We start from the raw sequence: 144,179 nt of genomic DNA on the forward strand, positions 1-144,179 counted from the left end.
AATAAAGCAACGTCTCTTTCCTAAACGTACTTCCATTTCTGCGTTTTGGGAGTTTGGCTAAAACGAGAACAGCATTGCTTGGGCCTCGCCTGAGTTTTAGGCTGAACCTGTGGAAAAGTCTAATCATGGTATTAACTCAGCACCACTGGTGATTTCTTATGCTTGTAAACAATATAAATGTATGGTAGGAAACACCATGCTTAGTGGAGAACATCGGCCAAAAAAGTCTTGTAGACAGGCTGTGTGATACATAAGCCAGCAGAACCTTCTCTGTTCAATGTCTGTTCCTGTGCAGTCATTACCTCTGATTCTCTAAAGGCTTGGTTGTGTGGGCTTTTTGTAGACACCCAGCTGTAGCATTGTTTTTGCCAGGGCTTGGCTTAAATTACAGCTAAGTTTTTCATCTCACAGACAGTCTGTGCACTGTCTAATTCAGACATGGAGAAAATTGCTTTGACAGATAGTATGGTATCTGTATGCTCAGCTTGAAATTTCAGCTGAGAAATCATTGTCTAAAAAATCTTTGCTGTTTGAGTTTTCGATGCTTTACGTACAAACATGGAGTATGTTGCCAGCTGCAGTTTGGTTTTTTGTTGTGTTTTTTTGTTGTCGTTTGTTTTTCTCATCCTCTTGCTCCATGCAGCTTGCTCCATGAAATTTTGCAGAGGTAGGACTTAACTATAAAATGTTGGTGTCAGTCCAACATGTACATCTGGCTTGCTTAGCAAATGTGCTTCTACTACAATAAAATAAGCAATAGGGGAAGGGAGTGGAACCAAAAAGCAAGAGAGAAACAACAGGTTGGTAGCAAGAGAGCTTGAAGGAAAATTAAGGTGTCAGCAGAAAAGAACTTTCCTGATCTAGTGGTATCTAGCCTTAGTGTATAAAGAATGGCAAGCTTGCACTGAGAATACTGTCTGGCCTTGAGCATGTTATATACTTTATTAGGTAGTTTTCCTGGGTTTTTTTCCGCCTTATTGTTTATCTAAATTAAATGACAGTGTTTGAGGAGACAACAGGGAAGTGATGTTCTGTTTTCTTAAAAGAGCTGGTGTGTTGCAAAGGTTATTGTTTTTGCATTGTTCTTATTTTGTAACTGACACAGAATAGGAACATGCAATTAATCTGAAGGGCAATTCCTTTTTAAAAACTTACTGATCTGATCATGGTTGCATACGGTACTTACAAATCGTTGGGAAATCTTAAGTGAAGTTTGTGTACACAATTACGGGCTCTGAACAGTTACTGTTCAGAAATAAGGTCTTGGCATTGCAATGAATACTACTAAGCAAACATCGGTTTGATATTCAGTGGCGGCCAACAAAGCAAGAAGGCTTTAGAGATGATTTGGGGAGAGAAGAGAATAAGAGCAAAGCAGGTGTTTTCGTCTAAGGTGCCCATAGTCTGGAGCCTACTGCAATTCTGGTTCTGTCATCTTTAAAAAAAGGTGCAGCAAAATTGGCAAAAGAACAATAAGGATGGCAAGATATGAAACAGTTTTCATGTAAGGGACAAAGAAATACATTTTGTTAATACGTTTAATTGGAAAAGAGATGAGTGTGGGAGAATGTGATGGAGTGGCACGGAGAAGGTGAGTAAGGAATGACTTTCTTTCAACATAAGAACTATGCATTATTATATGAAAGTGGAAGCTCCAAACCCAACAGAAAGAGGTGTTTCTTGTAACAAGAAGGAGTTACGTTGCAGAAATCCTTGTCCCGGAACATCACGGATACCAGGAACTTATGTGAGTTCAGAAAACAACAGGTTATTTTAACAGAGGCTGGTAAAAAAAGTGTATCAATGATGACACAGAGCTGCAAGTGACTGGAAGATGGGGAAGCAGTCCACCAAGTGTTGATGTATGTTAACTGTTTTTTTATACTTTTGTCATCTCTTGTCATCAGCTCCTGTTGGAAACAGGCTACTTTGCTAGATGACTCTGGCATAGGGAGTCCTATTTTAATATCACTTTACATATTTTTTTTAAAGAAACAGATCTGCAAAGCCAGTAATGGTCATTGTGCTTTCACTTCCAGCTCTTGTTTTAGGAGCTGACTTTGAAAAACTGGCATGATTTTTAGGATTATTGAATATCTCAGTCTGAACTTCCAGTTGTTTAAGGTGATACATATTCTGCAGCACTGCAAACCCATCTCTGAGAATCAAAGGATTAATTTCTGATGGCCAAACAAGTACTTGTCATTTTTACATTTGGCTGTCATTCATATAAGATACTTCAATTCCTGTTTTTTTGTAAAAGAACAAAAAGGTCAGGATGATATCCTATGCAGGGAACCCAACAAATAACTTTTCCTGTAACAATGATTAGCCTTTGTATTTGTTCTTTCCCAAAAGGAAAAAGGTTCAGTCAGCCATCTGGTGACACACAGTGTTGACAGAAAGCTGAAAATTTACTGGAAAAAACCCTCTTCACTTTTACGTGTGCATAGGATTGCTTTGGTGCAAAACAAGGTAAGCAACATAACTGCCTTATTCTACAATATTACTTAAAAGTGTGTCAAATGTGTTTTCACTGAATTTTAGAGAGGTTTTTATAAAAGAGTATAATTTTGAGGACTGTGGTCCAAATGCATGTCAGAGTTGAGAGCCCAAAGCTTTCTACAAAGATTTGCATTAGCAAACCATCCTGTGGAAGAAATGTGTCTTGCAGTCTTTGATAGAAAGTTCTGTTTCAAACTTGGATTTAATGCCACAGAAGCGAATGCTACCTTGGAGTCCTAAGGTTGCAAATTACCTGTTACATATTCCTACCTGCATATGTTACTTCTTGGAGGACATAAGTTACCAGCAAATGCAGGTTTTCAGCACTTTTTGCATCTGTTTTTGGCAACAATCTAAAAGCATTATAGCTTTGTTCTTTTTCCAGAGGTATTTATTTATGCTTTTCAATTATGTAGTATTCCTGAGCATTTCTACTTGTGAAATTATTTATATTGTCTCTTCAAACAGACATGTAATAAACAACCACAAAAGTAAAGCACTTAAAGTGCATTTCTCTACAGTGGAAGTCAGACTCTCCATCTTTCTCCAAGACTAAAACAACACAATTTTGTCATGTGTCTGGCTTACTCGTATATATCTGCTAATGTGAATGCAGATCAGAAATCTGTGGGTGAATTGCACAGAGTCTTAACCAAAATCATTCCCTGTTAAGATAAAGAGCAAAAATTTCAGGATATGGATTTATTGCATAGAAATATTAGATGCGTAATTTAAAAGTGATTACACCAAGCACATGAGATGAAACACAAGTGATCACAGATATTCCAAATAGTCTCAACTAAAGTCTGGCAAGCAATTTGTAAGAAATAATGTATTTAGCAATTTTTAATACGCTTTACAGATTGCAGAATGTCTTATAATCTGTTGTATATCAAAAATTTCTGACAGGTGAGTAAAGATCTGTAGACTGTGGCTTTTGACTTATGAGCACAGCGCTTCAAACTCAACTCTCATGGGACTGACTAGCCTAACAGTTTTATGTGGTTAAATATTGTTTATGTTTCTTGACCAAACAAGCAAATAGGACCAATAGTCCTTATGGTTATGTTTCTGGTAACTCATTTAGCAATCTGTTTCCATCAATAAATGCAAGACAAATTTACTGTTACAGTTTGTTAGTAAAATTGGCATAAATGTCAAGACAATTCACATTAAAATAAATACTGAAGTGACTTGGAAGGTGGACACCCTTTGCGGGAAGCCTTCCCAAGGAAAAAGTGTTTAAACACAGGAGACTATCACAATCATATTTCTTGAATAACATTGAACAAAAATGTAAATACAATGAGAATATATTATCTGTGTTTCTTAGTGTGAGTGGATGGATTGGCTTGGTAGGGAATTGTGACTGTTATTCAGATGATATTAAAAATTACTGCAATATAAATTGCTTGCATATTCTCTTTCATGAAACTGCATTTTAGTGGAGGCGAAATACAGCTTCCTTGTACCCATATTTGCATTGTTGTTTTTTTTTTTTATTTTTTTTTCTTTTTCCTTTTGTCTCAATTATCTGCTCCCCTTCATGCTTTCCATCTATGTATATCTGGTTCTTCACAGTTACCCCATTCTTATTTGCTCTTTATATTTATTTTCAACTACTCTTTTGAAAACCCAGTTTATGAATCCTGCTTTCAACCTTCAGTGCAGCCTATACTCCCTTCATTAACATGAACCTTGACATTATTTTGCTGATTCACTGTCAGTGCCTGATTACAGAGGAGAAACTCTAAAAGGCGCTACAAATTTATCCATTTTTATTGTTGCGCTTCGATGGTTTATCATTTCTATATGACCCAGAATCTTGAAATACTGACATGCTTCTCCACTGTGAAATTTTTGCTACCAGCCAAACTGAGGGGGGAGATTGAAAGGCGGGATTTAGGCAGAACTCAGTAATGGGTCATTAGGGGAAGCTTTAGCAAAGTTGGTGAAATCCTTGAAGCACCCAGAGCAGATACTGCAGTCTTGAGGCCACATGTCTGCTGTTAGCTAACTGTTGCGGGTGAAGGTCCTTGTCACTGATTTAAAAGACTTTTTGTGAAAGATAGGGAGGACTGAACTCAGGCTTCCAAACTCCTGAGTGAACACATTTGCCACATAACACAGGTTTTTGTTGTTTGCTTTAATGTTACTAATTTCAGTAACAATACGTTAATTCTCTCATAACTTTCTTCACGCTTTTTCTTAGACCTGCAAAAAGCAAATGAGTTGTACATGGGTTTGTTTTGACACACATAAAGAAAAAGGCTTAACCCTTCAAGGGGCAAGGGAAGATGGTATGCTGAAACTGTTCCCTGCTAGAACCTGGTTACAAATTACCTCTGCATTCCCCCAGTATGCAATTTAAACTCTTGTTTTCTCCCTTAAACTGTTGTTATATTTTGTTAACTGCTGTTAGCTTTGGTGATGTCAGTATGTCAAAGTAGGAACAGGCTTTTACCAAGAACAAACCTCTCCTCAGCCTAGGCAGCCTTTGTATTATTTAACTTTTTTATTGCTGCCTGCTGTGTTAGACTTCCAGAGAGACAATTAAAAATCCATGTGTTTAGTATGATAATTTAAAACACAGCTACTATATGGAAAAGGTATTACCACAGAGTACCTGGGACACGTGCCAGAACAGCTTAAATAAGGAAAGAAATAGCTGTGTTTGCTCTCTTACCTCAATAGACCAACAGTAAGATTTTCTAAATCGCAGGGATCTGGATGGGAATTCTGAGAATACAAGCTAATTTTAACTAGTAACTGGATACACTCACCACTGTCCTCCCTGTCTCGTTTTTGTTCTTTTGTACGTCTTTTTATTCAGAAGCACAAAAGTTGTCTTCCTTCTCGCTTATTTTGAAATCATCAGGCCATAGTGACTGCATCAATGACCTCTTTCAAGTCTATCGTTTGCTATTTTTAAGCGTTGACCAAGGTTTTGTCTGCTTAAACCCAAAACAGTATGATGAAAGAAGTCATACCAGATGGAGACACAACGCTTTAGTGGGCCACTTGGGTTTGGTACAGAGATTTCAGAGATTCTTGAAGTTCAATCTTTTGCTTACTTACAGGGTTTATGGTTTGTTTTATTCATATGTATCTATCACTTAAAAAAATTATAGCTGTTGAGTGATAATTCCATTCTATAAGAGATCTAGTGCTTTTACAGATGACAAGTCTCTGTAATTTGTCTGAGAAGTACACGTTGTGTGTGTTGTCTAAAATATACACACACAAAAAAGCATACATATATAATGCAATATATTTAGCTTCAGACTACCCAAAGTATGTAAAAGTGTTTCTACTTATGCCCCCATATAGTAGCACTAGCAAACATCTACCCAGCTATGACTGAAATGAGCTCTTCGCAGGCTTAAGAGTGGGAATGTTGATCAGCACTACATGTTTCTTCATTCTGTATACAAGTATATAAAAAGTAAATCCTTCTGTTCCTGGACTCCTGTCTTTCCAGTGGATAAGCAGTGCCTTGTGTTAATGAAAGACAAAAGCGTTTGAAGAATAACACATTTAAAGAGTTTAGTTCTATTATTTAATGAGAACAGAAAACATATCCATCTGGCAAAATCACCTTTGCAGATATTTTTTGTGGAAGTACTGCATTAAGTGAAAATAATTTCTCAAAGGAGAGGAAAGGCTTAACCCTAAGTAATTTATGGAATACAGGAATTTCCGCAAATTAAATTGCATAAACGTTTCGTCACAACTGGCATCCCTGAGGAATAATTCAGCATTATTTTTATATACAGAATTATATGACAAAGGATAATTGAAAGAGTGTTTTGATATTAAAAAACCAACTTTCAGAAGGTCAGACATATACTAAAAATAGTGCATGTAGTAAAAAGAGTACACCTACTACTCATTTGCTACAGTTTCACTATGCATGAACACAATTTGCCCATCCAAATAGACAACTGAATCAATAATTGGACAAGTGCATTTCACAGACAAACATAATATTACATGTGTAAACAGCTGACCAGTGCCATGCTGATATTTTAACTGGGCATTTTTTTTCATCTGAAATGTCTGAATTTCACATCAAACAAAGATAAACTAACTTCAGTTTGATCTCAGCCAAAGTCATTGGAAAATGTAAATATTCAGTTTTCATGTGCATTTGTTGAAATGAAGCAAATATTTACAATCGCATGTGTTAGACGGATTGTGCTCCTGGGCATTCAAAAAAATTAAGCTAAAGAAGAAGGAATGGAAACACGGAGACATGATCAAAGTGAAGATGAAACTGCCTTATTCATACACCTAAGGGCTTCCTTCACTGTGGTTTAGTGAGAAGGGCAAGTTGGGAACTGTCCCAACCCCTCTTGTGTCTGCACAGGCAAATCTCCGTCTTGAGTAAAATATTGCTCTACATCTCAGTTGTGAAAGCTATGGCCTGAAGCTCAAGCTGTGCTGTGGAGCTGCAGCTACAGTCACTGCTTGAGGTAGTGCAGCTGCTCATTCCATCATGCTCCCTGCATGCAACAACTGCTGTTTTGCAGTGCGGTGGTTTGCAGTCGTACCACCCTGAATGCTGCAGTCCTAATACTGAAATACTGCAAGCGAAGGATCCTAGTATCATCCCCAAGACTTCAGACCAATTGAAGTTGATTTGCAGTTTATTATTTAGTCACTAGATGTCTCCATATGCTGTAAGCAAACACAGGCTGCCATGCTTACTGGTAAACAAAGAGGAAATGGCTAGAACTAAAGCTACGTGGGGCAGTGTTTATAGGAATGTAATGAGTTATCACTTCGTTTCCAGCTGTCTGGAAATAATTACGCTGGAAAACGCTGGCTGTATTTCCCGAACCATTTCAATGAATGCATCTCGATTCTGATCTGGGCGCTTTTTTTTTTTTTTTTTCTTTTCCTTTTCTTTGATTTGTGATGAGTTTGGCCCAGCCTTAATGCACTGGAAACAGTGGGAGGTCCCAAATTTAAGAGAAGCCAGTTGTCAGAGCTACATCAAAGCTGACAGGCTGGGAGGCTGAGGTGCTCTGGGTCCCCAGCAAAGGTAAGTCCTGGAGCTTCCCAGTTCCTCTGAAGTTTTAAACAAGATTGATGGGGTTTTTGCGGTGGAACAGCTGCAGGCGCTGCTTGCTTGAAATTCAGAACATTTTGGGGTTTAGTTTGATTTTACTCCAAATCAAACTTTAAAACAAATTCCCAGGAAGCGGAATCAGATTTTCCAGCCAGCTCTTTTCCCAGGTACAGAGACTGCCCGGGATACGACTCTTGTAAGTAGCTTTATTCTCGCTTCCTTTCAGCCCAGTAAGCATAGGATGACAACCGCCGCGTATCTTTCTGCTTTTCACTAGTGCTGCCCCTGATGTCGTTCGCGTGTTCGTACGGAGCGAGCACGCCCTGGCCCCTCGCTGCCCCCCTGTTCCTCCGACTGCTCTCGTACAACGCGCACCTTTTACACCTCCCCCGGCAGCACCTGCGCGCTTACATCGCGCATCTTTCTGATCGGACGTGGCCATCTGACGCCGTGTTTGGTCTTTTAGCTGTAATTTAGCTTTTTTCTACGCCGCCCGGAGGACAGCCGTGGGTCTGGGCAGGGGTGCAAAGTGCCTCTTCCGTCCCCTCCAGCCCTGGGTGCTGCAGGAGGCGGCACCCTGCCCCTTCCCAGCCAGTGGGAGGGCCGAGGCTGCTGCATCCCCAACGGGCCGGGGGTGGACGGGTACCTCCACGGCCGAGCCGAGCCGGGCCGGGCCGGTCAGCGCGGCGCCAGGCGGAGCGCTGAACGGAGCGAGCGGCCCCGGCGCGGTGCGAGGGGCGGGCGTTGCGGCGCGGGGCGGCCCCGCTCCTCCCTCGGCGCGGGGGCGGGGGGCGCCGGGAGGCGGGGCCGCGGCGGCGGGGCGCAGCCGCCTCCATTCGGGGCTGGGGAGCGTCGCCCCGGGGGGGGCTGGGGCCGCTGCCAATTGCGTAAGGGCGGCAGCCGGGGCGGGGAGCGGCGGGAGGTGGGGAGCAGCTGCGCGGCCTCCCGCTGTGTCCGGGGCGGGGAGCGCCATGCCGCCGCCCTGAGCGCGCCGCAGCGCCGCGACGGGCCCAGGTGAGCGCGTGCCCGGCCGGGGCAGGGGCCGGGGAGCGGCCGGGCCTGGCCGGGGCTGCGGACGCGGGCGAGGCGACGGGGCGCGGGCCGGCCTGCCGCAGTTGCCCGGCCGGCCGCTGAGGCACCAGCCTCTTTTGTTCCCGGGGACGGCCAGGGGGAGGAGAAGGAGGGGAGGGAGCGGGGGCGGCGGCAGCCGGCGGCGGGAAGGGGAGGGCCGGGCCGGCGGCGAGCTCAGCCGCGGCTGCCCGGAGGAACCGCCTGCTCCGCCGTGCGAGCGCGTCCGGGCACGCTGGGGGCGAAGGCGGCGTGTGCCTCCGGCGTGCGTCCCCGCCGCCTCCCGCCTTGTGGCCTTGCCGGCAGGTGTGGGCTCCACGCCTCTCCGCGGGGTCTGATGGCAGGTGCCGTGGCCGGGGGCGCGTTGGCGGGGTTTCATCGCTCCGGTCGGCGCTCCTGGTCGGGTGCTCCCGCAACCGCGCAGGGAGGCAAGGCTGGGCTGGGGTGGTTTCCGCGGCAGTGCCTGGGTGCTGCGGGCTGCCGTCGCTGTGCCTGATAACCAGCAGCCTGCTTGACTTGCCCAGAGGCATGGAAAAAAACAGAGCGAGAGTTGTGTACCTCAGCCCTTCTAATAAAAGAGGGTGTGAGGTGGTGAATGCGCTGCATTTGTGCTACACAGCTTAGTTGACGGGTGTGTTGCCAAAGATACTATCCTTGTTTTTATTTTAAATGTGAGTTAGTGGCACGGATTCTTTAAAAGGGAAGAGATTTTATATTCCTGAATAGTTATGAAAACGAAATAGTACCTGAGGCTGGACAAAGACAATGCAGTAAGGAAGATAAAGCAGTACTTCAGATTTTTGTGTGGCATCAGCCAGGTTTTGACGAATCACAGAAAAAGATTTGTAACAGCTTATCTGCAGTACAGATGTGAAATGGCCCATAGGTAGCAGTAGGGAGGTTCATCTTTGTTCTTAGGAGTCTGTAGCTCTCAGAGGTGCTTTGTCTGCATGGGTCCTGTGCGCTGCTAGCACCAGTGTGAAATCCTATGCCAGATCGTTTGTTGGGCCTGCTCCGCTTGCTCTCTCCCTGCTAATACAGAATCCAGCAGGGTGTGTGCCAGGGACTCGAGCTAGGCAAGGCATCCAAAAGGGTAATGGTTTTATGTAAAGCACAAATAATGGCCCCAGCTGCAAAGGGGTTCAGGAAGAAAAAAGAAAGAAAAAAGGAGCGGGAGGAGAAGGAAAAAGGACTGCTGTGAGGTCCTCACTAAAGTGAGATTGCAGAAGTGTTCTCTGAAATTTGGCATCTCATCTGAACAGTCATTGTGGTGTGTACTGTTTTGAGATGTGTATAGATGTGTTTTCAGTGGCCGACTGTGGGGCTTTTTAATTGTGGACATTAACACTTTAGCCCCACAATATTTTGTGAGGAAAGCAGTGGCAAGGGTTGGCTGGAAGCTTTTAACTTGTTCATCAGACTTGTTGCTAGTTGGTGGAGACACTAAGCAGTAGGGGATGGTGACCCCTGTGAGGAAAAAACCTGTTGTTTTGGTCAGGCCCCGTAAAATCCACCAAAGGTCTCCCAGCCATAACTGGTCCCATCGCTGGAAGAGTTAACGTTTGGTGGCCAAGTTACCATTTGGTGGCCGAGTTCACATTTCTTCCAAGTTGACAAACAAGGGGATGGGGCAGGGGAACAAAAATTGTTTTTCCTCTAAGCCATGAATATAAAAACAGGTGCAGCACAAGGAGGTCTACTAATCCTAGAAGCTTGAGGAACAAACTGTGGGACTTCCTTGGTTAGTTTATAGCTTGGGGTTTGTTTTGTTTTGTGTTTGTTGTTTGTTGGGTTTTTTTAAAATCTCAGTTGGTACATACTTGAATAGCTTGTACTCTAAAGGAGGTTAGAAGGTTTTATTTCCTTGAGTAATGATAGGGTGTAGTGGGACAGGTGCTTTTCAGTCTGGTTTAAATACTTGAAAATGACATTCTTATCACCAAGGTTGCAGATAGATGCCTACATACCTTGGACAATCTGGACTAGTAAAGTTCTTTAATTACAGCTAACTCATTCATTTACTTTTGATACCAAGCATGGTCATTAACTTTATCATGTGTCCAACACATTGCAGAAAAATCTTACTGATTTTGTGTATTTTGAAGTCAGTCAGTTCAGCTTCTTGGTGTGGAAGTCTTGTTTGCAGAAAATGAGCAGTCTTCTGCAGGTCGCTGTTTTTCCTCCAAGTGAAGAAAGAAAGGTGGGTGTTAGAAATGTCAAGGATGTTATTGAGCACACAGGTTTTGACGAATCACAGAAAAAGATTTGTAACAGATTATCTACAGTACAGATGTGAAATGGCTCAGTAATGTTCATCTTACCTGTTGCGTATGAGGTAGCCCATTGCTTCTTTACCCCTGCGAAGGCAGTGACCACCCTCTGGGCTGGGATCAGAGCTCCACGTCCTCTTTGTTCTGCCTTGCACAGGAGCTGGTGGGGGGATCTGGGGCTGAGGTGGAACCCCTTCCCCAGTGTTTGCTGGGGGCTGACGCTGCACGTTCCAGTGTAGAGGTACACCCTTGGTACCCCTGCCCCACCAGCTAAAGGATCGTGCTTTTCTGCAAGTAGGCTTGTCCCCCAGTGCTTGCAGTGACTGTTCTTCACCTTCTGTGTGCTTGCACCAATGATTTAAAAACTGCTGACAGAAATTAGTGGGAAAATATCATCTAGTAAATCTCACTTTCTGTATGTTAAAACATTATATGATAGGAGCATAGTCTGAAGTATATCGGTGAAGTTCATTCTTTGCATTAGCAAGGCAGTTTTATAAAACCACCTAAAGTGTACATCAAAATGTCATTAAAATCTGTACTGTAAATGACAATTTCTTGTTTGGAATCAAATCGTGATTAGACTTGATCCATTCTCATCTTATTTTAACTAAAAAGGATTTCACTACTGATTAGTGGAGGTGTTTTTGGCAAGACAAATGGGAATGAATTGTTTGTAGATGTGGGTGTAGGAATCTGCAGAAATACTTTCTTGGAATAGTAATACTGAGAAAGGAAGTGGAGAGGGTGTAGAAAAACTATATACCTTGATGAAAGATGTGAGGGAGAAAAGTGATGTATTTGCCAATATGGAAAGGAAATACTGAAGGCATTAAAGAATGCATACTTTAGATCTTGTAACTGATTTTATTCCTTTGTTGTGAAGTAGGTTAACAAAAGGGAATGTATTAGTAGCTCTTCTATCTTTTTGGTGCATGAGATTAAGAAGGGGGGGGGGAGGAAGAGTAGTGCAGTCATGCAAAGTGTCTAGCTATACCTGGCAGGTATTGCAGGGCTTGGCTGTTGGGTGCAAAGTTCTTGGAGCTTCCTAGAAAGGAATTTACCGCAGTAATCGGAAATATGGATGCGGCCACCAGCTCAGCAGAATGCGTACTTAGTGGTGGATTAGAAGGCTTTGTTTGCTTTTTGAAGACTTGCTTTGAGGACTTGTTTTGAGATAATCCAAATACGCTGCTTGTGATTCTTATAAAAGGGAAATGATGAAAAATGTTTTTTCTCATCTAAAATTGTGTGAAGAGTTTTATGTTGTGTGAGTTAAATCAATGTACGTTATTCACCAGGCTCTCGCTTCGTGTAGTTCTGTGACTCCTGTGGTAATTTAGAGACGTCGAGGATGTTGGCATTCAGACATACATCCAGGTTATCCTGCATTAACTTAGCTGTAAAAACTCTTTTCACAGGACTGTTACTTCTAAGGCTTTGTGCTCTCATGGATTTAGCTGGTACATGCTCTGCCCTTCTGCTGGAGGCCACTATTCTTAACAGCAAAGTGAAAACTGTGCCTGTGTTTCAGCTGCCATATGTCAATCTGGCATGTTAATTTTAAGCCATCAGGTAAAGGTGTATTTTGTGCTGATAATGTCAACAGGCGATTACAGTGGCTGAGCTGAGGGGGAATTTGGCCTTTACAGGGGGAGGTGATTTTGGAAAAGTGGGGGCAGAAGAGGTTAAATGACATCTTAAAGCGTAGTAGGAGAGTGGCCACGTCATATCAGACAAAGTGTGCATCCAGACGATTGTCTGACAGTGATGAGTAATGGATATCTGGTAAAGATACTTCATGATGCTACCACTGCTTCCAGCCTCCAACAGCTTGTGGTTCAAGGACTTACTAAGCTCGAGGCAGTATTATTTATGCAACAATCCTCCGTTAACTTCTCTTCTGCAATCTTGTTGCTCTTTGAACCTACGTAAATTCTTGGAAGTCCATAGCATCCAGTACTGAGTCAGGTCCAGAAATCTCTTTATGTCTGCTTTTTTGTTTTGTTTTGTTTCAGTTTTCTTTTTTTTTTTTTTTTTTTTCCCTTGGAAGAGACATGAGTTGCATTCTCAGCACTGCTTCTGACTGTGTGGACCTGTGTCATACATCCTCTTAGTCATCCTTCTCAAGGGGGTTCAAACAGCTAAGAGGTGCTGATGTCACAGCCATTTGCTCAGTGGATGTGATTTGGAGCTCTTAGCTTAATTATCTTTTAATGCAAACTCATTTAACTTGGCTCATACGGATGCAAGACAGCTCTAAAAGAATGTGGGTGTGCAGCTACAGCAATTCAGCTTCTCAAGTAGCATTGTTGCTTTGTGGCTGATGCACAATTAAAAAGTGCAGAGACAATCCTTCAAGTGAGCAGAATAAGGGGTGGCATATCATTTACTGAAATTTGAGTTGGATTGGAAAAAAAAAATTAAGAACTTGAGAGCTTTACCTGAGAAGAAAACCAGGATAAGTACAAAGAACAAGCATGAATAAAGTAATGCTTATACTAATATGGAACAGAACATGTTATGCTACTGATTAATGTATTAAATACAATTCAAACGTGGCAACCCACTGATTAAGTGATTTTTATCAAGACACTCAGGAGTTTCTTGGACTATTTATGCTTATGTCTACTGACCAAAGCTAAATAGAGGATCTGACACTTTTCCACCACTGCCGCTTATATTCTGTACTGTCATATATGCTTATAATCTATTTATGAGAGCTTTTCTAATTTAATAAGGAGAAAATAGATACCTAATCTCACCTTTCTATTCGTGAATGGATTCCATGCCAGAACTCTGTTTTGTCAGCGATTCAGATTTTTCTGCAGTAAAGTCCTAAGCTGTAGCTGTTTTGCCTGGGATTTGTGCTGCTCTACATACTGCAGATATGTGTAGATGGTTCTTACCTTGTCAATATGAGAATTAGTTTTAAAAGCTTTTTTTTTTCCCTGTTTTTATTTTTTTCCCCTACCATCTTCTTCAGGTTCTCTAAGGTGAATACTGGAAATCTGTTACTTTCACGTGGAGGCTGTTGACTTACAGTGCTATTTATTTGCTTAAAAGTAGGCTTGTACACAGATGCATCACTGAGCTGAGGGAGACCGAAGTGTTCTGTAAACTAACCCTCACAGTGTCCCTGTGAGGCTAGTGACCACTTTTTTTTTTTCTCCTGCTGCAGGCTTGGGGCCCAAGTAAGCTGTGACTCATGCAGCAAACTAACGGCAGATACGTGATTAAAATGCAAGTTTCCACTTTTGAGCTCTTATACAAGTTATTAAATTTTTCATTTCTGAAAATGAGAGAAACAGTAAAAATTATTCAATTCATATTGCTTATTTGAGCACACATGCCATATTTCCTAGTGTACTCTCTTGGATCCTGTGTATTTGAGTCACTGGTAGATTCACTTGTATGCAAAGAAACAAATTGTTCCTGAATAATTTAATAATAAATGCTTTATTATTTTAACAATGAATGAAAACCAGAATGGAGTTCCCCGATTTGTGACTTAAAGAATAACAGTGACAAAAAGAAACAAAGGGGGGAAAAAATTGAAGTCACTGGAAGTGTCAGGCATCATTTTAGATACTCAGACCGCAGTTCCATGCTGTGGCTTCTGGCTTATGGTTTTTTTTTCAGGGGGCAAGATCCAAAGATGTTACAAATGTGTTAGAGCAGACTGAAAACAGCAGTGTCTTGAGGTCAGTTAAGAACACTTGAATGACTGCAGGATAATGTTTGGTGTCCAGGAATTGGAAGAGACGAACATGTCCCTTCAGTTTCTGCAGGAAGATGCATCTCTGAAGAGGAACTACAAAAATCCCTAAATTGTGTATTTCTAACTTACTGAAAAGTTTCCTATTTCATCTGCTGCATCAAATGCTTTCCTGACAGTTCCATAAGTGAAACAAAGCAACTGCTGAAGAGCTCATTCACACAGACTGTGGGTGAAGGTCAGAAGCCTAGTTCTCACTGGAGAGGGGAACTGTTCTTCTTATACAAAAAGATGCCTCTGATCTTCCATCTTCGTTCTTAATGGAGATCTACCAAACGCCTTCAGAAGAGGCTAGGAACTAATTTCATGGCTCTCCTGCATGCTATAAGCTGTGAACGTGAGAGTGGTTTTGCTTGATGTGCTGTGATTTCATACTTGTTCCCACGGATAAACTCGTATTCCACAGGCTACAAATTACCTGGCTCCTTTCCTTCGGGAAGCAATCTTCTCACCATCTTCCCACACCCTGCCCCAGCGCCCTTCCTAATCCATAGATAATAACTAAATTTTTTTGCATATCACTGAAACATATGTAATTAAACTTTCCCTACTTGTGTAAAGGCTTGAAATGTTTTTCTGACCTGAAGAGAGACTTGTGCACTCAAATGTTTCATTAGACCAGCTGATGGACATTACTTCTGTCTACAGACCTTGCCTTATACTGTAAATATTATGCGTGCTTGCACTTCTGTCTCTTGATCTGTGGTACTTTGGAAAGACTTGTTCTAGGAAATGTGGTCCTCAGCTTGAGTAGCTTCCAGTGGTTTCCATGCAATTTTTTGCGTTTTCTGTGTGCCAGAAAATTCAGTGAAAATTAATAGTTACTACACAGGAAATTTAGAAAATCTGGTGCAATATAACTTATTTTAGACAAAGTTTTATAAATCTTGCCATGTTTGTTTCTCTGTTTCTCATTGACTGTTGCTGTTTGTCCTCTGATAGTCTTCTGAAACTGCCGGGCAAGGGAGAAGACTGAGTGGTGGCACGCAGCAGACAGCGTATGTGATGGAAGTTGTCTAGAGTTTTTACGCCTTTTTAAGTCAGCTGGGATTTTTCAGGCTGTTATAAATACTGCTGTGATTTCTAACAGTTACTTAACTGTGTTAATGTGTTTTGCTGTGCACATACGTGTGCTTTTGCACATGTGGGTAAAAAAGCAGGTTCATACCAACATGCTGTGTGTTATCACAGTGAATAGGTGTAATTTCAAAACAAGGCAGTGGAAGAAAATACGGAACCAGATAGGAAACCATGTGGGCACCCCATGAGTCTGCTGGGAGCCATTAATTTTCTTGATAGTGAGGTTAAGATGTATTGAACAGGGGACTTCTAAGGCACTTGAAACATGGTCCTGAAATTAGTATCTCCATGTAGTTAACTGGCTTGAAGGCTTGTAAAGGTGTGTGTGTTATACTTTAGAAGTTTGCTTTACACCACTTTCTGTTCAGTAATTGTAGCTACCTAGGAGCTTTTTAATACTGACTTCTTGTACCCTTCCCTTCTCTTGCGTTTCTCACTGCCCTTTGATCTCATACCAGACAAGTGCCTGTGCCAGGAAAGCAGCAGTAACCACTGTGGTGCTGTGTTACATGGGGAAGTATTTTTCTTGAAGTGTGTGGTTTTCCCCCACCCTTCCTCAGTCTTTTCCTTAATGGCGATTATATACTCTGAGATTAAATAGTGTGGTTATAGGTCAACACTACAGCTGGTGGTGTTTGATAGCCCAGAGCAACAGAAATGGGGTTGCTTCTAGTTTCTCTCTTTTATTTTTAAAACCTGTGAACTACGCCTCCTTAAAATATGCCTTAAGGGAAGCATTAATTTCTTTGCACTGTATGGAAGTAAGCATACTTTGTTTACAAAGTTTTGAGAAGGTACAAGGATGCAGGAGTTTTCTAGCGTTTCACATGTTTTGTTACACTCTAAGCATTTGACAGCAGGAAAGTGTGAATTTTGGGTGGTGTCAGGTGATGTTTTGAGTTACCTCGTGAAAGAATCTGACTCCTTTCCAGGGAAACCAGCCCTGAACCAAATAACAGATAAGCAGCTGCTTGCCTCTGAGTGCGTGCTCATGTCTCAGGAGGTTCAGATGTTATCCCTTGCTTGTACAGTGCATGTGTTTCTAGTTTCTGCCAGTGTGGAACAATGTGGGATTGTATGAGAGTGTAGTGGTGGCACGAGTTAAAAGTGGTGAGGGAATACATGAGGAGACTGGAGATGTTGAAGCCTGTTGAGAGGCTCGTTGCTGTCTGCCTGCTGGGGTTTGCTGTCCACACAGCTCAGATGCTCTGTTGACAGAGCCAGACTTGCAGGTAATCACAGTTTTTACTTAGATGCTGTGCAAAATAAACTTTTTTTTTTTAAGCTGAGTTGGCTGATGTGATCAGTATGAGAACTGCGTGCTTGCTTGCTTATGTTGTGGGAAGGGGTGCATAAGCAGAAATCTGGATTGTGTGGAGTAGTGCTATTGCAAAAGTGACATGCAAATAGTGTAGCCTTCCGGCAGACGGGTGATAACGAGTACATAGTGGGCTGAAGCATCTGACATGCTCTAGCTGAATCCGTGTGTTGGAAGCTTCCCTCGTACTGGTGAGCTGGAAGCACATACTTACATGTGGCCCTGACTAAAAACTGTGGTGAATAATGGATTTGAAAATATTGCATAATATCCTGTGAGAGGCTGAAGGGCGAGAAGTTTGAGAATAGTGAGATAGCAGCCTGCCTGTATGGCATGGCAAATAGGAGATTTGTACAGACTGAATTCTGTATAACTCTGTTAGATGAGGTAATCAGTTTTTTATTGTGCAAGAACTTGACTTTTACTGAAATCTCTCTGAAGCAAGCTGCAAAGTATAATACTGCATCACTCTGTATGCTACAGTACAACTATGAAAGTGGTGGTGTTCTTGTCTAGGACTGCACCATCAAGAGGAGATGCCTAGATCATGAACTCCTTTAGGAGACATCCTGCTTCTGTGAATTGAGGAGTTCCTGGTGACAGGAGCCAGTCCTGTCTGGTATTTATAATTGCAAGTGGTCTCTTGGGGCCTTTGATCTCTACTTTTTTTTGCCTTTTTTTTTTTTTTTTTAAAAAAAAAGGAACACAGCATAGGCACAGGCCAAAGGGAAATGGCAAGCCTTGGGTAGAGAAAGAAAAAGTGTTACTTGGAAAAATACGGGTGCGTGGGAACTCGCAAGCAAATGTGGTATTTAAATAGCATGAACAGATTCTTTTCCCCCTCCCCCCTCCACGTTTTACTCAAACTGTCTTTGTACAACCAAGTAACCACGTTCTCTAGGCTATAACTGGCCAGGTAGCCCCTTGCATTCGTGTGGTGCTATCTGAAGACTTTCACAGGATGGAAATAAGCAAATCAGTAACTTGAATCAGATTATCAACATGTCTTAATTTTAAAGAAAAGCCAGTGGCTGCTCTACAGGATAGAAAAGATACTTCTTTCAGCTAGAGAATTTCAAATAGCACAGGAATAGGGAAGGAAATGTTGAAATGGTTACTCCTGTTGTAATGGAAGGTTATATACTAAATATTTTGATTGTGCTAAGTATCTCCTTGTGGCTTTTTTCCATTATTTTTGTTTTGTAATGGGTAAGACAGTGATTCTGCAGTCTCTGCCATCCATCCTTGAGGTGACCTGTGTTTGCACTTGAGTGGGATAGTTGGAAGACTTTCAGAGTTTGCAAAATGAGGCTTGCAAACAAGGCAGAATGCTTTGGACAAAGTGAAATATGCTTGAAATCTGACACAAACGTTTTCAATGTCTGTTGTAATGATTTACTTTTTTCTTTAAAGGGCTAGCGGTACTTTTAAGAGGCCTTAGAAGGCAAAATTTTGGTAAAATTATTTTGTAAAAGTAAGTTAAGTTTGCATAACGATTCTGGATTCGGTTGGTATAGCTGAGCAATTAACAAACTTGTTAACTCTTTGTATCATGTTATAATGAACACTGTAGTAATTTTGTCAGTGTGACATGTAAATGCCATATCTGAAAACTTTTAAATCAAGTTTAAGGAGTTGGAGGTCCAAACCATAAAACAGTCTCAATGCTGGATCAGATTTCTTTACATTTTTACTCAAAAAGATACTTTAGTGTTTGTTTCAGCTAGACATAAGTACTGAGTTTGAATTAGTTGAAAACCACCTTCTCTACTCAGCTTTTAACACCACTTCTAAAACATAGAAACGATTGGGTTTTCACTGGTGAAAGATGACTAGTTAAGTGTAAAAGCATGTGTGGTGAAAGCAAGCTGCTCCATAGCACTCATAACACTTTGAGCAGTTAAGTTTGAGAGTAGAGGGTTAGGTTTGGGAAATAAGTTTCTCAAAGAACAGAAAGGAGAATGGTGAAAATCACTTTGCTACAATGAACAGGTGTCAGAAACACTGCTGGAGGACTTGGCATAATTTTTGCACTCTGGGATGGCTACACCAGTTAATGTTTCAGTGCCTTTATTGTCACTGTGCATGTATCTAGAGATGCATTGTCTCCCACGAAAGGGTAATCCAGTCTGTTCGATAATAACAACTCTTTTGCCTCGGAAACAGTGAAGTATCAGATTTTGCAGCGTGTGACAAAAGGCTCCTCTGCTGCTTCTCAGAATAAGATTACAGTTGTCACGTTTCTCCTTCACGAGCGTGCCTGGCACTTCAGAGTATAGCTCAGACTTCCCTTTGTTAATGGAAGAGAAAAAGGATCTTTATGCTTTTCCGTTATTGGTAGTTTTTATAATTCATTTTGCTATTTAATACACGTGACTTATGCCTAAGTCCCCTTCAGGATTTAGCTTAGAAAGTGAGGTTTCAGATAACTGAAACTTGACCAGCCTTCTCAAAAAATCCAATCCCTAAGAAATGTTAATTTAAAAAAAAAAAAAAGGCATGCCAGCTTAGTGAATATTCCATACAATACAACACAGTTGACCAGAAAGCCTGACTAAATGGTCAAATGCCGTTTTGTGTCTTTTACAGCAAACCAGAAAAGCATGGTAGGTTAGAATTGCTGGTGAGGATGGGCCAGGCAGTGATGGTTTTGGTAGGCTTTCTTCGTTGGTTGCTTCAGGAGAAGATGGAAACAATACTAATAATTAACTAAAAGTAGCACTCACTTCTGGGTGATAGGTACAGAGATCTGGAGCAGTCATATTGCCTCCAGGCTTTGTGTCCAAACCCAGTCAATGAGAAAACCCATGAGGTTTGCTGAACAAGATGCAGATGACTTTGTCTTACAGGATCGTTTCTGATGCACCTTTACTAGCAACCAAATCCCACTGTGAGTAAATGAAGAGTTTGCCAGCTTTATATGCCTCAGCTAATTAAAAGTGTTGCCTGTGGTGTCAGTATGAATATAAATAAAATTGTGTTTGGTATTTTACATATTAAATTTAAATGCTTTTTACTGCTTCCAACATGGAGAGAGGCTTGTCTCTTTCAGCTTGTTTTGCATAAAGGAAAACAATGAGGAGTTTGTTCAACTTCTGCGTGCAGAAGAAATACATTTAGGAATTCTTTGCATAACTGTGGGGAAGAAGAGGTTGCTAGCTTTCCTATTGTTCAGCATGTTTCTTCATCACGTAATACAAGTTAACTGTGAAAACAGTCTGTGAAAAATACCAAGTGGAACTATGAAGAAATGGTCTGTGCTGTACTGTGTTCCCAAACCAGATGCTTTTGAGTTCAATTTTGTTGAAGATACACCAGCTTGAAACAGTAGTGTATGCATCATGGCACATGACCAGTAGCACCTGAGTGACTGGTACTTTGTAAATAGCCACGGTGTCAGTGGCTGTTCTTCTTGAGAAAGCATATGGCTTAAATTCCTTGCCTGTTTGTTTGTTTCTTTTTTTTTTATGCATTGTACTGTGTATTCTGAAAGCCTGTCTCTTACTTTTTTTTTTTTCCCCTCTGTATGTGTGTATTTTAATGTTCCAGTGGCTTTATAACATGCAAGACACTGATGCCAGGGGGAGCTCCCCTGCTTTCCTCCGGCCTCAGAACGGGAGCAGTCACAGGTCTTCGGGGTACATCCCAGGGAGAATTGCCCCTCTCCGTCCCCCGCCGCCTTTGCAGAGCCATGCTGCAGCTGAATTTACCTCCGCGAGACAAGAAGCCCGGACAAGACTCCCATCCTTACCAGTGGATCAGCACCGCCGCCAGGCAGAAGCCAACAGACATAAAAATACTCTCATTTGCTTTGCCATTTCTAGCCTTACACTTTTTATTGCACTGGGGATTTTTTTGGGAATAGCTTCAAAATATGCTCCAGATGGTAAGTTCTTTTGCAAACAAAACCAACCTAGAAGTTAAAGTCTGTGTGAACATAATTCAGTCATTCAGCATCAGGTTTGGTTTTAAAAGTTAAGTGCAAAAATAGGACTGACTTACTGTAATTTTAACATGGCGGGAATCAGTGTTTGAGGGCTAAGATCAGCTCCTTTTTCTGTTATCCGTGTCTTGTTTTTATGTGTTTTTACTGTGAATGATTTGATTTACTTACATGAATCAAAGAGGCATAGCAGTAAATAAAGACTACTGGTGAGAAGGAAAGAAGCATGAATGTTATATAAGTGTAATTATTTTTGTCTGCAGAAGCAGCTATCTGATATGTTCACAGATTGCAGACAAAATTAAATCCTGTCTGTTTAAGCAGTAACTAAGGATGGTAGTAAAAGAGTGTTCAGGTAAAAACATTTAAAAATATGCAAGAATTTATACCAATAGTAAGTGTTTGCTTTGTCTGTACATAAATTGGGCAGGGACCTTTTTGATCTATTAGCCCTGATTTTTTTTTCAGTTTGTCTTAGAAAACTGGGCATCTTTCATGGAATTTGGAAAACCTCCCAAATGTGTCAGTGGTTATAAAGCATGAACAGGTGATGTGATTAACCGCTCATCACTAAGTCTACATACATCTGGCCAAACACTGCTAAGAGTTGCTATGAGGTGCAGTTGCTAAACGGTGGTAGGGTGGTTTGGAGCATGGGTTATTTTGTTGTGTTTGGGTTTTTTTTTAAGGCAGAAGTCAGGTTTCTAAAAGCTAAACCAGGTTTTGAATTGAAATTGTTGGCTATTGTAACACAGCAGACGTAGGTTTCTCAGTGGCTTTTGGCATAGTAACTCAAAAGATTCAGTTTCAATGCAGCACAGGCTGAACAACTTAGATAATCCATTGGATATTTCAGATGACAGTACAAAATGAATACATACATCTAACCAAAGAGCTGTTGGTGGTGGCTTGCCAAGATCGCTTCTTGAGTGAAGTTACTGAGTCTTCCTGATAGTTATGAAGGAGAACAAAGAACCTGGGGGAGTAGTAAATGGAAAGTTACTGCTATGTTGTGATCCAGATCATTTGTAATGGGTACATATCTGCAGTAACAGCAAGTTCGAGAGAAGGCTGAGGGGTGACTTAGCCAGTTGACTCTGGGAAGTACTTTGGGAGGGGAAACCTTTCTGCTTTGATACCAAGACTTTAACTTTTAATTAACTAAAAGTTGTGGGTTTTGATGATGGTTTTAGCAGAAGTCAGGTTTTATTGTGTGCTGTGGGATATGTAAAATAATAGTCACTTTATGCTCTAAAAGCTGATAATGTGAAAGAGAAGGCTTGCCTTTTTTTAAAAATGTAAGTGGTTTTGGAATGGTTTTGCTTCGTCTGCAGTAGCTCATTCCAGAGGCATTGAGTTGTATAGATGTATTGCACTGAATGCATAGTCAGCACGTGGTTGATGGATCACCAGGAATACTGAGGATGTTGCAGAAAAAGTTGCTATGATTTAGTAGCCAGGCTTTTCTTGGTCTATGGTAGTGAATTATGTAAGGGCTAAGGAGTAACCCAAGGTGGTGACTGCTTTCATTGAGTGTCCCACTGCTTCTTGGCAGAAGTCCAGGCCAGTTTTCAGCATTAATTGTTGCTTTGTGTCTTTCTGAAACTTCCCTGCATTATACCCTTTAAAAAAAAAAACCCAACATGCACCCATAGAATTCTTTGGAAACTCTGACACAATGGAAACTGCTACAGACACCAAGGAAAGTCTGGCTGAAATTTTAATCTTTCAGTATTGATGCAGCAACTCCCCCAAAGTTTCCCAACAGGTTAAAATATTAATATGCTCAGCTCCAACATAGCCCATGCGGTACTGCAGCCAACGACACCAGATCCAGCTACGTGTGTTCTTCATAAGGGCTAATCGGAAATCCATATTGTCAGTATTTTTAATGGCTGTTTAAAAGGCAGTGGACGGAATGTGAGACTTAGTAGTAATTACGTGTAAATCCTAAACCTCCGGCATGCCTTCCCATAGGGAAAATGATACATATCTGCATTTCTGTTCCTGCCTGTCAGCTGGTTTCTTTTTTCCTCCTTGCTTTTATCTTCCTGTTATCTTTTTTTCCTAAGGAATCCTGAATGCTGGGGATCAGGGAGAGCACTGGAAATGCAATTTCCTTCCCTGTTTCCAGGGGCTTGTGCTTCAGGGTCAGGATGACAAGCTGGGGAGGTTTTCAGGGAAAAGTTCTGCTTGGCCTTTGCAGCTCTCTGCTGGAGTTTGCCCAGGGTAAACAGGATCCTCAGAAAATTTAACTGCCAGGCTGTGATAAATTTCTGCTGAGCAAAATATAACCCTGATAGCTTTCTTTCCCAAAGGCCTTAAAAACTCCAGACTTGGTAGCGAAGCAGGTAGAAAGCAACTATTTAATGACATCTTGAGAACTGTTTGCTGCCTCTTCTTCTGCCAAATTTCATATCCTTGCTCCAGCACATGGAAGGTTCTAGAATAATTTTTTTTTTGGCAGGATGGGGTTTTTTGTGGTGTTTTTCATCCACCATTTGCAAAAATAGTACTTCTTCCCACCCCACCTCCCCGAACTCTATTAGAAGCAGCCAAACCTTAAGGAGAACTGACCCATTTTTATAAAAATGCTCTGAAGCAGAGGCTTGACTTGAAAAATTTTCAGCATTAGTGGTTAGATTTGGCAAGGCCATAACTACCTAATGTTTTCTGGTCTGTGCTTCTGTTTTCATTTAACCTTAACTGTGGAGGCAATGACTGTGGTCTGTAAAATCTGAACGGTAATTTTGGAGGTAACGTGTGATGGAGTACTAAATGTTTGATGTTTCCCTGCACCCTGCTGCAATTGGTAAGGGAGAATTTCAAATACTTTTGCTGAGCATATCTGACCTGCTTGCAAAAAGTTGATCCACTGTGCTTCAGAAGCATGCTTGCATTACAGGAGTACCTACTTCTGATGCTGATGGCTTCTTTGCTGGATTGTAGTGTACAGTAGACTTAATTTTTTTTTTAATTTTTTTTTTTTTAGTTTTTGTGCTATACCTCTTCTTTCTGACTCAACAGAAAAATTTCCAGTTACTAGAGCTTCTCTTCTGTAAATCATGCTAAGCAGAAATCATCAGGTTGCTGACTCATGGTTTCCTCGCATTGCCCTTTGCTACCAGCCAGGAAATAGTGTTTCTTCACAGTGCTTGTGTGTGTGGTGTCTGGGGGAAGGGGTTTAGTGACTACATGAGTCAGGCAATAGGCCTGCGTTTATCCGGTGAGTGCTCAGCAATCTTGCTGATCACAATGCTTCTTGTTTTTTGGAGTTTCATTTTCTAAATTCTGTCTTCTTAGGATCCCCCCAAAAGATTTTCTTTTGGTTTTATTTTTATATTACTACTTGCATGCCATTTGCCCTTATATAAAGTTGTACTAATTTTTCCCTACTGGTAGTCAAATCTTGGTTTGTGTGGGTTTCCTGACTTGGAAAGGATTTGAAATGTGGAGAGTAACACTAAAGGAAAAACATTTCTGTCAGCAAAACTAAGGCTGGCTTGTGTTAAACTTGTGGATAGGTTTCTCTTTCTTAAGATTTTGCAAGAATGGGCTATTGCTAATAGCTTTTTTCCTCAAAAAGTTGCATTGCAGATGTGTGGGTTTTTTCCCAGAAGATAAGATGTGAGAAGGCTATTTTGACTGCTGCGCTCAGTTGGGCTGCTAACCTGTGTATTTTGGCATTTTTTTCTTTTGCTTAAGGAAAATATTTTCAGTCTGACTTTTCCTTGGATTTTCTTACCAAAAGAATATAATTCCCATTTCTGGTTTTGTAGTATGTCTGTTCTGCTGCATTACCCAGCTGCTTAATATGATAAAGATGTATGTTTTGTAGATACTACATTGCTGTAACTTCATCTGAAATGACACAACCCTGTCACTTCTTGCTGCTGCTTCTCCTTTTCTGGCCTCATAGCATGATCTTATTGCCTGTGTAGTGCCAGACCTTCAGCGGGTTCTGGCAAGATTGCATGTGTGTCTGCTGTCATGTGGTTTGTAGCCTGATATTTAAACTGACTTCCTAAGAAGTACGAACTGTGGCTTAAATCCAAATGTCTTGTCTCCCAGGAAACTGCTTTAACCGGTAAGGTACCGAACTAAATAGACTAAGGATGTCTTGTCCCTCTTTATCCCTTACCTGCAAACTTACACTGAAAGAGTGATTTGGGTGCTTAAAAGCAAGAAGAGATAAGCCTTTCTCACACATTGAGAGTTAGTTGGCCTAGGTAGCTGGCCTAGGGCATCCAGCGCTTGGTGTGGCTGGTATGGATCTGAGTGCTTCCCACTTACCTCTCTTCATGTACTGCAGGTGATGTAGAAAATCTCAAAAAAATCAGATGGCATTTGAAAGGATCTGTTGTCAACAGTATATGTTGACAGTTTAGTCTGTGGTCATCAGTGGTTTAATTCAGTATAAGGATGCCTTCCCACCCTCAGGAGTTTACCCACCTTTCAGGTACCCTTTTGGCTGCTCAAGTACAAGCAGTAGCATCAGTGGCCGAAGTATTGTGATCACAGAAGGAAGTGGGAATTCTTTGTGGGTGACTGACTCTGCCTTGCTGTTTGTCCTAATGTTGCCTTGATTGATGTGATGCTTGTTTTTTAAAAGCTGAATTTCACATTGTGTTGCAGAGAATTGTCCTGATCAGAATCCTCGTCTTAAAAACTGGAGCCCTGGAAAAGATCCTGAAAAGAGAGTTTTTATCAAAAAAGGGGATTTGTTTCGTCTGAACTCAGACGCTACAGTACACTCTATAGTTATACAGGATGGAGGTATGAAATGGCAAGATAAGCATCATGCTTCAGTTTGCAGAATAGTTTTTACTTTATTACGTGTGATTACATGAAAAATGTGTTGGAATTTTATGTTACAGCTTGTTGAGCAGTTCCCCTGCTTTTACTTTTCAACCTGCCACCAGGCCAGGAATATCATTAAAGAGAACAATGTAGGGTCTTTTCATTGCTCTTTCAGTGGAGCATTGATATGGTTTTCTGTAGGATATAGTAAAAAAAGACTTGTGTAGTAGCCTTCCTTGTACAAGATCCAATTGTCTCCTGATGGTGACTGTGGTATGTCAGTAATTCTATCGAAATGGCAGAAAAAAAATTAGGAATAAATCGACCAAATTCTTAAAAAGATAAATCACAATTGATAGGACTGACTTTCCCAAATATTCTTAAACATATGTAAGAGTGTAACAGCTTAATTCATGAGTGTGGAAACTAATCTGTGTGTGGAAATAAATCTGTAATTTTTCTGTTGTTTTTATTGGAGACCTTGGTTCTATGAGTCTGTCTGAATTTTGCTTTGACTTAACAGAATTTTTTTTTTTTTCCTTTTAGGGTTACTTGTTTTTGGTGATGATAAAGAAGGTTCTAAAAATATTACCTTGAGAACTCGATTTATCCTGATAAAGGATGGTGGGATGCTTCATGTTGGAGCAGAGAAATGCCGCTATAAATCCAAAGCAACTATTATTTTGTATGGGAAGTCAAACGAAGGTGCTGATGTGCCAGAATTTGGCAAAAAATTTATTGGTGTGGGCCCTGAAGGAACACTGGAGTTGCACGGGCACCAGAAGTTATCATGGACTCTTCTGTCAAAGACTATGTATTTCTCAGGGCTGGCCTATGGTCATTATACATTTAAAAAGAATTTTTCCCGAGGACTAAATGTGAGGGTGATTGATCAGGACACAGCAGAGATTTTGGAAGTGCTGAAGTTTGATACTCATGAATTTTCAGAAGAAAGCTTGAAGCTCCAGAACTTACTTAAAAATGGAAGTCCTGGTCGCATTGTTGCTATTGCTGTAGGAGATTCAGCTGCTAAAAATCTACTGGAGGAAACCAGAGTGACTATTCAAAATCTTCTGGGAAGTAAGTTTGTCAGAGGATTGAGTTACAGGTAAATAACTTATTTTTCCTTTTGTGCTGAGTAAAGATTAGATGCAGATTCTGCTGCCTTTGGGGCATTCGTTAAACTTTGACAGTGTCTGTAAAGTCTTCGGAGGATTCTTGGTGTTGTACGTAGTACTGCAGCAGTAGTAGTCAGCATCCAGTGTTTTGATAGTGCAGAGACTGATGGTTACAGGTCTCTGTGTAATAGACTTCGTTATTTACTTGTAATTGCTCTCTTTCACTGTTCATTACAGAGATTAAAACTGGGTGCAGTGAGGCATATTTTTCTCATTCAAACATATGGATAGAAAACAGTTGCTAGGTGAAGTTTTTAATGCATGTGACTTTGAAGGAGCAAAGAATGCCAAGCTAGAAACCGAATACAGAAAAGAGTTGCTAATCCTGTATATCAAACAGCGTCTAGTTCATAACTGTGCACTGTTGAAATGAAAGTACATTACCCCTCCACTGATTGTGCAAGGGAACTGACTTGTAAAAATAATATATTATTGAAGTACGCTTGTAAGGTGTTTCTGTATCCTTTGATCACTCTTTTCGGTTGGGCAGCTTTGGATGGTGGGACAGAAGAAGAGGTATAGTAGGAATTATTAAAGCAGGAAACTTAAACTGCTGTGCTGTCCATTTGGTTGTTCAAATGACTTTGCAGTGCATGTTCTGAACTTGGCTTTGTGCTGCACAGGGTTAGCAATACAATTGAAAGGGACAACAAGTCTCCTAACTAACTGTCAGTCCATTCTTCAGCTTCCTTTAAGATGGTGTTTCATAACCTGTTTCTATTTTCCAGTATTTTCCAGGAAATCAGTAGTTTAGTTTTTCCATCCTATTGTTACCCCTTGCTATCCCCCAACATCTGGATTCCAGTTAGTTTCCTCCCTCTGCTTTGGCAGAGGCGGGCTGTGGTGTCAGTCAGGATGGCATGTTCTGACCTTGGTTCCTGTCAGGAGCACAGTTGTGTCAGCAGCTGTGTAAGCGTGTGGTCATGGGATGGAAAGTGCTTGCAGCGCTGCCTCTGAAGCAGTTTGGTCAGAGGTGCTGAGACCTGGACGTGCTACAGTAAGTACCACCTGCTGAAAGTAGTGAAGCCTCTCTGGAGGTTGTTCAGGTCGATGTGCAGCCATCCCTGACCTGGCTTGGAGGTGTGGGTTTCTGTTGTTTGACTCTACCTGTGACCTCTGTGCCACTTTGTCTGAAATGGGGAACTTCTTCAGCGTGCAACTGGGAAGAAGCAGCCTTTCTTCTTTCTCTGCTGAACTGATTATTGGCTGTTTTCATTAATCAGTGGAGGCTCTGTAAGCAGATAAAATTTTATTTTCTGCTGTGGAAGACAGGCAAGAAGTTCTCTCCCAGTGCTTACTGAGGAAAAGCAGGGTCTTTTTGTTAAACCTGTAAAGCTAGTGAAGGAGATTCAGCATAGAGTCATTGAGTGGTTTGGGTCTGAAGGGACCTGAATGATTGTCCAGTTCCAACCCCCCTGCCATGGGCAGGGACACCTCCCACCAGACCAGGTTGCTGAAAGCCCCATCCAGCCTGGCCGTGAACGCTGCCAGGGAGGGGGCAGCCACAGCTTCTCTGGGCAACCTGTTCTGATGTCTCACCACCTTCACTATAAAGTATTTTTTCCTAATACCTAAACTAAATCTACCCTTTTTCAGTCATGGAGGTGGATACTTCATTACATCCCTCTACCTTCTTCCTCCTCCTGCAAAACAGCATGCATTAAAACACCTTGATAGTTACTTTAAATATTGGTATGTGAAACTTTCAGCCTGTTTGCTGCTGCTGCTGAAAAGTTGACCCACTATGTAGTATTCCTATGAACAGGTTAACACTAAACAGTTTCTTTTGGCCTTTTAATCACAATCAATAAGAACATTATGAGGGGACTGAAGTAAAGGCGACTGGCTTGAAGGTGGTTTTAATATCTGCCTTTGAGTCAATCATTAGCAACGGTCTACAGTCCAGCTAGCTGACACTCGTTTCATTTGGGGTGAATGATTCAACTTTAATGATGCAAAATTGTGCAGATTTTTAATAGATGATCTCGACTGCTTCCTCTGAACGTATAATTAGGGCATTACAGGGCAGTAAAGGACAGCAAAATAGCGTAGTTTTTTGAACTTGGTGGCAGCTTTCTGTGGCATGCAGTTTGTTTTTCATTTCTAAAAACTTGGATCTTGGATGCATTGGGCAGAGCTGTAGGAAGGGGAAGTATGTCCGGGACAGTTCCTTGCTCCAGCTGAGTAGGTGTCTAGCTGAGGGAAGGGCTAGCAATGGAGAAAAGTACAAATCCGTGGGCTCAGCCTTCAGAATCATTGATTGTCCCTCATGCAAAGATTGTATAACATGCAGTTTCTTCTCTGGGTCTGAGCATCTTGAAAGATTCGGAAAGTATTGCCCATCCAGTACAGTGATCACCAGCGGCTGCTGCTGGCTGTGTCCATCCCTCCTGGCCTGATGCACGCGCGGTCCCCCAGGACTCCTGGCCTCCATGTCGTGACGGCAGCAGGCTGCGGCAGGAACGTCAGCACTGGCTCCTGGTCTTCCTGTGCCCCGGTAGAGCTGTTTGGGAGTAGGATCCTGTATCGCTTCTGTCTCTTGTCTCTTGCAATTTGTGTTTGGAGAAAGTGTATCTTGTTGGAAGTTGTACTAAAAATGTGTGTGAAAGTCATCTGCATTAAGAGCTATTGTATTTGCCAATTTGTATGTAGGACATCCAGTTATTTTAAACTGTGTTTCTTTTCAATGAGGTCTGCCCATTTTTCTGCTGTTTTTTGAAACTGCATTTTAAAATAAATTTGGTAGAGCAAGCAAAGGGATTATTTACGACTTCCGTGCTCCTGGGCTTGTCCTTTACCTGTTTGTGAAGAATTTGTTAAAGACCATTATATTTAAATATTTACTTTTGTTTTTCACAGGCAAGCCTGGGCTTTTGTTGGTGTCATAGGTGGTGGAAATTCTTCCTGTAATGAATCAGTGAGAAACTATGAAAATCACAGCACTGGTGGGAAAGCTCTTGCTCAGAAAGAGTTTTTCACAGTGGATGGTCAGAAGTTTGTTGTGAGAGCATACAGCGAATGGAATGATGGTAGGAAAGCATTTTGTGGAAGCCTGCAGTTGGAGGAGAAGTAAAAAATATTGCATATTTTTTTAACTAGAAAAGCTGGTTGCAACTTAAATTTCTGAGTGCTGCTGTAAGGTTTTCTTTGGTTTTGTGCTTGTTCTTTTCTTGCTATGGATGAAGTTTGAGGGCACGGTTTTTCAGTGCAGCTTAGTTTCTCAGTCTATTTGTATGCAGTAATGTGAACAGCGTAACATTAAGAGTCTTCCTTTTTAGTATGTTTATATAGAGATAAGAGGCCTTGTAATAGGCTGAAACAGCCTCTTTTTTTTCTTCTAGGAATTTGTCAGTCATTTGTATTTTAAATCTAAGCTTCTGAGATGGTGATTATGATCCTAAAAAGGAAACTTGGTAGAAGCCAAGAGAAATGTTTTATTCTTGTTATGATCTTCTGGTGCTATTTGATGCTGAACTTTAGGCAGCTTTTCTCATACCAAGTTGAATCTGTGATATAAAGAACATTGAAGGCCTACCACTCATTTGCATTTATCCTTTATTCATTTTTGCTTTTAAGAGATCTTTGATCTGAGTTTTGCTTTTCATGGGCTGTCATCTTTTTTCTGTTTGTAGAATTACTAAGCAATATTGTATTTGCCTCAGAAGAGTTTTTTTTAAGGTAGTTAGATACTTATTTGTTAAGTAATTGAACTATTTGCTACTACTCCTTTCCTGTTCGCTACAGCCCTGTGAAAATGTATAGACTTACATTAAAAAAAAAAAAAAATCCAACAAAATACATCTTTTACTTGCTGGTACTGTAGAGTTAGGGTCAAGAGTAAGCAAGAGTTGCTGAACTTAGGCAAATCCATCACAAGGCAGTGAAATAGCATGTATGTGTAATTTAGTCTGCCAAGCTGTTTTATTAGTTGTGAATAAAAAGGAAAGCCCCCCTACTTTGTTTCTTCAGGTCCTTGATGACATCTGTAGAGTTTTTAATGGCAGAAGAGTGCAACTTGAAACAAGTAGAGGTAGCTGGACCTGGAAATTCTTGCCTTATGATATTAGGGTTGTTTTGTTTTGTTGTTGTTTTTTTTTTTTTTTCCAATTCACTATTTTTCCTGTCATTGTTAGGTTCATTTTTTCCATTTGTTTCATTTGGGATCCATCAAGTAAGCAGGCTGCCATAGTATATCACACTGGCATGTTTCAGAGCAGAATTGTACTTTAGAGGGCTTTGGAGCTTGTGAAATCTCATAAATTTCTTATTAGTATCTTCTCAGAGATGGCTTCATGTAAAGGTGAACATGATCTTATATTGTGTTTACTTTTTTTAATTAGGTGTTCCAGTTTCAGGCTTCCAGGTAGAAGCTGTAGGTGGAGTGATACTGAATCTTCTGGATGATGTTAGTAGTTGGGAGCCTGGAGACCGAATTGTGATTGCAAGCACAGACTATTCAATGTATCAGACGGAGGAATTCACCCTCCTTCCCTGCCCAGAGTGTACCAAGCATCAGGTCAAAGTCAAAGGTACGAGAGCAGTCACCACTTGAAGATTCATGTGAAATAATGTATTCATGGTAGTACACTGCAGACAGTCCCTTTCAGCAAGAGCAGTAAAGAACAGCCTGTTCACCTATCCGTGTATCGCTTCGTTGATGTATACAGAAACATGTACTTCTCCTTCCTATAAAATTGCTCTGTATAAGTCAGGTTGGCTTACTATCCTAACTTTTCTTTCTCCTTTCTTCCCAGGCTCAATGAATGCTTCAGTCTTCTTCCAGGAGGATTATGCTTGTTTTCCTTTCTTGGCTCCTTTCTGCCTTTTCACTAGTTCTCTTTATATGTGCTTGAATGGCTGCTGTGGTCATTACCATTTCCTTTGCATTTAGTGCCCTTCCCATCTTTTGAAGTGTTATCATATTTTTTTCTGTTGTTGTTAAAAAAGGAGAAATAAAAAAAAGGGGGGGGGGGGGGGGAGAGGGAGAAAATGTTGATCTTGGAACCTGTCTCTCTTTCTCCTTTTCCTCAGTTCCCCCTCCATCCCCCCCCCAACAAAATGGTGATGAAATAAGTGGCACTTACAAGCCTCTGCTCACACAGGATATCCCTGAGTAGTTGCAATCTGTTTTTCCTTTGGGCGTGATACGTGCAAAATGGTCATGCATGTTGTTGACAGTTTGTTTCCTTTTTTATTATCTGAGTCATTCTGCTTGACTTGACAAGAGCCTCCCGTGGGACTGGCTCCCCAGCTCTGCTGGTGTCTGTGTTTTTCCTTCAGCCTCTCTGTGCCAGCACCCTCCTCCCTGGTGTTCCACCAACCTCGGGTCCTGAGCTTCCTCTCTAAGCTCCCTTCTGGTGGGCTGCGGCGTCAGTCTGCAGCACAAACTAACTAGTGTTATTTTACAGCAACCGATCAGTGATCTCTAGGATCTGTCCCGTTCACCTCTGTGGGGTGTGACTTCCTCTTCTTCAGACCACTCTTCTCTTCTTGTGCTCCATTCTCGGAAGTTTTCTGTGAACGCCCTCAAACTTTCCTGTTCCACTGTGTCATAAGGGACTGCTAGTTTGTATGTCCCGCTTTGCAGTGCAGTTTGCATTCCACAGCATTTGTTAGTATGGGTCAGGTATGTTTTACTGCATTGTGAAGGCCCAGATATGGAAAAAGCAAGTCTTAAGTTCACCTTATATGTCGGTGAATACCAGGGTGCACGAAGCTGCCAAGCTGACTTGGTGCCATCGGGCATGACACTTCCTGGGCTTTGTTCTTGAGTGTCTCACGTTATGTGTGTTATTGAGCACAGTGTTTTAAAAAGCAAGCTTAACTTGGAGGTTGCAGTACGAGACTTAAGAAGGTTTTTGTCACCACTGAATAGTGTGCGTGCAAACTCTGTTTCATCTTGAAAGTCATGTTCATGTACTGTGGGAAAGCAGATGCTTTTAGGATTTAAACAAAATTTTTTTTTACAAGACTGCCAGTATGGCATGAAATACAAAATCTTGGCTGTTTTTTAGAAGTAATGCTATATGAAGTGTATATATACAGATCTTTAAAAGATGTTAAGGGCGATGAACTGGCCTATCTTGGATTATTTTCACCCTCAATATAGTTTCCTTTATCATAGTAACAGTTACTGTTTTAAAAATCCCCGAACCACACTATATATTTGTTCCACAGAGAGTGAATTTTCTGTGGAATGGCAAACTTCACATGCTGAAGAACTTGCCATCTTTTGAAACTGTTTCTTGTATTTTTAGCTATTTTGACCCCTTTGTAGTAGGAAAACTAAAATGTATTTTTTTATAGGAGGCCTAGTTGCTCTTTTTTCACTTGATTTTTTTTCATGCTATTCAAATACAGGGAAAAACAATAGGTAACCTGTCAAGGAGAGGAGTACAGTTCCATTTACAGACATCTATTGTCTTTAAATCCTTAACAGCAGGTAAAAAATGAATACCACTCTTGTTTCTGCTTCCTATTGTGGTAATGCCCAGTTTAGGCTTGTATCCTTTTGTACGCTTCGAAAGAATAGTGATAGTCTGTATTCAGGGAATCAATAAATGGAAAAAAGAAAAGGGGGAAAGAAATCTTTTTAAAAAATAAACAAAAATACACTTTTTTAAGGCTTACAGGATCAGACAATTTTCTCAGTTTGTATAGACAGATAAGAAATTGATTGTTTCTTTGGAAGAACAGAGTAAAACTGTATCTTGATTTCCCTATCTAGTTCATGCACCCTCATAACAGCTATCTAGAAAAGAGCAAACTTAGTTAGGAAAGCAAGCCCTTATCTCTTTCAGAGAGGAATCAATACAGTGTTTTCTAAAGGTGTTTGGCCTTATTTTCTGTTCTTAATTTTTCTTCAGAACAGATTAAGCAGCCAGCGTCTTTGCACTTTTAAAGCAAATCTGCGTCTGTTTCATTAAAAGTTTTCCAGATACTTTGGATGCATTAAAGCTTTTGAGTTTTATCCATTGTGCTCACAGGCTGTTGGACTGAAGTTAAGAAGCACTTGCAAATAAAATATTGGGATTTGTTTAGGATTAGTTGTCTTGCTAAAATGAAAAATACACAGACAGCTCTTCGTTTTGGAAGGAAGTATGGAGTAGCATACTTGATTTATCATCCTGCAAGATGCTTAACTATCATTGAGTCAACTGTAGCATGCAAGAAGAGAGGAATTTACTTGGTGTAAGCTGGGTTAATGTTTATCGTCTAACAATCGTGTGCTTTTTCTTAGCATAAGGAAAGCTAAGAGAGAACAATGTATTAAGGTATCTGGAGGCATGGGTTTTGTTGCTGCAAATAGCTTGCTTATATAAAATAAGTTGATTTTCTTTTTAATCAATGACAACTCTCCCCCCTTCAAAACTGTTTTTGGACAGAAAATCCTCAGTTTCCTCATGTAGGAGAAGTTATTGATGGAGTGGACATGAGGGCAGAAGTCGGAGTTCTTACAAGGAACGTCTTAATCAAGGGGGAGACAGAAAATACCTGCTATCGTGAAAAGGAGTGTCAGTTCTTCAATTACGACACATTTGGTGGACATATCAAGGTCTGAAAACCATTTTAAAGTAACTTTCTGTCATGTAAAGGCATGAACACCAATTCAAACAGCTGATGTGCATAGAAATGACTGTTCTCAGCTTTTGCAAGATTAGATTAAATTCATCGAGGCTTAATCTGCAGAATTGGAGGAAGGGATATCAATGCATGAAATGTTGTAGAAGCATCCAGTATATATTGCAACGTTGTGTGGCGGGGATTAAACTTTACAGGTGATATCCATGCGTGTGCATCCTGTAATACTACAGAATAAAGTTTGATCTCCCTTTTCTCTCTCTTCCTTCCGTTCACTGCCCTTCTCCCACCCCAAGTGATGAGCATTGTGTCCTAGAGATTTGCTGCATCTGAAGTTAGGCACTAGAGGGGAATGGAGAGGAAAGAAGCTGAGTTAGCCTATGGCGGGGTTTTATTTAATTTTTTTTTTAGGATTGGAATACTAAGGTTATGTAAAGAAACTGCTTCTAATTTCTCGTGTTACCATAAACATGAAGAAAGCTGAGGGAAAGTAGTATTATAGAAACTAATATTTAAACTCACATTCACTTAAGTTTTTAGATGAAAGGATTAAGCAGCAGCGTATCAGCTCTGTACTGACACTGGAGAAGTTTGAGGCCTTGTATTTTAAATGCAAATGTATTTGTACCCATTATGTGCTGGTCACAGTTTAAATCTCTCTTTCTAATATATTTGGATGCAGATTTTAATTTTATAGTGGTAGGCATAATGATGGGAAAGAAAATATGCCCTTTCCCTACTGTGTGGCAGCTTTCGTTTTGTGGACAAGAAGTAGGTGGGCTCAAGGCACTCTTTTGTGTTTAAGAAAGTGTAAGGAAAGAAGATAATGACAAGGTATGAATCTTGCCAAGCCTGACCTTGATTGCCACAATAGCGCCAATACAGCAGGCCTCTAAGGTGTCTGGAAGATAGAACATAAAACAAACATTTTGAGTCGTCAGAGTTGTTCAGCTGTTCCCAGGAGACTGTTCAGCATAGCTGAGTGTCTGCCAAACCTAGACTTGGGCACTAAAAGCATTTTTTGGCTTATGTTAATCTTGGGTGCTCAAGCAGAGGGAGCCTAGGCAGCAGCAGCAGATGTTAATGGCCTGATCATCCTGCATTTTCTACTGGTCGCTGGGACAGTAGCATAAGGGGGGCTTAGTGGCAGTGAGGAGAGGTGTTGGTTTGTAGTTTTGTGTCTGCGTTAGTGCTTTTAAGTGTTAACAGTCGGAGATGTTGGGGATGCCTGGTTTTGACCATACCTCTGTATTTTAGGCACACAAACCCTAGGAATGCAATTAAAGGAGAAAAAGAAGTCTGTATTATTAATTTCCCTAGAGGACAAAGTACATATGAAAATTGTTTTTTGATAGATACCTAGTACAAGTAAGTTGATGAAGTAACAAAAAAAGGTTTTTTCTTACCTTACCTCCTTGCAGTTTAGCCATTGCACTTGGTTTCTGTTTTCATAGCAGGTTAGGTGGAAGAAAATACTTCTGCTTTCCTGTGTTACTGGTAGAGCCCCATTATGGTTTTACTTTGTATTAGGTAGTCTTACTGTGGTGGTGTATGATTCTAAAGGCAATGCCATATCTTCCTAATAAAGAAGTTTCTCTGGAGTGCTGTGTACAGTTTTGGGTTCCCGTTGCAACTAAGATGTGGATGCACTGGTGTGTGTCCAGTGAGGGTGGTGTCGGAGAGTAGGTGAAAGATGAGTGAAGAGGAGCTGAGAGATCAATGCTTGTTTGGTGTGGGGCAGGCAGAGAGGAGGGGTCTTACAGCTGCCCTTGGGCCCTGGGGAGGGTTCAGAGAGGCTAAAGCAGTTCTTGGAGGTGAACAGTGATAAGACAAGAGGCAACTGGACCAAGCTTCAACAAGTGAACTTCTGCTTAGATACCAGGAAAATGAGAGGGAAGATCCTATCATATGAGCACCTCTGGGGCTGGAGGTATTCCTTGGGCAATGTGCTGAGCAGCTGTCTGTAGGCTGACCCTGTGCTGAGCTGGTGATTGGACCAGGTGTCTCAACAAGTTCCATTGAATCTGTATCATTCTGCGATTTTATTCAACTAAGCCTATCCCAGGTGGGCTATGCTGTTACAGCTTCAGTATAGACATGCCCTGGATGTGGGTGATTTCTGGTTTTTTGGACAGTATGTGGTTATACATAAAGAATATTTAACGTGCCGGGTGGTAAAGACCAAACAGTAAAGTGTGGCAACATGTCTGGTGAAAATTACTCTGTTATAGCCACACAGACGTTGAACTTTTACACCTACTTACGAAGGATACTGTTTTGTATGGCAGGATATAGAACAAGACATTAACAATTGCTCTAACATTTATTGCGTTGGCCTGTGGTAACTGTGTATGTCTAACTTCTGTACATCTGGTATAGATAATGTACTAACTTAAATTTCCATTGGTTAAAAAGCAAATAGTTGGTTATTTATTCTGGAATTCTCATTATATTTTTAGATTTTGAAGAATTTTACATCTGTTCATCTCTCCTATGTGGAATTGAAGCAAATGGGCCAGCAGCAGATTGGAAGTTACCCTGTTCACTTTCACCTTTGTGGGGATGTGGATGAAAAAGGAGGTTATAGTTTTAAAACTTACCTGGAAGGTCTTTCCATTCATCACTGTTTTTCCAGATGTGTGACTGTTCATGCAACTAATGGCTTACTGGTAGGTGCAAGGAGCGTAAAACATACTGTGTTGAAGTAAATGTTATGAAGAACATTTAGAGCAAAAATAGTCCCCTCCCCCCTTCAAGTTTAATGCTCAGCAATGGGGGTTTTTTTATTGCAATGTGTAAACGAACAAGTGCAAACAGTAACTTATTTTTGACAGATCTTACCATTACGTTTTTTCGTATTCTTCCAGGCAGCTAAGCTCTCCAGACACAGTAGTGTGTTTGTAAGGGATAAATGAAACTGTATGCTTAAATCATCTGAACTGCTGATATTGAAGCTTCACTCTGCATCTGTGCCAAGATAGTAAAACTAGATGGTACTTGTCAAATAAATCTCAGTAAATGGCATTACTACTGACATAATGAACTTGTATTTCTGCAGATAAAGGACACCATTGGCTATGACACACTAGGTCACTGTTTCTTCACAGAAGATGGCATTGAGCAGAGGAATACTTTCTTCCACAACCTTGGGCTAGTCACGAAACCAGGCACTCTTCTTCCTACAGATAGAAACAGCAGCATGTGTACTGGTATTAGGGATAAAGTGTATGGAAGTTATGTCCCAGTGCCAGCCACAGACTGTATGTGAGTATTTCGTGGTGAAGAAGTAAAACCAAACCAGCTGCAGCAGTTAAACTGCTGATGATCTCTTGACGATATACAGCTGGGAGCATTTTATGTATAATTTAATGAACACAAACACCTTAAATGTAGTTCACCTAGAAGTGGTATTTAAAAAAAAAAAAAAAGAATTAGCATTTAGTCTTTTATTAAAAGAGAAAAAATAAGTTGTTCTGTAGGAAGGTGGTGGTTGTTTCTTGTGATACTTGTTCAATAGACTTTTAAGGGTTCATCTTCTGTGTAAAGGCATGCACGTTCTCAAATTGTCACTGCTAGTTTTCTGCATACTTCTAATCTCTTGGAAAAGCTTATTAAAACATTTTATCATATGGAGTATTTGAACAACATTAAATAAAGTACTGTGCATTGAACCGAAAAAAAAGCATTTTTTTACTTCTAAATGTGGGAGGGGTTGTGATTTTTGTTTCATATGTGAAGCAATGACTTCTGATAGCAGTTCAGCTTTTTCTGATGTTCTTGTTACAAAGGTGTGATACTTCTGTAGGAGCTAGAGCTTTTCTATAGTAACTTCTTTCTGAATAACATTTCAGGGCAGTTTCAACATTCTGGATTTCTCATCCCAACAATCATCTTATAAATAATGCAGCAGCAGGTTCACAGGTGAGGTGTATGGATGTATTTCAAACTACTCACACCACTGATATTTGTAAAACCTGTAACATTTACACTACCAAAAATACGTGACATTTTTCTTTTTTATGTATGAGTATGTTCTTTTTATGTTTGGCAGCATATTGGCATTACAAGTGCAGGGTTTGTCTAGGTGTGCATTTAAGAGATGTCAAAAATCTTTGTTCTAGCTGGAGCAGAGTAGATTTCTTCCTTTTTGTAGTCAATAGACCTGACAATAGTGTCAATGCTTTTATTTCCAAAGAGACAGTGCATTTCCTATTAAGGCTTCTGTATTTTCTGTAGGTTGTCATGAGTTTACTGTGTGACGGCTTTGCAAGATTTGTCTTCTTAGCTGTAGTCATTGGATTGAAAAATGACTACAAAAATGTTCGTTGTGTAAGAAATAGCTAAAACTTTTATTGTGAGTCATTTATTTCCTATCAGTGACTGCTGATACACTTTTACTTGTGAATCTTTTGTTGGTACAAATCTTTTGTCACAGCTGCTTGTGAAGTAAAGCTGAACTACTTGGTACATGTTGTGGAGGAGCAGGCTGGGGTCTGTTCTACATTGGATGAAAGGCTGAGATGTGTGTGGTTTTGATGGACTTTTCTGAAGAGATCAGTGGGAATGGAAAATTGGAAAGGTGGTGGTGGTTGTTGTTGTTGCAAAGGCTCCAGTGCTGGAAGTAGAATACAAGTGTGTGTCAGTGTATTCTTAGGCACAGAGTACATAATAAACTGTTATTAATAGAGCAGGATTCAAGGTATTTAAATGAGTTGAAATATCTAGAGTATAAAAAAACTTAGAAAACTTTGTTTTGGTTTTTTTTTTTTTTTTTGACAAACTTTTCTAGTTGACTGTCTACCAATAGGAAGGATCTGGATACACTGAATCGAATCAAACCAGTTTGTCTCTTCCCAATGCAATGTCTTTCCATTTTGCCTGCTTTATGTAATATTCCTTTACCTTGTTTTAGCATTGCAGGCTAAGTTAAAAGAAACAGCATCCTTGATCTGGTGCTTAAAACCTGCATTGTCTTTTTCTGCCTCAGTAGTGCATCCCAGTAAATGTCACTTCCTTTTGTTACCAGAATGTGCATGGTCAGAGCAAGCATTTTTGTATGTTCGTGTTGATACACTTTACTTGCATGGATATAAACACATTAGTATAAAAGGACTGCAGCTTGTTACATTTCAGAAACAGATACTTCAGCTGTGTTGGTACAAACTCTGCACTGTAGAGCTTTTGCTGGTAGAAACTATAACAATTCACAAGCAAAATAATTCCATTGCCCCACCTCCCTGGCTCCTTCATTACACAATGAAGCCTATTGTAAGGGTATATCAGCAATAGATGTTTCTTTTGTTGGAGCTCTATATGGGGGCGGGGGGAAACCTTTTTCATTTTTCTGAATGCTTGCGAGTGCTTAAGGAGCTTTTAAGTTTATTAAATTTTTTTCCAAGCATCAGGATGTGTTTTGGATAAAAATTACTTCAGTCTGCCAAGCACAGAGCTGTGTTTAATTATACGTGAAGTAAGATTTTGGTATTTTTATTAATGGAACATCTACATTTGCTTTGGAATTGTTAATCACCAGAAATGTCAAAGTGTGTCATCGTTACAAATGGGAATATGTTACTGAGAAGCAGAATTTCCAGGACTGTTTGGAAAATGAACATATTCTCAGAGTGAAATGCATGAAATCTTTTAAGCTGGAGTGAATTGGCTTTATCCATGTTTCTTGAGCAGTAGGATGATGACTGTTTTTCATGAGATGGAGCACTCAGTACACAGTGTTTCTGTAGCTACTGTTTAACCCTTTAATGTGCCTTATGCAATGATTTTTTTTATTTTACAAGGGCACAGTGCATGTGGTCAGGCAAAATTTTTGACATTTGTAGGTATCTGCTATGCAGGTGCTGTCACGATGCCACCTCTTGTGAATCCAGATGTGGTTGAAAGCAGAGCTTTTGCGTGTCTCGTTTAGCAGATAAATCCAGCTTCTTTAAGAGCAGGGATGTTGCAGAAGTGGGGAAAATGAACAGATGCTGAAATTATTACTGCATGTTATTGGCACAGTGCACTGAGCCGGCCAGACTTCTTGATGTGCTTTATTCCCCTTCTTTTGAAAGCTCTTGTGGGTTTTTTGGCTGTGTCATTAAATTCTGATGTGAGCAGACATGAACAAACCTTAGTCAGACTGTAAAAGTAAGGAGGAGTGGATGGGTTTTGAGTATTTTACTGTAAGTGATATGATTTACCAGTAAACAAAGGAAAATCTAATGTGTGTGGTGCAATGTAACTGAAATGCAAAAATTACATTAACTCTGACACTTCTCTGGTTTGAAATATTAGAGGGTCTTAAATGTAAGGTGTTACATGGCTTCACTGAGAAGCAAAGCACTTCTTAGTGCATATTATTCACTAGAATATAGCCTTACTTGCAAAATTCTACTTTCTCACTGGACAGTTGTTTGAGACTTTATTTTGAAAAAATATATTCCATTGTGCACAGTTGGTTTGGGCTGTGTTCTTATTTGCTTCCTTACTTAAAATATCCAAGTTCAACTTAGTATACACTTATTTTGTGATTAGATACATACAGATATTAGTATCAGACTCACTTACAAGTAATGTCATTCTCTCTTACTTGCAGGATGCTGGAATATGGTATTTGTTCCACAAGGTTGCTACAGGAGATTCGCATAGTTTAGCCATTGAAACTAAGTCAGAGCTTACACCCCTAGGAATCTTCTATAATAACAGGGTTCATTCTAATTTTAAGGTAAAATATTATCTCATTTAAAAAAAAAAATAGGTTCTTCGTAACTACTCTATATTAGGACTTGTCTGTTTACATTTTAAGCTGATTAAGTGATGGATTTATGCTGTGTTTGAACTGCATGATTCTATCTAGGTATTGTACAAGGGTATTTAATCAGCATGTGTGTAGTTTCACGTCACATTTCAAGTATTCACTGTGTTTAATATCCTTGTAAGGCACAAACAACTAAAATCAAACTAAATCAAATTTTCTTAGAAGTAGCATTTCAGATACTACTCTTACCAATTGCATTGTTTTCTACGCTGAACCTTGAAGCATCAAGTTTATTACAGTTCTGATTCATCTAATAGTTTCCTGAAATAGCTGTGACTTTTTATTCCTGAGTCTTTAATGTACAGTAATTCAAGTGTTTGCAGGTGGTGGCACAGTCTCTTAACTAGAGATTAGGGTTCCAGGTTGCCTTCAGGAGCCCAGCCATTGGCAGCAGTTTTTTGTTAGAGGATTCTCAGCCTAGATACAGGCATTCAGTACGGTTTTATTAATGTGACTTTAGTGTCTTTTCCACAGCCAGGTAAGTGAAGTTAAAAGTCCTTAAATTAATGACTTAATTTGGAATCTAGCTGCTTTGTTTGTGTGTGTAGAGATATATATAGATATAGATAGATATAATGACATTTGCAAAGCCACCTAACTTAAAGTATTTTTTTGTGTTTGAAGTTTACCTAGTAAAGGATTCAGGATCACTATGGCACTTTTTTTTTACCAAGTGAGGCTGATTTTACTTGACAGTTTGGTGTCTGGGATACCGAGAAATGATATACTAGTTTATAGAAGTTGTGTTAACTGTGTGTTTGGAACTGTAGGGCATTTGTTCAGATTGGAATTAAAACATAGTGAACACAGAAATGCTTTATAAAGAAAAATGGTGCTTCAGCTGTATGGCTTGTATTATCTTTAAACAAGGGTAGGACTTTGTGTGCTAAAATTCCATGTTAAAAGACCAAACTCCACTAGTAGGTCTGAGGATCTACTCCTGTAGGAACATTCAATTGTAATCATAATTTGAATCAGAAGGGAGAGTACATGCAGGTATTTGTGCTGGTAATTCAGGTTAAATAACACAAATGCTTCCTTTTGCTTCTGTGTTCTCAAGTAAATTCATTCATACTGGATTATTCAGTTTCAAGTTGGTGATTTGCTTGGGCAAAAATCAGTTTCAGTGGTGAAGGAAGTTCAGTTCAAAAGTGAAATGCAAAGAATTGTGGTGGTTTTCGTTTCTGTTTTTTTCTATTTCTGAGAACATGGTGAATGCACCACAAGATTGGCTTCCAGATTTTTCAGAACAGCATCTGAAAATGAGTGTAAAACCTCAAATAATTACCTGTTGTGAAAGAAATCTGAAATGAACTTTGTGGATTTTCTGTTACTTTTTTTTTAATCCCAGGCAGTTCTTTTCCTCTGCTCAAATTAACATAGAGAGATACTGTTTTTCCCTTAGACAATATGTCAGTTAAGGCCAAACTGAAAGTTTTAAAGAGTTTCTAATAAATATATTGAATGTAATGTAAACTTTAAATTTAGAAGTTTATTCTATCTTTGGTTTTGGATAATATGAATTTTCTTTCGTTGCTTGTTTCAGGCTGGTTTGTTTATTGATAAGGGTGTTAAAACAACTAATGCTAGTGCTGATGATCCCAGAGAATATCTTTGTTTGGACAACAATGCAAGGTAAAGGATATTGTCTTTGGAGTGAGTGAAAAATGGCAAAGTTCTGAGATTGCTCTTACATTCACATGAGGAAAAACATTTTTAAAACACATAATTATTTATAAATAACCAAACAGTAAGTTTATATATATTCTTTTCCGTCATTTGCTCATCTGTTTTGGGAAAACGGAGCATGGTGTACCTTAAAGGAATTGGCTGTTTCTTCTGAGCCCTTGTTTAGGGTAGTTTTCAGCCTTGTAGGAGGCATTATTTCAAGCATTCTCTACTGTCATGCTCGAAGTATTTTCTGGAATTACTGCTAAAAGTAAAGTCTTACTTTAAAATCTGCTCTTTTGATTTATGACTTAGTTTTAATAATTGTTAGAAAAAGGCTTAATAGAGCCAAGTAGTACATCCACTTGCCTTTCTTATTGCTGAATACTTCCTGGTGTACATTCTAGACTTGGAGATCATGGCTTAGTGTTACAGTTCTACTAAAGGTTATTTGTGGAGGTAGTACGATGAACTGCGTATTCTTTAGTTTACAAAGCAAGAGAAAATAATAAAGAGTCTAGGAAGATTCTAGGTTATACTGTGCCTGGTTAGTCTTGTCCTGAACTTCAAATAAAATGGCCTCGGATAGTGGCCAAATGATAATATTGGATAACTACATCTCAGCATTTTATTGCGACAACTAAGCATTAAGACTGAAAATACAGTTCATAAGACTATCTTTATTTCTGATTAACGTATGTTTAGGATGAGGATAGTTAAGTGATAGTTGCAGAGAGGAAAGGTCCCAATTTTGGTGATACTGGATACTTCGTGATATGGAAGTGAACTTGCTAGTTTGAAGTTTTGACAGAAAACCTTTATAACCCTTGTGGGTTACCTCAGTCATAACAGGTAGTCAAGAGGAACATGAAGGGCAAAATGCCCTGTAAGAACCTGTAGTGTGTTGACAGGGCATCAACAGAGGATGCAAGAAACAGTGCATGAGATGGGGTTCATGTTTCACAGCAGCGAAAGAAGTGATGAGGCACTCTGTAACTATGTGAGGCCGCTAATCTTTGTACATGGAACCAAACTGGAGAGGTTTAAATGTTAATTGAGGAGCCTGAAAAACCAAACATTCACCGGTTCTCCCCCTCCTGCAAGGGGCAGGTCAGATCCAAATTAGAGTACAAGGTGATCAGGGTAAGGGGCATATATGTCTTTACTCGCTCAAAATGCGTTTTTGTAATATTTTTTTAATGTGTTACTGTTCTCTGGGATCTTGGGGATAATCAAATGAAAGCTTCCACCAGTCTTTAATCAGACTGTTTCTTCCTGTTGTCTAAAATAGGTTCCAGACATAACCTAATGTACAAGACCATCTTGGTAGCAGCTTGGAGTGTCTGGGTTGGAATAGAAAAATATCTCGCATGTGGGCAAAGAAGGAGCACTCTTCAACATCAGGAGAGTTTAAAAGATTTGAAGGAGCCATTAGACAAATTCCCAGCCTTTTTTAGTATAGTGCATGTCAGCCCTGTGTATTGTTCCAGGGAGCTTTAATTCCCTCTATCAAACTTTCAAATTAATGCTGCAATACAAGTGGGGAGGGAGTACTTCGGAGAGGGCAAAAACAAAAAGCAAGGGAATAAAAGAAGGTGAGCTGCAGCTAAAGAAACTCAGGGAGAGTGAGCAAAAGCCTGTGAGAGTTACTGAAAAAGAGAAGTTTTATATTCCTGCTTCATTATACCCCAAAGGCACTTTTCTAGAAGTAGAGAGCTAGAGATGCACCTGGTTTGGCTTCTGTCATTTGAAATGTGAAGCAGAGTGGATTTTCTCCCTCAGGTAGGCAGGAGTGTCTATCTTTCAGACTCTCTCAGCCCAACATATGACACATGTAAAACAAACAGCATTCTCATATTCAATGTTTGTGTTTTTATCTTTTTTACCCAGGTTTCGACCTCATCAAGATGCAGACCCTGAAAAGCCCCGAGTTGCTGCCCTGATTGACAGATTAATCTCTTTCAAAAACAATGATCATGGGGCCTGGGTCAGGGGAGGGGACATCCTCATTCAAAACTCTGGGTAGGTATCCAGAAGCAAACAGCTGCATGTTGTTCAGAAGTTTCCCCTGAAGCTTTGTTTATGAAAGTACATTACAACAGGGTTATAAGAGAAAATTGATGCCTAACTCAAGGAACTTCTCAGTGTCTTGAACAGCTTTCACACATCCCACTGCTTCAAATGAAACAAGTTTATATGTGATTAGATGGGAACCTGCCTTAGATGGCAAAAAGAAACTGTAATAAAAAGAAGTCTAGAAGTTGGTAGATGCAGTAAATTTGTGCTGAGGTATCTGTGGTTTCCCTGAAGCTTTCATGTTCCTGCTTAAAATATATAGAAAATTACTTGATTATTTTTTTTAAAGGCAACCTTTTTGTAAGAGTTAAGTGTGTGCTCGCTCTAAATTCCATTAATAGAAAAATTCAGGCTTTCTTCATTGCGTAGCAGGATGTGCTCTTACAGTAGCTTATTGTAGGATAATCCAGAAAACGTAACTGAAGCTTCGAACTTTCTTTTAGGTTTGCAGACAATGGAATAGGTTTGACATTTGCTAGGTGAGTACTTTATATTAATCACTTCTGGTTTTTTTTCTTGCCTAGAAGCTTAGAAAATATGTGTCTGTGTATTGAAACCAATAGGTATACTTTCATAAGTCTGTAGTTTCATTTTTGGGCCCAGTCCTATTTCCAGTGCTGCAGATGATATTATAAAGGCCGTAAACTGACACAGCTGCCAAAGCTTGCAGTTTAATTCAACCTGTGCTTGACTTACACCACAATTTGCTGCCCCTTCACCAGAAGGGTTATGTTTATCCAGGTATTTTTGGTATTGTGTGATTCCTTAGGCAGTTTTAATTTTCCTCCTGGAAAGCTGAAAGCAAGTAATGGAAAAGAAAGGGGATAAGCATTTAGAGGGGGCAGAGTCTCTTTCCAATAAAAGAATGAAGTAATTTAGGTAGTAAGCCAAAGCTGCTGTTATTTAGGTTATGACAAAACTGGTTCTAGGGTTGCAAAAGTGGGCTGTAAAAGAAAGTGCTGCATTACAAAGGGAGAGAGAAAATTTAATGCTTAGCTCTCTACTGGCGTTTCAAACAGCGTACAATACAGTTAATGATTAAATGTATTGTTCTGTGTATTGTAAATGAAGTCCAGACTGCTCTGCTTTAGAAGGACTGTTACAGAAGTAAAAGTAGGACTGTGACTTGGTGCGTTCATCTGCTGCAGAGTCTTGGCTAAAAGCTTATCTCTGACATTGCTTTGATAGTGATGGGAGCTTCCCAAATGATGAAGGTGCCAGCCAGGAGGTATCAGAGTCGCTGTTCATAGGTGAGAGCAAGAATTACGGGTTTCCAGGCGGCCAAAATAAGTATGCGGGAACTGGAGGAATAGACAACAGGGCACGCACTCTGCCTAGAAATCGGTGAGTATGTTATGAGTGAAGGAAGTAGAGGTGATACAAGAAACATTGCCTGTATCAGATGTAAACACTCTCCTTGATTGAGCTGTTAGAGATTAGGAGTCTATTGAAGGTGACGCTCTTTTTCTTTTTAACACTTTGTATGCAGCTGTATCCCACTCACCTTTTCACCTTTTTGTTCAGTTCCCATCTGATGCTACCACAGGTTGCTTTTCCATACTGATTTAAGTTATCCTGCTTTAACAAAACCTTAGTCTTAAACAACATTTGGGCCTGGAAGAGAGCAAGAAAAATCTTTCGGGTAAAAGGATTTCAAGGGTCAGTTTTAAGACTAGAGACTACAGTCTGTCTGTGACAAATCCCAATCTGTGACTGCAATCCTTTTCTTTACTCTCTGGCTTGCTAGTGTGCTTGTTGAACATGGTACCAAGTCCTACCCTTGCCACAGAATAGGAAAGAAGGGTGAGGAAGGTTTGGCCGTCCATTATTTTTGCTGCTTAGCTATTTAGAGGGAAGAAGTAAATGTGGTGGTGATATGTGAGGTACTCAATCTAGTTGAGCAGAATCACAGAACAGCTGAGGTTAGAAGGGACCTCTGGAGGTCGTCTTGCCCAACTGCCCTGCTCAAGAAGGGCCACCTAGAGCTGGTTGTCCAGGATCATGTTCAGGTTTAGAATAGCTTCAAGGATAGAGACTCCACAGCTTCCCTGGATAGCCTGTGCCAGTGCTCAGTCACCCTCACAGTGAAAAAGTTTCTACCGATGTTCAGGAGGAAACCTCTGTTTTCAGCTTGTGCCCATTGCCTCTCATCCTGTCACTGGACACCACTGGAAAGCACCTGGCTCTGTCGTCTTTGCGCCCTCCCTTGAGATATTCTTAGACATTAATGAGGCTCCTGTCTGAGCCTTCTCTGCTCCAGGATGAGCTGCTTGAGATCTCCCAATGTTTCCTCCTATGGGAGATGCTCCAGTCATTTGATCATCTTTGTGGCACTTCTTAGGACTCTTCAGTAGCTTCATGTCTGTCTTGTACACTCTAGGTGTGGCTTTAGCGGTGCTGAATAGACAGATCACCTCCCTTAGTGTGTTGGCAACACCTCTCCCAGTGCAGCCTAGGATACCATTTGCCTCTTTGCAGCAACGGCACGTGTTGGCTTGTGGTTAACTTGGTTTCCACCAGGACCTATAGGTTCTATTCCCTGGTGCATAGGGCTGTTCCTCCCTAGGTGCAGGACTTTGCATTTCCCCGTGTTGAACTTGAGGTTCCCATCTGCCCATTTTTCCAGCCTGTTGAGGTCTGTCTGGATGGCAGCACGACCCTCTGGTGTATCAGCTGCTCCTCGCAGTTTCGTGCCATGTGCAGACTTGCTGAGACTATACTCAGTGCCATCATCCAGATCACTAATGAAGATATTGAACAAGATTTGGCCCAATATTGACCCCTGGGATTCACCACTAGTTACAGGCCTCCCAGCAGACTTCATGCCACCACCTTCTGGGCCCAACCATTCAGCTACTGTTCAGTCCACCTCACTGTTCTCTCATCCAGCCCGTACTTGATGAGGATCTCATGGGACACAGTATCAAAAGCCTTACTGAAGTTTAGGCAGACCGTGTCCGCTGCTGTGCCCTCAGCTACCAGGCCAGTCATTTCATCACAGAAGTTTATCAGGTTGGTAAAGTGGGATTGCTCCTTGGTGAAACCATGCTGATTACTCCTGGTATCTTTCTTGTCCTTCATCTCCTTGAAACGGTTTCCAGGATAAGCTGCTCCATCAACTTTCTGGGGATCAAGCTGAGGCTTACCAGCCTGCAGTTCCCTGGGTGTTCCTTCTTGAAGTTAGAAGTGGCATTTGCTTTCCTCCAGTCTACGGGCACTTTTCCCAGTCACCATGATCAATCAGAGAGCAGGTGGTGGTATTCTCCTGCTGTATTTCCTGTATTGGGAAAGGCGCGCATTTGCAAATGGACAGTGATAGCTCTTCTAACAGGAAAATTCGAAAGAGTGGGGGATTTTTTGACTCATTAGGTGGGAGCAGAAACAAGATTTCCTCTACTAATATGTAACCTGCAAGTCATTCTCTTAATGTTGTTTCCTTGATTCCTCTGTGAGGAAATATATTTATGACACAGATTCAGGCTTATCATAAGTTTTGTTACAGGACGCTATAAATATTTGCTTGCATTAACAGGACATTTCCAATCAGAGGATTTCAAATTTATGATGGACCTGTTCACCTTACCAAGTGCACATTCAACAACTTTGTGCCAACGCCAGACAGATTTACCAGTGCAGTTGGATTCTTGATGAAAAATCCATGGCAGATGACACCAAAAAACAACATTTCTCTTGTGAAGTTTGGTCCGAATGTAAGTTTATTGCAAGTTTTCTTTTATTCTTGCAAATGGCTTTCAGTGTTCTTGCTGTATGTAAAATAAACATCCAAGGGCCCTAGGTCATCTTTTCCATACAGCCCTACTCCAGAGTTTCTGTCTTGGTTGGAAGTCACCCAAGGTTATCCTTTGTCTCCCAAGCAAAAAATAATACCAAGGGAGATCTGGGATATATTGCAATAGTGATCTCTTTCATGGCTAATGATAAAGCTGAAAGGAGATTTTTGTAAGGCTTGATATATCCTTAGTAATGAATTTTCAGTTGCAAATATTAACACTTCACAAGCAAGAGCTGGCCTGAGCCCACTACTAAAAATCGAAATGTCTGTTTTGCAAGATTGCCTGTCCTTGCCGTAAGGTTTTTGGTCAACTTTGTCAAATTCTTGTATTTCTGTAGGTGTGCAAGTGTTACTTTGTGCTTCGCCTCGGGAAAATAAATAAATATTGTAATTGTTCTTGCTAGGTGTCTTTGAAAACCTTCTTTGGAAAACCTGGTCCGTGGTTTGAAGAAGGCGATCTGGATGGTGACAAGAACTCAATATTCCATGATCTAGATGGTTCAGTGACTGACTACAAGGATACCTATGTGGGCAGAATAGATAACTACTTGATTCAACACCCCAAATGCATGAATATTACAGAATGGAGTGGAGTGGTTTGCAGCGGGACCTATGCACAGGCTAGTACTCTTGTAGCTTTCTGTTGGGACAAATCTCGGTATGGACAACTTGTGGGGACGGAGGGTGAATGTAAGAACTAAAAATCGTCTGTCTTTGGATTTAAAAATTGTTTGACATTTTAAAAATACTTTTATGCATATTACACTCTTCAGCCAGTTGTGTGTATCGTGTTCCCTTCAGCCCACAAACTGCGAGTACAGTATTAGATGCTGCAATGTAAAATCGAATTTGTATGCATGCATGCCATGAGTTCTATGTTGCAGCTGTATCTGCTAAAACATTTTTGTATTGGAGGTATTTTCTTCCACTGGAGTGTTCTCTCTTTTTTTTCACAGAGTGCGTTTTAAGGGGCTTTTTTTCCCCCTCTTTTTTTTTTTAGTGGAGATGTTAAGTACCTCCTTCTGAATACAAATCTCACATAGGTGCGATTCCCATCCAGCTTCCTATTCTATACGAGTTTGGCCAAGTACCAGAGCTGATCCTCTCTCTGTATATTTTTTTTTTCATTTCCCTCCCTCCCCTTTTTTTGTCTGTAAAATGGGCAAAATCTACAATAGTTTTTCAAATAGGGCTCTTTAGGAGGTATTTGTGTAGTGCATAACTTGCATCATCAAATTGCAGCGTTTTGGCTAATAAATGTGCTGATTATTTTTCACTCTCATTTCCTTTTCCGTAATGTCACGTAGGTTTATGTCCAAACCTGGAATGAACAGAATCTTTCCATGACTATTGTACGCGATGAGTACCCAGCTAATCCCATGGTTCTTCGAGGTATTAATCAGAGAGCTGTCTTTCAACAATACCAGCCAGTAGTGATGCTTCAAAAGGGCTACACAATACATTGGAATGGAAAAGCTCCAAATGTCACTTATCTTTATCTCATTAACTTCAACAAGTATGTTTACTTTTTTTCATGTCATTGATCCATCAGGCAGTACTGAAGTAAAGTCATGGAGAATTAACATGCGTGAAAGTTTGCGACCATCAGAAAGACTGGATCTTGGGTGGGGTTTTTTTTGTAATTACAGACACTAAAATACGAAAAGACGACATTAAGCAATAGACCTGCACCTGAATTTAAACTTTTGTCCAGTACAGTGTTTTAAGGAAAATCCTTCAGGGAAGAAAATGTGCAAATAGTGCAGTTGAGCAGAATTGGAGTTGAATAGTTTAGCATACTTGATTTTGTTCTGAGATAAACTTACTAAATGTCTAAAGTATAAAATCAGCTATGTCCTGGGAGTATAAAAGTTACTGTAACATTCAATGAAACACTTAGTGTAGACAGGGGAAGAAAGATCTTCCGGTTGAGGGTTTGGGAGCTTTTTCGTTCCTGTTTCTTTTTCAAGTGATATGTCGGCTGCATATTGTCATCTAAACTGTTCCTATAGTGAATCATACATTTTATTTTGTTTTCAGGAATGATTGGATTCGTGTTGGTCTTTGTTATCAACCGAATACAGATTTTGTAATAGTATTGGAAACCTTTCAAAGGCGCTCATCTGCTCTGTCAAGCAAGGTAGAGCGCTACATGCCTATATCTTCAATGATGGAGCTCGAAAAGAATCGATCAGACAAGAGGTTTTACTTTGACAACAGTACTGGGTAACTCCTTATAACTTGGCCTTACTGGAAGATGTTGTTTAACCTTAAAATGTCCAGTTTGATATTGTTAAAAGCAACTGATTGAGATATCTGCATAAGACGAAAGCTATTGCAAAGAAGCCCAAAGCTTATTTGAAAGAATACTTTGTGTGACTTTGAATCTCCAAAGTACAGTGATTGTCATTGGAGTACTTTTCCAACAGCAGCAGAACTGCCACAGTTATTTCCTACCCCATGCCTGGGGAAAATGTGGTGTCTGGCGTGCTGCAGAGCAGTGTCTTTCAGGAAGAAACTTCTGAGTCTTCAAAGAAAATTTGTGCCTTCTTGATAGACTGACAATTCTAGAAATTTCCAAGAAGTTTACTGTTCCAAGAACATTTTAAGAATATATTTCTGAAAATCCTAATCTGTTTTCAGCCTTCTCGAAAGTACTTAAAAGTCCTTGTCTCCCTTTCAAAAGTACTGCTGACAGAGGCCACTGAGATCCTTCTCAGAGGTTTAAGATGTGGTCAACTTTTAATAAGTCCTACATACAACTTGTGTGTTTTGTAAATGCTGATCTTTAATTTATAATTTGTTCTCTTACTTATTTTGTTCCCTTATCTGCTCCTTTCCCTGTCTAGTAAATACACAGATCATTGTAGCTCTTGAAAAGAAATTGACATTTCTTTTGTCTAAGAGCTACAGTGATAAGTCAAATAATTACCAGTCTCTGTGTACCATGAACATTAATGACCACTACCCCCTAAACTGCATTCCCAGGCATTTGCAACAGTACAATTACATTGTCCAGTGCTGGTGGGTGAATCTGAATATCCAAACAGTTACTGCCGGGTAACTGCAAAGATCTACGATCAAAGAAAATATTTATGCTCTGCAGTTTGCTTTTTGTTTCCTGCAAGCCACTGATTCAAGGAGTGGCTGTACTTTTCAAAGCGTATGCCTTCATAATGATGTCTCCTTTAATTGTTGGGAATTTCAGATATGTCAGCAGAGACTGCCTAACTCTAGTAAACTGTAAATATTTTGACAAAGTTTGTACAGTGGTGCAGAAGTCAATACTGTAGTGTCTCTGCTTCTGAAAATCATGAAATATAGCTGTTAAACCTTAACATAAATACCTGTCTTTCCAGCAATTGATGTAGATTCTTTTTCCCTCTTTTGTGTAGATTACTGTTTTTGTTTCTTCAAGCCAAATATAATAGGGATGGTCACAGTTATTGCTCATCTCAGGGATGTGAAAGGATCAAGATTGTGACCAAAGATTCAGGAAAAGGGATCAGTAACTGCATGGCAAAAGCTTATCCAAAGTACTACCAAGTACCAACTGTCATCAAGCAGATGCCAGTAAAAACTACTGTACCATGTACAAAATGCGGCACAACTCAGGTAAAATAAAATAAGCAAAAACTTTCATGAACTGTATAGCTGATGTTGCTGTGTACTCGCTTTAAGGAAGAATTTCAGTCTTTCAGCACAAAATACTGCACCTACCAGTTTGTGATGATCACGTTGTTAATCTCATTGTAGAACCCTTGTAGCACAAAGGTTTCAGTTTTTGTTCTTTGAAAAATGCTGCTTCACCTCTCACTGAGTGCTACGGGTAAGGGACATGGGTAGATCTGATGTCTTGTACTACAGTCTGTGTTCCATGTAGGGTAGCTTTGCTGCAGAGATCTATATGCTGTTGGCCAACCTTCTCTCATCTTTTTTGGATCTTTGCTTGTTAGCGTGAACTTGAAATTGCATTATCTGTTTTAGCTGTACAAGCTGAGAAAAATACTGAAAGTAAGGAATAAAATGGGTTACACTATACGTCACGATATTTATTAACACTCTAGTACCATAAATAATGGTATTTGGACAAATGGATGCATTTGCTCTGGAGCATGGGTGGTCTGTTGTAAATTGTCTGGCATGATAAAGTGTTGAAGACATGGATATATGTACTTAACGTGCTTTGTTTGATATTCAGATGGTGTTCACCAGCGATCCTCACAAAAACTACCTCCTTGTGCAGATTAATTCATCTGGTAAAAAAGAGATAAGCAGAGGTCAGCAAGCATTTATTTCTGTAAGTATTCTTTATGGTTTTCTTTGCATAACTATTTTTTTTAGCAGTTTGTATGACAGTGGTTGTACAGCTCTACATAATGCTGGCCTCACTTTTTGAATGAGAAGTGTTGGCTCATAGTTTAGAAACCATAACAGTCAAAAAAGCTGATGTTTTAGCCTCAGAAAATGAGGCTCCAAAGCTTCATTTTGTATTCGAATACTTTTCTGCTGGAAAGAAAATTGTACCAGTAAGGGAGAGTTTAAAATCTTCAGATTCATATTGAAATCTGGATGGATATTTGTTTATTGATAGCTACTTTTGGAAAAAAAAAAAACCAAAACAACCTGTTAGTTAAATCTATATTGTTAAAATCGTTTTTGTGCTGACAGATCGGTGAGTTAATGGAATGAATTCAACCCATTAAGCTTTGCTGAACTCTTTCAAAAGAGTAATTACTAAAGAATCCATAGAGATTTCTGTATTTGTTTTGATGCGGTCCTGGTATGCCTAGTGATGTGATACTCTACATGAAGTAGTTTATGTTGACTTTTCTGTTCGGATGCTGAAGGAGGCATGCATGTGATGCTGAAATAGCATTTGCAATCATCCTTACACCACAGAGCTTAAAGTCTGTATGTGGCTTACGTTCTGCAATGTCAGCATATTGTCTTGATTGAAATAGCAAAACTGTCCAAGTTACTCAGACAAATGACAGCTGAGCAGAATAACTGTGGCAGCTACAGACTTCTATGGTAATGTATGTGCCACATCCAAAGCAGTAGGAGTGTTCTTTAGGAAGAAACTGGGCTGCTGCAGACAGCTTGACTATACTGTTGCTGAGAAGTCCAGGTGTTCAGCTAAATCTGAATTTTAGCTTCCTGAAGCAGGAGCAATGACTGAGGCAGGTGGTAAGTCACCTGAAAGGTATGATTTCCCAGTAGAAGCCAGGGGCTGAAGGCTCCCGTACCATTTCAGAAGTCCTACTGAAAGCCTCACCTCAAGGTGGAAGATGAAGAGATGCTACAGAGAAGCAAGTGTCTGTAAGGAAATTAGTACACCACTGTGTCTAAACAAGATGAAGATTAACACTGAGTGCAGTAGAACTGCTGTTGGATTCATACTAATTTTAAAGAAGAAAGAATAATTCTTCTCTCTTTTTCGCCTCCCATTCAGGTCAATGACACTATGTTTTCCTTCAAGGAAAACGGTGTACTTATTGTTGTAGTTGATGCCTGCATTGGCACAGTGTCGGGGAACAAATTATTTTCTGGAGCAGACATTAAGCATGTAGATGGATATTTAAAATCTGGAATTCCACAAAGGTACGTGTAATGAGCGTTTATTTCCAGTATGTCCTGTAAGCTATAGCTCTGCTCTCTAATGAGGATTTAAATAATGATGCCTGTACAGGAGCACTGAAAGTGAGCAAAACATGTACCTAAGTTGAGGGGAAAGAAGAAACATAGGAGCATTTTAACAGGCAATTTCACAGAACCTCAGAATGGCAGGGGCTGGATGGGACCCCTGGAGATCATCTCGTCCAACCCTTCTGCTCAAGCAGGTTCACCTACAGCACATTGCACAGGATCGCATCCAGGCAGGTTTTGAATACCTCCACAGAAGGAGACTCCACAGCCTCCCTGGGCAGCCTGTGCCAGTGCTCTGTCACCCTCAAAGGAAAGAAGTTTTTCCTCATGTTCAGGTGGAACTTCCTGTGCTCCAGTTTGTGCCCATTGTCCCTTGTCCTGTCGCTGGGCACCACTGAGAAGAGCCTGGCCCCATCCACTTGACACCCACCCTTCAGATACTTATAAGCATTAATAAGGTCCCCTCTCAGTCTTTTCTTCTCCAGGCTAAAGAGCCCCAGGTCTCTCAGCCTTTCCTCATTGGAGAGATGCCTCAGTGCCCTCATCACCTTCATAGCTCTGCCCTGGACTCTCTCCAGTAGTTCCCTGTCCCTCTTGAACTGGGGAGGAGAACCTCCCTCGACCTGCTGGCCACACTCTTATTGATACACCCCAGGACACCATTGGCTTTCTTGGCCACAAGGGCACATGACTGGCTCATGATCAACTTGCTGCCCACCAGAACTCCCAGGTCCTTCCCTGCAGAGCTGCTCTCCAGCAGGTCAGCCCCCAGCCTGTACTGGTGCATGGGGTTATTCCTCCCCAGGTGCAGGACCCTACACTTGCCCTTATTGAACCTCATTAGGTTCCTCTCTGCCCAGCTCTCCAGCCTGTCCAGGTCTCTGAATGGCAGCACAGCCCTCTGGTGTGTCAGCCACTCCTCCCAGTTTTGTGTCATCAGCAAACTTGCTGAGGGTGCACTCTGTCCCTTCATCCAGGTCACTGATGAATATGTTGAATAAGACTGGACCCAGTACTGACCCCTGGGAGCACCGCTAGCCACAGGCCTACAACTAGGCTCAGCACCTCTGATCACAACCCTCTGAGCTCTGTCCTTCAGCCAGTTCTCAATCCACCTCACTGTCCCCTCATCTATCCCACACTTCTTAAGCTTCCCTATGAGGATGTGATGGGAGGCAGTCTCAAAAGCCTCACTGAAGTCAAGGTAGACAACACCCACTGCTCTCCCCTCATCCACCCAGACAGTCATGCCATCAGAGAAGGCTGTCAGGTTGGTCAGGCATGATTTATACTTGGTGAATCCATGCTGACTACTCCTGATAACATTCTTTTCCTCCACGTGCTTAGAGATGACATCCAGGATGAGCTGTTCCATCACCTTTCCAGGGATGGAGGTGAGGCTGGCTGGCCTGTAGTTTCCCAGATCCTACTCCTTGCCCTTTTTGAAGACTGGAGTGACACTGGCTTTCCTCCAGTCCTCAGGCGCCTTTCCTGTTCACCATGAACTTTCAAAGGTGATGGAGAGTGGCTTAGCAATAGCACCTGCCAGCTCCCTCCGCACTCGCAGGTGCATCCCATCAGGGCCCATGGATTTGTGAGTGTCCAGTTTGCCTGAAAGATCCCCAACCCAATCCTCCTCGACCAAGGGTGCAGTCTTCCTTCCTCCAGACTTCTTCCCCTGTCTCCAGGGTCTGGGATTCGTGAGGGCCAGCCTTAGTAGTGAAGACTTAAGCAAAGAAGGCATTCGTTAACTCTGCCTTCTCTGTATCCTCTGTCACCAGGGCAATTTGAGTCTTATTTGAGAAAACAAAGCGACTCAAATTTTGAACACTTAGAGTTTTCCAGTGTTGCCTGTCTTTCAGCTCAAAAAGAATTTATTTTTCCAGCTAAACACGTAATAGCACTTCTTTGCTTAAAACAAGAATAACTTTTTGTTTAATAAGGTCACTTAAGGACACTGACAAGAATTATATGACAAGCTATCATTGTTCTCTCCCTGTCTAGGGAGAAAATTAACATTTTACCTTTCTTGAATGACAAGCAGTGTCAGAAAGAACAACATTCTAATATTCGAATTTTGGAGCAATATCTGAACTTGATTTTTGATACAGTATGTTAAACTATGTTTAAATAACACTTTCCAATGATTTCAAAGTTAAATTTAAAAGTCAGTTTAAAAAAAACTTCTGGGTGGGTGCTTTTCTAGGTACTGCTGTCATGAAATCGCATGGCACGAGTACCCTTAAGCAGGTGGACTGAGGCCAGCTAGGTATAAAAGCACATAGCAGAATATTTAGAAGACTTTGTGTTTGTAATAGCTGTTGTCTCTGCACCATTTCTGCTGCAGGTCTATCGTTCTCCTGAGCACAGGAGGTGATTTAGCAATTCCTGCTAATTTATCGGAAGCCTTACTGTCCCTGGGGACAGCCAAACCGCCTTATCTTCAGAGCAACGGTTGGTGGAAATTTTGCACGTTTCTTTGACACCGCCTTAGTCTGTGTGTTTATGTTGGCATGGCGGGTTTCTCACAGGGCGTGTGAAAAGTATGCAGCTGGCAGAGGACGGTTGCTGGTTTGCAGTGGTTTAGGCTGCTGCATTTCAGCCCTTGTTGAGGTGGGGGTGGGCAGCCCTTTAGCAGATGGGGCAGAAAACCCTTGCCATTGCCCAGAAGGGTGTTGTGTGAAGCTCGCTGCAAGCAGAGAAGTGACAAGCGGTTCTTTGCGCCTGTGGATTACAGAAAAAGTCCCAGGCTTTTTTTTCCCAAGGCCTGTATTTTGTGCCTCATCCAGTGAATCTATTTTTTAACAACCTCCCATGCCAGGCTAGAATTGTCTGTTCTAACAAAATTTGAAGGTGCAGATGAGCAGCTGTTGGTATTTTGAGGGATGATCACTTTATAGGCCACATGGGGTAGCTCATCCGTTGAAGGCCTTGGCACAAGTCCTGTCTGAGAAAGTAAGTTTTATAACTGTCCCGATAAGCTGTGTTTTCAAATTAAGATTCCAGAGTATTTAATACTGAGTATTGAAAAAGGAAATTGGAAGTATTTCCTTGTGAGGTGCATGTGAAGCTAAGAGTGGATTAATGTCCTGAATAATTTGGGGGGAGAATTTCAGAGGATCTGTTCTCTTCCCAGCCAGTCCTGTGTTGTGCTTGGACAGGCTTGGCTGGTTCAGTAACACCGAGCTGTTTTTGTCACAGGAAGCCTGGCCTTCCTGGGCTTCAGAGGAAACTTTAAGCCATCCTGGATTAAGCTGTTCACTGGTCCTGCTGAGCACAGGCTCGTTCAGATAGAAAAGTATATCCCTTTACAACTGGAAGAGTATGGCTGCACCAGAGCAATCAAAAGCCGACGGAAAGACCTTGAGCTTCTGAAGAAGGCTACACGATCTCACTAAAGACTAAGATGTACATAAAAGCTGGGGAAAAAAAATGTGAACTAACTTATTTTTTAATTTATGGCATTTTAAACTATATTGTTATCCAAGTAAATCATGTTATTGTCTGACAGATGTTTGCCAGCATTGACTGCTTGAATGCCAATCTGAGCACCTTCTAGTTGTACAAAATATTAAAGAATTTATTAGTATTTGTATAAACAGGTTTCAGAGATTCTTCAGATGTTTGTTTGTATTTCCTGTAAACAAGTTCCTTCGGTTTAATACTCCTTTTGTATGTTCATAAAAGCCTTAAATTTTTGATAACAGGTGTTGGAGTGCATCTTGGATTACTTGAAAGATTAACATTAAAGTTTCCATAAACAGCTTGAACTGGTCATTATAACTTACACATTTTCCCTCAGCTGTTTAGGTGTTTTCCTGAGGGTTTATTTAGCAGTCAGCTCAGTTACATTCTCAAACTGCTTTCCAAGGTGTTAAAAACGAATTTTCCTTATGCATCCAGCTGACTCAAGTGGTTTTAACTGCAGTAAATTTTTTGCTTTGGTGTATGAAAGAGGGAGAGTCGGGATTCAAAGATCTAGCCCGGGGCTGGGTGGGGACTGTGTACCGTGCAACAGAGTTTAACAAGGCTATGTGTACTGGCACGGCATCCAGAGCAGAAAACGACGGCCCTTTTTTGGGGTCTCTGTTTCCTATTCACCCCTAAATATCCAGGTGTCTGTAAGAGTTACTTCAGTAAACAGTCTGGGTGTTAAGGCTGCAGTCTTGGGTACAACTTGACTTCAGCTTTTTTTTTTTTAGATTTTAGCCAGAAGGGCAAAGCTGAGATACTGTTATTCTCAAATTGTTACGTAACCAAGCTTCTACTCTTGCAGTGATTTTATTTTTTTTTTAATTTATTTTTTAAAATTTTTTTCTAAGGCTATCCCAGTTCTCACTTTTAAGGGAATGTCAAGTGCTCTCAGTTCATTCAGGCACATTTTATCTTTTGCCTTAACTTTGCTTCTTTTAATACATTTGTGTTGCTAGTTCCTGTTGATTTTATATTAGGTCTGTTTGATTTCTTTTGGTTTTGTTGCAATTATTTGACCCTTTCTGCAGATAATGTGAAAATCATTTAGCAGACCGTAGGCACAGCTGCCCTTTTTGAGGATCCTAGTCTTTGAAATTAAATTTTAGAGGCTCGAAAGATGCATTTCATAATAGGGAACAATAGGTGCCATAGAGCTAAAATGTGGCCGTGGTTCTAATAAAACTGACATAGTTCCTTCTTCTTGTATATGTTCTCATTCATTCTAGCTGGTATAGTGTATCTACCATTCAGAGATGCTTTGTGCGTTGAATTCAAAATGGAGTGGCTGTTGGAAATTAACTATATGCCTGTCTTCTCCAAAGAAGTTGAAAAACTGTGGGGATTTTTTTTGTGCTTTAAAGGAGAGGAGGCACAGTAGCAGATCTATTATTCTGTTCAATTAAAATATGCTACCTCAGTGATACAGTTAGACTGCCTCGTCTAGTCTAGTTTCCTAAGTGAGAGGGGAGGGGAAAGGAGCACAGCACAAGCGATGAGCGATGATGTTAACAAATAGATGACTGATGTTATTTTTACTGTAAAACCAAGCCAAATGGATGATTGTGTATTTTGCTGTTGTTTTGATGCACAGTGCTCTTATAATGTTTAAAAAAAAAAAAAAAAGGCATTTTGTTAGGGGGGGTGTGTGGTAAATCTTTAGCTGTATTGTTTGGTGTTACTAATGCAGGGCAATGTGATTTAAATGCTCTGAGTTGCAGTAGTGATAGTATTTGGGGATTAAAATGGTTTTAAGACTTCTGCTGTTCCGTGGGTCGTACTCAGCAGAGAAATTCTGAGGTAGTGACCTTCAGGCTTGTGAAGTTGGCCATTATTTGTAAGATTTTGCTGTTCAAAGCCATCTTGTAAAAATTTTAGTTGGAAGTGTTGAGGGTAGTCTGATGTAGGGCTTACCGATGGACAATTGGATGTGAAGTTGAGGTATTTTCTTTTGTGTAAATTTAAACACTTGATAAATAGCATAAATAAATTTTTTGCATCTGACAAGGCAATAAAATCTTGGGTCTCTTCTGTTCTTGTATCAAGTAATTTTGTAGTGTGTGTTGTGTGAATACTATAAACTCTTTTATTTCAAACACCAGTAGACCTGTGAAGTTTATGGAGTGTATCCTACTGTTCATTCAGAGACAAGTCGGGAATACTGGGAAAGGAGACTGGAATGGTGACTGACGTTGTGGGCCTGTCCCCAAAGTCTGTCATCTTAAAGTCTATCTGAGCTGCTAACCTAGTGTAGAGCTGTTTCAGCTTGGTGGGGGTCAGTGCAGTAGTGTGATCTACTTGGGGGCATCTTACCCATGTCTGTAACTACCCAGTGGAGGAGTGAAGAACGTGGAGTCAGGCTGTTCTCAATGGTGCCCAGTGGCACAGCACAAGAGGCAGTGGGGGTACACATTGAAATGCAGGTAATTCCACAGAAAGAGAAGAAAAACTTTTGCTAAGCAGGTGCTCAAGTACTGGAACTGATTGCCAGAGGTGATGCGTAGTCTTTGTCTGTGGAGGAGCAGCTATAGCTGACCCTGCTTCAAGACAAATAGTGTCCTGGGCCATCTCCAGAGGTGGCTGCCAGCCCAGGTGCTGTTCTGGTTGTGTGCAGTTAAAATTACCAGTGTACCTAGTCTCTCTTTTCCAGTACCTTCTCAAAATTGCATTTGTTTGAGCTTTTCCAAGTAATCACTTGTCCACCGCTTCTGGTAGTACTTGTTCTAGCACTTACAGGAAGGTTCTGTCCTTTCCTAGAGTTCACAAACATATTTTCTTTTCTAGTGTCTTTTTTTTCCCTGTCTTGTGCTAGTTAAAATTCTAAAATAATACTCGGTGTTGCAGTATGTCATGGTCCACTCAGTGGACTTGTGATGTAAGGCCACCTTTGGCTTGAGAGAATTTATGAGGTTTTTAATTACATGACCTGGGAGTACTGCAATTTTGCATATTAAAGTGTATTAAGAATATAACTTGTTAGAAAAGAAAAAAAGGCTTCTCTGGCCGTTGACTTACATGACTGGGAATTATGGGACTGGCAAGTCATAGAAGTCCACTTCTCCTTTTTTACGTGATGGAACTCTGAAAAATAAGTAAGTGTTGGATATTACAGGAACAATTTTGGGAGAGAGCAATATGGGGATCTCTTGAAATCAGCCTAGCCTTTTCTGATATGTCATTTTGTGCCTGCTCTTCTGTCCTTCCCTTAACCCATACTGAAAAAATTCAGCTTGTGCTTTTCTTGAATGATTTGTGGTTGTCGCATTTAGTGTACTAGTGAGAAGTTGGCTTGGTCAGATCACAGAGAAATTTCAAAAGTAATAAGCCTGTGTAAACTTTGTCCTTAAAGGCCAACTTTTTCACTTTTCCGATTTCTGTTGTATTTAAAAGTACAAAGCAGACTTAATTGCCATGCCTAGGAGACAAATTCTTTGTTTCATCTTTGTCCAACTTGAATCGGGTGGCAGCTGAATATCCTGATTTACAGCTTTTTCCAAGGAAATGTTCTTAAAGACAGGCTATTGCATGTTCTATATAGAATTTATTCTAAAGAGAACGTAAAACTAAAGTGATATTTCAGGATTATTTTTGTGTATGTGCAAGTTTATAGGTAATAATCCTGTACTAGAACGGCTATAAATGGTTAGAAATAGAACTATCTCTTTCCAGTGCAGCATTTCTGGTGACATTTTCAACAGATACACTAGGATCAGTTCAGGGTGTGTTTTGTGTAATTGGTAGCTTTCAGGGATGGATCTTAGATGATGATGTGTCATCTTTTTAATAATCTGTGAGATTTTTCATTAGAAAATGGTTTACTCCATCTGCAGGGTGTGAGCTATGATCTAACAGTTTTCTTCCATCTCTGGTGCAAATGACTGGTGCATGTTCTCAGTAATAGCAGACAACACCACAGTTGTCTGGGTCTTATTTTATTTCTGTTTCTGAGAAATAATTCTATAATGAACATAGCTCAGTAGTATATATTGCACATTTCTGCTTTTAGCAGTTTTTTAACTAAAATTAACTAATGTAAATCTCCATGTGGCAGCATGTTCTGAGTTAAATTTTTCTTCTTAATGTTCCTATATTGCTACCAGATTTTTCTGTCCTTCACAACAGTGAAATGCAAAGTATTAGAAGATAAGAGTATGTATACTCCCATGAGTCACAGCAGCATGCACAATTGCCATTGGGTTCCTTCTGCTAGCTAGCAGACAAATGTAAAACGAGAGCTCATGTGAGGCTTTAATAGTTGGACATGGAAGAAAACAAATGAAAGTTTAAGAAAAATTTGTTTGCAATCTCTTTTCCCTATAAGCCGTACACACATTTTGCCTTTCTCTTTGTAGGGACAGGGTTCTCCTCACTACTTCCCTTTCAGTCCATATTGGGATGCTGCTCTGCTTAAATGTCTTATTTCTGTAGAATTTTTCGTTTCTGTTGTTGCCCATGTTTTGCTGCCGGTGGGTTTTTCTGAGTAATTGTCCATCCTTCTCCATTGGCTTTGTTTCCAAAGCATCTTGGGGTATGGGTTGGACCTTTGCTGTTTTCCCACCCTGTAAGTCTACCCAGCCTAACTTGAGTTTCAAAATGTAATCTGTCTCTTTTAATGGAGCCTTTACTCAAAATATACTTCTTCTATTAAATTCTTTTGTCCCCGTGACTCACATTGTAGCAACATGTTCAAGATCAGGTACATGCACAGAAATATCTTTTGCAAATAAGCATCAGGTGTGGGGACACTGCCTGTATCAAATGGAAGGAATTAACAGCACAGAACTTGTGTAAAAATGTTGATGTCCACTCCCTATTTTTGTGTCAGTGTTGCTTGCTGAGCATTAAACAGGGCCTTTGTAATTTGAGAGTCAAGGTGGGTTTGAGTTCTTCCATAGCTTTGTGTTCAATGAACCAGATAAACACTTTATGCTGCAGAGTATGGAGTTAGAGAGAGTACCACTATGAAGCTTAGACATGTTGATAGCCACTCTTTATAGGAATAATTGGCTGGGTTTTTTCGTATTATACTTCAGTTTCATTACTTTCACGCTTAAGTCATTGTGTACTCTTCCCGACCCCCCTCCCACCCCAGGCAGTCCTACACCAACTCTGACATCATTGTTAATAGTGACATAAAGGCCAGTTTCTAAAATAAAGCTAATAAATTAAGTTCACACTAATAAGCGTGTGCCTAACAGTTGCTGATAATACAAGTAGTAAACCAAGGTCTTAAGTGAACTGCAGTTTCTAGATTTTCATGTGTTTAATATTTGAGTGTGTAAATAACTGTATTAATGTATTTCCCAAAAGTAGATCCTAAAATTACAAAAATATTTTTGTGTGCAAACAATTCCCCTCTTTGCCTGTGAAAGCCTGATGTTCAGGATCTATGGAAAGGTAAATGACATTACAAATTGCCAGGAATCTGTACCCAAGTTGTTAAGGAAGGCTGTTGCTGGAGGGCCCCAGGACACGAAGCTTCAACACAGAGCTTTAATAGGGAAGCAAATGCTCTGTTAGGAGCACAGTGTGTTATAAGTTTGAGTCTAAATCATGTGTTGCCTTTCATATACATACACTAAAACCAATATGTGAACCTACATCTATAGATAACCAAATTCTGATCAAGCATGTAAAAGACTCAAAACAATCTGTGGCTTGATTGTAAACATTAAGAATTCTCAGAAATGTTGTGCAAAAGTAATAAAGTTGAACTGCTATTTGCTAGAATATACCTGCTATGTGACAGTACAGAGTGAGATGACATTTCTCATTAGGCAGAGACACAACGATATAGGTGCAGGTAAATCCTTGATCTCTAAAGGCAGTCATTGCCCTTGAAATCTTTGTAATTTTTTAAAGTTGTCATCCCATAAATGCTTTAACCTGTGAATAATCAGCTACATGAGCTTAAGGTCATAGGAACAACTGTTTCAATGGAAGTGTGTTTTTTTGTTCATCAGAATTGTTGCAGAAGTAATTTGGCAATTTATACCTAAAGAGAGTGTTTAATTCTGCTTTTCTCTTTGTAGTCTGTTAACTGTTTCTTTAACTTACACTTCTTGCAAACCAAGTTCTTGCATTGTACCTGTAAAGCTACTTCTTACACAATTAATGAACAATTATGTATAAATAGTTTAATTTCCAGCCAAGTAGCCAGAGCTCATCCAGAAAGCTTCTTTTGTTGTTTTATGTAGAGACTGTCCCAGAGAAAATGTGGAGGGATCACAGAATACCCAGAAAGAGACCTGACTCATCATGGAAGAGAATGAGTTTAGGAAAGAAATGTGTGTAAGTGCTGGTATGCTTTTTCTGTTCCAGATAAAGTATGTCACAAACAGGAATGGGTTCCCGTGCAGGAAGCAGCTTTTCCGTACAAGGGGCCAGGGAACAGAGTGTATTAGGCCAAGGCAGTGGCAGAGCAAACAAAACAAGTACAGCAGCTACTGATTTCCTTCCTCTGTCATGCCACAGCATAATTTATTGCAGAACTGCTGAGAAGCAATTACTCCAGCTTTCAATACAGTTGTCACCTCTGATTCAGATAGACAGTAATGCGTGCTCTCATCCTAACAGATACTTAGATCAAAAGGTAACAGCTATGGAAAAACAAATGCAGGCAGCTGAATAGACTTGCTATCAAAATAGATTTCCCTGAGATAGTACCAGAAAAAGGGAAGTTCTCTTATGAAAGAAATTGTTCAGGAAAAGATTAGCATGAAGCTATGGAGTGCATTGACTGAAGGAAGTTACGTTTTTGTACCTCCAGTTAGCTAATGCTCATGAAGCAAGAAGCAATACGATGTGCAAAACCAAAACTTACCCCTACTGATTTCACAAGCACTGCCAACAGATGCAGAAAAAGCCCTCCCATGCGTATTGAGGTCTCACGTGCAGAGGAAACATCCACAAGCTCCCACAAGAGAAACAGGGGTCACACCTGCCTGGCTGGAGCCAGCAGCCAGTGAGAGAAAGGATGTGGCTAAGCAGTCCAGAAATATAAGAAAATCTGTAGCCAAATATTTTTGAAGTGAAACATTTTGGAGTGAGGCTTCTTGAAGCACAACTTTCCTTGAGCCTTTCAGGAGCATTAACTACTACAGGGTATGTCAGACCTTGGGAGGCTTGTGCTTATTTGCAAAACGTGGTTTTGGTGTGTCTCAGCTCAGCCTGTAACAGGGAGCTAACAGGAGCCTGTCTGGGAGGAGCAGTCACTTGCTGGGATTGTTTGCAGCTCCAGTGTGCATGGGCCCAGAAGAAGCAGTGCCAAATGGCAGGGATCACATACTGCTTTACTACTTGGCACTGCTCCAGCAGATACTGTAGCCTCTTAACAAGATCTCCCTGCCAGGCAAAGCAACAAAGAAAGGCTTGCCATCACATTAACTGATTAAGGTGAAGCTGCTATAATGAAAAGGGGGTCACTTTAATTAATGGGTTATGTGAGCCTCTAAATTGAAATCTCAATGGAGGGAATTAGAATAACCTCTGGGTCAACTTAGTTGGAGCTATCTGCTGAGCTTCATATTAAGAAATGTAAAGTGTGTGTTGTGAACACAGATGAAAGAGTATCTTGGGTGGGAGCACTGGGGAAATGAAGGAAGAATTAAGAGACAACACAAATTACTGAAGAAGAGATTTTTCTTGCCTCTTAGCTTCCACTCCATCTTAAACATTAAATTCCAGATGTTCCCCACAGAAAATCTCCAACAGATGTCCATCTTCAAACAAACACCTGTGAGTAGTCTGTTAAGTAAAATCTGAGGCTGTTTCTCAGCATGACTGAGGATCGTGGTTTAATCAACCAGCAAAGATGTTCTCAAATAGCTCTGCCATAGCTGTCTTGCCATTTTACAATGTAATTAAAAACACAGCAATAGAACCTCAGAAACTGTTGTTTCTTGAATAAAATATGGCAACAATGCATTGTTGGAGTTGAACTCAGTTAGGAGGTAGGAGCCTTGTTTTCTTTGCTAGCTAGATTTTTTTCTTTTAAATCTATGCTTCTGTCAAAGTAACAAAATTAGTATTAGTCTGTGGACTCGAAAGAGCAGATCTGCATGGCAGTAGAGATAGCTTCAGTCCTTCAGCACCAGACTGGAAGGTACAGATGGAGACAGAGGATGGCAATTGCATTGGAATATTTGGTGCCAGCTGATAATTGCAGTAGCAGCCTGCTCAAAAAATGCTGTAGCAGACCCTGTGGAGTTGTTTATTTCAAACCCAGTGCCTATGTATCTTCTTTAAATACTGTACAGGGGCTCAGGCCCCATGTGTGTCCTGGCATGGCATATCAGAAGGAGCCGTTTCCACCTCTGTTAGGTGAATCCTTTCTTCCTTGCCTGTTCCAGAGTCCCAAATCAGTTTTTCTCCAGATGTCAAATGTCTACAGCTCATTAGTCGACATCAGTTCAACCTTAAACATCCATTAGATGTTCTTCTCTCTCCTGGTCCTAGTCATTGTGGTTTCCTACACCCTTTGAGAAAGAAGGCGGTCAGCAAAATGACACTTATTATTAACCCTTCCTCTTCCAATGGTTAAACCTTAACTCGGACGAGGTTAAACCTTAACTCAGTATAGATATAATCTAGAGAATACTGATAAAAATCAAGTTTTCAGACTTTCTACTGCCTATTTTGAAAGACTGCCACCGGTTAACTGTTCCTTTTTTCTGTCTATGTAAGGGAAAGACAATTCCACTAGCGTTTATGTCTGCATCAGTAATGTCAGCAATGCTTTCTGAGGTTTTTGTCATGAGCCATGCTGCACAGCTTCCATAACAGAGCAACAAAGTTGGAATCAAAATGTTTCCTTACTACATTACTATGAAGGGAAAGCCTAAGGTCCCAAATAGCATTTCAAACCTATTCTTGTCATTTTTATTTTGAGTAGGAATTATGTTATTCTTATGCAACTTTGGGTGTTTTTCTAACATTTATTTTTTCATGTAGGGCTTTATATTTCAGCAGAGGGCACTGTGACCTTACTTAGAACTCAAGCTGTTAATTGGGCCACTTGAGCATGGAAGAAAATTATATCATTTTTCCTCAGCATCAGTCCTTAAATCACAGGGTTATATACGCAGGATTTACTTATTCTCCATTTTAATCACTGCATCATCATCATGGCTAAAAGACTGGAAGCAAGTGAGAAAAATCACTTCATGGAATTAATTTTTTTTTAATAAAAAAATATCCTTACTTTTCTGAGGGGAAAATTAGCTAAATAAAGGCTTGGAATTTTTTCCTCTAGGGTAATATAGTTTCTCACAGTACAACTCGTGGTGTAGGCATTTCAACAAAGACTTTACAGCAGCTGCTATGTCAGAGGATAACAAAAAAACCCCAACCCTACAAAACTCCCAGACCTCACTGATGCATACAAGTCACTGAAGCGCAACCTGCTGTTCTGTGCCTTACCACCCACAAAGGGCAAAAGCACCAAACCCACCTCCACTGCAATTAAACCTGGGGGAGGCCAGGACAGACTATAAGATTGGCATCCCTGCTTTCCTCTGGGAGCCGAGCCTGTGCTGTGAGCCTCAGCCAGCCCCTGGCTTCCTTTTGGGCTCAGCTCTTGCATTTTGGTACCAGCACATTGGCTTCCGAGGCTTGCTTTGAGTCTCAACCATTGACCGAGTTGGTAGGCACTAGGAATTTGCTGAAATGAGGAAGAAGTGAGGAAAAAAGAAGGAGGAAGAGAGTCTCTGCCGCTGTCTTCCACCAGGCTGGGACTTGTGGCGTTACAGCAGCTTGCTCTGCTGTGGAGCATTTTGTGATGAGCGTCTCACAACTACGACAGGAGACGCAGTTACTAGCAGCAGAGGTAGCACACGATGGTGCCCTGCAGTGCAGTGAGGCCATTAGCATCGCCCACTGCAAGCCAGCAGTGTGCCCTTGCTCTAACCAGAAGTATACCAACCACTGTGTCCCTGGCGTAGCGGGGCTGGCTGCAAGGTTGTCCCCACTTTGTTAAATAATGTGAGCTGAATAACTCCTGTGTGTCCCTGGCGTAGCGGGGCTGGCTGCAAGGTTGTCCCCACTTTGTCAAATAATGTGAGCTGAATAACTCCTGTGTGAATAAGAAGCAGAGGGGATGCTGCCAGTTGCACTTTTACTGATTCACAGAAAATGCCAGTAAAAGGGTTGTAACAGAAAGAGATCTTTCATGTGGGGCAGTTTAGATAGCTGATTATATTCCCTAAAAGATAAATCAGTCATTCTTTCAGATGTGTATGTGTGTATTTGTAGAAAAATGAGGTCAGGATAAAGAAAAGCGACTAATACAGACTAGTAACCCCACCCTTTAAATTTCTTGCATTGAGTGGATTATATCCGAAACTTTCCACTGCTATTTTGTCCAAAGGTGGTATTTGTATTCCTCACAGATCATACATAACTTGGCAGGAGGTACAACGGTTGCTTAGCACTCCCCAGATAGAAAAGCTTAAGATATATCCATTTGGTTTTGATGGTAGCATATGTCTGAGGAAAAAAAAAAAAAAAAAGTTTTCTAAGAATGACCTTTTCCTTTACTTCCCTCTTTGGGATTAAACAAACTGGTTTTGCAAAGCAGAAGTATGAGCACTAGTCACTTGTGCTTTAGAATGCAGGATTATAATCCTGGATACTAAAGGCTGCTGTGATGCTAGATACCTTATTTTCTGTGACCTGTAACCCGCTCCATATAGTTGACCAGCTGGTGTTGGTTGTGATTCATTTGTACAGTGCTGGTACTAAAAGACCTCTGGGAACATGAGGATCCTTGTGGTTTACAGGCATCTAGTGCCAATCCTGGAAACAGGTAACACAAAAAGGGCACATTCCTGTGGGCAGCGTGGTAGAGTCCTGCTGTGCTGGAGTCAAATGTCCTAAGAGTTATTTCTAGCCCCATGGGCTGCAATATACCTGACAAGCACAATAGTTAGGCATTTTTTGTAGGCAAGAGTTTGCAGCAAAATTGCCCACCACCTTGTTGACAGGCTGTCTTACTAGAATCTGTCATCAGAATCGCTCTAATGAGACAACTATTTCTTCACAAGGTATTAAGTAACAGAACTACCTGCACGTAAAAGCCATATGCCTTCCACAGTGACCTCTAGCTAATCATTGTTCCTATTCCACCCCCTGCACCCACAGGAAAAGTTGTAGCAGTTCAATTTCTCTGACCCTTTCTATGTTTTTGATTTTGGTTAAACATGACAGCTGAAGCTAACAGGGATGCTCTGTGACAATGTGAGAACAATTTCTTTTTTTTAGCTTCTGTTTTTCATTTGACATGTTACCACCCTTGCTGCTTTCAGACTGACAGGTTTCACTGCGTGGCTCCTTTTGCCTCGTACAGACCCATACTGCCCTCCAGCAATAACCTCTGTGGCCACTCTGGCCAGGATGGTGTCACAAATGAATGATTTAGATCACGTAAAGAATCACAGTCAAAGGTATTAGCAAAAGTGATTTTAATGTGAATTTGTAAAAGTGCGACTTAACAAAGTTCAGTGGCAAGGTTCACTCTATCACTTACTATGTGAAGATACATACAGAAGAAAATTGAGTTAGAATCTATTCAGAATGGTTTACACAGAGACCAGAGATGCAAAAGGGTAAGAGAGGCCCTCCCATTCAGTCATGAGGTTTAGAGTGGACCCCCTTGCTTTCTAAACTCCTCATAGAGCTCTGGTGCAGCTAGGTCCAAGCTTAGTCTAAGACTTGGTCTACAGTTTATGTCCAATGGAATTAATACAAAGGGTAAGGAAAGCCTCCCGTCGACTCACAACTTTCAGAATGGACACCGTTGCTTTCTAAACTTCTTCTCAGAGAGGAGCCTAGGTGCAGCTGGATCCAGACTTAGTCCCCGACTTAGTTAATGGTTTATGTCTAATGGAAGTAGACACATGGATTTCATTACTATTAATTCCGTAAGCTGTCGGTCGCTTACCGAGGATCTGTTACAAGTAAGATATCTCTCTGCCTCGGGTAAGGAAGGATCTCTTAGTCTCAGGTAAGGAATCTCAAACCTTGAGAGGCATCTCTGCCTTAAGGGGAGAGTTGCCTGGCCTGCAGTCCAGTTGCAATTCAGGGAGCACTCAAATTGGGTTCATCTAACAATCTGTCATTGGTAAAAGGTCTCGCTGCCTTGAGGAGCAACCTTGAGGCACCCCAGCTCAATGGGAGATCACTGCCATGCAGCCACACTGCGTAGCAGGGAGAGCTCAAAGGCGTCTCACTTAGGCTGTCATATTCATGGGATAAGCCCGTGGTCAAATTGCACACAATGGCAGAGGTATGCATGAGAGTCCTTGTACCACAGCTTTCTTTGTTCCTTGATAAACGAGTCTTGGAAATACTGTCCGCTTTTCATGTGTTAATCACATGATCAGTGATACAAGCTCACATCCATTGCCGTTCACTGTGTCACTCTGCTCCTTTGTGGACTCTCTAGAGGAGTTCTGGGCCCACTATGACTCAGGCCTTTACCTCCTTTGAAGCCTGTACCAGACTGCTGCTGGTTTGGTTAAGAGGTTGAGTGCATCTGTCACAGATGGCAAAATCAAGCAACTTCAAAACCATACTGATCCCAGCATTTGTTCATGATTCTAAATGATGCAATTCCAATCATGTTCAAAAGCCTCTCCATTGTGTCTTGTTGTGAGTCTGTAGGTAGTGCTGGTTCCTAAGAAAGCAGTCTTACCTCTGTACACTGAATGCTTACATATAGCTGCTACTTACTCTTTTAATTGTTTTTTTATCTCATGAAATATACAAAGAAATCCTACCTACTACACTGCCTTTTACTTGCCACCCCCAGGCCTGTATAAAATGGGAGGCATGGAAAATAAGGTAAGCATTTAACTTTTTAAGAAAGTTTTAAATGATTTAGCATTATAGTAAGGAGAAGGAGAAAAAGAGACACACTGTGCTCCTGTACTCGCCTGAAAAGGGACAGATGATGACCACAGTGAAGAGAACAAACTGTCACATGACTGGCATAAACCTTTCCCTTCAGGTGAAAGTGGAATTTATATAGTCAAGTTGTCATTTATATCTATGGATTTTTAAAAAAAAAAAAAAAAATTTCAGTTGAGTTTTAATTAAATCCATTGCAACAGAAATGAGTTAGAACTCCAGTCTGCCAGTGTAAATAACATTTTGGTCATGTAAGATTATCACCTTGCATTTCTTGTGGGTTAAATTGCAAATTGCACCCATGAAAGCACAGCTATGCCCTGCCAGGCTTCAGCACACTGCAGAAAAAACCCGAGTTTGGTGTAACGGCATTTCATGGAGGTATGTCTGACAGGAAGAGGTGGTCTGAAGTGAGGACCACAGTGAAGATGAGCAGCTGTGGTGCAGAGCAGGTGCTGGAGACAAGGGAAATGCGTGTGAGGTTGGGTGGCCCCATCGGCTGCAGGAGTGGTTGAGGAGCTGCAAGCAGGAGTGGTTGAGGAGCTGCAAGCAGGAGCTGGGGCAAAAGCAGCATTGCTCACAGTGACCATGTATGACTGGGGCTGGCAGAGGAGCTGGCTCTCCCAGGGCCAGAGCAGGGTGTCCGGGGTGCCTGTCGGGCAGGAGAGCCTCATGTCTGAGCAGATACCTAAGAGACCTTCCCTCTGCCACACACTTGTGGCACGCTTCTGCTGTGGCCCTTGGCAGAGGAAGGAGCAGCAAGCTCCCATGGGGCAGAAGAGAGGGTGAGGAGACTACAGTGGGGATATCAGGAGTGAGAAAGATGATCCATCATTTGTTCCCCATCAACTCCTTTCCTCTGCCCCCCTCTTTTCATTTCCTTACATACTCTTTCTGCAGAGGCATCGTCTCTCCCAGTGTCCATATCAATTACAACAATTATGCTGATGACCGTGAATACACTAATTCATATAAACCATCAGTCTTATTTGATTCTTTCCTTGCAAATTGTTTAAATGGATCCTTCATGGCTTAATGTTCTTCTCTTTACAAATACTGCAGATTCTGTGATCATGGCTAGGTTTTGGTTTAAAAGTGGCACAAAGGTGTTATTAGATAGTGATTATTTATTTTGTAATCACTTTTGCCTAATTTAGATCTGATAGTTGTGAAAGTGATTCTCCCTTATGCTTAACATTGTCTGTGGTATTTCATTGTGGACAAATCCACCCATTTTTGCTGATATCTTTCTGATCTCCCCCTTCTCCTCCCAGTCTTTAATACCGTTCTGCAGATTTTTGGTTGGCCCGCTCAGCAGGATTTTTCATAACACATAACGTGTGCTGCTGTGCCCACACACTGAGTCTAGCTATTGGAAACTCTCTGGGTGACAACACGTACATTTCATTGTGTAAAATAAAGGGAGCTAGCTGAAAATTGCATACCCAGTTTTCTGACTGCTGAGATGCTAGCAAACATTTGCAGGCCCTGGATGTTGTGATTTAATGTGATTTCATTCTCCAAGCAGAGGTTTCCTTCTCTTAGTCAAAGTGGTGTACAAGGCAATCAAGGCTTTACGAAACTTTGTTTAATATGGACAGTGGTTAAAGAGTCTTCTCTGTGCTGAGGCTTGAAAACTTTGACCTGAAAAGAGTGGCATGGTAAGGAAAGTAAAATCTTGAGTCAGCCCAACAGCAGCTGCTTATAAAAGTACGTCCTTCAAACCCACTGGTTTACAATCCAAGCACATGTTTAACCCAGCAGGCAATACTGTATTATAAACATTCTCAAACACAGCTTAAAGCCAAGAGCAGCAGACTGTGTTTGCCTGAAAACCTAGCTTTGTTACCCTGCAATCTAATGGCATGAAGTTCTCCAGGCATATTCACACAGAATCATAGAACATCTCAAACTGGAAGAGACCCATGAGGATCATTGAGTCCAACTCGTTGCTCCTTGCAGGCCTACCTAAGACTAAACCATATGACTAGGAGCGTTGTCCAGACTCTCCTTGAACTCTGACAGGCTTGGTGCCATGACCACTTGACTGGAGAGCCTCTTCTAGTGGCCCTGTTTAGTACTACCAGGATCTGATGAAGTGATGGCATTTTGAAAAAGCCTTTCTGTGGGAGAGGCATCCATTTTGGCATGTGCTTCTTTGTAACAACTCTGTTTCTCAATTGGGTGTTCTTGCTTTGCATTTGCTGGTTTTTCATTGCAGCAAGAGTCTTGATGGTTGCTTTTACCAGGAAAAAACTGTTAGACAGGTAGTTATTACAACACAAATATTTCTAAACCTGTTATTTTCTGCAGGCAGGAGGTACTATTCAGATACTGAGATGCTAGACAGAGTAAAAATGGGTGCAAATGGATAGATCTTTAAAGATACAAAAACTTGTGAGATCCTGGAGTATCTTTGTCTCAGTGATCGCATGCAGCATGCACTACAGCTGCTTTTTTGGGCCTGCATTTGCTCGAGTTGAAGTACCATCAGATTCATTAAATTATCTCCCTTACATGGGAGATTTCATCCACTTTTTCATGCAGATGGCTTTTCTCTGTTTAGCTCAATCCTCATTTATCACATATCATATTGATGAGGAAACTTCCTTTCCTGAAAATAAACTTCTCCTCTGTCACATAGAGCTGCATCAAGTAAATAAATTTCAAATGGAGATTTTGGGGAAAAAATGTTTTGAAGCAAGATTTATTTTTTCATCAAACAGCTTCAAGCTATTCAAGTTAACCGTGCATGTCACTATTCAACTTCCCCTGTTTATGTTGGACTTCATAAGTAATTGAATTTTTCTTATCATGATTTAGTTCTGGGGAACTTACGGAACAAATAATTTTTCCTTTCTTTCCTCCTTTGTTTTGGTTCTTGTCTCTGTAGTATTTATCTTTTATTTTTGTTGTTGTTCCTTTTTATTTGTTTTGCAAAAGTGACCTAGACACAAAATAAACTTCTACAGAAGAGTGTGTTCTATGCCTAAAAGCTGACCTACAGACAAAAGTGTTGGATTGCGGATTGTGCAGGTATCTGCAATAGATAAGTATTGCGGAGGAGTAGTGTCAGTAGCGCCTGTGCAAGCATTCTGCTAATCAGCTAATCTAATCTAATCAGCTGCAGAACTGATGGAAGACACTGCTTTGATATTTGAGCAAGGAAAGGGAAACGATGAGCCTCAAGCCAGAAGCAAGCTTGTAGGTTTCGTACCCTTTGTTCCTCACTGATTTCCATGGATGCCAGAGGCAGACAGCCCTGCGGGTTTTAATGGTAGCGACCCCATAAACATCTCCTTTTCCTTCTGACACTGGCTCTGCCTTGCTGCTCAGTGCCTTTGGTGCCCTTACCTGCAACCCCACAGCAGCTTTCTGCTCACAGCTCTCTACCCTTTCACCCAGGACAGTTTCCCAGAGCCTCCATTTTCCCCACACTGTTCCCACACTGCTGTTGGTATGCTGTTGGTTTCGTGGCCTTACACAAGCCCACTCCTGTGCTGTTGTTATGGCAGGTTCTCACAAGAAGCTGTTGCCAGTGGCATGAGATTCACTCTACCCTTTCCCTATCCTGCAGCTGCAGCTCTGGTTTTCATTTGGAGACACAGTGATGCACCTGCATAAAGCTCAGCAGCCGACCAGGCCTGCAGCACCTGGCCACATCAGAGCATGCTCCTGACAGTGCTAACAGCAGCATAAGTACGAATAGCCAGCAGGGACTTCAAGCAGGTCCTGATGAAAACCTGTAGTGTTAATATGGGAAAGTGTTTTAAGGTATATCACCTGTTGCATGAGAGAAGACACCTGCACCTGGGAGGATGTTTCTCTGAGGACACCCCATCACTTTCTTCTGCCTCTCTCCATGCCTCCCTCCCTTTTTGCCTAATTTTTCTCTGTAAGTAACTTTGACCATCAGAGTTGATAAATGTCACCAGGTGCAGACCCTGCCGACATGTCTTTGTGCATGGGAATATGTCTCAACACAGTTTGTACAGTAACTTTCTCCCACTGCTGTAATTTGTGAAGAGCATTTTTGTAAGAGAACTCACTCAAACTTTGTAAGAATTTATATATAGGCTATATTTGTATGGCTCACTTAGCAGTCCTGAGCCTGGAAAAGGAATACAGATTTGGGAAGCAAAATAAGCTGCATCCGTCAGAAAGCTGTCACATTCAAACTCGTTGTCTAATTAAATGACATGCTGGGCTGCTGCCACCAATGGCTAGATTTAACAGGTTAGCCTTGTAGTAATGCTTCTGCTCTCTGTCCTATCAGGGACCACAGGTACAGCTTTCTTATTGACTTCTTTGTGTTCCTGTCTACCTCTTAAGAGTGCTTCAGTGATGAAGGAGCAAAGAGATTATATGGCATTTCATTAACAGCCTGACTGAAAAATAGAGATTTTCCTTTATGCTTTCCACTGAAGATTCCAATATATTTTTCTCTGATCATACTCTGCTCTTCCCTCTCCTCACTGAGTACATTCAAGAAAGAAAACTGTGTTCCCTATAAGCGTTTTGCTCCAGTCTGAAGCCTATTTTGGCATAATTGTTTTCCTATGAGTTGGCATATCACATGTTCATAAATGAGCCTAAAAAACCCACAAATTAATGAGCTTCAAGATGTTTTGTAATAGTGCATGCCAGACTTTTTAAAGAAAAACAGTTGAGGTCAAATGCAAAACCACTGGTGGATATATGGTTCTTTCATGACTTTTTCAGTTTGTGAGGACCTGTGCAAAAGTGAAATGTTTTGATGATAAAGGTCGTGCTCACATGGGCCCACTGAAAAATACTGCACGTGTAGTTGTGATGCAGCACCTACCACATCTGCCAACTGTTACAAAAGTTTCACTGTTTTCACAGTAGAAGTTCATGCCTGACTTTAGGTCTTTTTTGCTCACTCCAAGGTTATGTAGACATACTAGAAAGACAAGTTTAGAGTAAAAGGGACCTCCAGTCCTTGTATATACTATTCAGTCCCACTAAAGTCTTCTTGGCTTTAAGAAGAGAAGGGTAAAGAAACATGCTTGTCTACAGCCACTTAATGGCCCAGTTGGGGGAATTCTCATTAGATATTAGGAAAAAATCTTCATTCCATAAAGATGGTCTGGGGTAAAGTTGTGTGGACAGTTCATGGCATCTCTACCCTTGAAGCTATTACAGATGTGACAAGCCCTGAGCAAACTGGCCCAAGCCAGCCCTGACTGAACAGAAGGTTGGACTAGAGATCTCCTGGGGCCCCGCCAGCCTCCCAGCTTCTGTCCTGTAATTATATCAGCCCTCCATTTCCTCTTTTCTTTACCAGGCTGAACCAACAGTCCTCCCTCAGCCCCTCCTTGTATACCAGGTGCTCCTGCCCTGTAACCACATCAGTGACCTCCAGCACTCTTTTATAGACATCTCCTTGGTGCTGGGGAGCCCCAGGCTTCCTTCCCTCAGCTTGATGCCTGCCCTTCTTCTAATGCTGGGCCTGTACTGGAGCAATTAAACTCAATACCACCTAGATATCTTCCAGGGTGCAAAATATGCAGTGTTTGTATTTGTACTGGTGAAACCCTTTATTTGAATAATAACAAGAATAATTCTGGTTTGAATTTTGGAAGGCCTATCTTAATTTTTCTTGGTTGGAGTATAAAAATGTGGGTTTATATGAATTAAAAGGCACACACAGACACACACATATATGTTTGACTCTTCAGTCTTTTTCCCTCAAGCACAAACATATGCCTTAAAAATATTGCAGGTGCAGCTATGGAAACCCTTTGAAAACTTGGCACCTTATGCTGAAATTATTGAACTATCATGCTAGATAATATAAATATGTCTATGTTGTGGAATACTTACACTGTATAGCTCAACACAGTCTTCTGGCTCAGTTATATCTATTTTAGAAGCTCGTAATGTAATTTGAGATCTTGTGTGAAGACAGCAGTGTAGCATATGCATGACAGTCTCCAGTTGGCCTAATCTTAAACTAGACTTGAATTTTACCTCAGCAAAAAACAGTAGGAGCACATACTCAAGGATGGAAGTATAAGTCAAAATTTTGTAAATTATTTATTCTAATACTTTTAAAATATCAATAATTGCTACCTTGCACGTGACTTTTAGAACATTTCAGTGAATTAAAGTCATAAAATGAAGTTTGTAGGTATCATTAACTCTTACATGGACACAAGCCTTGAGTATGTGGTATAAGGTTGAAGTATAAACATGAACCAAGAGTTATATTAGCAGTCCAGTTCCTCTCCGGATAAAGTTTCTGTATTTGTTTTGGCTCATTTTTCTCTCTCTGTGAAAGAAGTTTAATGCTATCTGTAAAGCTGCATGCACTATTTCACAATTAGCATCCACTGTCTTTTTTAATTTTACTGTAATATACTGATAACCACAGCTGAATCTTATGCACGAAAAAATTTTGATTTCCTGAATATATCAACTATTAGAAAGTAAATAGTGGAAATGGTGCAGCCATGGTAGTCTAGGTATGTGAGGCAAAGCTTATGGAGACTGGTCTGTAGTTTTGGGGGAGGAAGAACACAAACTCTCAGGGACGTAGCCCTGTTTGGAGTCAATGTGAGAGCAAAAAGGTGTTTGCTGTCTTTCAGGAAAGCTTTGGTTACCTGGAGGGTGAAAATTCTCTTCCTCCAGAGGTGCTCTTTGACTAGGAAAGCATGTAGTTTCATTTGTATTTCTTTACAGAACAGAGTCCCCTGTGCTTTGTACCTGGTAAATTCTATCTGGGCTGCGAGAATTTTAAATAGAATGTTCTTCTGGGCTTACCTGGCTTTTATTTTTGAACACACTTGTAGACATGGTTTAGTGGGCATGGTCATATTAGGTCAACGGTTGGGCTTGGTGATCCTAGAGGTCTGTTCCAACCTAATGTTTCCATTATGCTATTTTATTTTATTTTAAAAATTTTATTTATTTTTAATTTAATTTAATTCTACCTTTAATGTTAACCATGGTGCTTTCTCTTTGTTTCAAGGTATGAGTTAATTTAGGTCTGAAGAAGGTACTCTTGCCTACTAAGCACCTTCATGACAGGCTTTCGTAGCTGCTCATCTCTCTGTCCCCACCTGATTCTTTGTTTTTCCACTGCTCCTTTTGGTCTGGCTCCTGCAGTGCTTCTCCTGTGTATGGCAGCAGCCCCTGGTGGTCCCCCTGACCACTCATCCCAATCTGTGTCTCATCCCTGCTGAGCCGAACCCTGTTCCTGCACCTGCCCGGGCACATGGCCCCAGACCCTCCCTGGCCACTGTGTGCCTCCTCTGGAGGGGATGGGGGGCCCTATGGCACAGTCTGCACCTCTTCACATTGCACCGCTTCCCTGTCATCACTTTGCGTCCATGCTCTGATGTTCATTTGCTTTCTGTATGGCTCCAGAGGTTTGGTCTGCCTTCCTAGTCTGACCTTTCCATCTGGCATGCTTAGTGAGTTTTCTTATTTCCATTTTCTAGCTCTGCTCTGGTGGTATGTTAGCCATCTTAAGCCATTTTATGGAGAGCAGGGGAAAGGATCTGTGACTGTTGTGGAAAAAAAAAAAAAAAAGTGAGAGTTTGAAAATAAATTGAGTATAAGACAGAAACATCGTAAGAGAAATGTCTGATATGTTTCTCTATGCATCAAAACAGTTCCAGATTACAGTATATTCTGCGGAACCTTATTGCAGATCCAACTATTTGTCCTCTTCTGTCAGCTGATTTTTGATGCAAAACACCTACATTTTCACCAGCTTCACCTAGTTTTCTCTTTTGTGGTTTTATTCTACATTAGTTACAGTCCCAGGAGCATCCTTTAGCCTATGACTAGACTCTGGAGAAGGCTGAACTATTTCCAGACTGTGATTAGACCTCGCTCTTCTTTAATCATTTAATATCAGAAGAACCCACAAATTAAAAGAAATAGTGTAAATATTTACGTGCATAACATAGTCATGACAGAGTTGATCTCTCATTGTGCTAATTCTTTCTCGGATTTTTACTACTAGAGGGTACAAACATGAAAGAAATACAGCATGGAACTCACAGAGGCCACAAATTCTGACATGATGTTAAATAAATGACAGTGATCTTCATAACTGTTATTAGCAATATGCAGGGTGAATTGGATACTTTCTGCTCAATGACAAACTGTCTTTTCCAGATCCTCCACAGCCATAAAATATTTCTGCAGTGGGAGAGAAGGTTCTTAAAAACATACAAAATTTATTGACTCTGTACAGAAAGAGGTAGGTACCTGTAGTTATTGTACAGAATTATGTTTGAGATGTTATTAAATAGTTATAAAAGACTCATTCCCTTCTTGCTAAAAGATTTCTTTTGAAGAAGACTGAGTAACAGCTTAATTTATTGATGTATCCATTATTAACTAAGTTGTTCCATCTACCTCCAAATATTAATTTGAAGCTTAAATGAAAAAACTCCATTAATATTACAGCCATAATTGTCCTCTCATTTCTGAGACCAGGAAACATTGCCCCAAGAACAGGCGAGCAATAAGACATCTGCAATCTGGCATTTCTTGAGTGATGTCCCCTGCTAATGCCAGCCCCTCTGGAAGCTTCCACCGTCCTGCATGCTGGTGATGGGTTAGGGCAGCTGTTCCGCTTGTCTCAGCCATGGATGGTATCCTCCTTCTGCCACTGAATGGCAACCTGTAGAGTTTGAAAATGCTGTGATATCTTTCTGGAGGTCTGGATGTAAGAGTCCGTATGTGACTGCCATTAAAAAACAACATGCCACGTCGCTGACACCTTAAATCTTGGTCCAGACTCCTCCCTGCTTGAAGGACAAATTTTAAATGTGTTATCAAAACAAGATGAGAAGCACTTTGAAAATGATTTTCTGGTATCAAAAGAATGGAAAGAAGTGAAAGATCATGAGTGACTCATGTTGCCTGTCCAAGGGACTGTATTTCCTACCAGTTATATAGTTGGAAAAATGAAGTATCTGAGCCATACAAAGGTCTGGCTCTGTTCCGAAGTGATAACGGAAGTTAACTTTCCAGGGTCAAAGGAGAGAATTATCCCAGATAGGTTTTCCTGGCCAGCATTAGCTATTTTGTTCTTAATATTTTCATATACACAATTTGTTTGAAAAATTTAAAGTGACTTTATAAAGAAACACTACTCCCATGCTGATGCTGGGGAAAACAAAATAGTTCCTGTAGTCACAAAATGCATCAGCAGTAGAGTCCTTAGCATAGGTAGGCCTTGTGCATCTCTTCTCCAGTTGAAAGCACCGAGAATTTAAGGAAGTCCTATCTTTAGGAAAAATATTAGTGTGTGAAATTCAGAACTGCCTCAAGCAATTCTGTATTTTTTAAACATTATTTTAAAAAAATACTCTTTCCTAGTTCCCTTTATACAAGATAAAATTCCCAGGACAAAGCGAAGCACACATTTTTTCTCACTAGTCAAACAGCTCTAGACACAAAATATTTTCAATCACTTTTTGAAAGTGTTTTGTGTTATAGATCATCCACAAGACTACCATGCTAACCCTTTTTGTTATCCAATTTATTCCTTTTTGATCAGTTTGTTTGCTTACCCTGATAGTACCAAAATCAACTATTGTTCAGACAACCCTTGGTGACAGGGAAGGAGAGATTATATATGATGTTGGGATAAAGACTGCAAGTGATGGCTATGCATGTTATATAAATAATTGGTTCAGCTCTTTTATTTCTATGGGGAACAGGTTGTGCCCTTTAACACTTAAGTACAGGATATGCAGTTGAAGTACTTTGAGTGGTTTAGTTTCTATAGTGCGGGTACTCTCTTCTGCATGTTTACAAATATACCAAACATAACAATCTTTAGTAGATACAAATTACATATCTTATTTACAATTCTGTACCCAAATAACTAATTCCTAATCCACTCTTTACAAATGTGTAATTATATTCCACTTCACTTAACTGTTAGAGAACTGGAAGCAGAGAAGTATGTAATGATTTCTCTGTAAAATACAAATTTAACTTTGTCACAAACTGAAGATGGGACTTCTGAATCCCAAATCCTGGGGTGCTCTTCAGCAGCACACACTGTCCTGTGTCTACAGACAAGTTCTTCTGCAATAATAGAAACTCACAGACCAGAATAATGTTCTGAGAAGAGGACTAGCAATTTCTGAAATGTCTACCATAAGCTCTGTAGGTCATGCAACACACACGGATGGCATTCCCTTCCCATATGGAGCTGAGTCTCTTTAGTTTGGAGGAGACTGAGGGGTGACCTCATTAATGTTTATAAATACTTAAAGGGCGAGTGTCAGGAGGATGGACCTGGGCTCTTCTCGGTGATGGCCAATGACTGGACAAGGGGCAATGGGTGCAAGCTGGAGCAGAGGAGGTTCCACATTAATGTAAGGAAAAACTTTTTCACTGTGAGGGTGACAGAGCACTGGAACAGGCTGCCCAGAGAGGTTGTGGAGTCTCCTTCTCTGGAGACATTCAAAACCTGCCTGGATGCATTCCTGTGTGACCTACTGTAGGTGGTCCTGCTCTGGCAGGGGGGTTGGACTAGATGATCTTTCAAGGTCCCTTCCAACCCCTAACATTCTGTGATTCTGTGATATAGAAGTATGAATGTATCGTTGGAGAAACTATTCAGCAGACATTAGCTAAGGAAGAAGCCAGGCCCTTTGGCTGCGGAGTGTGTTTGATGCCTTGCAGCAGTGATCCCCAGCTCTTCTCTGATCTTTCAAACTCACCCGTGGCTCTGAGCGCAACCAGCCTTGGGCAAGGTGCCTAGGAAAACAGAAGGAATGCATGTCGGCTGGTCTACACATGGATTTGGGGATAAGTTTATGTTGATTTAGAAAGGTTTGTAGCTCTTTGGCTTGCATCAGTGAATTTATATTATCATCATGTGGCTTTCCAACGCTATGGGTGATTGTTAAGATTCTCTGTTGGAAAATAAAATATGGAACATTGGCTAGCTAAAGAATTCCTCCTGCCTGCTGTTCTTCTGTTTGCCTAAGATTGCTGCAACTTCTTATGAAAAAGGACACACCTTTAAAGTAAACCTCGGCTAGAATATTTTCACTAACCTTAAAGAAAGGAAGGGACAGGGTGGCAGCCTGGAGTTTTCACTGAAACCAACACAGGTGCAAGCGCGTTTTGAAAGAAAGGCAGTTAAGGCCACGTGTGGAAGAAGCACTCTACATTTAATCAATTGATCAGTTTCTCCCACAGAGGTCAGAAAAAAGACTCAAAAATGCATTTCTATTTGCCTTTTTTTATATATATAAGGAGAACTTGCAGGCTAGAACAAGTGCTAAGGTTTTGTTGTTTAGACAGCTAAGAAAATTGGCAAAGCTTAAAGATCCAAAATTATCAGCATTCCCCAGCTGTCAGCTAGTAGGGCAGGTAAAACAACTGAATGTCAAGAATGCAATGCTGGGTTTTGAAACCATAATAAAGCCTTGATCTTTCAGTGCATCTGTTATGCATTTTCTTCATGTCATCTTAAAGTGTTCAGAGTAGGATAGAGAGCTATCTCTCTCCTGGAGAAGAGTGAATGCTAGCCAGAGGTTGTGAGATGGCATGCTGAAGTGGCTCAACAGTCTCAAGCCAAAGATAAAGGGACGAGGAAAAGCATATGTGAATATTGGAATGAATTTGAGAAATCAAACTGTCAAGCTGGAATGCAATATAAGTGTAAGAAATGCCACAAAATCCTTCCCACTTTTCTGTCAACATCACCAACACCTTTGCAAACCCCAGGAAGACTTGTGGGTTATAGCTTTTGTAAAATTGTGTTATTGAGAAAAAACCAACCAAAACCACCAATAAAATTGTTGCTTGTATTCATTCCAGATTAAATGGAGGATATCTCCTGTTTAATTTTGAACCTCTCCAAAACTACAGTTCTAGGCTTCAGCTCTCTGCTCAGCTTTGTCTCCACAAAAGCCTGTCCAGCTGGCACTTCCTTTCTTTTAAACTAGGAGAGACTGAATTTTTGCCACATCTTCAGAGTGCAACTACACTATCTCATCTGAACACTCATTTTTCTCTTGTAATTACTTTGAGCAGGCACCTGGGAAAAATGTAATATTTTTAGCTTGGAAAATAAAATGGATTTCAACTTCATTATTTTATAGTTACCTTTTTCACCAAGCTCTAGATGTCAAAAGATAGTATCTTTTGGCTCAGAGCCTGACTAGGCCTTGCCTTCAAGACTTACCTGCTTTTAGAACAGCAAAGATAAAAGAAGAGAGGAGGATGTTCATCATATCTAAATTAATTTCTGCTTTGCTGATGGGTAATTTAAATATTGTGCTCTCCTGTGATGGGGGTGTGTGTGTGTTTGCTTTCTGGTTTTGATTATAGATATGAGCTACATGCCAGTTGCAAAGTTTTAGCTAGCTGAGTCTGTTAGAGATTTGATATGAAAGTAGATGTTTCTGGACAGAAACTGTGTTTCAGCTTTCTGGCTCCACAGAAGAGCCTACCTCACATCTTAAAACTATCTTAAATCAAAGTTATTTATTCCATTTAACTTATAACATTAAAACTTTTCTTCATTATTTTCAACAGTACTTGAAATTGCCAACTATCCTTGTAACATTTAACTCATGAAAACATCTTTCTATGTGCAATCATACTTTATGAAGCAAGAATGACTTTTACCTGCATTAGGTTAATATTATGTATATTGTGTCTTATTTAACATTTATGAGCGTTCCTAGAACAGTCTTTGTCACATGGAAACTACTGCTGAATTTCAGGCTTGCTAAAGAATGTAGTTTTGACCTAATTCAATCATAACAGGATTGCAGTGCATGACTTTCAGTCATGTGCTACGTCTGATGAACTTCAGAGCCTGGCTGTATGGTGGAGAAAGTAAAATTTGTGTATTACAGCTTCCCAAGAGTAACAGGGAAAGTCAAAAGCCCTTGTCTTTTGTGTCTCTGGAGGCCTGAAGGAAAAAATGGCTTTTCAGAATCGTCAAGACGGTTCACCATGTGGGCAGGAAACTGTGATGTGAATAAATAGGGTACAACAGCTTTCACTTGCCTTTCTTTAGCCACATGACGTCTTCCAGCAAGTGTAATGGTCCTGCAGAAATTCTCCTTGTGACTTATGACTATGTTTCCACCTCCTGCTCTAGTATAGTTTAGTGGCCTGCAGACACTGTTTTTTTTGTATAGGAGCCTAGGAGTCATTTTTTTTCCTATCAATTAGCTACATTTCTTATCTGGAAACGATTGTTGCCTTAGTTTTTGTTTTATTTTGATTTTGTTTTCAAATGTGTTGAAAGTTGATGTGATTAATTATAATTTATAAATTACTCAGGGCTGCACATCACATTTGTGGGTTGGAATTGTTAAATACATCTTTTTGTAAATATCAGAGACTCCTTACAGGGAGCTGGATTTTGATGTCCAACCCAGCAGAAACAGTCAGAAGAGATTCTGAAGTGCAGGCAGTTTACTGAAGGAAGCACAGCATGTTAAATGTTAAATGAAGTTAGGCAGAAAATACATAATCCAAGGGAAGCTGTTAATAAGAATAGCCAAACTGCAGACAAGATACAGTATTACATCAGGGTCAAATCCAGAGGAGTTTGTGCTAATCCCAGAGCTCTAGCTATGCTTGCATTTCATCTGTGCACTGCAGTGGGGCTGTTCAGTAATTATTGCCAATAGTGTGATACCAATGAATATTGTAATCCCAAATAGGCCCAACATGACAGTGGTACAATAAGGGTTGCCGGCTCCCCTCCCAAGCTTGCTATGCTATGCTGTGTTTGATCTTTTGGGCAGAGAGGATAGCTACAAAACCTGTCTTTTTAGAATCCAGGACTATGAAATCTTCAGCAGCTACACGGGAAAACCTGTTACTCTCAAAGCGTTCCTGCAGCTAACGAATATGCACAAAGAGGGGGGAAAAAAAGACAGAAAAGAGGCAGACCTGACAAGTGTCCTATTTGCAGAAAATAAGAAAATCTCCTCAATTTTCTTTTAGTGTCACCATGAGCAGAAAAACGTGGCAAACTACAGGTCCAGTTCGAGATGAGGAGAAAGAGTTCAGAAAGGATTGCAGTTGCTTATTTCAGAAACCAGTCAGAAAAAATGGGATTATGCTGTTACCTACGGGTCCTGCTCAGCATCAGTTAAAATAACAGATGTAATTTTCAATGTAAAAATTTTTTTTTCAAAAAATACTCTGACTTTTCCTCTTCTATTGACCTTGTTTCTTACAAAAACTGTCTTGAATGCGCCTTTACTGCATCTCTTTATATTCCTACTAGACTTTGAGGGAGAGAGTGTAACTTTCAGATGAAAGCGACTTCTTGATTTTTCAACCACGCATATATCCAGAAGGTAACACATTTTCCCTCTGGAGAGGAAAAATATGCAAAGAAATATGAAGACTGATATTAGCATAATCTTTTTAGATTAGATCAGACAAAGCCTGGCAGTACAATCACTTACAAGGCTGTAATACATCCAGTGGGTCTTTCCCTTTGAAAATGCTCACCGTGGGCTCTGGGTTTGGCAGAACTTAATCTGGAGGCACAAATTCTGCTCTAAATGCCTCTTCCCCAAAATAGTATGCAATTGCACTAGTTCAGACACCTCCAACTGTGAAATTGTATATTTACCACTTAATCTAAAAAGGGCTCAGCAGCTTCATGTGAGATCCTTCTGTGCTGCTGCTTCATGTCTTTAACACGTGTTTAGCACCTCTACTTCTTCATGGATATGTTTTCTAACTCCTTTGTTTATCCTTTTTCACACCTATTCTTGCTTCCTCTGGCTGGGTGACATGCCCAGAAGCCTTATTTTCTGCCCTCTTCCCCTGTGACTCTCACTAGTCTGCTCTCACATTGGCCTTCTCTTGCCTTTGGATGTGCCCAGTCTCTGTCAGGTTGTGGTAACAAATCTGGATAAAAAGTGTTCCTGTAATTCACTGGTCTGCACAGTCCTCCCAGTGCTGAGGAAGAAACAAGGGGGTTAGTTTATACTGCAGCAATAATTTCATTGAGCTATTTCCTTGGAAACTGGGGGGCAGGAAGCAAGGAAGGCGGATGAGGTAGTGGTGGCAGGTTAAGCTCACAGGGGGGTGATTCACACATTTGCATTTTATCTCTGAGGTTCCAGTGATTCCTTCTTCATATGAACTATCAGATAGGATTAAAAAGAGATAGGATAAATAATGCATGGTGTTATTGGCTGGGAAAATATTGCTAGAATTCACTTCAAACGGCATAGTCTATTATATTGTTAGATTTTCAGAGCCCTTCCATTAGTGCACATTTAAACATGTAATATTTTCCAATTAAATGTGTTAGTAGGAGTTATTCATTTTAATAATTAAAGTGTTTCCAGAGCTCCCTGAGGAGCGTTACCATGGAGGATCGGACCCTCTGCTGGGAACACTCACAGCATGCTAGCGTACAGTATAGGGCAGCTGCTTAATATCAGTCGTGCAGAAGCATGAAATCCAGTCCTGAGGCACATTAGTCTTGGTTGCATATATCTGTCCTTTCTGTGGATGTGTCAAAGTTAGTTTTTGAATTCTGGAGCTTATGGAGCCTGCTGCTTGAGCACCCTTAGATGGGCTGCAAAGCTGCCTGTCTCCCACTGCCTATTACAGTGATGGCTTCATCATATATTTAGTCCTCTTAGCTCATTCATCAAGGACAAAAGTGGAGGCTTTTATGCTCTGATTATCTGCCTTGCCTCTCTTTTGGAAGACTGGTAGTCTGGACCAGTGATGAGCTGGCGTTGCCCCTCCTTCCACTAACCCGTCTTCTTGGCATGCTCCTCTTCTTTAATGATCAAAAATTAAAGACATCTGCTCCTTGTGGATATTGAAAATCCCATGGCACACTCTGGAGAGGAGGGTTTCATGTGGCATCGTTTGCCAACATTCCCTTTTCCCACTGCCATGCAGCGCATTGGCTGGCTACCAGTTGGCTTGTGTGACTGTCACCCTCCCACTGGAGATGGCTGATGCTCTGTGTTTGTGTGTGGGCATATGAAATGAGACAGACAGACTGTAAAGTGCTTTAGAAACAAGAGGTATAATACGAAATTAAGCTTCTGCCATCAAAAGATCTCCAGTCCATATGCAAAGACGCAAACTCCAGACTAAGTTGAACAAAAGGAAATCTAGCAAACAACAAATGAAGATGGGAGTCACAGGGGCCATATATCCCTTCAACTGCATAAAACTGTTTCTGTTTTTATTTTGTGTAAATAAAGAAGGAAGAAGAACAGGGAACTGGTTAAGATGCTATGTTCTTTCAGGCAAGCAGAGAAACCTGTGGGAAGATAATTTTTTTTTTTTTTTTAGCTAAGCCAAACAATTAAACCAATAAATAATTTAAAACAGTCAAAGTGCCACAGAAACAGCTGTTAACAAAATAATTTTTGTATTCTTACAGATCTTGCACTACCTACATCCTTAACTACAGAGAGAGAAATCAGATCAGTTAGCACTTAAAAATGTGACAACAATCCAGACCTCCTACCTTGTCCTAGTGAATCAACAATGCTGTGAAATATTCAAAGGTTTTCTTGATCTGATTTCTAATGTTTATTTTATACCCCTATATCCTTGGAATGCTTCCAAAAAAAAATTCACAGTTTGTGCTCTTCAGGCTGTGATTTACAGTTGGACTTGATGATCTTCTAGGTCTCTTCCAGTCCAATGATTCTATGATTCCATAATGATTCTATGATTTGGAGATGTGTAAAAGTTTATCAACAGTGTGTGTGGAAATATCATTGGCCAAAGTTAGAATATTTCTGAATAAGTTTGCTTAGAGATATTCCTTGACATTGGAAGAATCCTCAGAAAAATTGTTCTGAAACCACCACAATCCTGCTGCCAAGAACTGAGAGAATTTTTTGTCTTGAAAATATCAACTAATTATATAAAATGAGCTGAAATCTAGACAAAATATTCAGGGCAATAGTTTAGCCTTTTCACTAAAAATCAGAAACCAAAGTCTTGTCTGACTTTGGGACAGACTCTTTTGAAAGGCTTGGAAGTTCACAACAGACAGGAAGATCTTTGCCTGCCTACGTACAATGCTTAGTATCATGCATTTTTATTCACTTGAATGTAAAAAAAAAAAAAGATCTCTCTGCTAGAAAGAACTTCCTTTCCAGGACAAATAAATTTCATTAGCCCTTCTTTTCTGATGACTTTTTTTTCCCCTGGAGAATCAAAATACGGAATTAGGTGAACTAACTGGAGGAATGCTAAACTATCTTCTCCTGTGTTATAACTGATCACTTATGTGCACACATTATGTAAGCAGAAGTGCAATGAAGTATTTTTGTATCCAAGCAGAGCCATTGGGATATATGGGTTATTCTACAGTCAGTACTGCCTTCAAATCTTACCCTATTTGTACCTAGGAGTCGGCTGACAGGAGTTAGCAATGCGCTGCTGCAGCAACCATGGCAAATCAAATCTTGGGCTACATCCACAGGGGCATTACTAACAGAGACATTGATATAAGCATCCCACTCAGTGCTTGTCAGTCTGCACCTGCAATACTGTGTCCAGTTCTGGGCCCCACAGTTCAAGAAAGATGCGGACAGACTGGAGAGGGTCAAAGGAGAGCTATGAAGATGACCTACGTAGTGATCTTTGATGACCTTAGTTTCATAACCCTTATGAAACTGACTCCGGGAGTGTCGGGAAAAAATTCTTCATGTTCTTTGTGTTCCTTATCATTGACATTATCTGATGAAAACAGATTGAACTTAGTAGCATTGAACTAAGTAACAGACAGTAAAACTGTCTTAAAATAATTCTCATTTACAATAATTTGTATTGCTAAAGTGATGTTGCACTCACAGATTGGAGTAGTGCAAGCAGATAGTGTCGCTTATATGTGGCAGCTTTAGCCTTGAACGCTGATTTGCACAATTGATTTCCATCTTCTCAGTGACTTGTCTAGCTGTGCAGCTTGTAGCAGGCAGCTCATTCAAGACACATTTGTTAAACTGTGATGGAACTGGAACAAGTGAGTCAAACTAGGGGTAAAAAGAAGTCATTGCTTTATAAGTTTTATAAAAGATAATCCATGAAGCTGTTTTACTTGTTTGATCTTCCCTGCTTTTACACTCTGAATACTGCAGCCTGCTTCAGAGCTGCCTCCTATGACACTTCAAACTGGTGCCTCTGAACGGACAAAGCAAGGTCACAGATACTTGGTTTTCTTGTCAGCCTCTTTTCTAATGAAAGAGCAAGAAAGTGGCCCCATGACAGAAGAGTCCACACTAACATCACTTAGGCAGCCAAGTGTTGCTAAAAAATATGGTACAGGAGAAGAAAAGAGAGAGAGGGAAATGGTTCTGGCCAGCAGGCAGCTGAGGACTCAGAGCTGACTAGCTGAGTAAAACAAAGCAGCGAGCTCCCAGCCGTGGCTGGAAACCAGAGCAGTGTAACCAACCATCACCTTCTTCACAGCCCAGGGGTTTACTTCTGATGTGCCTCACAGATGAAGACGGCTAAATCTACAATCAGATCCTTGTCTGTCCGTTTGAATCAGGAGCCCCTGCTGTGATTGCCCCAGATGTCAGTGTATCATCTTCTGGCACTGCGTCCTCCCCCTGTGCCTGTCATGGCCACACACAGTCTCTCCCAGCTCAACATGCTTTAGGCTGTCCTCACAGCTGGGACCAGAGGTATTTCAGTGCCTCTTGGCTCAGACATCAGCAGGCTAAATTGGAAAGGCTGACAAGGTTAACATCTCTCCAGCCTCTGCCTGGGAAGACCTAACTGTTTGAGAAGGTGTCCCTGATCCTCTGAAGTTCACAGTACAGTGTACAAAAGTAAAACCAGCATTAGTTTCACTGCTTCTTCCTTAATCCATCATAGCATAAACTACAGCCAATGAGGAATGAATTCCCCAAGAATTAAGTCCATAGGGCCAGCTCTGGTCCCATAGGAACTTTCTATATTTAACACTTTTTTTGTAAGCCCAAAGCTTGCAAATGCTGCTGGTTTATAGTTATTTCTTCAGGCACATGACTATATATAGACTGTGACTAGACTGAAACAGACAGTAAACATTCTTAGTGGCTGATGAATTCAAATATTTGGCAAAACCACGTTATGTCCCTACAAACATTTTGCTTATCTCAGTCCTTCTACCACTCTTGGGAATAGGTCAGAGTTCCCTCTGGAGTCCAGGATGCCCAATCCTACAAGTGGTTTCTTCACCAAGGTGCAAAGTCTCAGCTTTTCTCTTTGCCCCTTACACTTTCCAATAATTTTCCTTTTACAAGTCACAGTTAAACAAGAGGTCTGTACCAGGAAAGTGCCTTTCTTACTCACTTCATTATTACTTTCTAGCTTATAAGACTGATAGTAATATCTCAAGCTTTGCCTAACTTGAAAAAAATTATTTTGGACACCAGTTTTTCTTGAAGCTCCACCTGTCCTGTTTTCCCCAGCTTCACCTCAGTGGGAGCCTTTCAACAGTGTAAGTCTGTGTAGTCACAGCTTGCGTGAATGCCGTTGTGTGGGAGAAGTTAAAGATGAGAAGTTTTCACATTCTGACCAAAACAACTTAAGGACCTACTACATCAAACAGGAGTCGTTCACAGTCCAGTAAGACACCCTTAATGCCACTGCACACTTTATTCTCTTTCTTTCACAATCAGAAAGATGACAGTGGCACCATTTGTTGGCCAGTAGTGGCCAAGTGGGGAAATAAGCGGGGAAAATGGAGAGAAGGGAGACAACCAGCCACACTAATCAAGAAAACTTGGCCTGCTTGCCAGCTTCTAATCTCAAGCAAAAAACCTCTGAAGTTACTGAAGTTTGCTTGTGAAGGCTTTGAACCACATTGTCAGATGGCTGCCAGAGCTAGTTTGAGGAGGTGAAAGGAGCAAGCAAGGGTCATTGGCCCAATTAGAGAGCTGAAATGCATTTCTATAATGCCCTTCTCTTGTTAGTATCTTCCCTCTTAGCTGACAAGATAATTAGAATATATATAGTCATTACTTACACCTTCCCCCAACTTTGTGGTGCAGATCTGACCTGTTTCTTCTCCATTCACCTCCTCCTCCACCCACTTCCAACTGGCTACCAATCTGTGACATTTTTTGCTCATTTGTTGCAGTTGTGCAGGCTGGCCCTGCTGTGCATGGAAAAACAAACTGGCTCATTTCCTCTCTGCATTTCTACCCCATATGCACAACATCAACACAGGCCTTTCTCAAACTATATTGCTATAGCAACTGGTCTCAGATGTCTCTCAGATCTATCATTTCAGCAAAAGCATTCAATACTATATAAAAGGTTTTCGGCTGGACATTTTCATCTTTTCCATTTGACTTTATTGCTGGTTTTGCTCCTGCAAAAAAAATTAAAAAAGTTCAGAATTAGAGAATTAATAAAGCCATTTGGTACCTGGTAACAAATAGCAAGACAAGTATACAAATAAACAATAAAAAAAAGAATTAGTGTCTTTGACTTTCTAACTCTTACTTCAGGTGAGATGTTCCACTTCAATTTTCAGTATTCAAATATCAAACAAATTCAAGCAAACCTTTTCAAAGCTACTTTTCATTGGCAATAATTGTACATGCAAAGACAAGGAAGACTTGGGTTTATGAATTTGGGTTTTTTGATTCCAAGTCAACTAATGGCATGGACATTTCGTTATGTAATTACAATGAATGATTCTTCTAGCACATGAGGATTAAGCAAAACCATGTGTTTGTAGATCCCAGTCTAATATATGATTTTGGGAAAAAGCGTTCTTAATGTGCTTATTATAAATTGAAAGCTTCTGACCGTAGTTGAGTATCTAGTAAGATTATTTCAAGGTTTTGCTCTCAAGGCGTTTTAGCTGGTGGACATCTCAAAAGAAAATGTTGCAGTAGACTTGAATGCATGTATGCACATTTACATAGAAAGCAGTTTTAAGAAAATAATATTGTAAGACACAAGAATGTCATAGATTTACAAAGATGGTAGTGTAAAGAAGTTTGTAATTTACTCTTATATGCCTAAGCTTTCAAGAATCATCTTGGCAAGCTTGGGAATAGTGGCAAAGTCCACAGAGAAATACTGTGTGTGTCTATGGCTGCTTGAAAAGGGTCATCTATTTTAGTAATTAAAAAAAAAAATACAGAGGGAGATATGTTACATGCCATCTCCTTGTCATATGGTGCCACTGTTGTGTTAGGCTGCCACTATATGTCGCTCTTAAGACAGCAGCAGTAAAAGAATTTAGCAAGTTTATGAAGTTCTGATGGGATTACCCTCCTGCTTGCAAAGAGAGAGCCTACTCTCATTAAAAGCAAAAATAATTTTGACTTCCACACAACAGTAACTATTGATTGCATTATGTTATTATAATTTAAATCTGGAGAACAGCTAATGGCAGCCTATGCTTTGTTTCTGGAGTTTACCACATCACTTTCTTTCACATTAGATTTCAGTATCTACACTACAGTTTGGCCATTCTCATTACTATTTTGTGCTTTGTAATCCAAAACAAACAATTAGAGGTCAGCCCATCAAAAATTTGAAAACCAACCTTTTAAAAACCCTAAATGTTTTAAACTTTTTTCACTGCACTACATACAAACCTACAAGTCAAAACTACGTTTCTTAAATAGTAGCATGTTCGCAAAATGTTTGAAATCCAGACTGAAAGAGAAGAATATCATAAATAATACAATTAATTTTATTGCATTGCCACAACTTAAAAGACTTTAAGTTAGGACAATTAAATCCTTAAGTAAAGACAATTAAATCCTTAGCATTTATTGATTTCAGACATGTTTAATGTGGCAGGAGTAATCTATGTTTTTACATCGTAAGTTTTTAAGCTTGTACTGTACCTTTACATTTTAATGAAAAATCTTCATTATTTAGTTTTTCTTACCAATGCTTCTATCTTTTGTTCTAAAATAAACTAGATTGTAGTTGTTCTTCTCTCCAGGATGAAATCTGGAGAAAGGTCTGACTCACACTTGCTGTTTTATCCGCATGTTATCTTAGCTGTCAAAACCTTCATTGGAAGCAAATAATTTGAGTGAGATGAAGAGGATAAAGACCCTTGTGTCTCTCGAAGATAGTGCTTCTCTTTCCTTTCTTTTTAGTTCAATAATAATGTGATTTAGAAATTTTTGCCTTTCGCTGTAAAAAAGTAAAAGTCATTGCAAATAGACAAAAAATGAAGGATTCCACTTTCTTATATGGAAAAAAAAAAAAAAAAAGATGGAAATGTAGTTGAATTGCAGAAAGGGTCTGGATATTTAGTACCTGCAATAGTTTTTTTTCATATCTGGAATACAATTTGGCGTGAAAACTTTCTGTATACAGTACACCTCAGACCTCAGTTCAGAGTCCTCTACACATTGAACAGCAAACTACCCCAAAACAGCACTGCCTCAAGCTAGTTGGTAAGAAAATATGAACAGGGACTTTCATTAGACGATCCAAATGTTACACTCAAGTCTGCAGAGAGGTGTCTACACATACTCCAGAAGAAATTCTTAGAACGACCTGGTCCTAGTATCCTGTTTTTTTCGAGGCAAAAATATAAGACTAACTCATAGCTGCAGAAAGTAGTGTTTGGGTCTCATTGCCTTTAACAGTGTTGAGAATTTCCTTAAAAATGGAGTGCAGTGGTTCAGCTCCTTTCTTTGCTGTGGACATCCACACATGGAAATCCACGTGCATTTGAAGGGATGCTGCCTGCTGGAGGGTACAGACCAGTGGTAGGCACCTGCGGGAACCCAGGGACAGGCGAGAGGAACCGTGAGCCTTACATCCCACTGGGAACAGCCTCAGGAAATTTTCAAGGTCCACTGGGACCACGGGATAGTTTGCAAGAGCAAGTATGCTGGGAGCAGGAGACAAGGCTGTCTCCTGCAAGGAGGGAATTCTGCTCCCCGTTTCTGGGATTCCAAATATTTTTGGTCATTAGCCATTGGACAACAAATGCATTTTATAACATATATAACAAGGCTTCATGTGGGGATGAGAACTTGCACCCGCTCCAGGACACCTGAGATCCATGCTGTACTGAGGTACTTTCCTTGGTTTCTCTCAGTCCCACACAAATTTTATTTCATGCATTGCAGTGAAGGAGTTAGGGTGGCTGCTGTGAGATGGGAGCAAAGTTTTAGGCCTTCTGAAGCAGAGAAAGGAACTGAATTTGGCTTTGTCATGTGACAGGTGACCTTGCTAACTGGTGGAGCTGTTTTCCGCCTTGCCAGGCCTTGGTGACCATTTTAGACATAAGCAGCATTTGCCATCCTGTTCTGAACAGGCAGAGGTCTTGCTAAAAGGTATTTATACATAATCTGAGATATAGCTTGCCTTACAGAGGGCATTGCCAAGGAAGCTGAGGCAGGAATGTTTCTGGATGAGTGTCACAATCAGGCCTATGTATGAAACCTGTACCTGAGTAACTTCCTAGTATCTAGAAGGATTTAAGGATAAAATAAAATGAAGTAATTTAAGGAACTTTGTCAAGTTTTAGAGAGTGGCAGAGAAAAGTATCACAGGTCTGAGTTTACCGAGACACTGAAATTTTTCATATTTGCTAAATTAAAACTAAATAAAGTCACATATAATTTATGGTAAAAAAAATCTCATCTTTATTGTTTCTGTTCAAAGTATTATTTTTCCCTTCACCAGTAAGTTGTTCAATTCTGAGACTTGTCCAAAGTCAAACTGAGGCAATATTTAGTAATAAAATATGAATTTGTTCTTCTGCTAAAGTGACTTGAAATTTCATAAAGCTCCCCCGCCTGCTTACAAAGAGGTGAAATGATCTGATGAGCGTGTTACTTTTGAGGGCAATAAGCAATGCTTGAAAGCAGAGCTCAGGCTGCAGGGGTGCTTTGTCTGGTAGTCCTTGACCCTCAAGATGTTAGAAAACAGCATCTTTGCAGTCCCCATGTGACACTGGCAAAGTTGATTCACTACAGCCTTTATTTATTCAGCCATAAATAAATAAAGTGAATTGTTGAGTAACCACCAACTGTTTTATTGTCGTTTGCCATTAGTGCGAAAGGTTTGCCAATTTATGCATCTAGCAAGTAACGATACCTACCAGGAAAAAGGGAAGCTCTTCTCACAAGTGAAAATTCCTATCCCTTCCTGAATTCAACATGACTCCACAAACAAAGGAAAATTAATCTATAAATAGACCCATGAACTTGTGTGCCACAATGCTTTTCACACCAGTTTTAATAATCACAATCAGTGTCATTCATAGATTATTTTAAAAACTGGCTGGGATAATTATCACTTGGCTTTGAATCCAGCATTACTACTAGAATTAGGAAATTGATCATTTTATCTCAGGTGACAGGTTGCAAAACTTCTTTCCTCCCCAGATATCGATTGTCTCTGCAGTTGATAAAACACCAGGGCTTACTGCAGGAGACAGCTTGAGATGTACAGTGATTAGCCTTTCTTTGCGCTCCCCAGCTCAACAGGCAGCAATGTCAGAGGAGAGGAGATCAGCTAAAGCCAGTCACGGGAACCTGTGGCAATAACAACATGCAAGAACTCTTAAACTGCTGTGAGGGCTGACTCTTCTCCCTCCACCCCTGCTTTTTCCACCTCCCTGCTGTAGAAATGCACCAGTGTTGCACTCTGCTGATAGACTTGAACCTGTCGCCTCTCCTACATCTCCCAGAATGAGGGAAAGGCAGCTGGATTCATAGCAGTTCATCTGCGGAGAGTTGGCTGCCCAAATGAAGAATAAACAGGCAAATTTGGTGAGTTTTCCATTCTATTTACATGGATTGAAATGAAGTAAGAGTTTTGGTGGTGGTGATTTTTTTAAGAAGTTAATTTCAGATATTGGGGTTGCTCTTTCCTAAGTCTCTAGAGACTGTCAAGGCTGGGAAACTCTGGAAAGATTTACTTTACTAGTTCCCTCTGAGAGCAGATGCGCTGTGGAGTAGAATGACTGCAAAGCCACAAATGCCTGAAAATACCAATCTTCCCGGCAAATGCAGCATCAGGGTACTGGAGATGTTGTGTCATACAGCGATAAGCTGTTTCTGGATTTGTTGTTCCAGGAAAGGCAAACAAAATAATAAATACAGAAAGGTTTCAGGTCTCTTAAATTGTCACTGTCCATGGAAGTGAAAAGATGAATTTCAAAACTACCACACAGTTTAATGTAATATAACCTTGTTAATTAAGTCATAATGTTTAAATAATAAATAAAAGTTACATTTTTTAAGCTATGGAAGAATGTTAGTGTCTTGCCTTCTCTATTCTGATGGTTGAATGTTTAATTCATGTACACAGAGTGTGTACACAGAGTGTATACACAGAGTGCGCTGGTTTGGTCTTTGTAACTTGTAGAATTTTTTTTATTTTTTCAGTAACATTTGTTGTATGGGATGGGAAGTATGCACTAGACAAAATGACAGCGTGTTTCTACACCCTGTTCTGTAAGGACTGATGCTTACCTCTGTTGAGAACTTCGAACAAGGGATATTGGTTTTGGATATGAGTGAGATGTTTTCATCTGGAGTTTTGCTTTGTTATCGCTTTGGACTTCACGGTTTAATAGTCTAATTTGTTTTATGTGTAATAACTATTTTTATGTAATTTGGGTGACAAAATCATAGAAATATTCTTGCTCTGTGAAATGTATTTTAAATTGAACATATTCATGTATGATTAAAACTACACAAACAAAAGGAATTTTCCCACAGAAGTCTAATTTGGAAAGGGTTTCCAACTATGGTAAGTGATCTTACTGCTTCTTAAAAGATAAACTGCAATGAGATTTGTCTTGCTTCCTGTGCTTTCCGTATTATAACTTTATCAGAACCCTTGGTTTAGAGCCAGTGTTAAGTGAGGTAAGTGCTGAGACCTGTTGTCCAACAGTGGCATTATGGATGGGGGCGGAAGGAGATGTCTTTGGACAGAGTAGGGACTGGGCAAGATAAAAAAAACATATGGGACTGCTGTCACAACCCTCTGGCACAGGAGAGTGAGGACCTGCATTTTAGGTTTGTGGCTTGTTGTAAATGTTCAAGTCGTTTTATTGACACCATTAAGACCTGTCTACAGATGGCTGGAAATTATAACATTCTCATTATTGGGAGAAGGGACAGACGAATGTAAAATCGATTCTCTGAGTCTTTTCCACTTCTATCTCAGGTTTTAGAGCATTAATGTTTTGACATGCAAGTGGAGAGAGTACAGCATCTGTCTTGCTTGTGTGCAGTGTCAGAGGCAGAGATGTAGAGGTTCTCACATTGCAAAGCATACCAAGTGAGCTGGAGACATCCAGGACTATTTCCCCAGCAAGTGAAAAGTATAAGAGCTTAGTTACTGCTTCTGAAGGATTCTCAAAAACATGTGTTATGTTGTTAGCTATACTGCTATAAGTCTCTTTGAAAAGTATACAGGGAGGAGGGCTTGCGGGGAACTCAGGACCGGACATTGAAGTGGTTTGTAGTATCTGAATCCCGGATGTTCTTCTATAGTAGCATAAAATTATATATAAAAATTATTTTAAATATCTTATTTTTTATAGCTCATGATAGAAGAGGACTATTTTTCTAATCCCACTCCCTCCATGCAATTATAAACATAGAAATATCCTTTGAAAGTTGCTGGCTTTTCATAAAGTTGTCTTGTGGAGATCTTCTGGTATGATTTTTTTATATTTTTTTACATCCTTCTTTTAATACAAAGAATTGCACAAAGCCAAGATATCTGGTGGTTTTTCAAGGTCCTATTCCTGCTGTTCTCAGTGTCATAATGTTCTCTGCAGCAATACTGTTATGTCGTAAATGGTGATGGGGGTAATAATCAACAGGAGAGTATCACTAAAATAATAAACATAAGTTCACATGAGAACAAAATAATATTAAAAAAGGAGGACAAAATTAAAAAACAATGTTGTCTGATAGCAGGAATTCTTCTGGAGGGTGAGGTTCCTTTCAGGAAGGCATCAGTACATTTTAAAATGCCTAGGAATGTAATTTAGAATATTTCATTTATAATAAAGATCAAAGGATTAATTATTTGCATGTTTTGCTTCTAGACATTTAAATTGTAGTTCAGCTGTGCAATGACATGCTCCCCATGTTAGGTTTCATTATTGCAAACAGAGCAGATGTAGTCGCTACCTGTAATGCTGTATTTTTGAAGATCAGTAGTACAATACCATATTAGTCTGAATGGCAGCAACCCAGTCTTCATGCATACACACTAAAACATACTGAAAATTATTATCATTGTTTAAAGGGCATGTCTTGGAAAAAGTCCTCCTGATGGTATTTTAACAATATTGTCTGAGAATAAGATTTAAAGACTGCTGTTGTTGCATGCTATCTCCAAGAAGATGAAGAATCAAGGTTGGCCAGGGAGGAGCAAGTTTCCCAGGTGGCTCTGGTAAAGCCTTCCTGAGACTAACACAAAAGAGCAAAGATGCAGAGGATTTTCTGCATCGTGCATCTCTGAAGTAGCTTTCCAGTGAGTGCATGAAGAGCTTTTGCCTCTAAGAGTCTAGTTCTGTTGGTGTCCTCCAGCTCCGTCCCTGTCCCAGGCTCAACAGCTCACATCAGTGGGTGGAGGGCCTGCTTCAGGAGAGCACCCAGCATGGTACCTCAAGGAGCACATTTTCAGTACAGTCAGGCCAAAAAGCATGTGTGAATTAGACATCACAACACTTTCCATTCACAGATTTTAAACGGGTGGGTGCTTTCCTGAATCAGGACCAGATGGATTATTTTCTGGACTGCAGGCACAGCAGCCCACTTGCCTGCAGTGATTGTTAACACTGCCATTTTCCATCCATCTGGGTATCAATCTGCTCCACTTTCTGACACTGAGTTCTGCTGGCTGAAGGACTGACTCCATGCTTTTGGAGGGCTCCAGAGGTCAGTGCTGTTGCTAATGAGGTGTGCCGCATGGAGTTTCAGTGCATACCAAATCATATCTCACTGGAAAATAAATCACCAATAGGCTGACTCTCTCCCTAGGCTGGAGAGGTAATATGCTGGTGTCTGGGTCGGCAGAATTTTATTACAACTGAAAACCAGCTGTCGTGATGGGTATGTCTGTTAGGCACGGGGGTTGCTTGGTGCCTTGAGAAGCAGGTGTGAAGTCTTCATGGTATGCAACAGCCTCTCCTCACTTTTGCCATGAATGGCTGGTTGCTGACAGCATTGCTGCTTGAGAAAAAATGTGCTCACAGAATTAGTTCTAGAGTTATATTGACAGGGCTGCCCATGAATTTGCTTTTGTGTGATCATTAATTGTCTTCAGTATGAATAGCATGCAGAGTCATAGGGGAGAACATAAACATTTTGGGAGACACCGATCTGAAAGAGAGAAGGGAAGCAGCCTTTACCGAGGGCCAGGGGCTGGCCTGTCTGATGTTTAGGCAGATGCAGGTGAATTTTGGCTTGCCTTAAATGAGACCTTCTCTTAAAAGACCATGTGCGAGAATGGTTTTAAATATATATTGGGGACTGGATACTTTCTGTGGAAGAAATGCATATTTGCTAAGTTTTCCTGATAAACTTCGAATAAAAAGCATCCTCTAGCTATACTTTTAAATAGGATTGGTTCTTTCGTGACAGCTGTTATCTACTGTGATTTCAGATGTGCTACATGAACACAGTGACAGTGTCCTGCTGAACTGGAGACTGCATTCTAGTTTGAGGGCCATTCAGATTTAGAGCAGTGGTTCTAGAGATGAAGTTGCAAAGCTTTTCCCTCTCTAAATAAATGAGATTTGTACAGTGCAGTATCTATTAATAAGCTCAAAATGAAGGGCTGAAGTGTCTAATATGTGAATTACTCCTTTCATTTTTCTCATGTTGCTCTCCTTAATTTGTTACAGCAAAATGTTTAAGATTCCCACAAGCACTGGAAGAGGTTATCAGGTTAATGAGGCTGCTGTCTAATTACACTGCCAGACCTTTGATTCCTGATCCCAGAGATGCTGAATCTTGCCTGAAGACAGTGGTTTTTTGGCTGGTGCTTGCAAGTAGTTACAATCATGACATATACCGTATGAACTGTGAGCATCCAGGGAGCTGCCAGGCTTGTCCTGTAACCACAGCACACTCTGTGCTGGAGGACTGAGCCACAGTGAGCTCGGATGTTCGTGATCTGGCTTTGCCCTCTGGTGGTCCCCTCTCGAAAAATTCCCCGGGCTCGAGAGAGGAAAAGGCTTCAGAGGCTGAAAAGATCTGAGGAGGTGGCAGGCTTCTAAAAAATGAATGCAATAGTAAAGATAAAAAGAAGAGAAGGTCTTTGAGATGTTAAGACTGCAGAGGCCAGGGAGGATGCTGAGGAAGAGTCTGAGACAGGAACGTTCAGTGCTCCTCCATCGAGGCAAGCCTAATGAAGAGTTCTGCTAACATGAGGTTCCTCCCTGCTCTAAGCAATGCTTTGACATGACAAATGCTTACAACTGAATAAAACAAATACTTTTTTTTATTAAAGCCCATTTCCTTACCTGGTTATGAGGACATATCCCAAGGAGACTCTCTTGTATCTTAGTAATAGGAAGAACTTTTGGGAATTGGGAACTTTACAAAGGCATCCTCTCACTGGCCTTCAAAAAGCCATCAGTAACACTAAGGGACTTCCATGAATTGTAGCTGGCCCTTCATTTAACAGGCAGAGGTATATTGAGGGGAAGTAATTGTGTGATTTTTACCACCTGGACAGTTTATGTGCTGGTAGTTTTACATGTATGGGACTAAAACTCCTGCTTCTCCTCCTGAAAAAGGAATTAGGAGCTATTTATAACCTATAAGGGAGAGAAATGGTCATCTGAGAATATGGTTGAGATGTAAATCAGGTGCCGAACAGCAATTAGAATAAAGAATGGTGTGTTACAGTTTGAGAAGGGGAATGTCTGTATAGGTAATATCAACAGAATGTGCACAATTTGAATGTCTAGATGTAGCTTTATGAGATGTTTTTGCTGCTTTTCATGCTACACTAAACTAGGGAGCAAAGACATGAATGCTTTTCAGACAAAAGATGGTGTCCTGGTTTTGAATGGGTTAAAGTTAATTTTCTTCCTAGTAGCTGGCACAGTGCTGTGTTTTGGATTTAGTATGAGAATAATATTGATAACACACTGATGTTTTAGTTGTTGCTGAGCAGCGCTCATCCTACGTTAAGGGTTTTTCAGTTTCCTGTGCTCTGCCAGTGAGAAGGTGCACGAGAAGCTGGGAGGAATCACGGCCAGGAGAGCCGACCCGAACTGGCCAAAGGGATATTCCACAGCACGGAACATCCTGCTCAGTACATAAATGGGGGAGTTGGCCAGGAGGGGCTGATCGCTGCGCAGGCATTGGTCAACAGGTGGTGAGCAACTGCACTGTGCACCACTTGTCTTTTCTTGGGTTTTACTTCTCTCTCTTTTTTATATATTCTTTTTCATCATCGTCATCATCATTATTATTGTTATTAATAATTGTTGTTGTTGTTATTATTATATTTTTATTTCAATTATTAAACTGTTCTTATCTCAACCCATGAGTTTTGCTTGGTTTTGATTCTTCTCCCCACTCCATCACCAGTGAGGTGTGAGCGAGCGGCCACATGGTGCTTAGCTGCTGGCTGGCCCTAAACCATGACAGTCATTTTTGGCACCCAACATGAGGCACAAAGGGTTGAGATAATGACAGACCTGACCAGAGTGTGTTAAAACAAACTTGTTGTAAGTGTTCATTGTATTGGTTTAGTAGTCACTGGTCATAATGCTGATTCAGAGTTAATGTGGTGGTTCTTAAAGCAGCATTATTTAACACCTTACTTGCAGTAAATGCTCCCTGTTGTGCTGTTTATCATCTGTGGCAACTGGGATAGAGTTACCATGTTGCTGTTCTTTGTAACACTGGCTTATGATATGATAGAAATTCTGCTTCTTAATGAAAGATATTTCATTTGGAGGAAAAATGTTCATAATAGTTATTGTTATACCTAGTCATATAAAAAGGCAAACCAGATTCTCTCTTTTTACTTGTTTTAGTATTCACCAGCAGAACACTTCCAGTTAAATGAAAATCAATGTACTTACAGTGGGTATGTGAATGTACGGCTACTCTGTGTAATAGTTTTTTGTGGAAAGATCACAGAGGGAAATAGCTACTCATAAATGACTAAATAAATTCTGGAGAATGGCATGAGAGCATGTATTTGGCCAAGTATCCCAGCAGAACAATTTTACATCACCTTCTGAAATAGCCTGTGCATAGGAGACAGACCATGGGTCATATGCTGTAGCACGTCTAACTGATTTCTCAGTTTGTGTAGTTGTTAAATATATCTTTCGAGAAAAAGAGTAATGAAATAATCCTTCTTACCATGCATATGCCACATGGTCCATAAACCTCCCTTCTTGCAAGCGTTTGTTTTCTCTCCTGTGTTCTGGATCCTGACTTTAATTATTTAAGCCTTGCAAAGTGCTGTGCTCTGTGGAAATGGATAGTACAGTACAGTTTTATTTGTCAGCATCACATCACCTGGAACTTCTCCAAGCATTCCTACAGTCAGAAAATGCTGTCCTGAGAAAGTTGTCAAAGCACTAAAAAAAAGCCAAAAGCCAACATGCTCCGGAAAGCATTCCCCTTACACAGATCAGCTGCCTGTTGTTTTTACACCAGAAATGACAAGTTTCTGTGTACCCAAAATGATGCTGTCCATTCTATTGTAGCAGGGTCCTAGAGATATTTTGTACCCATGGTAGGAGAAGGAATAAATTATAAACTGAAATACAGATATTTGTGAATATTTTTAAGATCTTTCCTGTTCTCAGCTTTAATTTTGCTGGTTTCCTCTTCAGGAACAAAAGAAAAACTACTTCTCTTCCATCCCAGTGCAAGGGATCCAGATTGTTGTCGGTTCTGATTCAAATTTTTTTTTTTTTCAACATTCAAATTTTTGTCATTCCCATTCCATTTTAGGTAGGGATTTTTCTTAACACAACCATGCCTGTAATGCCTTGAAGTAAATCATTACTAGAGAATTAACCCATATAATTTGAGTTGTTATATCAGTTATCATCTGTATTATTGGTAAAAGTTGTTTGCACACTTTAAAATGTTAAAATTTTCAGGTTTATTAAATTAAAATGCCTTGAAAAAGGGTGAAAGACTTCTTTAAATAGTCATTTGAAACATAGCCTTTATTTTTTTTTGATCAATTAAATTCTAAATGCTACTGATTTCAAGAACGTGCTTTTCCCAGTTGTGGAACAGAAATAAACAATGCACTTCTTTTTCTCTTCCTTAAACTTCTGTGGTTTTATATGGATATTTTTCTCCTTCAAAGGAAAAAGGAATGTGATCAATAACTGTATGAACAGACTTGTAAAGCAGACACTAACTCTGAATTTCTAAAGTTAGGCAGTAAGAATATCGCATATTCTCTACTACATGGAGTGCTATCTTTGTTAGCTAGTGTTCACGTAATTTGCTTTAAAATAAAAAAATAAGCTGTTTCTAATTACTTGTCAATATTACTTCAGCTTTCTCAGTAAGTGTCTTTAAAACCAGTATTAACAGTGGAGAGCTTTGTGGGTATTGACAAGAAAGACTTTCCATCACTAGTGTACAGCATCTAAAAGCACATAGAAATACTTGTGAAAAAAGCTGACAACTGGGTAAATGAGACAAAATAGAGTAAGTAGAAAATAAGGAAGGATGGAATAAAGAATTGAACTTGAAGTTGGTAATAAGATGTTCACATTTGGATGCCTGAGCTGTTGGAGGTGTTCAAGAATTAAAATATGGTGAAAATTGTAAGGAAAATGGCTTTGACAGGCACTTGAGTAGGTGGGGGCAAGACAGTGAGGAGGAGAGAAAACTGAGACTGACAGTGACACACGCAAGATCCAGGCAGAGACACAAGGCAGCCTTCTGCACTGTTTGGGTATCCACAGCTTCTGCAAACACTTAGGTAATTGGGATTTGTGTTGGAAGTTCATTCTCTTCCTTCTGCTGCAAATGCCTGCACCTTCTGTCCGGCTGTAAAATCCCTTGCCTTTTTCTTTAGCCTTCTACTTCTTCCCGCTTCTTCTGGTTGCTGTACAAAATAGGGCAGGAACAATAAATTCTGTAGCAGAGTCACTTAGGCTTAGTGAACATTTCCATATTGTAGTTTAAATCATCATCCAGCATACCAAAGTATCAAAATTAAGAAGAAAAATGGTCACAGTTCCTTGCTATGAAACACACTTGCTAGAGGTTTGAGAAACATCTTATGGCTCAGCTGTTTAATTACAAACAATTGTAATTAGATTATGGGGTGTAAGTAATGTAATTAGATTACATAGCGCGTAATGGCAATCTGATTACTAAATCCTTCTTGGAGAATCTGATTTGAAGTGTTACCAGGCTTCTTAAATACCCTAGTAAGTATAAAATTTTTTGTCCTGGTATGACTCTTATTTTGTCCAGCTTCCCCATTTATACCCTGTATCTAATGTACTCATGTAGTCTATGAAGTATTACCAGTTTTGTACAGCTCTGAACCTTTGGCTTCAAGATTCTTCTGCTAATCAAAAATTTCACTAATTCAAAACAGTTACATGAGCAACCTGGAAAAAACTTTGGCCTCATATAAACAAGTTGACGACAACAGTTTAGCTATATTTCAGCTGGAGATGGCTTAGGTCCTACATAAGACTACATGGATGATAATTTTGAGAAGAATATTTACAGTTCCAGCATAAAATGTCTTTCTCCTTTCCTCCTAAACAGGAAAGGCTGACACAGAACTCAGTTAGTCACACTAGCTTGCACATATTTTGTACTTCAGGAATTTTTATTTTAATGTCAATATCATACTCTTAAAAACAATACTTTCAGTTTGAAAGCAGAGTGGCAGAACAGCCTAAATTTTTATTTTTGCTGACTTCAGAATAGGGACAAAATTGTAATTGAGGAATACTCTACCAAGGAGTGGATAACTAGATCTAGAAGTATCTGAAGCTGCATGTCTGACTAGTTTGGCTATATTGTCAAGTTGCTCCTGGGTCTGTGCAGACCTGGCTCTCCTGAAGTCCACTTTCCTGCCAAAACTGGTCAAAAGCTGTGTTCCACATGTCCAAGGACCAGACAGGTCTCATTCAGTTAGTCCTCATAGTTCCCACACAGACTTGTGTGATTAGAACCTTCCCAAAAAATATTGGTTTTGAGCAAAATTTCTAATGAAATATGATCACTAGAAAAGGGGGTGCTCTACTCAGCACCACCAGTCATGGTTGGAGTATTTATTTTGGTTATTTTGCTCAAGCACCTCCTTTAACCCCTGGAAGAGCCCTGTTCAATGATCTGGAAGCTGGTTTGAGCAGGACAAGCCCTGCACCTTCTTTCAAGCTGTGCCCTTGTGCAGAGCGAAGGGCTGGGTTCATAAGCTGCAGGATGTCCTCAGGTGGGTTTCCTTCCTACCTAAGTGCCTTATGTTGGAGATCCCTGTTCTCTCCTGGATGATGTTTTATCCACAATTCCACAGTTCTCTGCCTCTGTATAGAGGTGCACATTTTTTTTTTTGCATGTTTTCTCTTTAATATCCTGGTATAAACTCTTTTATGGTCAGGGAATGGACTCTGAGCAGAATGTATTCAATAAAACAAAGCTGGCTCTTTCAAATGCATGTGCTATGCAATGCACAATACTGCTATTAGCTTCATAAAATCCTTGTCGCAGAGGCTCTGGCATACATTCTGAATTAGACATTTAAATGGATTTTATAGCACTAAGTGTTTTGTGACTCATTAACCTGTTAGATAAATCCCAGATGCAATAAAGTAACTTTAAACAAATCTAAGCTATTTCCTCTTCACGTAAAATAAAGACCTAAAAGTCATACATTTTTGTGTTTGTGAATTTGGGGTAGAGACAAATAGTCTTTGTTAATGTTAAGGATCTGAATTGTGATGTGATATTAATGTGTTATCACAGAATCATAGGTGTTTGTGTGTCTACAACATAGGTAGATGACAGAATAACACTTAAATCCCTTTGGAATGGGATATAAGCATATAGCTAGGCAACGCATTATCCGCTACTCTACACTTTAATTAGAGCTAACTATTCAAAGTGGAAAGTTTCAGCTGTGGTGTCGTAAACCTACATCATCATAATAATAAACCTGGCTATATTAAATTTCCCAATCCCTATGGCAACAAACTCTGTGATTCAAACTGTAAGTATTCAACTACTTGTGAGGAAGTAAGGCACAATAAAATACAGTGAAAGACTGTTAAGAGCAACTTCTTCCTGTATGGATTGGGATTTTCTTTCACAACTTCTACAGCAAGTGCAATTATAAAGAATAGCAAGAGGGCTTATTTAACTCTGTGTTTTAAGAGGCAGAGACTTTGATACTTCATAAAATTTCCTGTAGCATTTGGACAAGGTTTTTAAAATTTTAGTCAAAGGTGCTCCGTCTTCCTACTGAAGAACCCTCTTACAGGCAGATTGTTTTCCAAGCTGTGTTACTAAAAGGAGTTTGGGTAAAAGACTTTGGACTTAAACTCAATTTATATTGCATAAGGCACCAAAAAGAGTACTTGTATCTTTTCTGATACGGCTTTTTTTTTTTCCAAACCAGAAATTTAGACATTTTCAAAACTGAGCATTTTGGCGGAAAGAATTTTCTTGTAAATTGACATGGACATGTAATGCATATTCCAAGTTTTCTGCTCTCCTGCTGATCAATAACAAAGAGAATGTAGTTGAGAAATTCTGTTTCTCTGAGTTTTAAAACAAAGGTTTTGAAGCATTTCAAAGATGTTTACATACCTTACTGCTATCTGCTAAACTTGTTCAGAACTTGTGGCTTTGGGTGGGTTTTTTTTCTCCCCTTTTCATCTCCCAACAAGCAGCAGTAAGCTTGTCAATGGTGGTTAATAGAGCAATGTCACTGCTGCTTTTGCAGAGGCCAGGTGAGACCAAGAACCCTGCAGCACCCTCCAGCAGTCAAATTTTCCTCTTTCTGACATCCTACTGGCAGAATGGAGTTACAGATGATGCTTTCACACCAGAAATGGAGAAAAAAAGAGGTGGAAAGGTTTGCTTTGATTTTGTGATTTGAAACAGTAGAAAGAGGTGTTAAGGGGAAAAGTTTTCTGTTCCACCCCCAGCCCCCACCCCAAAGCATGCAGTGTTTTACATGAGTTACTGGGTCAGGGTTAATGCATTAATGTGGCTGGCTCAGTGCATGATTCCTAGGACTGGAGAGAATGTGGGTGTCATGGAAACAACAATCATCCAGGGATGGGAGGGAGGTCAGAGCACCAGCGGATCCATCTACAGTAGTATCCATCTACAGATCTTAATGCAGGTAAGGATTTATACAGAGGCATCTGTTCCATTAACCATTGTGATATCAGTACCGAATGAATACCACACATGCACAAAATCCATGAATAAGATACCACAAAAATATTTTTTTCCCGAATAAGTAAGATTACTTCATTCTCAGTTTTCTGTTGCTTTGTTATAGAGTTATTCTGCCAATGTGGAAAGGAAAGCTATGTCTGGAGCCTTTCACCAGCTCCTCATCCTCCAGCAGTCAATACAAATTCTGCCCTTGCTATTCTGTGTGTCCTTGAATGCTTAGAGTCTCTTGGATCACTTCTTGTCATAGCATTGAACTTCATGCAGTTACCTTACAGAAATAAAAAAAAAAAAAGTGGTTTTGTTTTTGGGTTTTTTTTTTTCTATGTGACCCTAGAAATGAAATCAAAGTGTACTTTTCTAACAGAGCTGTGTGTTGTTATTGGGATTTTTTCAGTCTGGAAGTGCCCATTCCCCACCCTGAGGGACAGCTGCCTCATCCACCACCTAGGATCACTGGAGTGGCAGGGCAGCACCTGGTCACAGTTCACCTTGGTGGAGAGCAGGCAACAGGACTCAGCATAGAAGCTATAACAGACAACCAGACTTCCAGATGGTAGAGCTGATTTTTTCACTTTCTCCCTGGGGGAGATGAAGTTTTGGAGCACCTACAAATAGGTGCAGCTTGGCTCTGCCTTGCTGCAATTTCATACACTCAGAATTGGAATTGAGAAGGAAAAAGACTGTGGGGGCTCTAACTGCCACCCTGTACCCCTTCCCTCAACTCACTTCTTTGCTTTTTGGAGCACTTTTGTGCACAAGGATGAAGTAAGGAAAGAAGTTGGGAACAGCAAGCAGTTGATTAAATAGTTGTCAGGTACCTCTTAGTAAACTCTTACTCTGTGTGCTGCCCAGGGAAATCTCGCTAAAGAAAAATCTATATGAAATGAGTTGGTTATAATCAGAGGTTCATGTAGGCAAAGTTCTAGCACAGGAAAGGATTTGACCCATCTGTGTTTTTCTGCCCAGAACCAAACTATGCATATGCTTAAAAGGTAAAAAAAAAAAAAAAAAAAAAAAATTCCAGTAGCTAAAGAGCCTTTTGCCAAATACATGCCATGTCACTTGTTTGCACCATAGATACAGTGTGCAGGCTTCCTGCTCCCAGACTTGTTAGAATGGTATGTCATTAACGTAGCTCCTTTCCTGCTTCCTTCCCCTTCTTCTGTGTGCTGTCCATTTGCTGCTGATTTGAGATAACAGAGAGAGAGATTTGCATTTTCCACTGTTACATCTTTCCTGGATCATTATTCTCTTTGCTAGCAATGGTTCTATTTCTTATTTAATGACCTGAGTCATTGTATACTTTGAAGGTACTCTTGCTTAGGAAGAAACCTTGTAGGTGTGTTAATGTGCTCTAATCTTTCTTAGACTCAATATTTCTGCTAACTTCTCACTTAGCACAGAGTTTAAGCTGCTTATCAAAATAGTGAATAACAGAGACTTCCCAGGAGAGGTGAGGAGAGGGGGAAGGAGTGCCCTCTGGCATGAAAAGGAAGAACGTCTCACCTCTGTGACAGGCTGGCAGATTTGTGGTTGACAGAGTTTTCCATTTGCTGTCACATACTTTAGGAATCACAGAGACAAAGCAAATCACTGTTGTAACATGAATGGCCTGACTGAGCCCAGAAATGCTGGTGGGTCCCTCTGGAAAAACCTGTCCTGGCTGTCACTGTAACACAGCGCTCAAGCTCAAACACCTATGTGTGCCGTACATCAGGGCCCTCAGTGCTTTAAGTTGAAGAGTTGATCCCGGCACTTCTATGTCCATAGCCTCTGTCAGGCATTTGTGTTGTGCTTACTGTCAGCCGATGTGTCCTTGCGGGCAGTTTGATGTGTTCTAGTCTCTTTGTGGGCTTAGCCTGGCCCACAGTAGGAGCGGTTAAAGCTGAATCAAATTGCCTTATATTTACCATAGCCTGCAGCTGGGCATGTAGGCACTTACTACAAGCCAGCTTCATTAACCATGGCAAATAGATCAAATGCTGAAATTCAGCCTAAGAATGTGCCCCAGGGAGGTAAACTGGGATTTTGTTTATGTCTTTCCTTCCACAGTGAATTCTGGTTTCTGCTGCTGCCATTGTTTTAAAAGATATGGAATTACTAAAATCTTGCTTAAAAAAAAAAGTGGGGAACATTCCCCAACAATGTAAAGACTTTGGCATATTGCATCCTTCTACTCTCCTACTCAAATGGCCCTACGAATAACGCTTTTGTTGTTTGCTGAAGTAAACAGCATCTCTTCTAAGTTCTGGAGCTCTGAGGTCCCTTGTGTAAATCTGCCATTAAACCGTTGTTCACTTCTCCTATTCAAACTGTGGGGCAGAGCAATGACGTTTTATTGAAGAGATACTAAAATAATTGTTTGGCCTTGTGCAAATGCACTAGCCATGTTTCCCCTTTTCTACGTAGTATGTCACTGTTAATTTGCCAGTTGACTGCATCCTTCCTCTCTGTTCAGAGTGCAAAGAAATCACAGTTCTGCACTGGGTATATGTCATGATGTACAAGACAGTTATCTTTGCTATCATTTAATTCTCATGTCTTCTGAATACTCTTTTAAGCTAGGTATTTCATATGGTTGTCTTCACCTAAAACCACAAGTTAACCCTGTTACAATACAACCCTTTTAGACCCTTTGCTTCATTCCTTTGCCCCTACCCTAATTACTCTAATACCCACATTCAATTTGCATGTAAGGTTAAGTGATCAGTCACATAATTTCCTTTTTAGTCTTCTAGCAGTTATAAGATTGGCCCTGAATGACTGTGTGCATAAGAATAATCTGTGCTGAAGGTCTAGAAAATATAATTGTATGTAGTTGCTATGGTAAAGCTCTTATTAATGAAAAGTTGGGGGGAGGGATTATAACAACTCTCATTTTTCCCCGAGTTCATCTTTTTAGATGAATGGATTCTTCAGGTTAGGATATGCTCAGCTATTTGAACTATCTGGATTTTTTTATATTCTAAATCAATTTTAATGTCATGGCACAAGTGAACCTACTTTTTCAACATCCTTGTTTCGATGCCAATGGAGGGAGAACTGTCATAGTCAACTCAGTACAGCTGCTGCTCAGTTTCCCCAGACACATCTTTTTTGTTTTTTTTTTGCTGGAAGGTATTTACTGACAAGAGAGATGGGAGCTACATCCCATCTTATGCACCAACATGAGGAAAAACAGTTTACCAGAAGGTCATTAAATTTTCAAGATCTGCAATATGAAAAGGTAATTTTTAAGAGCAACAGGTTTGGAAAGAGATCAGCTTGGAACAGCTTCATTCCCCTGAAAGCTGATCCAGGTGTAAATGTCCCTACAGGAGGTGACCCAGGGAAGGCAGGCAACACTCAATGCAACCCCTATGAGAAACTTTTCTCTCGACTAGGAGATACACAAGTAGACGCAGTGGGTTTTTGGAAAAGGTGGTGTTCAGCTGTGTGGCAACTGGCCCTCTCATAGTGTATTTTGTTTCTTAGTAGTCTTAGTCATACTAAGATTCCTTCTTGCCTCTGTATTTCTTGGTGGCTAAAACCTCTTAGCTCCTTCCAAGAAGGATTGCTGTCCTCCAGCTCCTAACCCTGGATGACAGGTATGGAGGGCGCCGCTTGCATAAATGTTACTTTCTGCTTTAAATCAAGAATAGGTGAGATATAATTCATCCCCTTTCTTGTTTAAGATGATGCAAATGAGGGCGAATATCTTACAAGAGCAAAGCATTAAGCATGCAAAAGCATGGGGGATTTAAATATGAAACTGAGATTTTGTGTTCCATGTGTCTAAAAAATATTCAAGTAATGAACAAAGAAAATTGACCGTAGCTGTGATAACGGCTTCCAAATGAGGATTAACTACCTATGTCTTAAATTAGAACAGCTCAGTCATTGCAAAACACTTCCCATCTTGAGTACTACTTAAGCCTGGCCTGAAAAGTTGTCTGTTTGGGGCCCACTCTTATTATCTCAGTGGATGCCCCTTGCTGATGTCAATTGGACTCTGTGCTCCCACTAGAGGCCTTAACTTCAACCAGTCCCTGATGTAGAAATGAAGGCCCTACATCAGAGAAACTTCCTGTAGTCACAGCAAGGTGAGACTAGAAGAGATCCGGACCATAAAAATCCCATAATTTGTTCTTGCTGGCAGCTTGTTCTATGTCATTCCAGAATAGGTCCCAGAGAGTTTAAGCAATAAAATACCTCTACGTAAATGTCCTGCTTTCCAGAGAAGCAAATTTGTGTGTGTGTCACAGGTTAGAGCGGGATGTCCTAGCCACAACCTCTCTTTGCTTCAGCAAGAGATTGCAGGAGTTATACCCCTGTTACTAAACTTTACTAAACTTACCAAAACCAGAGGTTACTCTGACTAAAAGCCACAATATGGGGCTTCTTACTGTGGTATTTGTCCTCTTAAGTGTCTTTGGCAAAATTGTGGGAAGTTTTCACATTTGCCAGAGTTAGTTGTTAATCTTAGCAGCTACGCTGCTTCATTTTGCACCAGGAAACAGGCTCTGCAGAAGAAACACAGCACAAGTCATCAGGGCTGTATTTTTTTCACCACTTGTTTTTCAGCTGTGAGCCTAAAGATGCCAATGTGTGTGCAATTTCTGTTTAGTTTAGCTCTTTTGATCATTCATTCTTTTTCTCTTTCTGCAGCTGCGGGAAGGATAATCTCAGTTAGAAACAGCAAAAATAAGCAGGCAGGACTCTAATAAGAATCGATCTGTGCAAACACAAAAGAAAAATATATTTCTTTTTGTGTCTTTATTCTGTATGAAATGTATTAGCTGTGAAGAATGCTGGTGTGAGTCTTTGCATGGGTGGTTATTTTACACAGAACTTGAATACTCTCTCATCCCATATTTTCCTTTTGTATGTGTATCTTCTTTTTTTTTTTTCTTTTGGACTGAAATCAGTAAACTGTCTTCATGCTATATTGGTGAAGTTATTTTTCTTCTGAATTAACTAATAAAAATAAAAAGGTTGTATTTGTTGCAGAATAGGGAGTAATGTAACAGTTTGGAAATTATTAAAAAAAGCTCATAAATCCAATCTTAAGACTCCTGAGAGTAGCTGGTACTTCATTCCTACGTACCTTCTGCATATAGAACAGCTTTAGAAGACATCTGGAGATTCGTCAGTTGTGAAATATCTTTGTCTGCACAACAAATATTGGCTTAGATATACTCTGGTACATATCAGGATCCCTAGTACTTTCAATAGCACAGAAATCTACCATAACACTTAGCTTAAAAGGGCTTAAATTTCACGTATTTTTTGCATGTCTTGCAATTCCAACATGGTTTACATACTTTTCAAAAATGCCCTGTATTAGTAAGTCATCCTCAACTGATACCAATAAATACGCACAGTACAGAATTTTTTGTTACTGCTTCAGCATACTTAGGGATGACACAAGGAGTCATTGCAGTGTGCATGACTAGAGTGTCTTCTGCGTGTCCAGCATATCAACATCATTTATGTTGCTTTTTGTGAAACAGCAGTCTTGTTATCAGTATTCTTATTTTACTGGTTTGGTTTTTGGGTTTGTTTGTTTTTTATCTGAGATCCCAGGCTTCTCTGATGTAAGGCACTTTCTTCTTTCACTGGAGTGAAAAAACATTTCTTCTTCCTGTGGTTAAGCCTGGAGTCTTGGTAAAGTTACTCTTGCGAGCAATGATGCTCAAATATTCTTGGTGCAAACCAATTCGTTCCTCACCTGGGGCACAGTGACTCTGTCCCTACTTCAGTTCATCTGTTCCTTTGTTGATTTTTGTTACATAATCTTCATCATTATCTACAGATGAAGAATGTACCACTCTCATTTATTTTCTACCCCCTTCCCTCCCCCCCCCGCCTTTTCTTTTTCCATTTTAATTCTTCAGAGTTTTCTTCGTTTAGAAGTGTATGGAAACCTGCCCAAAACTCCTTCTTTTCTTCAAAACAAAAGTGGAACAGACTCATGTTCAAGAAAAATGAGAATTTTGGTGTAAGCAATTTAGATATTTTTTTTTTCTTTAACTCCTGAAACATAGTGGAAGCCATTAAGTTAAGAAAATATTGCTAGACTGTGTTTTTTACAGTAAATGAATTATATAGTGCTTGACACACAGACATAGAATTTAGGAAGTTTTCCAGCATGTCTAGGAAAGTATCTCCTGAACTTTAGTCTAGAAGCACGTCAAAAGCTTTTCATTTATTACTGTCATACATCTGAATTAGATTTTTAAATTATTATTTCTGAAAGTTATAAAACCCCTCTATTTTATGCGTACTTTTTAAATACCTTAACATTTCTGCAAAATGAGTCTGCTGCAGCAGCACAATCAGTATCCAGAAAAATAACATGTTTGAATGACTTTATTTTGCTTAAGTATATAGAACAAACGTGTTCACAGAAAATAACTTGGGGTTTATTTTATGGTTGGTGTTCGTTTTTTTTTACCTTTTGAGGGCTTCAGTAGGCTCTCAGAGCATCATAATAATTTTTTATATGGGGACTGCTTAGGATCAAAAGAGGTCAAACTAAGGTATTTACTTTTTACACTGCCATTACTTCCTAGAATTACTCATCTGCAGAATCATAAATAGATGTTATGCATAACAACAGCAGGTGGCTAGTTGAAAAAATACTGTAGAAGGTGTTAGGCAGCTGTGCAAATCAATGCAATATTAAGAATCTGTTAATTTTTTTTTTCACCTAGTGTCAAATTAATGCAAACTTTTTATTGGTAATTTTTTATTTGTATTTTTCAGGATCATTCAGAAAAATTAAAATCAGGCTTATGACCTTTGAATAACAGATTTTCAAAAATAACACCTGCTATATGTATTCCAATATCAGTGCAAGCTGGCATGGCCTGACCACAACCTCTCTCTCCTTGTTTTGGTGAGAGATTGCAGGAATTATATCTTATTTTCCCCACAATCTCTATAATACAATAGAGTGGTATACTGGCCATGCACTGGATGTGTAAAGCTATTACACTACCAGCAACACAGTATTAACCAGCAATACCTATAGCTGATTTTCACTTATACCTATTGAGGCGTATGTACACAATAGTTTTGGTCATGAATAATTTCAGAAATATCAAATATCTCGCTCAGAACAAATATCCATTTCACTTCCCTATTTTATGATGGGAATTCTGGGGAATACAAGACTTTATATATATAGTCTAGAAAAGATCACTCTCCTCACCCCTATACACCGCGCCTTTACAATAGCTCTTCTCTGGCATACTGTTTTTCTCTTTGTCTTATGTAAGATTCTTTTGGCTTGTCTTCTTTTATCCTTCAATTTGTCTTCCTTTCTTTCTTTTATATCCCTATCTTCTCCCTCATCTCTCCAAGCTCCCTATTTTCTCAAAAAACTAAGCTAAAACAGTATTGTCTTCCTGAATTTTGTCACACACCCACCCCCTCACCACCCCCACCCTTCTTGTTACAGTAGATTTAATACAAGATCAGACCTAAAGTAGCTCAGTGTAATCCCCTTAGATGATCAGCACCTGTTTGTAACATCTGAATGTTTAAAACAACTTCTCCTGAGATGTTACTAGTTCTGGTGACTTTTTTGAAAAAGAATAACCTAAGTAACAATTTTTTTTGCTATATTTTTTACTTTGACAGTCCCTGAAAGAAAACCCTCACACTGTCCATATCTGTAAAAGCAATGAAATGCTATGCTGTGTGGCCATGGTCTCATTATTCCACCCTCTAGCAGAAGCTCTTGTTCCAGCTGCATTGTATGTACATTGAACCAGATCCTTATACTGATATGAACAACTCATTTTAAACACTGAAATTCCTTGGCTGGGTAAGATTTAACATAAATAAAGATTACTGGTTTTAGTCTCTAAAGTGGAGGACTGTGGCACAGATTCTGTGTCTTCTATCTTTTTGCTTTCAATTCAAATCTTCAGGTGGTTCCAAGGGCTTTTGGACTCTGAACTCTACTTTCTCATTGTCACCAAATCTTTAAGTTATGCATACATGTTGCAGGAAGAGTAGTGCAATATAACTCAGCGTGAAACCTTTTGGAAGGAAAATGTGATACTTTTTTATGAAATCTTTAAGCAAGTTGGTTTTATGCATTCACATTTGTTCTCTCATGGACATCATGCACTCACTCTTTCACTCACACAAGCACATACTTGCAAGCATCTAGATGTATGTGTCCAAGTGGACATGCAGGCGTTTCCACTCATACCTGCTGCATTCATACACGAACTTTAATATTTCTGTTAAAAAACTCTACAGCATCAAAAGGTGAAGTATTTGAACAAAAAAATCTGGAGTACTTTGCTTAACTGTCTTTCTGTTGTATAGTCTATGTCTTAAAAATAGCTAAAAAAAAAATTCATCTGTATTTCAATGTAACAAATATTTCTGCTAGAAAATCAAAGTGACCGTCACTTCAGCAGAAAAGAAGACTGTTAGGTGATAGCAAGCATTCTCTTGTTGACAAAAATCATCAGTCATTTTGAGTACATGATCACATCAAATGACATAGCACTACCAAACCTGGGAAAGAATTAATCTGCTAAAAGAATTTGGGGTACCATGGTAACTATTATTTCCAGAATTCACAAGTTACAGTTGGAGTTAAAAAGACGTCTATTACTATATATGGAAAGTATAGGCTAATGAGATAGAGCACAAAAAGTCCATTTTTTAATTTTTCATCCAGTCCTGAGAAAATCTTCTGTCTATATGCTTAAGACTAACACAAATCTTTTTACTTGTAACAGTGTGGAAAGACTAACAACTTTTGACTGCAGTGTAACAGTAGTTTAAGTCCTACATATAGAACATCAATTACAAATGGTCCCTATAGGTCCTTTCCTCACTTTAAAGTGTGCATAAAATATTGATTTCTTCTGGTCATTAGTTAAATTCTATCAAAGTTCTCGAAGCAGAGGAATGAATACAATGTTAGTGGCTCTATTTTACAAAAGTTTGTAAAGGTTCAAGTGCTAATCTATTTACACATGTATATAGCTCCAGAGGTAAACTTATTCATGCCCAGCAAGTAATTTGTGTATTCTGGGATTGTATCTAATAACAGTACTACAGAACAAAATGTATAGGCCCAACTTTCTAATTTAAAATGTTGGTGATGTGAAAAATTAAGCCTTTAACAGCTGGCACTTACATACTTCCTGTACCAGTACTTACGATTCAGCAGTATCTCATAAAGCAGACATGTAGCTTCAACAAAAATCACTGGCGGTTCTATTGACTTTGAAGTTCAATATGGATCCAAGTGCTTTGCTGGATTAAGATCTTAATTTTATTGGAAAGAAAATGTTATGATGTTCAACTCAATAAAAATCATAGTCTTTACTTATACGAATAACACATAAATTATTAAGTTCCCATCTGCCAGGTGTCAGAAGTAAGAATTAGATTAAAAGATCACAAAATTCCTCTTATATAAATTTAATGGCTAATGGTGTCTGTACCGTTTCAATATTGATCCTCTTCAGGGCTTCTCTTCTGCAAGGACTGATGTGAGGTAGTCGGATGAAGCAGTTCTGGGTTCACTGCCATTCCAGCTTGGCCTTAAGTCTCCCAGAAGGGCTAGAAGAATGAAGGCAAACCTACACTGATGGATAGATTATGATGGTTTTATCTAGAAAGGGGAATTAATAACTTTTGGGGGTGAGACAGAGCGGTTCTATCTATCAGATAAACACAGACTTCATTCAAGCTGGGGACCTTTCAGTGCTGGGAGGTCTGCTATGGAAAAGGATAGAGTGGTGGCTCTCATAAGGAATTCTCTTTTAGGAATGAAGAAAAGTGAGGAAAAAAATGTTTTAGGTTTACTAGGCTTTCCAGAACTTTTGCACTGAGTGCTTCTACTCTTTCCTTAAATAAATAAAAAGAGCATTGCAGGGGGTACAGAACTGCTATCCACTACACAGGAAAATCTGATAAATTAATTGAAAAATATTGTGTCTCTCTCTTTCCCTGGAAGCTTTTCTTCCTCACTTGCAAATTGTTTTCTGGGTTCTGTGGGGTTCATCCCCTGCTATTCAAGCATTTATATGACAGATTCCTGGAGAGACAACAGACCAGTGAATTAGTTATGATTTTGGGTGTTAGTAGTCTAGCAGGGAAATGGAGATGCAAAATCAGAGCAAGGACTTAATTTTCTCTGATCTGAATGGATTAACCTTAGCATCCTTTCTGTTCCCCTCAGTGCTTCAGTGTTTTATCCCTGACAGATAGTCACATAGCCAATGAAGATCCTTTACTCGCAATTTAAGTCACAAATACTTCAGCAATCCAAAATTGCCACAGAATTGAGTCCAGTGTTGTCACTTGTTTAAGGCTAATATGTGTCCCAAAATTTTGGATACATCTACTATAGTAAGGTGTAAAAGCAAAAGAGATAAATTTGCACAGGAACATCTTAGTTTGCTGTATTTTTTAATTGAAAGATAGGATGTAGCAGTAGGATGAAAACTACTCATGACAGATGCAGAAGCTATTTTCTTCCATCTTTCATGTTGGGCATAGGGTAAACTAATACACCTCGTTTTTAGGGAACAGCCTTTTATGAAGACGTAACCACGTGGATAGATGACGGTAGAGCAGTGGATGTGGTTTATCTTGATTTCAGTAAAGCATTTAACACTGTCTCCCACAGCATCCTCGCAGCTAAACTGAGGAAGTGTGGTCTGAGGTGGATTATTAATTGGTTGAAGGAAAGAAGTCAGAGAGTTGCGGTCAATGGGACAGAGTCTAGTTGGAAGCCTGTATCTAGTGGAGTCCCTCAGGGGCTGGGACCTGTACTGGGCAATATATTCATCAATGACCTGGATGAGGGAATAAAGTGCACTGTCAGCAAGTTTGCTGATGGCACAGAACTGGGAGGAGTGGCTGACACACCAGAAGGCTGTGCTGCCATTCAGAGAGACCTGGACAGGCTGGAGAGCTGGGCGGGGAGAAATTTAGTGAAATACAACAAGGGCCAGTGTAGAGTGTTGCATCTGGGAAAGAACAACCCCATGTACCAGTATAGGCTGAGGACTGAGCTGTTAGAAAGTAGCGTAGGGGAAAGGGACCTGGGCGTCCTGGTGGGCAGCAGAGTGACCATGAGCCAGCAATGTGCCCTTGTGGCCAAGAAGGCCAGTGGCATCCTGGGGTGTATGAGAAGAGGTGTGGTCAGTAGGTTGAGAGAGGTTCTCCTCCCCCTCTACACTGCCCTGGTGAGACCCCATCTGGAATAGTGTGTCTAGTTCTGGGCCCCTCAGTTCAAGAAGGACAGGGAACTGCTTGAAAGAGTCCAGTGTAGAGCCACAGAGATGATGAAGGGGATGGAACATCTCCCTTCTGATGAAAGGCTGAGGGAGCTGGGTCTCTTGAGCTTGAAGATGAGACTGAGGGGTGACCTCATTAATATTTACAAATACGTAAAGGATGAGTGTCAGGAGGATGGAGCCGGGCTCTTCTCGGTGATGGCCAATGAAAGGACAAGGGGCAACGGGTGCAAGCTGGAGCAGAGGAGGTTCCACATTAACATAAGGAAAAACTTTTTCCCTGTGAGGGTGACAGAGCACTGGAACAGGCTGCCCAGAGAGGGTGTGGAGTCTCCTTCTCTGGAGATATCCAAAACCCGTCTGGATGCGTTCCTGTGTGACCTACTGTAGGTGGTCCTGCTCTGGCAGGGGGGTTGGACTAGATGATCTTTTGAGGTCCCTTCCAACCCCTAACATTCTGTGATTCTGTGATTAATTTATATTCTGAGGAAAACCACTCCATTTTTAAATAATGACCTACTTTTTTAAAGCCATGTAATAGTACTGAGATTAATCTAACTATACCATTGTGCCTTACTTGGTGACTGAAGGAATAAATACTGTGGACTTAGTATGAAATTGTTGTTTAAGGCTAGGATTGTCATGCATACTTGATTGTGAAAGTGTGATTTAATAAAATGACTATGTAAAGATGAATTGCATTTCTCAAAGTAAGTGCAGTTTTTGAAACTAACTCCCCTTACTCTCTTTGAATTTCACATGGGTGAAGAAAAGTCACCTACAGCTATTATCCAACAATATGGCCCAATCTGTGATGCAGACCAGAGTATTTAGCAGATATTTGTAAACAGGTCTTTATAAGTGCTACTGGAATGCTTTTATCAGCGTCTTCTGTGTTTCATCACTTGCTATATTGACTCCATTAATTGACAGTTGCATATTTTTAACAATAGCATGAATATTGTGAGACTGCCATGGTATTTCTTACACACTTGATATTTTGACAGCATGGGTCCCAAGATGAACATTGCTTCCAAACATATGTCTTGAACTATAAGGGTCCCACTCCTGAAGGTAGAATGATCATCTGTGCCTTCTCTGAAGAGTAAGTTTGCAAAACATTGTTCTCTTTTTGCGTTACAGGCAAGTTTCACAGTCTAAGTACAAATATGTTATGTCATCAAATGTTCTTTTTATGCTGCATTACCAAGTGCTAAATGCATCTTGGAATGAATATTCAATTTAACTTTTCTGTAAAAAAAAACAGGCTAAATTCCAAGTCGAGCCATTCTTTGTTTTTTTCTGAAATTGCTGCCTCGTTTTTGCATAAGATGTACGACAGCATTAGCAAAAATACTGTACAGTATTTGTTCATGCAGTCTGCTCTCTAAGGTATTACAAATGTTTCTGACAATGCTGTAGTGGAGACTGTGACCTTTTGATGTGAACAATCAGAAAAAAGAAAAAATTGCGCGTAATTAAAACTTCAACATTGAAAGTTTGAACTTGCAATCTCTGCTTGAAATGATTTTCCTCTGTAGTGGGAGTTCAGCTTGAATAAACACTACACTAAGGGCTCCTAAGAAACCGTAAAAATAGTGTTTTTGTTTGTCCTATCATACTTTAATGAGGTGTCTTGTTTTAGAAAGAGATGTTATTAATGCCAGTATTTGTCTATACTGCTTCTTCCAGTAGTGAGCCAGAAAACGAACTATCTGTTTGTAGTGTCCCTGTCTAAACACTCCAAGGCAAGAACGATCATGTGGCTAGGGCATTAGACAGGATTAAGAAAATACAGGTTAACATAACCTGGTTCAGTTTTAAAGTCGGTGTGACACATGGGAGGTCACTTAACTCTGTTTTTCAGACATAAATTGCCAACAGTGCTTTTCTCTTTAGTCCACTAGCCTACAACAATGACTCAGGTAAACATAAGGACATGAAGATCATTTTCTAATGTTCTGGTGTAACAAAGCTCTACCTACACATCTTCTACATTGCATGGAAGAAAAAAAAAATTAATCCAATGTTTAGTTTGTTTTGAAACAAGAAGCCTATTCCTAGTGAGGTTACAGCTTTTTTTTTTCTTATGTCAATGACATAAGTAGTATTTAATGTAAAAGTTTTCACCTATAACCTTCAAAACCCAGAGATTGCTGTAGCTTTGTGCTTTAGAAAATAAATTTTACTGTGGTAATTAGCAAGAATTTCAACAGAGATATCTTTATTACCTAAAATCTAATATTTCAGACATTTTGGTGTTCCAGTCAGAGTATGAATTCTAAGTGAGTTTCAGGGATGGTTTTGTTGCCCGACTTACGGAAAAGTGAATGATCACTTTCATTCACTGTGCAAACAGTTAATACTGGTCACTCTTTTTCTTTCAAAATCAAAGTTGTGTTGCGTTGGAGTCCCACGTCTCTCAAAAGGTCTTATTGTTGAATTAAACAAGCATTTTGTAAGTATCCACCAAAGAATATTGGTATTGGCTTCGATTTATCTGTCTCTCTGCAAAGGAAGGTATAAAAAAGAAAAAAAGAAACTGTGTTTGCAATACAAATGATGGTCAGCAACCGTAGTACAGGATTTCTGAAAAAGACTCCTGCAAGACTTTGATTCTGGTGTATTTAACTTTCTTAATTAAAACTGTACAAACTGGAAAATGGAAAAAATATTCCATAGTGCAGGTGATAAAAAGCAGACATGTATGACCCGCTCCTAGTAGACGAAACATGAAAGAAAATATAACATTTTCCCAGTTTTAAGAGAAGTGAATAATTTACATCAGCTCTTGGATTTTTTTTTTCTTTTTCTGAAGAAAGAGGAAACTTTGTGAGTAATCGCTTTTTTTCTAAAAAGAAAAAAGTTTGGCAGAGAACTTTGTCTTTGAAAACCTGTATTTTTATATTATGACCTTTGAAAAGGAGAATTCACAGACATACTTTCTGCCCCTCTGCAATTGTGTAATATCCTTGAAGTAACTACTTCCGTTAAAAGCTAACCAAAGAAAATATATAATCTTTGTTTATATCTTTTCATGGAGCTGGTAGAGTTTATAGAATAAACTTTAGTTGCATAATTTTGCGGAGCTTGAGGTAGACATGAAAACATGGTCAAAGGCCTGGGCAGGAAAGCCCTGCAGATATTTCATACTTGTGATCTGCTTGTGATGTAAGATCTCACAAGATGTTCATCCTGTAAAATAAACATCATTTTCTTTTGTTGAACTTTGTGACACTTCTACCAGCTTATTTCTCCAACTTGTCCAGATCCCTTTGAACAGCAGCACTTCCTTCCCCTCATGTATCTACTGCTTTCCCTCAGTGTGGTATCATTCATGAACTTGCTGAGAGCAGACTCCATCTATGTCATTAAAGAGATTAAACAGTATTGATAGTATTGATCCCAGAAAGATGCTACTAGTAACCAGCTACCAGTTGGACTTTGTACTGTACTTTATGCTGATCATAACCCTTCGAGCCCAGCGGTTCAGCAGTTTCCCATCCATCTTATTATCCACTAATACAGTCCATATCTTAGCAGTTTGGCTAGAAGAGTACTATGGGAAACCATATAAAGGGCTTTGCTATAGTCAAGCTAGGGAACATTCACTAATCTTCTCTTGTCCACAGAGTTAGTTATCTCATCATAAAAAGCCATCAGGTCAGTAACGCTTAATTCCTCTATGGTAAAAGTATGCTAGCTATGCCTAACCATTATTTTGTTCTTCATGATTCTGGAAATGGCTTTCAGGAGTATTTGCTCCATACTTTCCCAAGGATTGAGGTTAGATTGACTAGTCTGCAGTACCCCAGGTCTTCTTGGCCGCTCTCGGATGTGGGTGTGATGTTTGCCTTTTTTTTGTCCAGTCATTAGGAGCCTGCCCTGATTGCCATGACCCTTCAAAGGTAATTGAGCATGGCCTCACATATTGACATCAGCCAGCTCTCCCAGCACCCTTGGATGCATCCCATTAGGGCCCATGAACTGGTGTGTGTCCAGTGGGTTAAGCATGCTTTTACTGTTGGCCCTAACTCACTCTCATACACTCTGCTACGCATGCATCTTAACTTCTGTATTTCTCCAATGAAAGACAAAAAACAAGAACAAATAGGTGAAGATCTTTCTCAGCTTCCAAAAACATGAATATCACCACACATTCTTGATTACTAACCCCTAGTGCATTTTTAGGTCAATCAGGCTATTTCAGCTAAACTATTTCCCAAATGTCTCTGACAATAACTTTTAATTTAAATATTTATAATATTAATCTTGTTTATAGTTAGTTTTTAGAGGGAAAGCACAACTGAGGATATGACTATGAAGTAGAACTAGACACTTGAACTGGCATCCTTCCTTCATTTTCAGGAAAGTATCCAAAGAAAACAGGCCGTCTGTCCTCCTCTGGTTTCACCACTTAGCTTTTGAACCTATTGATCAATCAGAAAAAAAAAAAAAAGGGGAAAAGCCTGACCCTGACAGTTAGGTTTCCATAAATCTCAAAAAAAAAAAAAACCCAAACAAAAAATTGTGCTTGTATTAAGTAGAAAGATACAAATAAGTAGTAAGAAATCAGAGGTTTTTACACTGGCCAGCTGGGTGCTGACAAGCTATCAGTGTTTACCTAGCCCTAGGTGAGTAGAAACGTGTTGTTCATTGCCCAAGGAGACTGCCACAGGAATTATTAGAATAGCTAACAACAGGTTTGCTATAAGAATTTAATTGATACTAAGACATTTGCTCCTTTTTGTTTTTTCCTAATATCATAAGAACAAAATTAAACATTCTATAGACTTCTGCCACAAACTGCCCAGCCCTGTTTTCTGTATGGACTTCATTTTTGCCCTCTTTTACATTTCTTTGTAGTTTAGGCTTGGGCTAGCCTTTGATCTTCTCAAGTTTCTGCTTGCTTAGTTGTAGTACGCAACACATGTTTTATACAAGACCCCAGGTAATAGGCCCATTATGTCTGATGATGACTAGCAGAAACTTCCAAGCTTATTTGCAAAGCTGCCAAAGCTGCTGAAAAAGAGACATTACATCCTAGGGTAAGCAAAATCAGTACTCAAATTATTTCCAATGACTATATGTCATAAAGAGTTGGTTTTAAGAGATAAGAAAGTATACAAATACTGTGGTTTAAATATTGCTCCACTGAAAGACTAAAATCTTCTCATATCTTCAAAAGTGAGTGTCTTTTCACAGTTGCTTTCATAATGCAGGCATATATAGAGAATAATTAGTTACAAGTGTTTTCCAAGTGTACAGAGGCTGAGGATAAATGAAGTGACCAAACTCATCCCAGACTTTTTTCCATTAACATCAAAGACCAGGCAAAGCATTTGCTATCCACTGGAAAAAGCATACTTCTCCTCTCTCCCATTCTTAGTCTCTTTTCAGATTCAATTTTCCTCACCATGGACCTAGGATGCTATTTCAGCAGTGGCACCATAGCCTGCACCTACACTACATTCACATCATCTTGGTGTTGCTCACTGCTGCCTCTTGGTCTCTTCTCCCATCAGAGAAGAGCATGGAGGGGAGAGCCTGCTCTTTAGGGCCTCTTGCTCCCCAGCTGCTTCCAAGAGACAGGCAAGACTGCCTCACTGCAGACACGATCACCTGAGAAACTCCCACATGTCTAGCTCCTAGGATAATATCCAGGCAAAACTTATAAGCGTTCACCAGAAGCAACAGCATGATCTTTCCTCTCATGAGTTTGAGGCAAAAGCTGAACTACTTTCAAGCTACCTGTCCCAAAAGTTATTTGCCTGTGTCCTACAACATCATAGCAATGGCAGACTTGCAAAGAAGGTCGCAAGGAAGTCTCTCAATACCTCTGGCAACAGTATGCTGCTGTGATAGCAATCTGACTTTGCCTAAAGCAGATGTATCTACAAACAAACACAAATCCATTCTTCACTAACAAGAATAGTATGAATCTACACAGTGTTTATTGTTGCTTTTCTTTTTTATTTCTTATCTCACAAGTACATCACAAGTTTGCAATACACACAGGGCCTTCATTCTCAGGATTTCCATGATGACATCCTTGCCAGATTCAACACCAGCTGGGCATTGGCTTTCCTAATATCATCCCTAATCATTCCTAATATTGTCCCCTGCTGGGATAAATCTCTGTATTCCTCCCAGGCTACCTATCCCTGCTTTCACTTTCTGTACCCTCATTTTTACACTTGAGTTTTGCCTGGATCTCCTTGTTCGTCCATGCAGGCCCCCTGGTCTTTTGCCTGACTTCCTTGCTCATCGGGATGGACCGCTCTTGAGCTTGGAGGAAGGGATCTTTGAACACCAACCAGCTTTCTTGGATCCCTCTTTTCTTCAGGACCTTAACCCATGGGACTCTTTCAAGCAGATCCATGAAGAGGACAAAGTCTGCTTATGCCTGGCTGTGGTGTTCCTCCAGCAGACACTGAAGTGTTTGAAGTCCCCCTGTGAGGACCTGGGCTAAATGTGAAGCTACTTCTAGCTGTCTGTAGAAGGCTTGATCCACATGATTGATGAGAAGAGACTAGGAGAATAGGTTTTTTCAGCCTTAAGGACAGAGCCTAAAGTGAGTCTTAATTGTTGCCTCCAACCGCTGAGTGAGCAGGTGTAGAGAAGATGGAGACAGACTGTCCCTGAAGGTGTATGGTGAAGCAAGAAGCAGAAGCAAACACAAGTGGGAACATGAGAAATTCCAGTTTCCTATAAGGAAAAGCTTTTTCACTGATTAAGCACTGAAATGTTGCCCAGAGAAGCTATGAAATCTTCAGTTCTAGGGTTTTTCAAGATCTGACTGGACAAAGACCTGAGCAAGCTGATCGAGGTGGACCTACTTTAAGCAGAGGGTTGGACCAGGTGACCTCCAAGGTGGCCCCTTCCAACGTAAATTACTCCATATCTTGTTTTGCTAATGCAAAGTGAAATGAAAACATTTCATAGGCCCTCAATGACTGCTTCCAAGCCTTCAAGTAGTTCAAACTTGTCCCAAACAGTTCAGTGGGTCTGGGACTTTGCTAGGCTAGAAGATTTAAACCATGCAAATGGAGCACTGTCACCACCTATTGACATGCCTTCTTGTAATTCTGGAAAAATATTTGAAAGTAGTTATAAATGACTGTGAAGAACAAACATGTAGGTGGAACGAGAAAGTCCGAAATAAGGATATCAGGCTACTGTACACATAACATGCGGTCATGTCCTTCTCTGCTTGGGATGGAAATTCTTCCTTGCTGGGCATACAGTATGCCTGATTAAAGCCATAACAGTAACGTTTAGAAGCATACAAGAAACAAACATACGATGTGCATAATATGAACGTTAGAAACCAATCCTGTGTAAGTGGTTGTTAAACATACATGTTGCATTAAATCCCGTCAGACCATGTAACAAGTTGAAACTTACTATTATGATAGTTTGCACGTAAAGTGATTGGCACTTAGACCACCAGGTTCAGATGAATTACGGACTGAAATAAGAGGAAGGAAGCTGTTTTCTATGCTGGAACTTCAGTGTTAACATCTGAAAAGAAACAATATTTTCGCATCTCTTGACATGTGAATTGCTTTTCACAAAGTTTGACCTGATGTTACCCAAACAACCTGTGTGGTCTATCAGATTTACCGAAGCTTAAATTGCTTTTGGCTATGATTTTGTTCTATTTTAGTTTGAAGTTTGTCGCCTATTTAAAATAGCTTTGCTGCTTTAAATGTCTGCTTGCTTTTCTGTTGTATCTTACATGGTACGGTGAGCTAAATAAGTAGTATTGCACTGTCTGTGTATCTAAACAGATGAAGGCACAAAACTTCATATTCCAGATGCCAAAGAATTAAACAAGACTACTGAGAAATCAGTAACGCAAATATTTTTGTATCCTGTCTGTGAATTCCTTTAGAGATTCTTATTCCCCACCCTCCCAACAAGACTCCTTAAGAGAGTGTCTTCTGGGTTTAATGTAATTTGAGTTTTAAAAACTAACTTGCTTACAAATTTTTGTGGGATTTGAAAATCACTGGATTCCTCTAATGCATAATTAAAGAAAAACACTGGAGTTAGGAAATTTGATAGTTATGACTAGCAGATAGAGGAGACATGAGAGGAGTTTATCTGTATATGTCATTAAAAATGATAAAGCTAACTGGCTTAATCAGCAAAGCTGATCAAACACTGATGTGCCTCAGTGAGGAATAAATGAAGCCGAAAGCACTCATGAGAATAGTTCACCCGAACGAAGTAACTTGCAAGTGTTACAAGAGTTGGAAGGAAAAGACTCTCCAGATAATGTCTCTCTCCACTGAACGGAAGATACTTAATCAAGCTGAAGCTTGATTAGTGATGTGGAGGGCATTAGACTATTTAACACCATAACAAAATTCTTAGGAGTTAGCTTCCAAGCTATATTAACAGAGGATTTAACATGTTCTTTGGAAACTCTGATCCATCTTTCTTGCTTATTATTACGGCATTAGATACACTATGAAGAAAATATAACCTTTCACAAATAATTTTAAGTACTGTGGCTATAACTAGAATGATACTGTCATTGTAATGTATAATCTTTTTTAAACAGAAAATTCAACTACTTGAGAGAGCAGCATATATTTGACTTTTCCAGCAAAACAGTCTTCCAAGAAATCTTTGTAAGAAGGGTTAAATCCTAAGTACCAGTTAATGGTTTAACACCTGCAAAACACTCACTGCATTTTTAATGATCCCTGAAAACAAATGTCTATCTAGATTTTTTTTTTTTACATGGCTGCGTAGAACAAGATGAAACACTTACCTTGTAATGCTGTCGCCTGAGCTTGTACTCTAGCATGCTGACTAGCCATCTGTTAGTTCAGTCGTGGGGACTTGAGCAGCCTCTCGCCTCGTGAAGAAAAATCAGCAGTGATCTTGGAGAGCAGAGGAGAGGCAGCTTTGTGGCACCGCACCAGTGCCCTGTGCCTAGCATGCAGAGCCAATAAAACTGATGTGCATCATCCTACAGTGCCTGGTAAGGCATATTGAATCCAGGACCCTGACCAGGACCACAGGAGACCCTTTCAGTATTAGCATGGAGATTGTTAATTCCAGAGAGTCTCCTTGTTGAATTTAAGAAACAAAAGCAGGCCCCCCCAAGGTGTGCCCTAACAACAGGTACAATACGGTCTTTTGCTTCTGACTTGGTGTTTCCATCCTCCTAAATGTAAACAGGAGGCACAAACGCTAGGCTTAGTGTGGAAGCTGTGCAGCTGTAAGCGCGGTTGGACTTTAAGAAGGAACATGTCTTATTATGTGGAAACTACTAATTTTGTTCCGTAGAATTACTAATGTCGTTTAACGAGAAGAAACCTTGTGGTAATATTTTGGCTGGATCTGGACAGTGAAGTGAATAGGCAGTGTAACCTGCCACATTTCAGCACAGTACAGCTACCAGCCCCTTCCACTCACCGTGCCTGTTTCCCAGTTCATGCCAGGCACCTTTTCGGCTCACACCCTAGATTAAAAGTCTTGATTTTGGTGCTGGATATGACGAGCTTTAATTGCCAGCAAGCACACCACGCTTGCCTGGTCACCCTCCTCAGGCAGGTGTCCCCATCATCCCCCCCCCTCCCCCAGCATCTGCTCCCCCAGGCCCTTCCCTTCCCTTCCCTTCCCTTCCCTTCCCTTCCCTTCCCTTCCCTTCCCTTCCCTTCCCTTCCCTTCCCTTCCCTTCCCTTCCCTTCCCTTCCCTTCCCTTCCCTTCCCTTCCCTTCCCTTCCCTTCCCTTCCCTTCCCTTCCCTTCCCTTCCCTTCCCTTCCCTTCCCTTCCCTTCCCTTCCCTTCCCTTCCCTTCCCTTCCCTTCCCTTCCCTTCCCTTCCCTTCCCTTCCCTTCCCTTCCCTTCCCTTCCCTTCCCTTCCCTTCCCTTCCCTTCCCTTCCCTTCCCTTCCCTTCCCTTCCCTTCCCTTCCCTTCCCTTCCCTTCCCTTCCCTTCCCTTCCCTTCCCTTCCCTTCCCTTCCCTTCCCTTCCCTTCCCTTCCCTTCCCTTCCCTTCCCTTCCCTTCCCTTCCCTTCCCTTCCCTTCCCTTCCCTTCCCTTCCCTTCCCTTCCCTTCCCTTCCCTTCCCTTCCCTTCCCTTCCCTTCCCTTCCCTTCCCCCCGGATCGCCGCCACCCCGCCAACCGGGGCTCCCCCTGGGCAGTCCCGCGGCCGCGGGGGGCGGGCGGCGCCGCTCCGCCCCAGCCCGCCTCCCCGGCCCCCCCGCCGTGTCTCGGCAGCATCGTTAAAACTAAGGGCGGCGCGGAGAGGCGCGGGGCGACCGGCGGGGCCCGGCGGCGCCGCGGGCCATGGGGCAGAGGCGGCGGAGCCCCGGGGCGGCGGAGCGGGGCTGTGCCGCCGAGGGGGCGGCGGGCGGCGGCCGCGGGCGGCTGGCGGAGTCCTGGCGGCGGCTGAGCTCCCGGCGCGGCTCCGCCAAGCGCGGCGGACCCTCCGCGCCCGCGGTGCCGGTGAGTGCCCGCGACCGGGACCGGGACCCTCCGTCCGGACACCTGTTGAATCCGGTTGCTGGGTGGGGGTGGTGGTAAGAAACCTGTTGCACTTTGGGTGGAAGAATGCCCCTTGCCCGTGCGCTGAGCCTGGCTCGGTAGCGACAGCAGGCGCGCGTCTCCCGATCCGCTTTCCGCGCGGGGAGCGCGCGCGTTTGGCGGCGGGGCTGCCCGCAGCCCCCGGGGGAGCAGCGGCGCGGTCCCAGCGCGGGCGTCGGCGCCGCCCGGGGGCGCAGCCGGCGTGGCTGGAAAGTAGCGGCTTGAGACTTGTGCCGACGCTGTGCCGCTGGGCGCAAAGGGGCTTCGCTACCGTAAGCGAAAGACTGGAAGGCAGGTGGACGGAGGACGTGCCCTTGGGAAGCGGAGGTTTTCTCTTTGGGAAGGTGTCCTCCGTGGTGGTGCGGCTGCCTTCAGCCAGCTCGGTGGGATGTGTCAAGAATCTCTGAGGTGGATGGACACACGCCTTGCTGAAGATGCATGCCACAACATAGATTACATGTCAGGAAAACGAACATCTTAGCAAGATACATTGAGAGAACAAATTGAGTGTTCAAGTAGAAGAAGTGAGTGACATTTATTAGAGTGCTTGACAGTCTTTCTCCTTGGGATCAGAACCCTAGTGCTGGGTTCTGAACAAACACATACAAATAAAGATTTTGGATGAACTGCCCATTGCCCAAGTACAACCTCAGTCCTCATGTCTTCAGAAACAATGTTGTGTATCCTTACCGAAAGCTGAGTCTCTGAGGTCTGCAGTGATAGGCCTTATTCAACAGATCAGATGTATTGCTTCAAAAAGAAAAACATAGGTTTATAAGCTTTTGAGCTGGGGGGGAGAGGCCCACAGGTTGAATGCCAATGGAGAGATAGCGTAAGGGTGAAGAGACCTACAATAGAAAGGATGCCATGGCAACAAGAAAGCATCAGAGAAAGTAACAATATTCTCCTATGGAGGGGGAAGAGGAGGAGCATTGCATTCATCAGTACCACGCTGTAGATTAAAATACAGTAATTTAGGTTGTTTTTTTCAGAGTACATCAACTTGTCTTTGCAGTAGGTGCCTCAAGTTTAGTTCCCAGCTAGGGGTTCTATTACCAGAGCTCATCAGAAAGCTGCACAATGACGTTGAGGATTGGGGGGTTTTGTAGGGCTTACGGAGTTTATGTTGTTCTAAACAAAGTAGTTCTTGTGGCTTACAGCAGAGATGAGTTCTTACTCCAGGCAGAACTCTGAATGAGATTCAGGTTGGAAGTGTTTGGCCAGAATTGAAAGTCTCTATTAATCTTTGATTAATCATTACATTTCTAGAATCCTTCTGAATGGATGAGCAGCATCTTCCTGTTACCTTCTCAAAAGCAGTACTAAAGTGGTGTATTTATACTACTGGATTTGCATTACACTTAAACTACTAAACTCCATAAATTTCAGGACAGATGGGAATGGTTGATTCTGAATGTTTTTTTGTTTATTTGTTGTTTGGGGTTTTTTTTCTAATTTGTGGGGGTTTTTTTATAGAACAATTTTTGGGTAGCTATTGGTTGGTGTATTCTTCATTTAACACTCCTCTTTTTTATCACGGAGCATAGGTTTTTCTGAAATCACATTTCACTAAGAATAATTAACTTGGGATAATTTTCCAAAGCAACGCCAGAACATACTAATCCTTAAGACATTTCTCACCGCTATCTTTCTTTTCCTTCCCTCTTGCCCCCAAACAATCCCTGAAAAAAAGTGTAAGATTTAAATCCTTTTAGCATTAGCATTGTGGCCTTCCCCAGCCTTGCCTCCCTGACTGTGTTTTTCTTGCAATAACTTTTATTTGTCTGCTGCAGTTTACTTTTTAAAGGTTGTCACTGATCTGGGGAGGACTTCTGGGGGTCAGTGCTGAAGTAGGAGGCTGGCACAGGTGATGCTGTGCACGTGTGGTTTTTTGCTTGTGGTTCTTCCCTAATCTTGTCTCAATACCATTGTTCTAGGGTCACAGATGATTTCTGTGCCTTTTAATTAAGAAAGCCTAGTTTTGGATGGTTGTGTTAATCATCTGGAAACTGGCCAGGATGTGTGGACTCGCTTTCTTTCGCTCCTTAAGCAGGCTAGCGTAACGGCCTTTTGTAATGTGCCTTAGGAGAGCTGCCCCTACTGTACACAGGCAGTTTTGGAGAGCTGAAAGATGATGTGGGTAATCCCTCAGCACCTCCCTGAAAACTTAGGATATCACCTTTTTAGAGCATGTATTGTTCTAAACTATAGAAACTATTGTGACAAATGTACTTCTTTAGAATTGAGATTTATTCAAAAGAAAATGCAGAATAACGTGTGTGTGTTTGTTTTGCATAAAGGCAAAACCATTTGGGTAGGTGTTTTTGTTGGGCAAGAAAAGGAAAATTCTGCAATTTGAAGAACTAATTTCATAATTCATAATCACAGAATGGTTTGAGTTGGAAGGGACCTTAAAGATCGTCTCGTTCCAACCCCACTGCCGTGGGCAGGGACACCTTCCACTAGACCAGGTTGCTCAAAGCCCCATCCAGCCTGGCCTTGAATACTGCCAGGGAGGGGGCAGCCACAGCTTCTCTGGGCAACCTCTTCCAGTGTCTCACCACCCTCACAGGAAAGAGGTTCTTCCTAATAGCTAACCTAAATCTCCCCTCTTTCAATTTGAAACCGTTACCCCTCATCCTATCACTACATTCCCTAATAAAGAGTCCCTCCCCATCTTTCCTGTAGGCCCCCTTTAAGTACTGAAAGGCCACTATAACATCTCCCCTGGGCCTTCTTTTCTCCAGGGTGAACAATCCCAAGTCTCTCAGCTGCTCCAGCCCCATGAATATCTTTGTGACCCTCCTCTGGACTTGCTCCAACAGCTCCATGTCTTTCTTGTACTGGGGGCCCCAGAGCTGGACACAGCACTGCAGGTGGGGTCTCACCAGAGTAGAGTAGAGGGGCAGAATCACCTCGACCTGCTGGCCACACTTCTCTTGATGCAGCCCAGGATGCAACTGGCTTTCTGGGCTGTGAGCACACACTGCTGGCTCCTATTCAGTTTTTCACCCACCAACACCCCCGTCCTTCTCTACAGGGCTACTGTCTGTCAACTCATTGCCCAGCCTGTATCTGTGCTTGGGATTGCCCCGACCCAGGTGCAGGACCTTGCACTTGGCCTTGTTGAACTTCCTCAGTTCACATAGGCCCACCTCTGCAGCCTGTCCAGGTCCCTCTAGATGGCCTCCCTTCCCTCCGGGGTGTCAACCCCACCACGCAGCTTGGTGTCATTGGCAAACTTGCTGAGGGTGCACTCAATCCCACTGTCCATGTCACCAACAAAGATGTTAAATAGCACCAGTCCCAATACCGACCCCTGAGGAACACCACTCATCACTGGTCTCCACTCAGACATTGAGCTGTTGACCGCAACTCTTTGGGTGCGACCATCCAGTCAATTCCTGATCCACCAAGTGGTCCATCCATCAAATCCGTGTCTCTCCAACTTAGAGACAAGGATGTCATGCAGGATGGTATCAAATACTTTGTACAAGTCCAGGTAGATAACGTTGGTTGCTCTTCCCTTATCCACCAATGCCGTAACCCCATCGTAGGTGGCCACTGAATTTGTCAGGCATGATTTCCTTCCTGTTAAGGCTTGCTTTAGATTTTCTGTCAAATGCAGAAGTTTTAAATTAGTAATTGCACATTGTGGTTCATAGTGAGAATAGCTATATTATTTTTCTGCATCCTTCTTATAACATTCTGTCTACCAATATTTGAAATTTTCAGCCTTCCTTTTCTTCACTTGATTGTAGAAATTGCTGATCTTGATGTTTCACAGTTATTCAGTGACAAAGTAACAAGTAATAATAATAAAAGTTGACTTTTATTTCTTTAATTGTTAATTCCTGAAGAATAATTTGTAGTCTTATTTCTTTACCAAACCAGGGTTTTTTAAATTTTATTTATTTTGTTTTGATATTAGTCCTTGAGTGATACAGAGGGAGTTGTATAATTGGCAGGAGCAGAGGAAAGAAAGGATATTTGAGATAAAAAAGGTTTGCAAGAGCTGTCATTGGCTAGATCATACACGTCATTGCCTCTAAACAATCTCTAACTTTAAAGCTGTTATCTTTGTTTACAATGTACTGGCCCTGGTTACATTTTGGGTAAAGGGGTTACATATTGAGGGACTAAAGGATGGCTATTGCTTTAGAAATTAAGCCTTTTTTGCTGTTTTCCTCCCTCCATCATCTGCTTCTGTAGCTCTGGTAACGGAAAGCTGAGTGGAAGCCCCTGCTGAAATTGATGAAAGTTTTGCCATTTGAAGCAACAAATCACACTTCGGATCATGTTAAATTTCTGCCCATAAAAAGGAATGTCTGGCTTCTTTCTGCCAAGATCTTGAGTGTCATTTGTACTTATGGACTTTGAATTATGTGAGTTTTTCAACCCATTTTAACCAAGCGCTGCACAGTATAGTGTTCTAGTTTAGTAAAAAAGGAGCTAAATGTCTATTCTGCTGTGTAGTTTCTGATTACAGCAACTTTTTTTCTTTATTGTTTAAAGAGGATAGGTTTTTCTTATTGCTTTTGAGCTGCATTTTCCCACAGGATGTTTACAGTAGCTCAGAAACAAAATGACAAGTGAGAAATGTACCAACACATGAGATCCAACTTTTCTCTTTTATTTTGCTGTGGCATCAGTGAAATTACAGCTGTGAACCAGGTCATTGGTCCTATCTTGGAGACTGAAAATCAGATGGGCTGAGTACAAAAGAATGTCAGGGAGAAATCAGCTACCTTATGGCAGAGCTGAAATACAGTTACATGTCTGTGTGTTTGGGGAACAGTATATATACAGTAGTTGTCACCCAGTGAGTGAAGAGCTGGATTTCAGAGTGACTTGTCGTGGAGCAGATTAAGTGGACTTGAACGTAACCTAGCTTGCCCTCTGAGTTCCGCATTTATGAATTTAATATATCAGCTGTCATTTTCTCTTTCTCATTTATTGAGGCAAAAGCATCTTTGCCGAAAGGCTGGCAAGTCTTGTGAGGAGACTGTTAAACTAGGAGTGAGATTAAAGCCCACAGTTGAGAAAATGGTGGGGCAAGGGCAGAAAGCAAAAGTGCAGGGTGGGGGGAAAAAGGCAGAGCTCAGGCACATTAAAACAGGACAAAAGGACACCCACCTCTAGGATGTGTGCATAACTGCACACAGCCTGGGAGTTGAGCAAGATGAACAAGAGCTCAGCATGTGGTCACAGAGCTGCAGCATCACTGGGATACCTGTGAGGTGGTGGGACAGCTGATGTGTCTGAAGTGCTGTGACAGATGGAGATGAGCCCTTCAGGAGAGACAGAAAGAAAAGAGGAGGAAGGGGACTACCCTCCATGTGAAGGAGAAGCTCAGATGTGTGGGGGTCAGGTCTGGGTAACAGCTTGTGTGTCAGGGTCAGAGGAGAGGTCACTAAGTGACACTGTGGTGGGATGTGTTACAGACCACTGAGCAGGGTAAGGAAGTAGATGCAGCTTTCTCTGAAAAGCCTGAAAAGGTCTCTGTGTCACAGAACCCCATCCTCACTGGCAACTTTAATATGTCAGGACATCAGTCATCTGGGAGATTGCTGGAGGGTGTCAAGGATAACTTCTTGTTTTTGAATAGTGCTCTGTTCCTCATGCAGTACACCATGCAGACCCTGTCCATAGAAAGACTGACCCATTTTGCTCATTCAAGCTATTATAGGATTTTCTTCCAAGGAAACAACTGTATTCGTTTTTTCTGCTGGTAAGCAGAAACAATGATGTCATGAGAACTTCTTGCTGCAATTTTAGATGAAGGCAAGGTGGTGCAGTTGGTGTAATTGCTGGTGATGAGTGGGAGCTTCCTGCAGGCTCCTCTCTTAAAATCAGTTGGCGGAGCTTGTCTTGTGGCCAAGGAATTTGTGCAGCACAACATGGCCTGAAGGCCAAGTCATGCGTGCAGCGCAGCACTGGCCAGGGTGTACTCAGGTTAACTGGTATGTGGATCACTGACTCCCTGATGTGCAATTGGCTCGCTGTCAGGATCACTACAGATGGAGAAGGTGATTTAGTGACCACAGACACATATAAGGCAGGTCCTCACCACCTTCTTTGTTGTCACCAGCAAGGTCTGCTAGGCCTCTGTGCTTAGTGACAGGGCTCAAGGAGGAGAAGAGCTACCAGCTTGGGATAATGGTTGAGTCAGGGATCACGCAGGAAGCACTCGACCCTGGGGCCTGTCAGGCTGCACCCCAAGGTGCTGAGGGAGGTGGCTGATGCCCTTGTGCAGCCACTTTCCATCAGCACTCAAAGGTTGTGGAGATCAAGGAGGTCCACAATAACTGGAGAAAGGCGGATGTCACACCTGCCTTCAAAAAATGGCAAAAGCCAACCTCAGGAACTGCAGGCCAGTTGGTATCCCATCAGTCCCAGGTAAAATCAAGGAGTGAGGCCTCCTGGAGCCCACATCTGGGCACAGTAGGGAGGAGACAGGGATGGGGAGCAGTTGGCAAGGATTTACTGAGGGTTAATCATGCCTGACCCACCTGACTGTTTTCTGCGACAAAATCGTGAGGATGAGAGGAGACCAGCAGATGCCACATACCACTGCTATAGCCAGGCTTTCGGCACTGCCTTCCCCAGTGTTCCTGTATCTAGGCTGGGATGTTATGGTCTGGGAGGGAGGACACATTAGCGGGTGGGGACCTGGTTGGGTGTTGGGCTCACAGGATGGTGGTTATTGGTCAGATGCTGCCTAGAGGCCAATATCAAGCGGGGTCCCACAAGGTCTATGTGGGACCTGTCCTGTTCAGCATCTCCACCAGTGACCCAGAGGAGGGGATGGAGGGCATGTGCAGCCTTGGGGAGGGGGCTCTGGACAGGGCCTGGGACTGGAGACCTCCCAGGTCCCTGCCAGGATGAGTTCATAGAATCATGGAATGGTTTGGCTTGCAAGGGACCTTAAAGATCATCTAGTTCCAACCCTCTGCTATGAGCAGGAACACCTTCCACTAGACCAGGTTGCTCAAAGCCCCATCCAACCTGGCCTTGAACACTTCCAGGGAGTGGCAGCCACTGCTTCTCTGGGCAGCCTGTGCTAGTGTCTCACCACCCTCACAGTAAAGAATTTCTTCGTAATATCTAATCTATGTCTATCCTCTTGCAGTTTGAAACTGGGATTGTGTAAATCAACATTAAAAAGTCCTTTGAGAATTCATTTACAAGATGCACACTAGCACATCTAGTAACTCTTGTCTATAATCTTAGTAACTTCTTAAAAACTTCAAAGCGTACCAGGAGCAGTTATCAGAAGTGAAAACACACTGCTTGGAAAAAAAAAAAAAAAAAAAAAAAGTAGTTCTAGCCCAGGGCAGAGACTGGTAAAATAAGCTAATAGAATTGTAAAATAGAAAGTAACACTTTGCCTGACTGTTCTCCCTGCTGCTTCGGCAGGAGGGTGCACCCCTCTCTCTCACAGCCCCCTGGACCGCCCCTGGCTCCTTGCTGCCTCCTCTGGCTAGAGGATTTAGCTTGCAGGAGCTAGCTAAAAGCAGGTGTCTGTAATATTTGAATGTAATACTTTTCTGATGGTTTTGTTGTCCTGAAAGCGTAGCAATAAAAGATCCAATAAAAATGGAAACCAGAAATCTGTCAGCGGTGTGACTGGGAGGTGAGGTGAGGGCTTGGGTGGATGTAGCCTACCAGAGGTGCTTGCAGAGATTGCAGGTCAGATGTGCTGCTGTAGGACTTGCATCACCAGCTTAGTTGAAATGAATTTTTCTTCTGATCTGTTTTTACTGTCTTTTAAGAAAATATTTGTTTTTATCATGAATTTTTTAGCCTTCTTGGTAGCTGAAGAGAGCTTAACTAGTTTTCTGTACAAATGCTTTGTCACGTATGACAAATTGGACATTTTGTCTAGCGTTTTTTTAGGTAACTGCTCAGTTTTCTTCATTTTGGCAGAAATTTCTTTTATAAAATGATCTTTTAAAATAGTATATAGTATATAATGGAGTGTTTTGGGGTTTTTTTAGTTTGTTTCTGTGTGCTGTGGATGAACAATAGTTTTTCTGACTACTTATTTGGATGAATTAATAACAAAGCCAAAAACGATGGCTATTTATACTTCAGATTAAATGCAGTTTCCTGCACCTCAATGTGAGGTTGCTTTTTAAGAATCTCTCCTGAATGCGTTGCCTAGTGCCTCTCTACGGTGGCCTTCCAGTGAGGAAACCTGTCAAGAAGCTTCTTATAATAGCCCAGTCCTATATACTTGTCTGGACAGCTGATCTTGAGTTTGTTCTTTTACCAGTGGGGAAAAAAAATAATAAAATATTCTGTGCATTGCTTCTTTGGTGCATGTGTGGACTAGTCCGTTAAGTAGTGCCACAGCTGGATTTTTAAGGCTTAATAATTCATGATGATTCTAGGGATGATGTTTTTATCAGAACTGTCCCGAGGAAAATGTTTTTGCTTTCCTGTTATCGTTCTTGTGAAGAAGTTCTCTGTTGTGTGAACTGAGTTCTGTCTGATTCTGGAAAAGCATCCATAATCCTCTGTTATTAGTATAAAGTGACTTTGAAATTGCTAAATTCTGTGCTGCAGGGCAACTTTCAGATTTTGGATTTAAATAATTCTGGGAGATGCTTGTATTAGGCAACTGTCAGAAGTCACTTCCATGCTAAATTATTCTGTGACTGTAGCTTTTGAGAGTAGTACTCTGTACCTGGTAGGGCGGAGTGTGGCATAACTGACTGCAGTCATATGTAAAGCAAGTCACTGCAGAGATAGGATGTGATTTTTAACACAGAAGATGAGGAAAACAAGAAAAAAAACCCACAAACAAACAAAGAGGGGAAATGAATTCTCATTAAAATGAGAAAACAGAACAATAATTCCATTTCCACAATTCTCATCTGTTTGTCTCCCCTGAAAATATGTCAGGGGTTATTATATTGAAGACATTGTGTCTAAGAAAATACCAAAGACTGAAGTTACTTTGCTGTTTTTCTTTCTTTCTTGTGGAGATAATAATCATTAATTATTAATGTGTGGTCTGTTCTGAACTCAAAGTACGTATATTTCAAAAGGGGGTGGAAGTTTAATAATTAGAACGATAGTGTTAAATTCAATGGGCAGAGTTTAAAAATTACTATTAATTGGGTATTTCTGACATCTTATTTATTTCTTTGGGACTTAATAATTTTTAAGTGGTGGCTAGCCTTCCTTTTTAATAAAGGACTCTTTAAAAAAAGACTGATTTAAAACTGAACATCCAGAATCAACAGACATCTTCAAAAATCTTAAGCACTTGTAATTGTATGCTCTGGATAAGCTGTGGACAAATCCCTAGAGCTATGACTAGGAGCATGAAAACTTGTATCTAGAGCAGGACACACTTTTACCTTCCATGATATCTTTTGCAAGTGACATCTCTGTGGTTTTTTTGATTTGTGTGGTTACTATTTTGTTACTATTTGTGGTTTTACTATTATTTTTTTCACCATAGGAAGCATCTACTGTGAGGCATGCATGTAGGCTTTTGGAATTCACCTGAAGGTTATGGGATATTGTTTTATTCATCACAACATTATACAGATAAGTGCTTCTCAAAGTATCTGAGATATTAATGTCAGTTAAGAAAGCAGGAGCACATTTTTAGACACAATTTGCCCTTTTTAGTCTAACACTGGTTGCAAAGTGGTACAACTGTACTACTATAACCTATTTGCTGTGTCTGTAGCTGAAAGCAGCTCTTTAGAGACATACATTTAATACTTCTGCTGAAGCAGCACTTCAAGAATCCTGTCACATTTCAAAACAAACATTGAAAAAAAGAGAAGTCTTATTCTTTTCCAGTACAAGTAGGTTTTTTCCTATTTTTCTTATGTTCTTTTTGCTTTCAGATAACATATTTGCTTTAATGACGTAATGGAAGTGTTGTGTAAAGAATATACCAAATAGGTGATCTCCTGTTGCGACTTTTTGAACTTTGCCATGAACTGCAGAGAAACTATCCTGTTATAAAGCCCTGTGAATCACAGTGACTGCAGAGGTGCAAGGAGAAAAAAAAAAAAAAAGACAAACAAATGAAAACAAACAGGGAAGTGAAAACTTTCTGCTACTTATTGCTAGACTTTGTTTGCCCTCTGGAAATAAAGCGTAATGATAGAAAGTATCTGATGGTAATGTGCTAATTTATTATAGCTATTTATTCTGTCTTTATTTCTCATTATTTCCCCTGGATGGTAATAACATGATATTTACTGTGACTATTTTTTTCAGCATTTTACTCATGTATTTAATTATCTTTTTGTGAACAGACATCAGATAATTTTTATTTTTAGTGGTTGGGCTGATCTGGTTTATAGACCAGCTCAGGAAAAATTTAGATCTTGTGAAGACAGGTGATGATGCTTCAATGATGACAGAGTATTTATGCTTAATCCTATTACATATTTAAGATCAAGAATAAATGAATGGAGAAATATATATGCATCTATTTGTCTGAACTTGCTAGAAAATTATTTCCAAATCTAAAACCAAGAAAGGCAGAGGAAGTTCCTGGGAGCAGAAGCTTATGTTTGGCTTTACAAATGGTACCCTGTTTCAAATTGCTCGTGACATTGATGATGAAATATTTTTCTATCAATAGAAGGAGCATTAGCAGTGTTAACTAAGAGTTGAATTGCACAAGCTCCTTCTTTGTAATTATTATCGTCTGCATATTTTAAAAAATCAAAGACCCAGTTTGCATTGACTGATAGATCTTATGTATCCATGTACTCTGAAAATTTTAGCTATGGAACAATAAAGACTGTGGATTTCATGCTCTTTTGAGGGGTTTTGCTTTCAAAGCTATCAAAACTAAAGGCTGAACCTGGACCTTCTTCATGAACAAGCAGAGTTGACTGTAATAATTCTGTGCACCTAATAGCCTAGTATTTCTATTCTCTGACTCCAAGCACAGACATCCATTATTATTTCTTCTTCCTCCAGAATGTGCCCTTGTGCTGACCTACAGGATATTCTGGCATAGGGCTCATACCTTCATGTGGAACTGTTATTCTTTTGGGTGAATAAGGTAATTTGGGAAGGTGAAGATGGGTCCTAACAACCACCGTGATGCCTTCTTCACTGGACTAGTTGATGTGCTGAAGATGCTAATGGAATCTCCTCTGTATTTTAAGAGTCAACTAAAGAGAATCTAGCCTGGAATGTTGAAATTACTTTCTTGTTGGAAAAGCTGAAACGGGCTTTAATATGTTTCTCTATTTGCTCTCATTTTTTCTTTTCATTTTAAAGATAGTTATTATGGAGAACCCAAATCTGCGGTAACTTTACTTCTTCCATTTTCTCTAGTTCTCCAACGGGAGCCAAACTTTGTTTTTAAAGGATTCCCATGCACCAGAAGTTCTTCATGGTCACGTGTGCTCTCGGGAATAGCATTAGTGGTCCTGCAAGAGAAGGGGATACAAAAAAAGGGAATGAAACAGAAAAGGAAATGTAGCCACTGCATGTGACTGGATGACTTAGAATTTCCAGAGGGGCTGGTGGGAAGCTTGGAGTCTCAAAATTTTGTCATAGGAAGTGAGTAAGGCTGTAGTAACATCAGAAGTTGTGAATGAAGCTTGGGGACAAGTGGAAGGCTACTGAGGCAACAAGACAGGCAAGAAAGATTTTAATGAGCCTAGCAGTGAAGGTAGATGCAGTGAGGTCCGCCTCACAGAGGTAAGCATGTTTGTTCTCCCATTCAATTATCAAAATTGTAACAGGGCTGTATTTGATCCAGTATAACTGTTCTGGAGATGATGACCTTTTTATTTGTGGTGTGCATTTTGGTTTGAACAAAGTATTTCCCTAATGTTTAGGTATTCGAGTTATTTTTAAAGCTACTATTGAAAGACAGCTGACAATCATTTACATTGACAACAGAAGAACACAGATATTGTGTACAATTTAATCAGAATTCAAGCTTTCAGCCTCTGTGGACCAGGACTACACAGGCTTAAATTAATTCCTGACACAATGCAGTTGAAGTTGGTGGAACATGTCCTGATCCTGAGCGTGTAAAACATTTAAATATAAGAATGTAAAAGTCTAGGGATACTGGAAAGCTTATAAAAGATCACAGTCTTAAAAGTAATTCATACAAGCCATTAAGAAGGCAAACCCGTTAGTTATGATTGTTCTCTGTCAGTAGATTTGACAACCTTAATAAAACTCCCAGATGGTTATTTCTCTGAGGTACTCGAGGACTTCAGGGATGGCCTGTTTCACACTGTTACATCATTTGAGTTATGAGGCAAGTAGAGCAGTAATGATTTATCCCTATGTCAGTGCTGGAGTGTGACTGTGTAGATGCAACTTCACATTCCAAGTAGGGTGGCACTACTCAGATGGCAGAATGAGCTGAGTAATTAAGAAAATGTATGATACAATAGGTGGATTGCAATGCACAACATTGTTGGATGATGGTGCAGTAGAAAGCAGTGGTTTCATTAACTGAGACACAGTGCTGTTGATGATGTGATTTTTCTGCAGTAGTTAGTGGAGGGTACAACTAGCAAAATACCGAAATTGCTCACAGAAGGATATTATTCAAAACCTAATCAATCAATATCCTTCTGTTAATATTAATAGATTCTCAATTAAGGGATGAATTTTGAGTCAGCAAAGAAACACACTTATGATTTTGGTTCATCAAGTGTTTTTCTTATTGTTGTGAACAAGATGCTTCTAGGCTACAGAGATGTTGTTTTGGATGTTGTTTGAGTACAGACAGGTTGCATCACTGCAGACCAAATAAACAATGGCTATGAGGTGTAAACTAAGTGTAGGTAGGTCGCTACTTGCGTCACTCTACCAACTGCTGCACTGCATTGTGGTCATGGTACCTCAGTGGGAAAGTGGCAACTGTAAAAAATACCTGTTAAAGCAGAAGTTTGCCTTAGCTGTTTTTTAAAAGAGAGGGAGGGTGACAACCAACATACTCACTGGTGCATAACGTTGGAGAGGTTTCTTGTTTGAAGAGGAACTTAGGACCCTTTAAAGTTCCCTATGTGCTGTGACTTTATTTGGCTTAAGAAAAAATGCAGTTCACCCAGCTTCTGCAGGTTGCTCTTTGCACTCAACAAAATATCCATGTGCTTCTCTTTTGCCCATCATAAGCACCTCTTTGTCCCAGTTTTCCTGTTTCATCAGCTGTGGGACTGTCTGAACCTCCCCCAGTCCAGTCTCCCTTTTTAGGAGTTAGTTGTACCTAAAGATGTCAGTTTTTTCCTGGAAGTCAGTGGTTTTTCTGTGTGTGTCTTCCCTGGACTGTCCTCTTTTCCTCTGTTAACTGTTGTATTCTTTTGCTCAAACAGAGACTTTCTGTAGCACTAAGACTACCACCTCTGTGCATATTTTTCTCCTCCTACTCCCATTTTTATATATACAGATCTCTATATGTGTGTATAGATATATATGTAAAGTCTTTTTGGAAATTGAATCATAAGGATGTGTTTATATTGCACTATTTTTGGAGAATGAGCAGAAGTACTATTATACTGAAAAGCGCTGATGGGTTCATCTCACTTTTACATTGGGTTTTAGATCTATAGACAAATACAGGATGCCTGAAGCGATGCTTCTACACCACGGTTGATTCTGTGTCTCCTAGCCGCTATTTGTCTCTTTGTTCCCACAGCCTTTCCTCCTTTGTTTCATATTCTTAGAAACAGCAGTGTAGTTAGTATGCCCATGATGTTACCTGGCTCTTTCTGAGTCAGGCGAGTTAGAGCGTGGGCTGAAGCTTAGAGTTGCCTCAGACACAGCCTGCTAGAATTGAAAGGGCTAATGAGAATATCTGGTACTCCTCTAGATAGTCAGGGGTCTTGTGACATCAAACAAGCTATTTGTCCTAGTTTCAGCTGGGATAAAGTTAATTTTCTTCCTAGTAGCTGGAATAGTGCTGTGTTTTGGATTTAATATGAGAGTAATGTTGATAACACACTGATGTTTTAGTCGTTGCTAAGTAGCACTTATCCCGACTCTAGGATTTTTCAGTTTCCCAAGCTCTGCTAGTGAGAAGGCTGGAGTGGCACAAGAAATTGGGAGGGGACACAGCCAGGACAGCTGACCCAAACAGGCCAAAGGAATATTCCTTACCAACTGAAGTCATGCCCAGTATATAAACTGGGAGGAGTTGTCCAGGAGGGGCAGATCGCTGCTCGGGAACTGACTGGGCATCATTTGGCAAGTGGTGAACAATTTCATTGTGCATCACTTGTTTTGTATATTATGATTATTTTATTATCTTTATTGCCTTATTATAATAATGGTTATTTGGTTTGGTTTTATTTTGATTGTTTTTTCTGTCCTATTAAACTCTGTTTGTCTCAGCCTGCGGGTTTTATCCCACTGGGAGGGGGGAGGAGTGAGCTAGTGGCTGCGTGGTGCTTAGTTTCTGGCTGGGGTTAAACCATGACACCATTTTATGTTGAATCTAGAGGCAAGGCTTAACAAAGGTTCCTGTCCAAGTATGTGGCTTTTTCTTTCATTCTTTTTTTTTTTTTTTTTTCTTTTTTTAAACTTCTGGCAAAGGTTAAAAGAATGTCATGGCAAATTTGTATAAGGAAATTTCCTAGACCATTTCCAGCTGCTCACTTGGCATTATAACAGGATAGTGAAGTGATTCTGATACCTGGACTGAAACTGAGATAGTGTCTGACAGAGTTAGTCTCATACCTCATTTTATTTTAATGTCATGATTTTGAGGATAATCTTTAGTCTCATGCTGAAAATACCAGGTGTATTCTATTTGCAAAAAGGTTAAAATATTTTTAATATCCTGGAGGCAGTGACTCTGAATAAAATGAAATCGTGCAGTCTTTCTTCACTTAATAATATGTCATAGAAAGCTATAGCTAATTGTGCCTCCTGTGCTAATGACCTTGCCGAGTATGATGTTGTCATCATAGGCAGCTAGGGAGATCACGGTTTATTGCTAGCAGCTGGAGTGTGTGTTCCACTAACAGCTGTATATCTCATTGCAGAAAGTGTCCTAATGGAAGA

The 144,179-nt window shown here is 40.5% G+C and overlaps 1 protein-coding gene across 2 annotated transcripts; it reads left to right on the top strand.

Annotated features, from left to right (window-relative positions):
• Positions 1-20,654: 20,654 nt before the first annotated feature.
• Positions 20,655-58,008, top strand: CEMIP2 (cell migration inducing hyaluronidase 2). Of its 2 annotated transcripts, XM_009959067.2 has the most exons (23): positions 20,655-20,979; positions 25,672-25,812; positions 26,383-26,944; positions 29,874-30,043; positions 31,355-31,543; positions 34,400-34,569; positions 37,055-37,264; positions 37,654-37,859; positions 38,447-38,516; positions 41,188-41,316; positions 42,956-43,044; positions 44,968-45,099; positions 45,597-45,632; positions 46,342-46,497; positions 48,686-48,863; positions 49,351-49,566; positions 50,254-50,462; positions 50,987-51,172; positions 52,342-52,561; positions 53,148-53,246; positions 54,402-54,550; positions 56,943-57,049; positions 57,797-58,008. In XM_009959067.2, exons 1-23 carry the CDS (start codon positions 20,655-20,657, stop codon positions 57,991-57,993), a joined length of 4,146 nt encoding a protein of 1,381 aa, XP_009957369.1. In that variant the 3' UTR covers positions 57,994-58,008. The 2 variants fall into 2 exon arrangements, with proteins under 2 accessions (XP_009957369.1, XP_009957370.1); XM_009959068.2 differs by lacking the exon at positions 31,355-31,543.
• The last annotated feature ends 86,171 nt before the right edge of the window (positions 58,009-144,179 follow it).

The sequence above is a fragment of the Leptosomus discolor genome, chromosome Z, assembly GCF_034619465.1.
Source record: "Leptosomus discolor isolate bLepDis1 chromosome Z, bLepDis1.hap2, whole genome shotgun sequence".
Lineage (NCBI taxonomy): Eukaryota > Metazoa > Chordata > Aves > Leptosomiformes > Leptosomidae > Leptosomus > Leptosomus discolor.

Coding starts and splice junctions, on each gene's coding strand:
- CEMIP2 (XM_009959067.2), top strand. CDS start 20,655: ATGCAAGACACTGATGCCAGGGGGAGCTCCCCTGCTTTCCTCCGGCCT. Junction 30,044..31,354: donor ATACAGCGAATGGAATGATG/GTAGGAAAGCAT, acceptor TTTTTTAATTAG/GTGTTCCAGTTTCAGGCTTC. Junction 45,100..45,596: donor ATCCTCATTCAAAACTCTGG/GTAGGTATCCAG, acceptor ACTTTCTTTTAG/GTTTGCAGACAATGGAATAG.